The sequence below is a fragment of the Acanthochromis polyacanthus genome, chromosome 1 (assembly GCF_021347895.1).
Source record: "Acanthochromis polyacanthus isolate Apoly-LR-REF ecotype Palm Island chromosome 1, KAUST_Apoly_ChrSc, whole genome shotgun sequence".
NCBI classification, from domain to species: Eukaryota; Metazoa; Chordata; class Actinopteri; family Pomacentridae; genus Acanthochromis; species Acanthochromis polyacanthus.
In genome coordinates, this window is record NC_067113.1 from 62,979,673 (window position 1) to 63,123,851 (window position 144,179).

At 40.2% G+C, this 144,179-nt stretch overlaps 1 protein-coding gene across 1 annotated transcript; it reads left to right on the plus strand.

The window, feature by feature from the left end:
* Positions 1-13,668: 13,668 nt before the first annotated feature.
* On the plus strand, positions 13,669-116,837 carry ano2b (anoctamin 2b). The gene is made up of 26 exons (XM_051950841.1): positions 13,669-14,146; positions 17,057-17,443; positions 34,766-34,864; positions 35,271-35,422; positions 36,195-36,249; positions 36,341-36,392; positions 38,688-38,743; positions 40,172-40,219; positions 41,139-41,203; positions 42,793-42,927; positions 43,571-43,731; positions 44,960-45,042; positions 46,186-46,271; positions 47,391-47,397; positions 50,140-50,217; positions 59,212-59,286; positions 60,784-60,985; positions 62,217-62,328; positions 62,416-62,473; positions 62,583-62,683; positions 64,519-64,661; positions 74,380-74,532; positions 76,013-76,065; positions 79,457-79,635; positions 105,478-105,583; positions 108,852-116,837. The coding sequence occupies exons 1-26, from the start codon at positions 14,093-14,095 to the stop codon at positions 109,224-109,226; spliced, it is 3,075 nt and encodes a 1,024-aa protein (XP_051806801.1). The 5' UTR covers positions 13,669-14,092; the 3' UTR covers positions 109,227-116,837.
* Positions 116,838-144,179: the final 27,342 nt, after the last annotated feature.

Genomic DNA, 144,179 nt, shown 5'->3' on the forward strand with positions numbered 1-144,179 from the left:
GAGCAGGTTGTCCACAAAATGTAAGCTTGAACCCCAGGTTGCTCCCAGTGATAGATGAGCTCCTTGCATGGCAGCCATTGTTGTTGTGTGAATGAGAAACATGTTGCTAAGCACTTTCTTTGCTTCTTCGCTTCCTTTTGCTTGTGGGTTCATACACTGTTCATATTTTTTACCATCATCTACCAGTGAGTGGACTAATAGCAGAAAACTGTGCTTCTACTGCTACATATGGATCATTCCAGAAGTGGATATTTTATGTTCCACTCATCAAATTTCAAATACTCCATGTACAAAATACGAAAACATGAAGTTGTTGTGTAAATTTATTTGTCCTAAAACCAAATCTAAAAAAAAAACAAACAGCAGAAAATAATATTTGAAAACAGTGAATCACATGAAAAGCTGGAATTATCATCAGATTTCCTAAAGCATGTGTAGAGCAATGCTATGTCCTCTCTTCTATTTTTCATATTTTCATCACATTGTCACGCTTGACTGAATGTCTCACTCTGCCTCATATTATCAGACTAATTCTTTGGACTGTTTTTCATCAGTCAGTTTGTCCTCATGGTCAGCAGTAACAGCTAGCTAAATATCTAGCTTCTACTGCTGAGAAAAAGCTAACATTAGCCTGGATTAGCAACCCTGTTACTGTGATTAGAGTAGGGTTAGCAAACAACACATAAAACATGGAATAAAAATGCTACCACTGATGTGGAAGCTGAGCCAATCAAGACTTTGACAGTTTATTATCTATTATTGATGAATAGGGAGCAGAAAACTGTAAAAGAGAAGGTTTATTTTTCAAATATTTTGAAGCCCTAAAGTCCTCCAATTCTGGAATTACGGTACCAATATGTGATCAGTGTGTGCTAGCAGAGCGTGAGATATAAACAAAACAAGGATCCCCTCATTAAAATGCTGCTCCATAGTACTGCCTGTGGTCTGAACCTCCACCACCTTTAAAAAAGAATTTGGACACAGAACATTCACACTAAAACCGGTGTTGCTGTTTACATTGGTGAATATTCAAGGCTTCGCGCGATGTACATTTTGTCATCTGCCCAAATCCGTGAGAATCCACATTAACTCCTCTGCAGACATCAACATGCAGATCAGAATCTGTGTGGACTGTCTGTGGGCGACTACCGGGACGGTGGTGTGAATGAACACAGTATGCACACACTGTTCCTCCATGTACGCACGGAATACAAGACGCCAAGCAGAATAGAGAGTGGTATAATAACAGCTTCATGTCTGTGACGTTTTCGGTTGCAGTAGAGTATAATGAAGGCTTAAGTGTCTTTAGATTGCCGGGTGCTGAGATATTGAAGCGATAAAGCTTGCTGACACAGGCAGAGTTCACAAAGGGTTAACCAGACTGAACCTACTGCTGAGATGAAAGCAGACAGAATCAGTGCACAGCGTCAGGTTGTGGATGCTCCCTGATTCTGCACCATCACTGAGCAAACAGACGGAACAATTCACATCACTTCACATGATTCATACTTTCTACTTTTTGTAACTTTCAGAGGATATAAAATATGAGGTGATTTTCTGAGCAGCAGCTGAATGTCCACAAGCTTTGTTCTCTGAGCTCTGCTATCTTATAAAGGCCTTTCCAGCTGGACCTCCTAGAAGTAGATACATAGATTAGTTTTTCATAATCTTCTTTTGAATGAATTTTCTCATTCCTGCTACCATTTCTGCGGCTAATACTGTACTTGGACTTATTGCTGAATGCGCTGCTCTTCAATCTGTCTCTGCAGACCTACAAGTCCAGTTTCTCACGTCAATTGTCATCAATATCTGGCTCTCTTCTTCATTGTATAATTTTCATTTGCCCCTTCCTTCAACCTAAGCTCCGGGAAGCTGACCTATAAGGCCATGCAGGTTCCCAGCTAAACCTAAATAGAAGGCACAGTAATCAGTGCACATTAGAGGCCCAATAATCTCTTCTTGAGACTGTGGGCTGTAATTCCTTCGCCAAACACCCAATTAGCCAGCCGGTCTGTTACCCATGAGCCCGGTCTGCAGCCGCGTTAAGCAAGTGTACACAATAAGCTGAGTTACGGAGTTTCTGCTTCCCTGCCAGCCAGTTGGAGAGGAGCATTATCCCGGAAGAGCTAAGCTTCTACTGAGCTCAGGATTGCACTACTGAGTCAAAGTGTTGCTGTTGTTCCTCTCACCTGCTGCTGACGGCGAGGCAGCATGGCCGACTGACTGACTGCGAAGTGAGAGAAAACGAGGCCTGTCTCTCTGCTGGAGTCACTCAGAGTTAAGGTGAAATGGCTCTCCGCAGATCCCCTTCCTCCACCTGTGCAGGTGAGTGCCACAGAGAGCTATAGGAAGCCCTCTTCCCTTTCCTTTGTGTGGCCTGTCCTACCTGTCCCTTCTGTATCTTCGCCCAACAAAAGACAGGACCACTGTAGAGTAACCCGCCTATTGTCCCTTCCCTGTTACCCCTGGTGTGTGACGGTGTGTGTGTGTGTCAGCAGGCCGTGTGGGGCGGCCGTCAGCAGCAGCTCTGTCCAGGTATACAGTTGCATGTGAGTTTAATTTGATTCCACGTTCAGACCCCTCTGTGCTCATGGAGTCGTCCTCCGCTCATCTCCTGGAGGAACCGTTTCACCACATTTGTTCAGACTGACTCCAACCATACCTCGGACACGTGCTCCCTTAAAGCAAGCCACGGGCGTGTAATCCGGGTCAGTTACAAGGCTGAATGCCGCCATGGTTTGCTGTAAGTGAGGTGAGCGACCCGTTAGAGATGGAGTGAAATGATCCTTTTGGCTTAGTGAAGCAGCAGGACGTTGCTAAGCTAGCATACTCATAGACCCTGAAAGACAGAGGCTGCAGGAGGCGTCTCCTGCTGTTTAGAAACTAGGAGCTGACTTCAGAAGATGCAACCTGTCTGAGGCTGTACAGGAACAGTTTGTTGGGCCGCTCCAGGGATCAGATTTGAAGTGATGCAAGCTGGTGATATAGACTCCAAAAGGGGATGATTGGGCAGCTCCAGGATACAAAGATTTACTGTCAAGTGTGATGGAAGTTTTATGTGTCAAAGTCATTATGATGTTGCATCATCGATGAGCGACCCGATAATTACTCACACTGATTTCCTTTGAGTTCCGTGTCAGGCTTGTTTACCAAAAAATAGCTCATGTGGAGATTTCAGTCAGTGCTGAGGTATGGACAAAACATATTCTGTAAAGAGTCTCATCAAAGCAGTTCCTTCATAAATATTCTTAAAATGACATATACTTGTTTTAGCTAATCAACACCTCTGTTCGTATCCAAATGCAACACGTCTCCTCCTTCAATAAAAAGTTAATTTTCTCCAGGTTTGCATCTCACACTTGCACAAGTTTCATTGTTTGTAACAGCAGATATTCGCTAAAACTAAAGTGAAACTGTAACTCTACTCATATGTACGGAAATGTGTACATTCTTATTTGAAAACCAGTCAAACTACATGCAATCATTGACACTGTTTAGCAAAGCACTAGTCGCATTCCAGTGCTAAATATTACATACTGCTTTAACATGACCTTTACTGGTACAGTACTATAAATATAGTGACCAATCAATAACAAATAGGAAAAGGAATACATCCTAACTGTTTATGAAGCTAATGAATGGTATTTATGCTCAAAATGTTGGATCTTCGCTCATTAAGGCATAGACAATCTGCTACCTGGACAATGTTCTGAAATTATGCTAAATTTGTGACACATAACAAGCTGAAGTAATCCAGCAAAAAACATGCTTCCTTCACAAGATAATTGAGAATACAGGTTAGTGTACAGGAACGTAAAGAGGAGGCTGGTTGGTCTGTGCATGAGAAGAATCCCAGTAATGGCACTACAAGTAATAGAGCTGCAGCTTTGATGAATATTGCTGTTCTGCACATAGTATTTCATCTTCCCAGAATTTACTGGAAGAAGAGGCCAAGACCACTTAGACCATAGCTTTCTGTATGGTAATTAAAAGCTGCTGTAGTTCGCAATTTGTCGGCTCCAGATGGACAATTTCAATTTACTTTTGGTCAAAGGGGAAAACAAATGTTTAAGATGGAGTACACTACTGTTCAAAAGTTTAGGGTCACTTAGAAATGTCCTTATTTTTGAAAGAAAAGCTTTTTTTTTTTTTTTAACAATGAAGATAACATTAAATTAACAGAAATCTAGTCTAGACATTGTTAAGGTGGTAAATGACTATTCTAGCTGGAAACGACTGATTTTTAATGGAATATCTCCATAGGGGTACAGAGGACCATTTCCAGCAACCATCACTCCTGTGTTCTAATGCTACATTGTGTTAGCTAATGGTGTTGAAAGGCTCATTGATGATTAGAAAACCCTTGTGCAGTTGTTAGCACATGGATAAAAGTGTGAGTTTTCATGGAAAACATGGAATTGTCTGGGTGACCCCAAACTTCTGAACAGTAGTGTATGTAAAACACAGAAAGAGAAAGTTCATGCTCGTTGTCCTCCACTCAACGTTCCTTGAATCTCTCAACTGAGGAGTCAGAATGCTGAAAGTTGAGTCTCGATTTTACTCCCTAGCAGGTGTACACAGTACAGCTCAATAGTAGTTGCTTTTGTATTATACTTCCAGTCTGCTTGGACAATTCTGTTCCATACATGTGCAGTCGATTGTGTGTGTGTTCTGTGCATTAACACTATTTGTCAGCATGCATACTGTCACCCTTTTATCATAGTTGCTACTAAAATTGTGAACTGCATGTGGACCACTAGAGTGGTCAGTGCAGACTCACAAAGACTTGGGGTCAGAACAAAATTGACACCATGCAAAGTAGAAGAGAAACAGAAGTAGAGCACTGGTCTAATATGACAAATCTAGTTACAATAGTCACATCGATAGGTAATATTCCAATAATCTGGAATTGTCTTTTACTACTCCACCAAGGAATGGCAGAATTATGTGACGATCGGCATACGTTTGTCTGTCTGTTAGCAACACGACTCAAAAATGGAATAACTGGTCAGATGAAATTTTCAGGGAAGGTCAGAAATGACACAAGCACCAAGTGATTAGATTTTGGCAGTGATGCTGCTTATAGTCTGGATCCATGGATTTGTTAAAGATTTCTGTATCATTGTGAGATTGCAGCACAGTGTCACTGTAACTATAAAAACAAGTGAACACCACATCAACTGCCTGCTGATGATCACATGATTGTGATCCTACAACAAATCCACTGCTGTGGACTTATGAGGACTGATAAATCTACTGCTGTGGACTTATCAGGACTGATCCATCAGAAATGATACAAGGAACAACTGATTAAATTGTGGGGGTGTTTCTGAGTCCCATCAATTCCTGTCGCCTGCTACATATTTAGGTCACATGATTGGGTATCTGTACATAACATACACATGCATGACATACACCTGTGCTTAGTGTAAGGTCATTTTGTTTTGTGTACATCTTTATTAAATGGACACATTCTATGTTGCCGTGATTTCTGGCACAAATTTTTTCGAGATTGACTGAGCAGCCTCAGCGGAGTACTGCACTCTCTGAGTGCTTTTCTTATTACTTTTAAAATAATAAAAGTAAAACATGCAATGTTTGATGCTGATTTTACCGATCCACAGCAGTCAAGAAAAGTCTCAAGTTGAGGTACAGCAAGACAAATCACATACAGAGCTATGGTACACTGTCTTACTACAACCAACAGCAACAATAGTGACATTTTTTAAGGTTTAGTTATGATTATGATTACATTTGCTAATGATTCTTGGACAATGTATTTTTAAATTCCTTATATCAATATATTAAGGAGGAAATTTTCTGCATATTTGAATATTGGAGGGGCTGCACCCCCCCCCCCCCCCAAAAAAAAAAAAAAAAAAAACATTCTAATTATGGCACTGCTATATACTGAGCACATCTTTGCTGAGTTTTTCGTAGATAAATGTGAAAACAGCCTTCTGGTGTCACATTCAGCAGTGCATCATTCTGTGCAGTGAAGGTCAAAAATTCAGGCAAAGTCATAAAAATAGCTCATCTGAATTGAGTGGGACTTCAAGATTTAGGACAAAATCACTGTGAAGTTCAGCACAAACCACAGCAGTGCTCGCTCTGTGCTCTGAAAGACAGGAGTCACATCAAGATGCTGAGAGTCTTTACAGCTGTAACACTTACTAATCAATGGTTAATAACATGAAGCTAAATGAGACAGGGTTCTGGCAGAAGCTTCCATACAATCAGCGAGCCAGAGCGGAGACGTGATAAAAGCATCAGCGTTAAGTCTTTGTGCTGCTGCCCATTAGCTGCTCCCTGAAAGATGCCCTTTGTCTCTGCCATTAGAAATTAGTGTGAAAATATAGAGAGTGTTTATCTTACACAATCACTCTGAGAAGCAGGAGCTGGGTGAAATTCCAAAAGAACCAGATATAAAGCGACATTTTTAGAAAAATGAGGAAGCTTTATTTTTAATAATGTCAGGCCCCCAAAGGAGATACAATATTTCAATTTAGAATAATCTGTCATCTAGTACCCACTGCAATGCAATCTGTAAGTAGAAAATATCTTTACATCTTTTCTTGCAAATGTTTCTAAATTCAACATACAGTGAATGACAGTTTTTTTTTTTTTTTTTTTTTTAGATTTCACCCTGACTGGTGTTTCTAGTTGGACTTTATTTTAAAATCTAGATAGAGGAACCCCGTTTTCAGCGATGCCCTGCTTTATATTTCTACAAGGGGTATTTTCCTCGTTCATGTCCCCTCCTGCCAGATTCTAACTGGCGACCTTCCAGTCCCCGTCCTGCCTCTCCAACCTCCAGGCTACTGGGTGGCTGTCAAGTGAGCTGTAAGGAGCAGAACCCTTTGCCATCAAATATTTCTTCTTGAAACTCTTCAGAACGTTTCCCCCTCTTGACCTGGCTGGCAGATCTCATTGTCGTGCTGTATGTTAAAGTGAGGTACAACTGTGTTTGAATGGGCGAGCAACAGAATGAAGTGGAGTAAGGGAGAGAGAGTTGGAGCTGTCCGTGGTGCTGAAATGAGAGCACAGCACGTGGCCTTGTGCGTTACTATGGCTACAGCTGTCTGTATCCCTAAAATAACCACACACACACACACACACACACACACACACAGTAACCTTATTACAAAAAACAGCAATCTGTTGCGGCTCCTGACAGCACGGCAGTCAGACTGAGAAAGATGGAGAAATATCTGTTCTGTCACCGCTGCACTTTAACTCCCTCCCAGGAAAATCAACACTAAACGCTGAGCAACAAGTCCTCCGCTGGTGTTTGGTCTTCCCCCGCTCTATTTGCAAAATAAAGGGAGGACTTTTACACCATTTACTACGTTTCTTGTCTCATGCTTTTTGTTACCTCGTGTTAAACTGTTTTCTTTGTGCCTCGAGACAGATTGAGAAGTCACCTCTTTGTAGGCTTGTCCTTTGTACAAAGCTTTGAGATGAGGCTTGAGATTGACTGACTCGCTCGGCAATTTTCACAGTGGGAAACAAAGATTCGAAAAGGCCACTTTGCATATTTACAGCTCCAAGCAACAGTGAGAGGTAACCGAAAAAAGGTTGATCCTGAAAGCCAAGAAAGCACAAGACTGGAGCATAACCATGAAGTCTGAAGTTAGTAGAGAAATCAGTCACAAACCTAAAACACTGGTACTGAAGATGCAGTGAATGTGGGGAAAGTGAGACATGAGAAGTGGTGACCATTTTCATGAAGACAGGTGTCAAGGTGCCTCCTTTCATTTCTGAATCTTCAACCACAGCTGTTTGGCACATTAGAAACACAACTTTATTCAACCCTTTAATAATGTTGTGAATTCACAACATACCACTTTCATTCAAATTGCAGCCGAAATAGTGTATAAATTCCCCCAATGCCAATTTGTGCATATTCAATTTGTACTTAGGAACCTTTTGAAAGCTCTGGTTTCTCTTAGGACTGATCAGCGTGTGACCTAAATTATTATATATCTGGTATTATTACTATTAATCTATTCTGTGTGCTATCGGCAAATGACCGATCTCACTTCATTTATTATCAACCGCAAAGCAAAAACACAAACAATATTTTTTTTAAATATAATTGTTAATATATTCAAGCATTAAGGGGTTAAAGTAGGTGTCAGTTGGACTTTTTGGCACCAGTACTGAGTATGAGTAACCAAAGCGACCAATAACCAGTATTTAGAGCTGATACAAATAGGTAGGGGAAAAAAAATTAAGTGCTGCTGTCTAAATTTTGAATAACACTAACTTCAACAGAAAATTTCATTAACATGCTTTTGTTTATGTTTTATGTCCATTACTATTCAAAAGTTTGGGGTCACCATGAAAACTCACACTTTTATTCATGTGCTAACATAACTGCACAAGGGTTTTCTAATCATCAATGAGCCTTTCAACACCACTAGCTAACACAATGTAGCATTAGAACACAGGAGTGATGGTTGCTGGAAATGTTCCTCTGTACCCCTATGGAGATATTCTATTAAAAATCAGTCGTTTCCAGCTAGAATAGTCATTTACCACATTAACAATGTCTATACTGGATTTCTGATTCATTTAATGTTATCTTCATTTAAAAAACTGCTTTTTTTAAGTGACCATAAACTTTTGAATGGTATGCCTAATTAAAAAAGAAGCCTTTTAACATTTGTCCCTCAGTGTTGACATGCTCTTACTTGGACATGCATCCCATCAGGTAGAGCTGTGAGCGGAACGTTACTCGAGACCACAGACAGAAAGAGAAGCTTTAATCAGAGCCAAAGCAGCACATTTTAAATTATGAATCAGTTAAGAAAAGGAAGCAATTCAATAATTGGAAAAATGATAAATGTTGGGTCCGGCATTAAGCCAGGCCAATAATCAGTCAACCTCTAATTTATAGTGGGCAATGAAGACAAATCCATCGAGATACTAAGAGTGTTAAGTAATAATACTTGGGGAAGCACAATCAGTTTCTTGCTGAGTGTTGGATGAGAAGATGGATGTTACACATAAAGCTGAAGCAAACAGGTGGTTAGCTCAGTTTCACATCAAGACCGGAAACTTGGGTAAACAGCTAGCTCTGTCCGACGGTAACAGAATGTGTGGAAAGGCTCCTCTAAAGCAAAAAAAAAAAAAAAGACATTCCTACACAATCAAACTGCATTCACATTTACATTCTCAAAGAAACATATCAAGAAAGACTGTGATGTGGTAGAAAACACCTCCAGTTTGAAAGAGTCACACTGTAAAAAATGTTTGTAAAATCACTACAAAAAACAGTCAAACAATGACAGTAAAAATCTATAAATATAATATATAATTGGACAATGCTCTAATATTTATAATAGGTCACACAAGCTTTATTTTCTCTGTATTTTGATGTACATTAATTTTTTACATGTACATTAAAGTTTTACATGTACATTTGATGTACATGTAAAACTACATTTATTTTAAAGGTTAAAGTTTTTTCCACCAGTAAAATAAGAAGTTAAGCATATTTTTAACCATAAAATCAACAGTATCAATACATTTCTTTACCATAAATGAAGAATATGTTTTATCTGTAATTTTTACGGTAGCCTTCTGGTAACCACAGCTGCTAGAATTTTACCGTAAAAATAACAGTTTTTCTTACAGTGCCTAAAGTCTAAATGGGATAAGTCAGAAACAGAAACAGGACTTTTACCTAGGAGGCTGAGGTTTACATCGCAAGTGGAGCCATTATTCTCTGACTTAAGTTTCTTTACACTTGTTTAGTTCTTGTTTTCACTTGCTGTTTGGTTAGGTTTAGAAAAATATCACTGAACTGTTAAAAGTTTGATTAAGGCGAGGCACCACACTTACTTGCTTAATTTCAGGAAAATAGCTCATTTTGGGATCAAATACAACCATTTCACAACACTCTTAATGTCAGGGTGAGCTCTCCCACCTCCTCTAATATATATCAATCTATTGTAAAGGGATGAGATAAATTGCAAACATATATTGGTATAAAATGTATTTCTAAATTTATTACAAACAAATGTAACCTGGCAGAAAGCACATTTCCACAAGGATATGAAAGCCACATTTTTAATATAATATATACTGTCACACAAACCCTTTGTTTTACCGTTTCCTGGCTGGGAGCAGAGTGTTCCTGAACCCTGGTTGCCTGGTAACTCCATGATGACTAACAAAATCTCAGGAAGTCACTGCACCCAGCCAAGAAACAGTCAGATGTGCAAACCCCCATAAAATCCCATTGTTGGCTTTTATTTTGATACAGTGTAAACAAATGAGACACAATGTGTTAATTTATGAACCTTATACAGGTGTATTTCGCTTTGAATAGAGCAACAGCAGTTTGACCCTGTTGTCACTGTATGTGCTAAGCTAAGCTAACTGGCTCCTGGCTGTAGTGAGAGTGGAGGGAAGACATTTGGAGTACATAAATGTCAGTCCACCTCTCCAAGTTGCTGGTGTAGTTTGCGTAGATTCACAAAAGAAAGCTGAACAGGACAAAATGTGAAAATACACCTGAATCAATACAGCTGAATCACTCTGGAAGCTTTAACTTCACCCTGTTTCACTTCTGATTTTGGTCCCTGGTGGGAAATGTTTTACTGATGGATGAATCTCTTCACCACCTCCATCTCTGGGAAGAAGACTTTCACTGTTTGTGCTACATTTACAGAGACATTACAACAGGAAGTTGTCTATTTCAGTGATTAAATCTCAAATCAGGATTCAGACCTTAGATTGTATTAATGTGTATTTTTTCTCACTTATAAAACATAAATGTGTTCCAGAGTCATGGCCCAATGGTGCAGGCTTCATGCAAGCGGCCACAGCGCTCAGCGAGTCCTCGTCCATCCACAGCGATGCCCTGTTCCACCTGACCAGGGACATGTCTGGGATCGGACTGGACCCCATGTACTACAGCATCCTGGAACCTGAACCTGTCAAAGAGGAGCCCTGGGCTGAGGAGTCACAAAGTCTGCTACAGGTGAATATACACTATCATTCAAAAGTTTGGGGTCATTCAGACAATTTCATGTTTTCCATACAAACTCCCACTTTTATCCATGTGCTAACATAACTGCACAAGGGTTTTCTAATCATCAATGAGCCTTTCAACACCATTAGCTAACACAATGTAGCATTAGAACACAGGAGTGATGGTTGCTGGAAATGTTCCTCTGTACCCCTATGGAGATATTCCATTAAAAAATCAGCCGTTTCCAGCTAGAATAGTCATTTACCACATTAACAATGTCTAGACATGTCTAAGTGAGCCCAAACTTTTGAACAGTGGTAGCAGAGACAGTATGTGTGGAAAATAAAGTCGTCATACTCCTTCTTATCTCTTTTCTTCATCTCTTTGGGACACAGTTTGATGATGAGACTTTCAGAGTTTGGGCGCCTGCTATTGCAACTTGTAAAACTGAGCTGATCATGTACTATTGCCTGCGTGTGTTCATGTGTTTCATCACGTTGCATCATTTTCTGAATTAGCAAAACGTCTCATTAAAATGACTTCAGATATTACAATCTGAGATAATGACGGAGGAGACCGAAGATTCTTGTAGTTCTTTCAAAATCGAAGTTCTAACTGAGATGTGTGAGTGAAGTAAAGAGACTTTAGAGTGACTTTGAGGAAAAAACATCACGTTCAAGGTTAATATCAGTTTAGGGAAAAGACTTCAGTTGAGGATTACAGCCGATATGAGAAATAGGTTAATGGTGATGCCTGGGGTTAGTGCTGCCTCAGAAGGTATCTCTGTCTGTGTGTTATTAAGTGGGAGACGCAGGGTGTAGAGACTATTATTCATCTACAATACACCTTCATTGGGCTGTAGATCTGGAGAACAGTGGAGCCAACCTGTATGCTGATAAATCTAAGTGATTATGAGATGAACTAAATGAAAGATTACAAAAGATATACTGCTGCGACACTAAATGATGCTCTTTGTTTGCTTCCACCTGTTTGTGTCTCTAAAAGTACCTTAAAATAAACTATTCAAGAAGGAAAACTCTGCTTAAATGCATTTATTTTTTGATAGGGACAGTGCAAATTAATGAACGTCTATTTAGACAAACATATGTTATGCAGATGACACAGTGCTGTTAGCGAACAGTGAAGAAAACTTGTAAACCAGAGTATCTATATAAAGACACAATTTTTTTGTGTCTTTAAACAAAAAGAAACCAGAAGTAAAGGTAATTTCAAAGAAAAATGTCATCTCAACCTGTAACATAGAATTAGACCAAGAAACACTGAAGCAGGTTCATCATTTCAAATTTCTCGGTTCGTGTATCTGATACGGCCAGAATAAGCATTGATGATGTTTTAAAATTACAAAACACAAATTACACGTTTTTGAACATAATTAGGAAACAGTATGCAACATTTTTGGACACATCACAAGGAATGAGATCCTGGAATATGTTGTCACAACTGGAAAAATGAATGGGAAGAGAGGAGGAGGCAGAAAATCATAGACAGACTGACATCATAGCGACTCATGGAACAACAACAGTCACAATTCAGAAAACAAGAGATCGGTTTAGATGGACAGAAATGATCGCTTACACTGAATGGCATGGCACTTGATTGATTGATTTAAACTAACAATAATAGACATAAATATGCCGAATTATAGCAACAATGCTCATTTACATCTGCAGCCCGTAGGCAGATTAAACAAAAAACATAACAGTGAACCAAAGGACAATAGGCCACAATAAAAGGACATTACAAAAGTACAAAAAGAAGTTAAAGGTCAACGATCACCAGACTGGTTGACTTTCAGCCTCTGTTTAAGGTGAGTTTTGAAGGTTTTTAACGTGGGACTCTTACTGGTCTTCACAGAAAGAACGTTTTGTGTGAAGGCCAAACAGTCCCCTCGAGAGGAGGTCCTGGTCCTGAGACCCTTCTTCTTTAAAAAAAAAAAAAAAAAAAAAAAAGTCAGACATGGGGTGAGGTGAGCCCATCTAACACCTTGTAGATCAAACAAGCAAATTTAACATTTCTAAATTCTCAAAGCTCAAAAATTGTACTTATTTAAGATATTACAAACATGTATGACATTAGTTTTCTATTGAGGACCTTTAAAGACTGATTCTATGATTTTGCATGTATTTACACCTGTCAGTAACCAACATGTTATTTAATATTCAATGCGTGATAATATCATGAAATGTAGAATCATTCTAGCAGCACCTGAATGTTCCTAAAGTGTTCCTATTATATTCCTATTATGGCCAAGTAACATGTGATGAGCCTTCACATGATAATAGTGCTTTATCTGAAGGGAAAACAAGCCACAAAGTTTGAAAACTTCACATCAGGGGAAAAAGCAATACTTCTAGTGCATTTTATATATCGTTGTTTGAATGGTTCTGTTGCACAGGTCTCTACTAGTTACATCAGTGAGCTGTGGTAGAAGCCAGTGCTGCTCCTTCTCTGCACACTGCAAAAAATATCCACCTTACCTGCGCTTTACATCAGAAATAAGAGCAAAGAATATTTTATTTTAAATAAAATTTAAAAAATTGGGAAAACTTAGACGTGCTTGAAGGAGTTGCATGTCTTTGATGCAAAGCTCCTTGTTGATCACGTGTTTTTACGCAAAGCATTTTTCCAGAAACATGCCAGAACTTGTAAAAATCAAACCCCGCCTACGGTTAGTACAAATGGACGCGCCGGTGTGGCAGAAATGTGTGAACTTAGCTGTGATGTCGACACCGAGCAGCAGGGCTGGAGAACATATTGAACGCGGACATTTTTTGCAGTGTGGCACGCTCTGTGCCAAAAGCGCCGGCGGTGCGCAGGCAGCCTCCAGATCCCACAGTTGGATAGATGGGTATCACCAGCATGTGATCAGGCTGCTGAGTGGATCCGAGCAGCTCCTACATCTCACAGATCCGCACTGAGCGATGAAACCTGCACTGCCTGAGCCGTCGCTGCTCTCAGCCTGTGGACTAACTGGAGTGACCCCGGGTGTCTTTAGGGGATGATGGGGATGAAGGAGGTGCTGGTGGTGATGAATCCAGCTGTATTTTACTGCGAAAAGCGCCAACTTTCACTCTTCTTCTACTCTGTATGTCTTTAAAGCGCAACAGCATGCAGAGCTCCCCGAATGAAGACAAGATCCCAGTAAGTACCAGCAGATGGATCCGCAGCCTCTCTGCTGCTCTGCCCTCTTTGTGTGGAGTTACTTTGTTGAACATTTACAGTTTTCATACTCGTTTTACATTTCAAATTTCAGAACTGTTGGAAATTAATCTTGCTCTGGACGCGATTCTGTAACTAATCCTACTTATACTTAATCCAATATACACAGCATGAAACACAAGACAGTATATATAATGCATCTAATAATAATCATAATATAATTATATTTAGGCCATTCCATGGATATTTACTACCATAACACATAGTATGCCTGCTGCAGTAAACAGCAAGCAGGTGAGGCTCTGTAAAGGATTTATAACCTTTTGGGAACCTTCTGGCAACCTCCAGGAATGCTTCTGCACAAAGGTTGTCCTAAGCTCTAAGTGTGCGCACCTTTGCACCATTCTTGGTATTAGCTAGACTAAAGTGAAATTGATTTATTTTTATAGTGAAATCTACTTTTTTTAAAAAAGTGGCAGCAAGCACAACCCTTAAAGACAGCTCCAGGAGCTTGAAGGTGGAAACAGTTGTAGAATAAAACATCTGAGCTGGAGGAAAACCTCAATGGGAATGAAAAATTTCATAAGAACTTTACTTTTTAGTTAGCCTAGCTAGACCCATGCACTGAAGACGCAAGGGTCTAGGCACGCTGGGCAGGGAGGGAGGCGGGCTAAAAGGTTGTCTATCAAATCACTCTGCAGCAATTGGGTAGGTATACAACCAATCAACGAATAGGCTCCGAGAGCGCCGGAAATCAGAGGATGCGGTAGTTCGGTGAAGCCTTATTTATACAGTCAATGGGTGAAGCTCAAGTATATTACAGACATGTTAACAGAAAGATTATTCAGAGTCGGTGCTAATAGAGCTCAACGACTGTTGTCGTTTTTGTTGTCGACCCTGGCAGAGAATTAAATTCGTTGCCGTGGGTTGTCTAGCGCGGCTAGGCTAGTTGTTTCCGGTTGTTTCTGTCAGAATCGTCACGCCTCTGTCGTCACTTAGTTACGCCCGCCTTCTGACTCTACACTTCATGGTGATTCGTTTTAGGAGAATCCAACCTCGAGCCTTATGGAGGGTAACTAGACCCACCCTGGCAGAGAATTAAATTCATTGCCGTGGGTTGTCTAGCGCAGCTAGGCTACTTTTTAGTTCTTTTGATTGTTAAATCATATATTTGAATTTATTCTGTAGTTTTTTGCTTACAGTGCAGGTAAAGGTACATAAAGGTAGATTAACCATATCTGAAGCGCTAGAGCACTGGAGGCATCAGGAATAATATATGGTACTAATTTACACTTGTACACAGGTAATGCTGATTAGAGCTCAGGTGGGTGGAGCCACGCTGGGATGAACCAAACTATACCAAACTCTGTAGCTGAGTCTGAAGTCATTTCTGCTGCACTCACTGACTATTCCAGACATAATAAATATGCTGTTTACTCTGTAACACTTTTCAAAAGTCAAGATTTTTAAACCAGATTTTAAAAATAAAATACGTAGAGCAAATTCAACCACAGTCCATGTTCAAGAATGATAAAGAGGTTGGTTTCTCCATCCAACAGCTGCAACTAATCCTGATAAGAGACTGCTAATTAGCCTGAAAGCTAAAAACACTTGTGGAGAAATGAAATAGTTTGGCTAAACTAGCATGTCAGTCAACGAAAAACCATATTTCAAGCTTTACTTGACCTAACTGAGAGCCAGGACCATTACGTGAGTGTTTAATGTACATTTTTCTTATTTCTTTACTGATGTATTACACCATTTTTATATCGTAAAAGAAAGACAGTTTTAAATTTTTTGCCCAGGTGGTGAGAGAGACAAATGCCAAGTCCAGAGAAAAACCCAAACCAGCTGTCCTAATGAGAAAGGAAGTGGGATGTAAAAACAGTTTAAGACAGTTTAGTGAACACTGTCACAGTGAGTATGTGTTAGAGAGTTAATTCACTGACTTTGAATATTTTTTGAAACACATGTAAAAAAACAAATGACAACTAAGTTAAAGCAGAGATTAAGCCACCTATGCTAACATCTGTGCTAACATTTATTCTAGCATGTAAGATAATCTTCAGATGAAAATGCATAGAAAAATTAAGCTCATGATGTCTTCTCTACACTCAGCTTTTAGACTTTAGCTTGATAGTATGTTTGTGAAAATTATTTATCCATTGAATTTATCTCAGTAACTCTGAATTATTGTTTCAAGAAGGTAACATGACTTTTAAATAAAGCTAGCTACCTTTATAGACATCATGTAGGTTCTCTCTACACTAAACTGTTAAATTTTTTTAACTTATTCCATTATTAGCATGTTGTGCTGTTTGTTTATTAGTTTAACTTGACTCCATTTAGGATAAAATGTAAAATCAATACTTTTGTGACTGTTGTTTGCTTGTGCCTTGAATAAACATAGCGTAAAGGTACTGGACCATATTTTAACAACCTATTCTGCTGAAAAGTAAGAAGCTTTCTCTTTGCCAGTTTAAAACCTTCCATCATGCCCAGAGCCTATAGAGCTTTCCCTCTTGTGTCCTCCATGTTTAGTCTCCCTCTCTACTTTCCCTAGTGTCTAAATAAAGAATAAAACAGCCAAAGGTGAGCTGACTGCCCACTCTGCTGCTGAAGGTTCTCACATCATTGTTTTTGAGAACCTGCCAAAAGCCACTTCTGTTTGCGTGTGCTGACACTGCAGTAGATGTTTAAGTTCATTCAAACAGTTATTACATAACTCCACTGCTGCTTAAAGGTGCTGTGTATGCTTGTCTTTAAACCATTTGTATGTGAGCGGTATACTTTGCTGTGATGATTGTAAAACATACTGATTTTCAGCATGACTGCTACTGTTCCAGTGACTGCTACATGCATATTTTCTATTCCCTTTTGATGTCCTCTCAGGTTGTGGGATCGACTTCAAACCCCCAGGTCAGCGGAGTAGGCCTTTACTTCTGTGACGGCCAGCGGAAAGTTGACTACGTTCTAGTCTTTCATCAGAGGCGGCACGGCTCTATACGATCTCCTGCCACTACATCGGTTTCACAGGACCGGTTATCCATTGTTTCCAATGGCAACTTTCCTCCGACGGGGGCCTCAGATGTGGCACCAGCGAGGGGAGATGGCATTCCAGGAGGGGAGGCTGCAAGTGTTGGGGAGGTGTTCATAGAGCTTGGAGCTGCAGGCGAGAACGAGTCAACAGAGCCTGCTGAGCATGAGATGCATCTGATCAGACAAGAGTTTGAGGCAAACCTGATTGAGGCCGGATTGGAGATTGAGAGGGACAGAGAGGTGAGTGTGTTTATAGTCTCCAAAGCACTGTGCAAAATCACTGCATAGCTTTCATTTTGAAATTTCATGTATAGAATGAAATGGTAAATGCTACATCAAATGCAATAATGCAATCAAGAGTGATGATGTTAACAAAGACTCATTCAAAGGCCTGTGGAATGTTCATGTCAGCCAATATTTTATTAAAGGAAACATGGAACCATTTAACCTTCATGTACAGGGTCAAGTCAAGTTAAGGCTCACATTCTGAAGTCATTCTGGAGCCTATCCCAGCTGACTTAGTGTGAAGGCAGGAGACACCCTGGACAGGTCACCAGTCTATCACAGGACTACACACAGAGACAAACAATCACACTCACATTTACACCTACAGACAATTTAGAGTTATAAGTTAACCTCGGTGTGTTTTTGGACTGTGGGAGGAAGCCAGAGAACCTGAAGAGGGAGAGCATGAAAACTCCATGTAGAAAGATCTGCAGGCACAGGCTGTGACGTAAACGGGGATCTTCAGCGTTAATTTCATAACGTTCACAAATCAGTATCTTATTTAATATAGAAACTTGATAAGAAACAATTAAGACAGCAAACTGCAGCGAACATGGAGTAACAACAGCCTTTTATGACTTTTGGGACTGAAAACCTGATAAATCTAAACCCAATGGTCACCCTACTTCTCGCTTTGTTTTGGTCTCCACCAAGTGGGCTCTAACTTATTACATTCTGTTATATCCTTTCATCATAATAAACCAGTTGCTAACTTTGTCTGCCTGCTGTTTGGTGCTGGATGATTGATGTTTTTTTCGTTCATCAGAGCTCTTTCTGCAAATAGCAAAACCAAAACAAAGACCTGAAAGATGCTAAAACAGTTCTTCAAGCTGAGAGAACCTACAGAGTTGGGCTAGCAGGGCTGCAACTGATAACGATTTACATTGTTGAATTGATTATTGATTATTTCTCCATTAATCAGTTAGTTGTTTGGTTTGAAAAATGTCAGAAAATGTCAGCAATATTGGCATTTTCCTAAAGATGACCTCCTCAGATGCCTTGTTTTGTCCACAACCCAAATATATTCACATTACCCTCATAGAGGAGTAAGGAAACTGAAAATATTCCAAATTAAGAAGCTAAAATGAAAAATGTAAATAAAATCCTCTTACCAAGATGCAGATGTTTAGCTGGTTGGTGTTCGTAAAAAAAATTGTTTTCCTTAAAGATGAAGAATTATGAGCATTTTTTTCACCATCATACCTGGGGAACTAATCAAGATTATAATCACACATTATCCAACAATCTGTTTGTTTCATATACCTACGAAACTCTGTAATTTTTGGGGATTGTACAGGATTTTTGATGTTAAACCTTGACAGACGATCTGACATAGTATTGTCTTGAGCTATACAAGGTGAGCGCCTACACAGAAATCGAGCTTAGATGGTAGAAGAGAGAGATGGAAGAGACTGCATGTTTTTAATGATGAAAGTGTCTATTCCAACAGAAAAACCCTTGTGTCATGGACAGATGCCGTTATGCCTTTTTTTTTTTTTTTTTAATCAGATGCTATAGGACAAAATAACTGAAATGCTACATTAGCAGTCACAATCTAGAGGAATCATGAAGTCAGAGTTGATGATCAGTGTTTGTTAACTTGAGCCAAAGGCGCAATAAAATTACACCTATTGCTTTATAATAATATGCTGCAGTGCAGCATAGGTATATTCATTAAAATCAACAAAACACATCCAACTACACTCTACAGAATGTGATACACTGGCAGACCCACCTACCTACAGGGTGAACAGAATATTTCTTCTCAATGTGAAGAAATGTGTGTTTATCGGTACCCATCTCCGACATCATGAATCCGTTACTTCTGGACCAGGTTTGTCTCAGTGGACACCCAGTTTAGTCATCAGATCAGCTTTAAGTTGTCATAGTGTCAGCACTACGGTTTGCACTTATCTGCTGCTTGTTGCAGCGTGCAATGTGACAGTTTGTTCAGATGACTAAAAAACTGTAGCATCCTCAAAGTGCTTATTTGCATGCAGTTTATTTTTCACAGACATTAACATGAATGTGTGTATCTTTTATCAACGTTCACTTCACTCACTCTGTAAAACCTGATAAAGGAATTTGGTGAATTCTACTCATCTTTTATAATTTGCTGATTTCAAGTTAAGTGAACCTAAAATGTCAGATTTTTATTTTCAAACCACTTTATAACAAAAAAATTTGAGCTCTTTCACCTTGATCCATTTTCATTTAAAATGACGAGTTAAATTAATGGATAAATGAGAGTCAACTGAAGTCATTAAATTAAGTTTTAAAGGAACAAAACTAGTGGTAGGCAGGCTTCCCAGGCTGCATTGTTAGAGAGGTGAAACTCCCCGGACTTTTTTCTTCTTTAGACAGGTGGAAACCTGGTGTGTTTAATCATGACAAGAGGGTTAATCCTGAATTCAGTCCTTGTAGACCTTTAGTCTTATACTTTATTTTGTTCAATGTATAATTTATAAGTTCCCATTGTCAAAAGAAACTCTTAGAGAAACTCCTTAAACTGAGAAAATGTAAAAACACAGCAAGTCTCTCTGTAACCAGATGTATGTGACAAGCTGATTTAGTTTAATATATTACATTTATTGAACTTGTTTTCTCAGGCTGAGTTAATTTCGCTCAGCTAGTTTTACGATTCCCCAACAATTGATGACTTTGAACTAAGTAATGAATCCAAGTGCAGGTAACTTACATTTTTATGGCAGGAGGGAAGCTTGTGTATTCAAGCTAAATTAACTTAAACTGATTTTCAGTGCTGATGTTATGGTTCTGGGCCATGAATGAGCTTGTGTTTACCATATGAACAAAGGCAAATGTGAAAAAATGCAATTAAAAGAACTGCAAATGAAGGATAAATAAGGAAATAGTGTCAGCAAAGAAAGTCAAATGTGCAAACTGAATCAGTGAAGCTCACAATAAAACCACAACAGAATTAAAAAGAGCACTCAGTAATCCAGTCACAAACCTTTAAAACAGTCTCAATAGGAAATTCTTTTAAAAATGGTATTTAAAGAATGGCAGAGTTCTGTGTCAAAAGCAGCTTGTATCCAAGGGCAACACACAAAAACGCATAACTTTGTGCAAGCTGCACCAAACCTGCAAACCTGAACAATGGAGCAAAAAAGTCTGATGAGTCATTCAGCCTTGTTCCTTCATCCAGAAAAGCCTGCAGAAAGGAAACCGTTAACTGACAATGTGGATGGATCTGGACTGAGGAAATTGACTTTAACTAAAAATGAGAAAGACTGGTGGTATTTGGCATGGTAAGATAATACATTTTCAGGATGAGTTTTATCAAGAGAGCGTGCACGTTCCACGCTTATGGGCACAGCGATGCACGTCTGCAGGAGTCATGAAGAGCAGAACTGTGAGAAACACTTTCCCAGGTACAGTCTACTGTGAGCACCATTGAATCTTAATGGAGCTGAGTATTTGAACTGAACTCGGAATAGCATTTCAATTTATCATCTCAAAAGATATAATTATATCTGTGTCTCCTGCCTGAGGTCTGTTCACGGTGCTTTGAACGTCTTAACTGTAGATTCTCTGTTCTGTCTGCAGCGTGCTGAATGTGGCTCATGTTTGCTGCTGTAACTTGTTTTTAAGTGATGATTGTAATATTTACCAACCACCTATATATTAGATTGAGATTTTCTTTCGTTTTTGGACTCACAAGGGCCTGACCATTTCACTGGAGCTGGCAGACTTTACTTCTAGTGGCTGCAGCCAACACAGCTGCTGTGCTGACTCTTTGTATCGATTTACTAATTCTGCTTGAAACGGGTAATTTTGTTTTGACGTGTACAAATCGTTTTCGCTGTGATTGTGTGTTACGTACCAACCGGGAATTGTGTGTGTGGTTCTGTCCTGCTTTTTAGCGTGCGTGCGTGCGTGCGTGCGTGCGTGCGTGCGTGTGTGTGTGTCCATGTTTTTGCTATATTGTGGGGACCAAATGTCCCCACAACTGTAGGAAAACCGAAAACTATGTCACTTGTGGGGACCTCATTTCGGTCCCCACAAGTTTAAACAGTGTTTTCTTGGCCATGTTGTTGTTACTGAAAAAAAGTAAAAGTGCAAAAACGTTTCTTTAGGGTTAGCCATTGTTTTGGTTAGGGTTAGGGGTTGGTTAGGGTTAGGGTAAGGGTTAGGGGTTAGATATGAATGGGAGCCAATGGTATGTCCCCACAATGATAGCAAGACACACACATGTGTGTTTGTGTGTGTGTGTGTGTGTGTGTGTGTGTGTGTGTGTATGTGTGTGTGTGTGTGTGTGTGTGTGTAGCAGGCACTTGGCAGAACACACAGTCTGTGTGCTTTGTGTTGTGATGCTACAGACTCAGAGTTGAACAAATGCAGTTATTGTTAAAGTTCTAATTGTAGCTAAATGAATTGCACTTTGGCTCCAATAGGAGGATGAATCATTTGGCAACTTTAAGTGATGCTCACTTCAGCTGGTACAGTTTTGTGAATTGTTGTGTGTCTAATAAAAAGTAAAAGCAGATACAGTGGGTATGGAAAGTATTCAGACCCCTTGAAGTTTTTCACTCTATGTGTCATTGCAGCCATTTGCCAAAATCAAAAAAAATCATTTTATTTCTCATTAATGTACACTCAGCACCCCATCTTGACAGAAAAAAAACAGAAATGTAGAAATGTTTGCAAATTTATTAAAAAAAGAAAAACTGAAATATCACGTGGTCATAAGTATTCAGACCCTGTGCTCAGTATTGAGTAGAAGCACCATTTTCAGCTAGTACAGCCATGAATCTTCTTGGGAATGACGCAACAAGTTTTTCTCACCTGGATTTGGGGATCCTCTGCCATTCTTCCTTGCAGATCCTCTCCAGTTCTGTCAGGTTGGATGGTGAACGTTGGTGGACAGCCGTTTTGAGGTCTCTCCAGAGATGCTCAATTGGGTTTAGGTCAGGGCTCTGGCTGGGCCAGTCAAGAACGGTCACAGAGTTGTTCTGAAGCCACTCCTGTGTTATTTCAGCTGTGTGCTTAGGGTCATTGTCCGGTTGAAAGGTGAACCTTCGGCCCAGTCTGAGGTCCTGAGCACTCTGGAAGAGGTTTTCCTCCAGGATATCTCTGTACTTGGCCGCATTCATCCTTCCTTCAATTGCAACCAGTCGTCCTGTCCCTGCAGCTGAAAAACACCCCCACAACATGATGCTCCCACCACCATGTTTAACTGTAGGGATTGTATTAGGCAGGTGATGAGCAGTGTGTAGCACTCACTCTGCAATAGTCTGTCACTCTGGAATAGTTCATGGTTGGCCATCAAGATTCCAACCTGAACAAGGCACCTGCCAATCACAATCAGTCACAATCAGACACAAGTCACAGTCAGTCACTTTCACATTACTGGACCTCCTCACTGTCAGTCAACACCCCTGAACCAATCACCAGCAGTCTCTCTCACCTGGAATCCACCCCATTCCTTTGTTTGAAGCATATCAGCTTCATTCAGTCACACACAGCAGGAATTTGAACAGGATCACCTCACATCTCTGGAAACCATTCACTTTTCACAAGCCTGGACACCTGGAACTCACACCATTAAGGAGGAAGTGAGTTAAACTTTTGCTAAGCATGTTAAAAGCCTTTTAGTATCACGCTAATGCTCAAACAAATGCTAACAGGCCTTCACCCCTGGAACCCTGCTTTTGGATTTCTGGATGTCACCCACCTGAACCCATACTGTGCTGAATGTTCGTGAGCATCAACTAATAGAAATATGATAATTGATGGCAATGATAATGATTGATTGATGAAGCCTGTCTGCTGAACAGGTTAGGCTTCAATGGAGAATTTCATTTGATGGCGAACTACCCTGGAACGAACTGGAAACAATTGGCTAGATTCACCCCTTCACCCACCCCACTGTTGGCAGGCCTCACAGCCTCATCCCTTCCCTGCTGGTGTGGTAGGACTTACTTACTTTAGATGGATTGATTCACCTTGGTTAGATTTGTTTTGTCATTTATGGACTTGTTTCGAATGAACTATTTTGATTAACACTGCTGGCAACAGTGGAACCACGCTCACCTTTATTTATTGCCAAACTGAATCTAGCACTGTTGCTTTTGATTGTCAAACGTGAAGCTACTGAATTATAGGTGAATGTTTAATTTATTCTCAATCTGATTTTCTGTTACTGTTTTGGTTTATTATTTTGGTCATTGTTTTGCCTTGATGTATTCAAGTATTTTTTTGTTGATTAATTTTTTAAATACATTACCGGTAATCTAATTTGAATTTTGTGTTCATTAATTTTCACACAGCTCCCAGAGCTGAACCTTTCCATAGCCTAGCCCTTAGCCCACCATTACAAGTGCTACAAGTGCCTGGTTTTCTTCACACATACCACTTAGAATTAACACCAAAAAGTTCAATCTTGGTCTCATCAGACCAGAGAATCTTATTTCTCATAGTCTGGGAGTCTTTCATGTGTTTTCTGGCAAACTCTATGCGGGCTTTCATGTGTCTTGCACTGAGGAGAGGCTTCCGTCGGGTCACTCTGCCATAAAGCCCCGACTGGTGGAGGGCTGCAGTGATAGTTGACTTTGTGGAACTTTCTCCTATCTCCCAACTGCATCTCTGGAGCTCAGCCACAGTGATCTTTGGGTTCTTCTTTACCTCTCTCACCAAGGCTCTTCTCCCACCATTGCTCAGTTTGGCTGGACGGCCAGGTCTAGGAAGAGTTGTGGTCGTCCCAAACTTCTTCCATTTGAGGATTATGGAGGCCACTGTGCTCTTAGGAACATTGAGTGCTGCAGAAATTCTATTGTAACCTTGGCCAGATCTGTGCGTTGCCACAATTCTGACTCTGAGCTCCTTGGGCAGTTCCTTCGACCTCATGATTCTCAATTGCTCTGACATGCACTGTGAGCTGTAAGGTCTTATATAGACAGGTGTGTGCCTTTCCTAATCAAGTCCAATCAGTTTAATTAAACACAGCTGGACTCCAATAAAGAAGCAGAACCATCTCAAGGAGGAATGGACAGCATGTGAGTTAAATATGAATGTCGCTGCAAAGGGTCTGAATGCTTATGACCATGTGATATTTCAGTTTTTCTTTTTTAATAAATTTGCAAAAATTTCTACATTATTGTTTTTTTCTGTCAAGATGGGGTGCTGAGTGTACATTAATGAGAAATAAAATGAACTTTTTTGATTTTGGCAAATGGCTGCAATGACACAGAGAGTGAAAAATTTCAAGGGGTGTGAATACTTTCTGTACCCACTGTAGAATATGGGGTCCTGGTGCAATGTTCAGGACACAATTACCTGCAGGTCAGATGCTAGGATGACACTTTAATAGTACACTGCTTAATGTACAGTACAGCATCAGGGTTTGGCATGCATGTGTGCAATAGCTATTTTGCTTAATACGTCTGTGTGTGTGTTTGTGTGCTGGTTGGCAGCCAATTGGCAGTGTGCGCAGTCTGCAGGCTAGTATTAATCAGATTGTTGACAGTGTGGCCATGGAACCTAAGCCAAGATGAGATTAGCTAACTGACTGACTGATAGCTCCTTATCTCATCTCATGGATCGAGGGCTAGATTGAATCTGCTGCTGAGAGCGGAAGAATACTTGCATTCCATTATCCTCAATTTGAATATAGTGGCAGGTACTCTTACAAAATGACTGACAACCATAATTACACTCCCTCGATCAGCATGGAGCAAGTTGTGGTTGTAGGAGGTGCTGGCAGAAAGGAGGAACGCTGCCTGATAATATCTGTAGGTTTCTGTTCACTTAATTGCTCATATACAATCAGACAATCTGAAATCATTTTGTCTCTGCACCCTCAGTACAGAATATCACATTAGGTAGAAAGTCATAGTTATTAATTAATGAAGTGCACACAACAGCAGCAGGTACTAATCTGCACAGAATGGTGCAGTGGAAGCTGATTCTCTAATTTGAAATAAATGAACTTACATCAGAGGGACAGAGCATTAGCTGTTGATCGTTTACCTTATGTTGGAATTAAATGTGCGGCAGAAGGTTTTAATGGACATTGTAGTACTTTTTAAGGGATTAACCTTAATTTAAGTTTTTTTTTAACACTCTTTGGGTTTTGAAAGTCAAATGTTACTTTGCTCCAAATCTGTTAGCATTTTGAAATATTTAGCACATATGAATGGGACTAATGCAGTTTACATTATGATATTGTATTATTGTAGTTGGTACAACGAACCAAGTGATTTTCCACCGGGCCCATACTGTAGCAATAAATACCTGTTCGGTTATTTTAAACAATTTAAGCGATGCCTTGAAAATGCGCATTTTGTTCAATGGTAATTTCATTGTATTGTTGTTTTGGCTCTGCTGAAGGTGTTGAAGAGTTTCAGTCATTTCTAAAAAGCTCTACTTCTGTCTTTCAGAGCAGATGCTGTTATGGTTTGACATGACGTAGTACAAAACAGAGCAGCAGACAATGATGAAGAGCAGTATGTTATGTGTGTATTACTTTCAGTTACATGTTTCAGGCACAGCTGCATTGTTACCAGAGAGACTAGTGGATTTACTCATGCAAAGTTTGTGTCGTACAAATCCAAAAGGATAAATGTGTTACAACAGGATACGGCATGATAAAGCACTCAGTGGGTTAAAGAAAGTGGATGACAACTCTTACCAGTGGTATAATGGTTGTAAATCAACCAGTGTAGATTCTTTTTCTATGTATCTAAAATAAATCAGTCAACTAAAATGTCCTCATTGTGACCAACCTGTTTGACTTGAGCTTAATTGGATGCTGGGAAATGTCAAACTTGTTGACTGTGTCTGAGGATTATTGAGCTGACCTTCGATCTCTGAGGGACATCCTCTTCCAGAACACTTTTAATTAAATCAGAGCATGATGTTAATTTCAAGAAATCGAGCTGGGACTTTTGACGAGTTGTGTTTTTTTTTGAAACATAATGAACAGAATTAAGTGTTTATAGAGAATGACTCTGTTATCAAAGATGTCATAACTGGCAAGTAGGACAGGATTCTCCTCTTTACGACACCTGCCTTTTAGATAATTACACAATGTAGAAACTGAGGGAGGATGTATTTTTTGTCTTAAAGGAAAAGCAATTTCTGACCAATACTGCAAAAGTTGTGATGTTTTTGAAAATCTCTGACATGAACTCGATGGCTACAGTTTATGTTAGAGATTTTCAACAGCGTCACAACTGTGTGTGAATATTTAAACTTTTTTGTCGCATTCTTTATCTTCTTAGCCATCTTTGAATACTTGAATTATTCATTGCACAAAAATGGATGCCAAATGTTATCCTAGTATTTCCAGAGGGAGGCATGGGAAATTTGAATTTGGTTTCCATTACGCCATCCATCTTTAAATCAGCATTTCAGCCATGTCTAATTGAACAGAGTATTTTGATCAATCCAGCTGTCTACACAGGCTGCAACAGCTTTTTGTTTTCAGAACTTTAAGATAAGATAAGATATGATACGATAAGATAAACTTTATTGATTCCTCACTAGGGAAATTCACAAGATAAACTGCTCCAGCAGAATGAAGAGTCCCTTAAAGGAGCTCTGTCTTTGGACAATCTGCCTTTTTTATTCAAAGCCGTTAACAGATGAGGGATAGTACAAATTCAGCAAACATGCAGACCTTCTGATTTTCTTTTTGTGATGCCATAAAATGATTTTTAAGAAGCCACTGTGGTCAACAGGCACATCTTTGGCCATCACCTAGATTTTTACATTATGGTTATGTATAAATGAGATGGTCTGAGGATGGAATGGGGGAGTAAGTATGTGCTGTATGTGTTTGTTTTATGGCATGTATTTGCTTTGGAGTTGGATTGGCGGCATTTGGTTACCAGACCATGTATGTATGTTTGATCATATCATTGTATTTGTGTTTATATTTGTACTTTAACTGTGCTTATACTAGGGAAAATTTGTCTCTAGCCACTGTGGCTAAAGTGCTAGAATTTTGTTTAGCCACACTTTTTCAGTATCTGTACTGCGGCGCGTGAAAATTTGAAAAAATGGAGTCCTTTTCCTGCATTCTGGTACATTTTGAGGCCAAAAATTATGTTCAATCTTGCTTCAGTTCATTTAAACATTTTAATTAAAAAAGTTACTCAAACACAATTTGCATCTGGACTATTTTTATTTCTAAGTAATAATAAATATGCACAACAATTTCTGTAAAAAATCAATATATCAATCATGTCACTGTAACATAAAATACATACTCATTCAATACTTAAGACTAGAAAGTACTGAATCTTACTTTCCTGACGAGATTCATGAAAAATGCCAATGAGATTCATCTAAACAAAAATATTATTTTTGCCATAGAATGGCTTTCTTCTAAAACTACACAGTATCACTGGAAAGTACTCTGTCATTAAATTATCCCTCAGACTAGAGATAATAAATAGAATAATCTTACCTCTCATGTGTTGTACAGTTGCCCAGCATTCACCATTTGTTGTACATGATATTTTTATTTAAAAAAATTCAGTATCTTTCTATTTAAAATGATTTTTCAACTCTTCGATTGCCCTCTCCTTGTCCTCCTTGTTGTACGCCTTCCGAGAGTTAGTCCGAATCGTTTTTTCTGATTGGCTGAGACGAGACACGTGACAGTGTGCATCTATTAATGATCGGAAGCATTCAGGTCGTTCCGGTTATACTCGGTAGCGCTCTTCAGTAAAGGAGACGCGGTTCGTTATTTTCTTTGATTATCGCTCGGCAAATTACGAAAAAGTAAGCTAACCCTTTTTTTCACATTTATTAGGTAAAATTAGCTTGGCCACCGTGGCTAAACATGCTAAAAATGGCTTCGCCATCCTGAGGAAAACTTCACTTATGGTGAAGTGGCGAATGGCTAGCGCAAGCACTACTATTGTGCATACTTTCAGAGGAACTACAAAAGAAAATGTTCTAGTTGCTAAATCTGGTACAGTGCATTTCTTCTCTTAAGGCAATAATGTTTTTTTGCACAATCCCTGCCACGTGATTAAATGTCACATAAATAAAAAGTATAAAGTCATGCAAACTATCCCTTACGTGGGTTATCTGCTTTTTGGTTGCACTCAGTCAAACATACGTTGTTTTAATTGAATTGTTCGTGTAAAATGGAAAAGAATACACTGACGCTACACATAGACAAACACATTTATAGCAATAGCAGCAAACACAGGGGAAATTCATTGTGTCTTGCAACAGATGTGAGCTCTGCAGCAAAAACGTGTCCCTGAACTTGGTAGTTGAATGTGTACCTGTATTAAATTAAGCTTTCTGTGTGACCTAAATTTTTGGTTGTTGTGTACTTTCCTGTTTAAGAGAAATACAGCAGAAAGCTTGTGGTTTTAGAACACAGGCATGAGGCTTCCAGTCAGTCCAACACATCTGACCACCTGCAGGTTAGCAGGAGTTCCTCTGATGTCAGCCCCCTACAGTCTGGACCCAGTTCAGTGAATCCAGCTAATGGCACCTTTCACACTGTTTCCTGTTAGGTTGTGTTCATTTCTGTTGTCGTCTTAATTTGTCTCACTCTCTGACACTCTTATCACTCTCATCCTCTTGATTTTTCTGTGCTTTTCACCACACTTTTCTACCCATCACCCCACTGATCACCCTCCCATACTCGATAACCCCCCCACCCACCCAAAGATGCCCCCGGCTGCGGCCTAGTTACCCCGCCTACAGAGATAAAGAGCTAATTGGAAATCCCTCCACTAATTAACCTTCTCCAGGCTAAAAGGTATTTATATCCTCTGCTTTCTGATAGAGCGATAGGGGAGAGAGAGGGAAGGAGGGTGAGGTGGGAAGAAGGGGGTGAGAGAGATGAGGAATTTTGATTAGGCAGGTGAAATAGAGAGTGGTGGTAGATGGCGGGTGCAAAAAGGCGAGGGAAGAGAACACGGTACAACACGAGTGAAATCTTCGCTCATCTTTTCATTTTGTAATAGATGGTTACAGGTGGTGGTTAAATCTGCCCGCTGCTGGCCTGTAAGACACTCACCTATCAGTTTTCTACAAATTTACATATACAATCACCACCTCAGACTTTGAGCAAAAACTGCTTGGATTGTTTTATTTCACAAAGTGATGAGTGTAGTCCTCTTCCTAAGCATCATCAAGCAGAGTCAACTTCAGACCTCACTTCTGGGCACCCTGCTTTCTTCTTGTCAGGTATGCTGTGGGTTGTTTCCAACATGTTTATCTTTGTCACTGTGGGCGACAAGATTTGGACAAAATGTAGAGTTCAGCTGTCTGCGCGTGCGTGTGTTTAAAAAGCCTACCTGCCTGTCTATTTGACTATACCAGCCTGCCTGGGAACACTCAGTCAGTCAACGCACGTGAGCAGAAAGCAGCATAAAAGTGGACAATGAGATGCCACATTTTACACGTTGCTTTGCACTTTCTTATCTTGCTTTGCTACACAAATAGAAAGATCTATGATCAAATATGATTTGTATAACCTAAGAAGTCAGCATCCATATGGCTGGTGGCCACTGAAAGGACCTGAAAAGTGATGCCATGGCCATTCTTGTTCTGTTGGACAAGTAATTATCTGGTTTGTTTGATTTTGGAAATTGAGAATTATAGGTTGCTGGAAATGATATATGATGTAATTTTAATGAGCCATGATCCTTGCTGCACCAGTGCTCTAATTTGTTTTTTAGTCCTCCAGCTGTACTCAGGGAGCGCATGTTCATATGTGTCTAGGAGGAGTGGTGGTAGAGGGAACCCTGAACAGAAGAGGTGGGATTTCTACAGTCATCTCATGTCAGTCATAACACTATTGCTTCAAATAGCTCCAACTTCCCTACTTTGTTCCACATCTCTAGATTTCTGCTCATGTCTTGTTAGGGTCCGAGCACCGAGGGTGCCGAGGACAGGTGGTGCAAGGGCACCGACTGTCCAAGGCACCAGCAGTGCCTAGGACACTATTGAAACCCTAGGGTTTTTTATTATTATTATTATTATTTTTTTTTTTCTCCTAGCTTTTGAATTGCATTTTTGGAGGCCTTATCATATCCCAAAACGCGTCAAATTCTCCATGTTCATTAGGACTGGCGAAAAATTTGATATTTTATGGGAGTTGTGCATGTGCGTGGCAAAATGGCTCTATAGCGCCCCCTGCAAATTTGAAAAAGTGGTTATTAGGCCAACTGTCACAATGTTTCATTTACAGCTACAATATTTGGTGGGCATATGCAGCACATCAGGACACACGAAAAAGTCAATCACAGCCACGCCCTAAACCCAACAGGAAGTGCGCCATCATGCGTTAACTGTAAAAAATCTGTGATGAACTCCTCCTAGGGGGTATGTAAAATGGTAAATGGTTGCATTTATATAGTGCTTTGATCCAAAGCACTTTACATGATATGTCACATTTACACACTGATGGCAGAAGCTGCCATGCAGGGCGCTAACCACAACCCACCAGGAGCAATTAGGGGTTAGGTGTCTTGCTAAGGGACACCTCGACTTGAGCACGATGGGCTGAGGATCGAACCAGCAACCTTCCAGTTACAAGACAGCCACTCTACCCACTGAGCCATGCCGCCCCAGCCATTGCGAGGACCCGTCCATCGCTGCTTGCAGCCTGTCTAACAGACCTGAAATTTGGCCAGTACATACAGCAGGCCTTCCTGAGAAAAAGTTATTTAAAATCTTCCTCCATAGTCAAAGGGTGTGGTCGTGGCGGCCTATAGAAATTTGATCCTTCGCCATGAAACGGGAAATGCTGTCTAACTCTCGTGAACATACTACAATCGGAATGAAACTTTACATGTATGATCAGAGACCTGCCCTGATCACATCCATTCAGCAACATTCATACACAGTCACAGCGCCACCTTGTGGTATCAAGAATTTGACATTGTTTACACTTTCATGTACTATTCTTAGCCTGTTCCTCAGATTCACCTCAGATGTGGTGACATAAGCCTGAACACATTGATGATGAATCACAGAAAAAATGGTGACGTGTCATAAAAAGGCGTGTCTGTGGCGGCGTGGCAAAGTTTGATGTTTTGCCATGACAATTGAAGTGTTCATTTCTCAGCTGCAAAAGATCTTATCTGCCCCAAACTTCATGCTGGACACCAGAACCAGTCTGAGGACATCCACACTCATAAATTTGGAAATAGTCATAGCACCACCTATTGGTAACAAGAAGTTTAGAAATTACATTTGCACACACCATTGCTCCAAATTTATTCATATCATTCTGAAAATTGGTCAGCTGATTCTTCACCCCATGACAATACCAAAGTGTGAAGATTTTAGCATTTGATAAAATGCTGTTGCCGTGGCAACACGTTGTTTTTGTGACAAAGTACTTTTTGACAGGCTTAGAATGCTCAACAGCTCACCAAAATTTACACACACATCACTGTCGTCTCAAGAAATAAGACTGTATGCATCTCTGCAGGGCATGTGCTATAGCGCCCCCTGCAGTATGTTTAATAAACAGCCCCCGCAGCACGTTTCACCTACAGCCACAAAATTTGGGAGGCATATAGAGCACATCAGAACACACAAAAAAGCCTCTTGGAGCCATCCCCTAAACCCAACAGGAAGTCCGCTATTTTTAATTACGTGGATACATTTTCTCTATTTTTTTTATTTTTGAGAGCGAACTCCTCCTAGAGTTTAACTCCTACAGACCTCAAATTTTGCCAGGATATATAACTTGATCTCCTGATCAAAAGTTATTAAAAGATTCTTCCAGAGTCAAAAGGTGTGGACATGGCGACCTCCAGAATTTTGATGTTTTGCCATGAAACATCAAGTGCTATCTAACTATCCTCTGCATGCTCCAATCTACCTCAAACTTTACATGTGTAATCAGACTCCAATCCTGATCACGTCCATAGGCCAACATACACTCAGTAGCAGCGCCACCTGTTGGATGGACAGTAAATGCTGTGTAACTGGCCTGTACATGTTCAAATCAGCCTGAAACTGTACATGACTGATCAGAGTCCAACCCTCATCACACCCACTGTTTGAAATACACTGTGAGTCACAGCGCCACCTTGTGGATAGACATGAAATGCTTTGTAACTGCTGTGAACATGCTCCAATCTGGCTGAAATTTTACATGTGTGATCAGACTCTGGTCCAGATGCGATTCAGAGGCCGACATACACTCTCAGTCACAGCGCCACCTGGTGGACGTGCGTGGATTCGCCAACCAGGGTGGATGCGAGGACCCGTCCATCGCTCCTTGCAGCTTTAATTTCTGTTTTGTTTTTTAATCCGTTTTTCTGATAATTTGAAAAGCATCTGGTGTTGTTCTCACTGGCTGTGTCAGCTGAGCCAACTAGACACATTAGAGCAAATGTAAAAATCAGGATGTCCTCAAACAGCAACTAAAACCACTGCAGATGGTGCCGCACATTTTTTAGGCATTAGCCAAATGCACTTTGTCAACCTTTGCCAAGCAGATGCCATAAACTAAAGCAAAAAAAAAATTGACAAGCATGGATGAGACTGACAGAGCTACTAGTCTTGTTTTAAATTAACAGTGCAGAAATAACAACTCTGAAACCCCCATGATTCTTTTACTGACATGACAAGGTAAGCTCTTAGCCTTGTCTGCTGCAGCTAACATGCATCTAAGCATTAAATTGGGTGGATGTTTTGGAGCATCTGAAATGAATACAGTGTTCATTGGGCTACAACACCTAAGATGTTTAATTAATTCATTTTATTGTTATTTTCCATTGTGTACAGATCATTCTCAATGGAAAAAATCCCTTAAAGCTAATCTGCTTATGATTTTACATGTGGATGATGGATTTATTACAAATCCAGTTCATTAAAAGAGTGCTGAAGTTCAGGTGGCTTTACAGTGCACTGTACCCTGTGTGGGACAAAGGACTGTGTGGATGTGAGTGAGAGAGACGATAATGAAATATAAGAGGAGGAAGAGTGACAGTTAGTGAGTCAGCCAGTCAGTCAATCAGTCAGTGAAACAGTGTCTCGCGGGCAGCAGAAGGTACAGTAATATATGTGCGGAGGGGAGGGTGGTGAGGGGGAGTGAAAGATCTCAGGAGAGTAGGAGTCGAGGAGAAAGGGAATGGTTTCAGGTTTCCGTCATTTGCCATGCCACCTTTCTCTTTTCACTCCCCCCTCTTACAGAAGCTGATGGGGGTCTGAGGAGGGTAAGGTTACCTGGCTGTCATCACCCGCTGGTTCTGCTGTCTTTCATTTCTGGTTACACTCTCACTCACACTGCAGACTGGCTCCATAAGGGCTGCTGCATGGATTTTAGAAGAAGAGTTTTTACTGCTGTTCGCAACTAATGTGTTGCGTTTTTTCTTTGTGCAGTATTTTTTTTTTATCCAACATTTTTTATCCAAGTTCAGCCACACACATCCAGAATAGGGTTTGTCAGTGCTTGATATTCAGATTTCAATTGTATACCTCTTGATGCAACATGAATCCACCAATTATAATATTTTGCTAATGCATCTTAATATTAATGTAATAATTACTGTGTGGGCACCAGACCATGATTCATTAGCAAAACAAGCTAGATGAGTCAAGATGCCATCTTACATACAGAATAAATACATTACATATCTTTGGTGGCGATGATACACAGCAACAGAAAAACAACACTCCGTGTGTCAGGAACAGGCTGCAGCAACAAAGCGGTGAAGAAAACGGCCCCAGGCTTCGCTTCAGGAACACAGGCCACATCTATATTTTATAAGAGGAATGCTGCTGGCCAAACTGGTTAGCAAAACTGTTTCAGTGGGTCAGAACGGAGGCAAGGATTGGTTTTACCTGGCTCAGATTTCAAACAGAGCTTCACTATCACAGTACTGTGCAGCCTGAAATGTTGAGCTGCAGCTCCAGAGGCCGGTTGTAAAGTCTGGAGGCAAAGGCAGCTAAGAAGCAATTCTTTAAAGACAAGTGTTGCAATTATTTAGGTCCCTCCTGCTAAAACAAAGTCTGCTATATTGGATTCCAAAGCAAGACTGACAGATGGTGTGGGACACCATTTTTAAACAGCAGGTAGTTGCAGCCAAGCAATCTGGTATTTCCCAAAACAAAGAAAATGGGTACAAAAACATTATTTATTAGTAGAAAACTTGATCTCAGATATGTGAAGTACATGTACTCAATGAATTATGAGGAATTAGGCTTGTACTTGTGGCCCTCTAGCTTCTATAGACAGACATGTTTTTTCTTTTCCTGAATGTTTCACACTCTATACAACATTGTGTCATATCGTTACATGATGTTTTGTTTGCTTTTCAGTTGAAGGCGCATGGCCCCAGCTTTACCCGGCTCCATGCACCGTGGCCAGTGTTGTGTCGAGAGGCTGAGTTTCTCAAGATTAAAGTCCCCACCAAGACGGTAAGATATCAGTGCATCATTGTAGCATGTAGTATTAGTTTTAATTAGAAGGCAGTGCATGCAGAGATTGTGTTTCAAGAGTTTTGAGCTGTTTATTGCTCTATTCTTGTCATTTTTGTGCTTAGTAGTATTAGAGAGCTGCTAAGTTAAATCAATATTAATACAGAGAAATGGTGCAAAAAAAAAAGACAGGGAGGTCAAGACAGGAGATGAGTGATGTCCTGTTGTATGTATCTCAGTCATTGTTACACTGATATATTTTGTAATAGCAGACATTAGCATTTCATTTCTATCGTGTTTTGAATGATAAAAATGTGTATTTTTTTACTGAACTATATGGTTCTTTGTACAGAAGTATCTTACATGTGTAATAAGGTGGTTAATTCTGTGTTGTTGGCTGCCACAGAGTTATGAACTTAAAGAGGAAAGTGGTTTTGGGTCCAGCATGAGCACAGTGTGGAGGAAACTGAACCAGCCTTTCCAGCCCAAAGTATCACACCAGGACCACGGACGCACCAAGTTTCTTTCACACTGCTTCTCCCGGGACAAGCTTCACCTGTGAGACACACACAAACTGACACACTCCTTGCTAAACAGACACTGCCATGCCTTCTTTTCTGTTGAAATGGCCCAATGATGTTTGTGGCTAGTAGTGATTATGTGACTCTGACTGGTGAAAAAGACAAAACACATGGGTATTGTGCCAGAGTCTGATCTATAAAGTTTGACTAATCTAAAGTACCCTGGTGTATCTTGACATTAGGGTTAGATGCAGGTTAGACAGTTTTACAACATATAACAGGAGAAAGAGAAGCACATGGCTCACTGTAGCATCTTTTTTCCAACTATTTTTTCTCAGAATTTTCTCAGTAAAATAGGCCAGTTGTAAAGTCTTGGTTACATTTTTCAAGGAGGTTAGACCTTTTCTGTTAGAGTGAATGGAGCTGAACAGTTTGATGCTGTTCTCAGGTTTAAGTCCTATTTTTATTGTGGAAAAAATAGTTTAATTTGCTTTGAATTCATTGTGAATCAGCTCTACCTTTAGAAGTTTAACTAAAGTCTGGCTATGTAAGGTGTTCTCAAATCTTTCTGAACCATCCGTCACTTTAATGGCTAATGGTAGTAAACCTTGGATCACTTTTGCAAGTTTTCACTTTTCCTTAGGAGGAAGAGACTTTAGTGAATATCATTCATGGTTAAAGTCGAAGTCTTGGCAGGAATCCTCACTCAGTGATTTACTTTGCAGACACTATAAACTTAGTTAAATGTTTACAACCCCCATACCTAATCGAAAAGCTTCGTTTGAAAGTCATTTTTGCGTTTCTTCCAGGTACAACATCACATCTAAAGACACATTCTTTGACAATGCTACAAGAGGCAGAATAGTGAGTGTTCATTTATATTTAATTCTGTTTCTCCTATGAGGCGTTTTGTGCAGTTCATACTTCCAGTCTAACAAACTGAAATCTTTCACAGGTGTATGAGATTCTGAGGCGGACGGTGTGTGCACGGACCTGTCAAACCATAGGTGAGGAAAACAAACAGTGAATTGGCAAGACAGTTGAGGGAGAGTCTGCTGAGCCTTGGCCTTCATCACTGATTAAAGGAATGACATCTGATGGGCCCATTTTAAATTTAATATGCTTGCATGAGGCAAGAGCATATGACAGGAGCCAGTGATTATTGCATCATGTTTTTTCTAGCCTAAAATGGTACACAAGATAATTGGTGACCCTTTTCACGTCTGCTGGCAAGCTGCAGAAGATGCCGTAACACTCCTCCTCTGCTTACTGCTCCCATCTCTTCCAAATGTGATTGGCCTGTCGTTGATTAAAAATGGTTCCAATTTAAGAATGACCACAAGGTTAGTTAATTCTGATTAAGTGACGTTTAGATCATATTGCATCCTAGAAAGGAAAGCTGTGTATTTTTTGTGGTGGATATCCTTTTATGGCAATTATTGGTTCACAGTACCAGAGCAGAAAATGGAAGCTGCCGATCATGTTGGGGGGTTTTCTCTTCGTGTACAGTTTTGTCACTAACAGCAAACTAGATAAGCCCTCAGCAGACATGTTTTCTTCATTTTCTATCATGGGACAGTAACCTAAAATCTCTAAGGGATGGATTACAAAGTTGAAGTACTGAAAAATGTGTGTAACATCTGTGACACTGCAGCATAAAGCCACAATTAAATGTTATGTTGAAAGACAGTTACTGTAGTACAGGTGAACTAGAAGGTGACATTACATGCTTCTGGAACTGCAGTGGGACAGATGAAGTGAAGTGCAGCTGGTTGCCCAAACAGGAAGTGCAGTGATTTAGTAATTGGATGACACCAACATCTAGTTGGCATAGATTTGTTTGGGAGTGAGTGCTTTTGAGCCCGACTGTTCCGAGACAGACAGCTTTGCTCGTTGACATTTCCTTCAACCAAAGATGTCCACCTGGAAATAAAGGTCCAAGCTTGCATCAGCAGCAGTTTTGTTTATTTGTGTCTTTTGTAAGCAAAATTGTACAATGTCTATGCAGAAGGGAAGGCCATCTGGAAAAGTAAATACTTAAGACTGGAGGTTAACAATGTTTTTGCTGTTTATATGTCTGTAAAATTTTATGACATACATAAACAGCTGCCTGTGCATTTGTGACGCCCATCAGTCCCATATAGAAATGAGCTGACACCCGTTTCTTTTCCAGTGTTCACCATATGTCTTGTTGGCTCGTCCATCATAGCAGAAGGTCTTAGCTAGCGGGGACTGATGGAGCTGCAGGGGAAGAAGGGAGAGAAAATAGAGTTGCATCTCTTTAACCTCTATTTTGTTGTTCCCTTTTATTCTTAGTGAATACATTTTGTCACAAACACACACACACACAGAGCACATTCTGACTGTCTCAGTTGATCTACTCCTCCTCCTCTACAAGTGGGTCATACTTCCTGGGTCAGGCTGCGATTGAAGCAGAGGCCTCTGGGAGTTGTGGTTGTTTCTAGCTGGTTAAGTGAGCATTCATGCAATTGGATGTATGTGTGTGTTGGTCGTGATGATGTTCATTAATAGCACAGCTAATCACTGATAGTTCCCTGTCCCCTCTGAGGCCCTGGTAATTCATTGATTAATTACTTTGATGAAAAAGCCAGTTGTGTATGTCAGGTCGCCTGATGTGTCGGTGTCCGCCCTGACATTCACAAGGCAGGCCATGACTTCACACATGAAATCTGTCAAAAGATGAAAAGCGGCACCTAACCAAGTCCTAGTGTGCCTGACACTGAAAAGCAGAATTTAAAAGACAGTACGAGCTGCAGGCTACGACCTCCTGCACTGCCACTGCTGCTGCTGCAGGTTTGAAAAAAAAAAAGATTCTTTGTTCCATTTCCTGGCAGAAATGGTAATGGATTAGAAGAATGTCCCCTTTAGAAATTAAATCAAATATCACAGCAGAAGTGCAGTGTGCTTGATGTAAGATAAATAACAGAAGATGCTCTTTTTCAATGGCTGGCACCTAATTTCATGCCGCATCCTGGACCATTTGGTGTAAGCTCAATCCTTAGTTATGCATAAGTATAAATGTGTTCACAGTTATATGGATATGCCAATAACTCAAACATTACCAGCTGTTTAAACTTCTGATTTAAAACTCACTTTTAACCAGAGTGGTTTTAGAGTGAAACAAGCTTATCCTATTGAGGTTCCAATACAAACACAAGTTACCATGTCAGGTATTGTCCCTGGAGGATACGTGACAAGAGGCAGGAGAAGAAGCTCCCCATGAACAACAGTCAAATGCGCTCTTGAGGTTGTCCTATGTTTGTGTTCGCTCTCTTTTCCAGGCATCAGCACACTGATAGCTAAAGGCGTGTACGATGCTGCCTTCCCCATTCACGATGTAAGTGTGATTTTTGAAAGTCCCATGAGGCACCAGTTGATTTAATGCGCTAAACTGTGATTCCATTTTCAGTGAGTGGAAACGTTCTTGGAACAGGAATCGTTGTCAGTCAGAGTTTTGTTGTGTCTTGTCTATTCGTCAGACGTGTTATATTTTGTGAAGCAGGTGCTATAAAGTGCTGTAGAATTTGTCTGGAGCAAGTGCCACTTTCTCATTTAAAGGAGAGGCTTGTACTGATAATCACAAATGTTGAAGCTACATGCTCATTCAAAGCATAAATAAGGTGCCCTCAACTGCATTTGCATGCTTTTAGTAAGCTATGCTTTAAATGAGGGAAAGGGGGTAAGTCTAATACATTGTTTAAATTTTTTAGGTCTCAGCAGGTAAAACTTCTACTGAAAATGTCCAAGCAGTGTGGTTTTGAAATATAATCTAAAAGCCACAGAATGTTATGACAAAAAGCTGATTCATATTGACCTTATGATTAGCAAAAAATGGACAGTTATCAGTGTGATACTTTAATGCAAAGGAAGCTCATCTAAATTTCAGTGTCCAAGGCTGAAAATGTGCCGTGTGCTAGACTGAGTTGTAAAGATTTATTTTATTAATTAGGATCAGTTAGTCTTCCTGGGGTCAACATTAAAGATGTACATTAAATATTAAACCTGCAAGAAGCTATAAAATAGATACGACAAAGACGGCAATCAAAAAAATGTGATTGATGTTTCATTTCTCAGTGACTCTCTATTTTTGATCAGAACTTCTATACAGAACAGTTCTCATCATATAGTTCATTTGTGGACTAGGTGTAAGCATCTGGCCACTACTCTCTTCATCTGTTTCATATTCAGGACAAAAACTAGTACATATTAGTTCATCGCAGACTGCAAGCTGTAGAGATATTATTCTGTATTGCTAATAACAGAAGGCTTGACTATAATTTATCCACATGTCAGTAAATAAAAAGAACATAAATCTAATCTGGGTGTTCTGTTCTGTACAATATGATGCTTTTCTTAGAAGTTTTTAAGCACTTCTAAGTCTTGGTAGCCAGACAGTAATTTATGTGTAATGGAATAAATTACTGAACAACATCAGTCATAACAGAAGTTAGAATGTATGCAGAGCTTTTTTTTTCTTTTGTTTGTGATGTAGCAATACCTTTTCCCATCTGGGCCAGTGTGCACTAAATGATCTAATTTAACAAAAGTTAAATTTCAGTGATCTGCTCCACTGATATCCCATCTAGCACTGGTCTATTTTAACTGCATTTGCACAGTCTTTTCTTATATTGGCACAGCGTATTAATGGAAGTATATTATTGCAGTTTTTACATCTACATGTTTCCTGAAGAGTTTAGTGTCCTGTCTGTTGTGTGTGTGTGCTTTCATACACTCATGTTTGTCACCCTCTCTTCTGATTCCTCAGGGTGACTATAAGGTCATCGGACACCTCGAGGAGAGGAACGACAGACAGGTGAACGACAGATTCTGCTTTCATTCATCTCCCTTTCTTTCTCTGTGGCTTATTCTTCCTTTTGCCTCTCCTCCTCCTACTCCTCTCCATCTGACTGTGTGATGTACAAATACAAAAGTTCAGTACCACAAACAACCACTTTTGTGCATGTGCTCTGCTCTGGTACTTTAGAAAATGACCTTTAGTGATGTGGTGCAGCCATTAAGACAGAAATGTCTCAGCTAAAAGTACCATACAAGACATTTGAACTTCCAACAAGTTAAAAGCCAGGGAACCTCCATTTTCCTCAACAATGGTTTCATCTATGTTATCCTCATCTCCTCTTTTTTTCTAAGACTGTTCCATCCTCCCATCTGTCTAACACCGTCACAGATTGGAGTTTAAGTTCAGTAAACATTTCTCAGACGCAAAGCTGCTCTGAGGGCGGAAAAAATATTCATTGACTGACTGAAATTTCAAAGGATGGAGAAAAACAAAAACTGTTTTTTGGAGTGCAGGTTAGCACATTGTAAACAAATCATAAGAAAGAAATCTGTTCGAAATACAAATAGAAAGTATTGTCAACAGCTTCCTCTTGATCCCTTTACTCACCTTTAAGACCGTCACGCTCTAATGGTCTGCAGCCTAATCTAACCAGATAAACCAGGTACCTCGTTGTGATGGATTATATTGTTTTAGTATCAGCAGCACCAGGCTTCATAATACTATCTTCCTCCTCTCCTACCGTGTTTCACTTGGCTTCAGGATAATGTTACTCGCACTGCAGCTCCATGGCTTCATCCACTGAGGTTTAATTCGACCAATCAGAATGTTTCTGCCTCCAGATCGGCTCTGCCTCTGAGAATCATTTTCAACTTGACAACATACACCCACACTGACTCTGTCTCTGTCTCTCTCTATCTGTCCTGTCTGTTGTCAGGTTCTGCACGAAGAGTGGGCCAAATACTCAGCCTTTTACAAGTACCAGCCCATTGATCTCGTCAGGTAAAAGACCACAGCACCAACATACAGAATCAGTAACTCATTTCTCTTTAACCTAATTTGCAACTTAAGGTAATTGTCATATAAAGACAGGTGACAAATAAAAGGAAAAATCAACCTAAAGCGTCTTAGTGAGGTGTTTGGTCACCCGTAAGCTGACAATACAGCTTCAGTTTACGTCAGTATTGACTCTATAAGTCTCTGAACACCATTCCTTTCAGAGATATGCTCTCATTTGAGGTTTTGCTGGTGGTGGTTTGGAGCACGTACTCAAAAATGTCCCACTGTGAAAGCCAAAGCATGTGATTCAATCATTTTCATAACCAATAAACCACTTAGAGACAACTCGTGTCCTATGAATGGGGCCATTGTCATTCTAAAATAGATCACTCCCATTGGGATAGAAATGTATCATCATAGGATAAAGATGATCAAACAGAACAACTTTGTGTTGATTTGCAGTGACTCTTTTCTCTCAGGGGACAAATGGACACAAACCAGTGAGCCAGACAGCATAACAGAGGTTCAGGATTTCCTCATTGAGTTGTTGACAGTCGGCCTACAGTGCCTCATTGTTAGTGTAACTCACCAATAGTATGTCATTTTGGGGAAAAAAATGTGATTACAATCATTAGATGTATACAGCACAGCACAGCTTTGGAGTCCCATATCTTAATGCACAGTTTCAGACTTTATTTCAGTATTCACATGGCCATATGTTCAATGGTTATTTGTCCCAGTATTCATACAAATCATGGAGTGATTCCTTACTACTACGTGTAAGAGTGACACAATCCACAGTCCTCACTCTGTGCAAAAATTAGATTATTTTTAATCTGAGGTTAATATAAGACTAGCTAGTCAAGTGAAACAGCTGTCTTCCAGAGCTATAATCCCTCTTTGGGAATTCCTGTTTCTGTATTCCCTCTAATATGACCACTAAATATAAATGGATATGTAAGGAATGAAAAAGCATAATCTATCCTTTAAATTCAAAGTTAAAAGGACCACTTCATTTGCACCTAGAGTTTCAAGTCTACGGTAAAAGAGAGACTCATAATGTTTTAAATAAATCTTTTTTAGCCAGTAGAATTGGTGGAGTCAAGGTTAAAAATACTATGCATTACTATATTTCCATTCAGTTTGAGTTTAATTACATTGAATGAAGGAGTTTGGTTTTTGATAGGCATTTACATTTGCTCGACATTCCCAGTGGCAATTACGAGAGCATGCATGTGTTTAATATTTATAAAATCTGCTACTTGTAACTAGAATGACTTTTACATAACATTTGTGTTGTATCACTCTTAGATTGTTTAATGTCCCATAAAAGATTTTATTTATTGAGTAGGTATGTCAGAGGCAAAGTTTGTACGCAAAAATGTGTAAGTAAGTGACTGCTAAAGGCTCAGTGCAAAGAATGAAATCCCTAAATGAAATGTTAGCAGTCTTCGAATTTTATTTTAGGATCTAAACAGTGTTAATAATGTTGCACTTGTGTTGCGTGCTGCTTAATTCCTCACAGTCTGCTGTGTCAGGACGTTCACTACACTGCCACTTTCACCTCTTAATGCCTGACCTGTGATCCACAGGAAATACTTTGGAGAGAAGATTGGCCTGTACTTCGCATGGCTCGGTGTTTACACTCAGCTGCTCATCCCTGCCTCCATAGTGGGAATCATTGTGTTTGGCTACGGGGTGGCGACAGTGGATACCAATATACCCAGGTACACACACGGAAAGCCACTGCACAAATCTGAAGTTCTACTGTTGTGGCTGCATTTGAGGGAGAAAGCTTTTGTGAAAAATGAATTTAGAATGGATAAAGAGACGTTCCAAAGAATACTCACATTACCAGAATGCAGAAAAGAAGGATTTCCTCCCACCACAGTTTTAATGTATGCACAGATACCCATAGACACACACACCTACACACACACACACACACACACACACACACACACACACACACACACACACACACACACACACACACACACACACACACACACACACACACAAAATAGACAGGGATTGCCCAGCTACCTGCTGTATCTGGCTTTAGTCAGGGTTGTGTGGGAGGTACACAGAAGGCACGGCTGGCAGCGTGTGTGTGAGTGTGTCATGAAGTAAAAGGTTGGTATTCAGCCTACACGGAATATGAACAGGGTCAAAGTAGAAAAGCTTGTATTGTGGTTATGTGGTTAAAGTTCCATTCATTTCTTGTGGTTAAACGTAACCAATCTCTTTTTGATGGCACTTAATGCATAGACAGAAACACTGAGTCTGTGTTTATTGTATACTTGTTGCACGTGACTTACAGTTAATACTGATACATGTAATGGTAAGCACTTTTGTTTCTCCCTTGAGTCTGGAGATGTGTGACGAGCGCCTGAATTTCACCATGTGTCCTCTGTGTGACGGAGCCTGTGACTTCTGGCATCTCAGCACCGCCTGTGGCACCGCCAGAGCCTCACACCTCTTCGACAACCCTGCGACTGTCTTCTTTGCCATCTTCATGTCTCTGTGGGGTGAGGTTACGTGTGTGCATGTGTGTCTGTTTGTGTCTGTGTAGAGACAGCGAAAGAACAGGTGGGCTGAAATTAAAGTCGTGCATTAATATCTTATGACCTCCTTCACCTCAAGTGTAAGTCGTGAGGCTGAAACAGTGCACTTTAGCGGTTAACACAGGTAGAAAATCAGAATTGGTGGTAACATAAGACATTAAACATTAAAATAGTGATGTAATGCATTACATTTCCTTAAATCCAGTAATCACATTTACAGTTTCTGATCATTACCATTTATATTTTTTAGGCAGTAAAACCACCTCAGTGTCATGTTGATTCTCTTGAACCTTTTTCTGTAAGAAGCTCTTTGGGAGGATTTGTGGCAATATTGTTTTAAAGAGCAAAAAAACTAAGGTTTAACATTATATTGTTAAGTGACTATTACATGACAGCGCATGTTTGGTGATGTTATGATGTAATGCAAGGGTAATACAAAGATAGCTGACAGAATAATTTCTGCAGGGAGTAAATACATGTCATACTGCATTACTCTTTGAAAAGGTAATGAGTAATACATTTTTTGAGTAATGACGGAAATGCACACGTATGACATTAAATAAGTATATGTATATATAATATTATTTGTCTATTGCTTTTTCAAATATTCTGGTGCAACATCAGCAGGGCATTTGCAGTTTCTTCCATCTTGTTGCAGAAGGAAAACAATAGCTTTTTAATTTCTTAAAACAAAAATTCTTCCAGAAAATCGATTTGCACATTTCTAAAAAAAAAAAAAAAAAAAAAAATCTGGATATTTTTGGTGAAATCTTAAAATAACTAAATTCAGGAGCTAAGACTAAAAGTGAATTTTGCCTTTATCGGACATCTAAACTCTGGGTGGACATAGTAGCTTTTTGTGGACCTTTTAACCATATAATGAAGATGGACGCTTCAGAAGATGCTACAAATGAAGTTAAGATGTTTGGAGATAGCAGAAAGTCTTTGACTGTAGTAACTTAAGTTCAAGACTAAGAAATCCTTATGAAACCAGACGGTGGTAATGACGCCATTGCAACTACCACAAGACATAACTCAAGGCTCTACTTGTCCATAATGAAAAATCTTTAATGATAATTAGCAGTCAGATCAGTAATTAACACATCAGTGCTAAGCAAAGGTTCCATGTTTGCATCTTAAACTACAGCTAATTATCATTAAATTGTTTCTTTGTGTTTGTGTGATCGTTTAGCGGTGCTGTTCCTGGAACACTGGAAGCGTCGTCAGATCAGTTTGAGCTTCAGCTGGGATCTGACAGGCATCGAGGAGGACGAGGTAAATCCTGAACTCTCAAAACACTCAGGAACACTCACTAATGTGCAAACATCAACGCATCAAACATGGGAAAAGGACAGTTCAGTAAAACTAAATTTTTCTTCAAACCATTTGTGTAAGGGTAAGAAAAAACTGTCCTTTGAAGTGAAAGCCAGACATGAAGAGTTCATTTGCAAAAACAGGTAACTCCGTTTTATAAATTTTCAGAAAACTAATTTTTTTATTGTTTACTTGAGATAATAATAACACTCATAATTTATTTTTTCTCTATTTTGTCATGTATTTTTCTACTGAGTCAAATCCACTCAACTTCAGTTTGATTGATATTATCTCAAGTAAATAATAAAATAAAAAAATTCTGAAAATTTATCAAAATGGAGTTATCTGTTTTTGCAAATGAAGTCTTCACATGTTACACTCCTTCCACCTGGCCACACGAAGGACACTCCCCCTCCTGTGTAGACACTGAACACTGATGTTCAGCAAATCCTGTGCAGTATCATCCAGTGTGAGTGTAATTAGCAGATTGGGCTGAAACATACTGATGCAGCATGTACACTCAGCCAGTGGTGGAAAGTGACAAAGTACATTTACTCATGCACTGTCTCACCAAAAAACTGAAAAAATGTTTTTATATCAGACCTTCATTCCTCTCCAGTCATGCATGGAGCCCTCAAATTGTGTTCAAAATGTTCAAAAAAAGTTTCTAAAACTTTATATAAAATAGTTCATACCAGCTTCACCTGCAGCAGCGATAACAGTAAGATGTTGTCTAAACACCGGTGCTTCACTATTTATAATCTAATAGAATTTATAATAATTTATAATCAGTCAGAGGGGCCACACCAGTACTTTTACTTTGACACTTCAGCTACATTTTGCTGTTAATAATTTTGTAATTTTACTTAATTATGAGCTTCAATGCTGGACTTTTACTAGTATTGAATTATTTTGACATTGCTGTATTGGTACAAGGATCTAAATACTCCTTCCACCCCTCCCTTCAGTGCTCATATACACATGCCTGCAGAAGACATGCAGATACACACATTACTCACACATACACCCGCAACATACACGTATACACAAGTATAAACATACTTTCAACAAATCCAACTCTTTCTTTTTCTCATGTTTTCTCAGGAACACCCCAGGCCAAGATACGAAACCATCCTTCTTCAAAAAAGACAGAGGAAGCAGAAAAACAAGAAAAAGAAGAAAAGAATGAGGTAGGAAAGATTATGGAAGCTCTGTTGCTTAACTGCTTAGGCCCAAAATTTCCTTGGAGCCTGTTTTTCTGTCTCAGCGCTGCTTGTGGGCATGGTAACATCCCAGTAAAAATGGGTTAGATGGTGATGCTGTGTCTTTCGCAAGAAATGGACCCAGTCAGACACCTAAACCTGCAACATGATTATGAGTTGGACGACCAGGTGGAGACGTTGTTCCGGCATCCATAATGGTTCAGTCAAACCTTCTCTTAGACTCCATGTTAAACAAAATTGAAGTAAAATTAGCCATGTCACAACGTTTGTCAGCGGGTGCTGAGCTTATTTGTACAGGCCTCTGGACTTCCACATTGTGTAACAATTAACCCTCTGCTCTTCCAGTATAAGCTACCCATGTGTTCTTCATGCATGCAGTGGTCAGTTTGCTAAATAGGTTTGTGTTCAGTATAGCTAATGTTCGGGTCAAGGATGGACCATTCATTTGTCTTTTTGCTCGTCGTTGCTTGAATGTCCAGGAATCAACCCTGCTGACAGTCAGGTAACTTCAACAGACATCAGCACAGCTTTTATTTTGAAACATTTTTGAACCATAACAGGACATCTTGATTTGACTTTTAAACAAGAGTCATTAAATATTTCAACAATTACTGAGATATAAACAAAGCAGGAATTCTGTTCTCTTAGCTGTACCTGGTTGTCAACAGTATTAATGGAAAGGTATTATATAGTACTAACTACTAATTTACTTTCTTATGTTAAACACTGCTGTTTGTGTTATTCTGTGAGAACCACAGTAAGCAGTTACTCCTGAAACCTTCCCAGCTGACTCAGGCTTCACAGTTAGAAACAAATGACTCCCAATAATCTGGATTCTTTGATTTTCAACGTGTGCGGCAAACATTAATATGATAACCAAATGACTGGGAATGATCTAGATTCTCTGTGCAAATTGGGTCAATCATATTGTGTCCCGTTGGCCCACATACACTTTCAGCGGTGGCAGATGGCCTCCTGCCACTGCCACAGTGAGGCAGGAACTAATTCACATTTTACAGAATGATGGCTACACCATCCCAGAACATGATCTGGGATAAAAGTAGGAAAGTCGGGGAAAAGTGTTAGCCAAGTGGTCAGGGCACATGCCGCATGGGTGCAGATGCCTCAAGCAACAAGTCGGCCAAAACCTTCCCTGTGCATCATTCCTCTGTTCTCTTTCCCTACATTTCCAGTCAGTCTCCCCTGTCGCTGTCAAAAAAGGCAGAAAATGATAAAAAATTAAATAATTAAGTGAAAAAGTTGAGGAATCTTACAGGTGTGAGCTGTAAGGAGAGACATGCCATATGCTGATTGTGTTTAAAGAAAAAGAAAATGCACCAGGCATTTACATACACTGGAAAAAATGCTCCTCTCTAAACAAGAAAAAAAAACTTATTTCAAAGAACTTTTACCTTGAAATTAGTTTTAAAAATCTGCCAGTAGAACAAGTGAAAAATGGCTTGGTAAGAATTCTTGAAATAAGATGTGATATTTGGAATATTAAGATCTTAGAATTAGCTGGAAAACTTATTTTTACCTCCGCCAGGAGGTTACGTAATCACCGGAGTTTGTTTGTCTGTTAACAGCATAACTCAAAAAGTCACGGACGGATTTTCACCAAATTTTTACAGGATGTCCGGAAGAGCAAGAGTAAGAATCGATTAGATTTTGGAGGTGATCCGAATCACCGTCTGGATCCAGGAATTTTTTGAAGGTCGAAGGACAATTGAGAGATGGCCGCCCGGCCATCTCTCAATTGGACAGAGAGCTTCCAATTGAGAAGCTCTCTGTCTCTCTCATTTTTTCTCTCTGCTCTCTGTCCAATTGAGAGATGGCCAGGTGGCCATCTCTCAATTGTCCTTCGACCTTCAAAAAATTCCTGGATCCAGACGGTGATTCGGATCACTTCCAAAATCTAATCGATTTTTACTCTTGCCCTTCCGGACATCCTGTAAAAATTTGGTGAAAATCCGTCCATGACTTTTTGAGTTATGCTGTTAACAGACAGACAGACAGACAGACAGACACACACACAGACGGACAGCTTAGGGGTCTTAACCCTCCTGTTGTCTTCATTTACTGCACCAAAAAATATTGCTTCCTTGTCTGAAAAAAATCCAAAAATTCAGCAAAAGATTACCCAAATTTATAAAAATTTGCAAAATCTTTGGAAGAAAATCCATAAAAGCTTTATTTTTTAAAAAAAAAATCCCCAAATTTGGCAAGAAATAAAAAATTTAAAAATCTAAAAATTATAAATATTTTCCCCAAAAAAATCTTAAAAAATATCTAAAGTGATTCCATATATATCAGTAAAACTTCTAATATTTTCTTTAAGAACATTCACCAAAAAGTCAACCAAAATCAGGCAAATTTCACTGGATTTTTGTTGATTTTTTTTGCAAATGTTCTAAAAGAAACATTTTTTTTAACATTTATTTTTTCCTCCACCAAAAAATGTTCAAAAATTTTCCCAAAAATTTTGAAAATGTGGAAGTTTTCACTGTGAAAATATATTTTTCCCCCCCACATTTTTTCAACTTTAAAACAGGTCAATTTGACCAGCAGGATGACACGAGGATTAAAACAAGATAATTTCAAGATTGTTTGACTTAACAAGATATTTAAGATGCATTGTCTGAAAACAAGTCCCTCCATCTTTCTGAAATGTCACTTGTTATTAAGTAAATTTATCCTAAATCAAGTGGGATGAGACATTTTGACTAAAAATAAGACAGATAGATGTGGTAAGATCTTGAGTTTTTTTGCAGTGCAGTTGATTATAGACAGTTATTCATTTGTATGTTATCTGCCACAATCATAAAGCATGTAGCCTTCAGATTAACAGTATCTCCTGTCATACATCAGACATTTTCTAACACTAAGATATATTACAAGACAAGTGTTATAAAAAATAAATTATATACAGAATGAGTGGACTTTGGCAGTGAATTAAACCAATCATCAAAGTCAGAATTCAACACATGGACTAAGACTTTTTTATGCTGCAATGCAGTGATTGATTTAGTTTACAGTACTGCTCAGTTTATAGATCATTTACAGAATATTTGTATAGCTTAAAGACCTGAAAATATCATAATTACTGCTATTGTTGAACAATACTTTGGCTGTGGATAAGATAACATCTATTATCATAAACTAAATAATGGCAGAGTGTGGTCTACATAATGGACAGTAAATGGTGTAGTCTTCTGTGTGTGTAATTCTGTCTGTGTGTATGCTTAATGTGTGTGTGTATACATAACGTGTGTGTGTGTGTATCAGTCATAGGATTAAAACCATTGACAGGTCAAGTGAAAACCTCTGATTATCTCCTTGCAGTACAATGTTCTGTTGGGAAACTTTGGTTCTGGTGTTCTGGTACATGTGGATGCTGACATGTACCACCCACCTAAACATTGTGACAGACCAAACACACCCCCACATAGCAACAGCACTTCCAACTGGCATCGGCATCCATCACGCTGCAAAACTGCTGAGAAACACCTGCAGGAACAAAAAAAAGATCCCAAGAAATTAACTTGACTTCAAAAGTCCCAATTTCCCAGTCTGACAGAGCATCAGTGGTAAAGTGCCAGAACAAGCCAGACCCACAGAGGCCCCATCCTGCAGCTCACAGGATTCAAAGAATTGTCTGCCAGTGATGCCAAACATCACAGGACACCTCCAGAGGTCCATGCCCAGTCCTCGACAGTTCAGAGCTTTTTTGGCAGCACATGTGGGACCTTCACAACATTAGAAAGATGGTTTTAATGTTGTGATGAGTGTGCATGTGTGTGTTTGTGTAACCTGTCCCTCTGTCTTGCAGCCAGAGAAGCAGGAGGACGGGACAGTGACAGGGAAGGACAGATGGAGACAAAAACTACTGTCTGCCATGGCTGCAGGAATACCGGTAACCCATCCTCTCCTCTCCTCTCCTCTCCTCTCCTCTCCTCTTCCTTTTCCTCCTACTTCTTACCTCCCTTTTCTTCTCCTCTCCTCTTGTTTCTTTTCCTCTCCTGCAGGCTGCTGTCTATCTGTTCTTCTCTTCCTGTCCCATCCTCTGGCTGCTACAGTCTCCACTCCTCAGGTATTTGTTAGCGCAAGCTTCTGTGCAAATTCTTGTACATCAATCCAGATATCAGGACATCTTTTCCAATCACTCTGTGGGATTACAAAGGCATATTTTTTTCTCCCAAAAACCCGTGTCACATACAACTGCTTTAATGTCCTGTCCTGAATAAGTCTGTGTCAATTTCTCTTTCATTCAAATCACTCTTCCTGTAGTGAATGTTGCTGTGATGTCACTCAGTGTTTTCTATGATAGACACATTTTTGGGATGGAACTTTTCTTATTTATGTAAGATTTTAACCAAGGAAAACTAATTTATAATATAGATAGCAACTGAGCTGGTTTGGTGTAAACATGTGTCTATTATTTGCAGCATGTACCTTTAGCTAAAGATGAGACAAATCTGCAGTTGGTATCAACAGAAACAAATATGTGCCTGGAAGTCGGTCAGTAAAGCCAGAACATTCTTCCATGAAAAGTCAAGTCAAATTTAGTTGGTGAGCTGCACTGTTGTTGAAAACTATTAAAACTTCATTATCTGGCTACACGGTGACATTGAGTGACCCTGTAGGTTATTTTGACTTAATCTCACATACTGTACACCACCCAAGTGGTGTAAATACTCCTGAACAACCAAAGGCGTATTTATCCAGAGCTGAAAATAGTCCTCAGCAAAAGCACTTCACTCCTGTTAGCTCAGCTATTTAAACTAATCAATGTTAGAAAATCAATCTGGTCTTTTTTTTAAACACAAGTACTTGCGATATCGCAGAACAAGCAGTGGTGATAAAATGATTTGTTGTTGGGTCTGAAGGATAAATTTAAGCTAATCCCTGTGGCTAAAAACAGGCCACAACACACACTGAATGCCAACAACATGGATGGGTAATGGCCTTACCTGAACCCTACTAATCTCCACTTGCTTTCCTAATTTGCTACACTCATCCACAGCTGCTCTCCACATGGTTGGGCAGGTCTGTTCCTAATATTGCCAGCGTGGCACTAACTTCATTTAGTTTAACTAACTCAGTGCCAGAAATGAAGCTAAGGTACTGCAAGGCAGAGGGTTGTCAATCATTGTTCAACAATGTCTCAACCATGATTACACTATCAGCAGCCACTCAGGGCTCCTCTAAAAAATGGCCTGTCTTTTTTGACACTTGGCAGTCGCTGACAAATGACCCCCTCTAGTTGTACCTTGTTAATACCTCCATGGTGTTTTTATTTGTTAGAAGATACACACTGATCAGGTATAACATTATGACCACCTGCCTAATGTTGTGTTGGTCTCCTCTATGCTGCTAAAACTCCTCTGACCCAGTGGGGCATGGACTAGGACCTCTGGGGATGTCCTGTGACACTGGATAGTAGCAGTGAATTCTGTGAATCCTGTGGGTTGCATGGTGGGACCTACCTAGATCAGACTAATCCTGGTACATCTCATGGATCCCTGGGTCACTCCTGAGCACTTTCTGTGGTGTGTCGGGGTGCATCGTCCTGCTGAGTGTGGAAACTGGCATCAAGGACTGCTGTTGTCATGGGAGGTGGAGGGTTGGGGGGTTGCCTGGACCTGCAACGTTTAGGTGGGTGGAACATGTCAAACATCCACATGAATGTCAGGACTCAAAGTTTCCCAGCAGAACGTTGTATTTTAACAAGATGATCGATGCTGTTCACTTCACCTGTCAGTGGTCATAATGTTGTGGCTAATTGATGTATCATGAGTGAAATAAGCAGCTTTCTGAGCATCTCAATTTATGAGCATTTTCTCCTTGAAGCTCAGTGTACTCATAATAATCTCAAAAACACAGAGTGAGGTTCTCCATGAAACATGTGTGGCTGAATGACTATAATATTGTCATTGTGTAGCACAGAGTAGTTTTACTGTGTTTGACCAGAGTCAAAACTTTGATAGACAAATGAGTTTCTAGAGGTTAAATAAATGCCCAGAGAGGGACTTTAGAGACTTGTGTCCTCTGTAGGAATAAATTAGTGGACTTTGGTCTTTTCATGGGATTTGTTCAAAGTAAAGTCATATAGATTATCACCAATTCCACCTTTAAATATTATAAACTTGTCACAAAGTACAATAATCTGCTTCAGTTACTTAATCTTTCTGCATTGCCTTCCTCACCGTGGACATCTTAATTCATCAGCCACAGTTATTAATAATATTATTAATGACTGACTAATTTGTAAGGCCCACGGAGTCATCATTAATTGTCATGAGTTACTCTGGTATCTTTTACGCTACGACAAGCCAATAAATACACTGTGAATAAGCTAGTGAATGGCCACTTGACTATAACTGTGATAATATTTTTCCATCTGCTGCTTTGGCAGCGTTGGTCATCGTAACAACTTTCAGTCCAAAAAAACAAAGAGTGTGAAACTTCAAAAAATACCCAAAGAGAATAAGACAACAAGAGAGAGAGAGAGGTGTAGCTCAAACACGGAGAGAGAGACTTGGAGAAGTAGAGGGATGGAGAGAAGCAGGGGGAGGGCAGCTGAGTGGGAGTGATGCATGCTGGGCAGGAAGCCAGGGGTAAGATTAGTGACTGTCACTATGGCGACACAGAACTCTCCCTCTCACACACACTTGAACCATTTGATTTGTTACCTGAGACAGTGGAATGTGCTGTATGACCCAGAGATTATATTTAAAAGTATGACTGGAGTGGTTATTTGTGCTTGTTTACTAAATACTGCATGTTCCACCTGCTACCACGAGATGAACTACAATCAGTGCTGCTAATGTGCAATAAATCAAGTAGGAGAGCATAATTTCTTTGTGTATAAACCCAAAAACTGGACATGCAGTTTTTTTCCAGATATATTTATTAGCAGAGGTCATGTCTGACACATCATTGTCAAAACTTTTCAAATCATTTTTTGAACTAGGACAGCCACACATACTAAAAAAGATGAATACAGTCTTACATTATATTACATTAAACACCATGATATTACATTTAAAATGCTGCACATTGAATGTGGGATTGTTAGCCAGGAATAGATTACCTGGACGCATTCAGTTGTTTTGTGGAATTTTGTGAGGACGCAACATTCTGAGCACTGACAGGTGAAGTGAAAAACATCCATCATCTTGTTATAATGCAGCGTTCTTCTGGGAAACCTTGAGTCCTGACATTCATGTGGATGTTTGACGTGTACCACCCACAAATAAGTTTTTGTTTTGTTTTGAGAGGAGCATTTTTTCCAGTGTGTAATGTCTACATTACACACTGGAAAAAATGCTCCTCTCAAAACAAAACAAAACAAACTTATTTCAAAGAACTTAAGTGAAAAAACAATAAGTGAAAAAATCTGCCAATAGAATAAGTGAAAAACAGCTTGGTAAGATTTCATGAAATAAGATGTGATATTTAGAATATTGAGATCTTAAAATTAGCTGGGAAACTTATTTTAAGCTTTATTTTACCAGGATTGTCAAGCTTAGATGTATTAACCCTCCTGTTGTCCTCATTTACGGCACCGAAAAACATTGTTTCCTTGTCTGAAAAAAATTCAAAAATTCAGCAAAAAAAAAAAAATCCCCAAATTTATAAAAATTTGCAAAATCTTCAATAAGAAAATTTCTTAAAAGTTTCGATTAAGAGTTTTATTGAAAAATAATCCCCAAATTTGGCGAGAAATAAAAAAATATATATATAAAATTGTACATATTTTCAAAAATGAATAAAAATTTCCAAAAAAATCCTAAAAATATATAAAGTGATTACATATATATCAGTAAAACTTTGAATATTCAACCAAAAAAATCAACCAAAATCCAGTGAATTTTGATTTTGGTTGATTTTTTTCCCCCCAATGTTCTTAAAGAAATTTTTTTTTAACATTTCTTTTTTTCCCATCAAAAAGTGTTCAAAAAATTTTCCAAATAATTTTGAAAACATGGAAGTTTTCATTGTGAAAATATATTTTTCCCCATATTTTCAAACTGTAAAACGGGTTGATTTGACCCTCAGGACGACACGAAGGTTAAACTTGTTTTGAATTTTCTTCTAAAATTGAACTCAGAACAAGATAATTTCAAGATTGTTTCACTTAACGAGATATTTAAGATGCATTGTCTTAAAACAAGTCCCTCCATCTTGCCGAAATGTCACTTGTTAAGTGAATTTATCTTAAATCGAGTGGGATGAGACATTTTGACTAAAAATAAGACAAATAGACGTGGTAAGATCTTGAGTTTTAGCTACAGTGGCGAAAGATAAATACAGTGGACCCTGTAGTAAAGAATGATTTTGGACACAGTTTTTGTGTGACTGCATGTATATTCCAATCCTGACTGTGTGTCTCTGTGTAAAATTACTACGAGAAGTCCTATTCTCCTCACATGCATTGCAACACCCTAGGAGAATGTGGTGGAGGAGTTTCCTCACCTCAGCCTGCTTTGGCTCAGAAATAGTATCTGCCAGTTATAGATGCATCTTGGCCATTGATTGCTGCTGAACAACTAGTTCATCCTCTGAAGATAGAAGTACGTTTGAATGTTGCAGGTACTGTAGTTTGTCTGTTTTCTTTTCGTTATTTACCTCAATCATGTATTTCAACAGCCGAAATATGCCATGTAAAACTGCAAGAATTAATCAATTCCTCAATGAACTGACTGATAAAAACCTTTTTTAGGATAGTAAGAGGAATGGTGGTAAACACAGAGAGTGAGTGACAAAGAGAAATAAAAGCTGTGACTGAGTCTCTGTCAACAGATCCAGGTTTTGTTGGGCTTTCCTCAGTGGATGTTTTGAGCCAAATATAACACCTGACCCATTTACTACCCTCCTCTCTGATGGCTGTCCCCACCAACCAACCATCACACCCACACTTATACTCTGAAGGTCTTTTCGTCTTTCAGCATGTCAATCTCTGAGGTTTGTCAACATGTGTGTGTGTATACAATAGAGAAAGCATTGCTAGAAGTCTTTTGTAGTGTGTTGTTCAAAACTAAGGCTTGTGCCAAAAAGGCAGCTCATAAAGACATGTTTAATATGCAGATTAAAGAGATAACTTGCTGGAAGTACTGTGGTGCTCCATTCTACAGAAAGCATTTGTCAGGCAGTCATTAGCATTTATTAAACAATCCTGCTGAGAGGCCGGGACTTGTATGCACACTGCTGACTGATCATCTGCATATGAATATGACGAGAGGCAACACAAATGACTGCAAATAACACACCCTTTTTGCACATTTCTGTGTAATTAGACATTTCAGATGAGGGAAATTACAGTTTAAGCAGAAAGAACAACATGTCTGTAATATGTTCAGATATGTTATTTAAAGATGAAACACCCGTGTCTCTGACAGCTGTCTGTTAGTGTGTTAGTGACTTTGTATCAGCTAGGAATCTAAGAATCTGGTTCGTTTACAGAGTTGTAAAAATATGACTAAGAACGAAGCTGTTATTATTTAATTGGTTATAAAGTAAGGCACGCAGCTGTGTCTTATTTCAGTTTCCCCACACACAGAGACACGATCCAGTGTTCAGCTGATTGGATTTCCAACAAAGATGTTTTCAGCAAGCTTCAACACCTTGCAGAAGCCAACTGGGAAGTTAATTAAATGTGTGACTTTTTCTGTGTGTGGTTCAGCAACACAGTTTGATTAGAGTTTTTTCTTGTATTGTGCTATTGTAACTGCTGGTTACAATGTAGATATAAAACAAATAAGAATACTTTGCTAAATTCATTCAAGCACTGGGTTCTAACGTAGAGCCCCTTGGCCTGTTGATCCCAGCAGGAAAACAGATAAACAGACACGCAAGATCGTCCATCTCTCACCGCTAGAAACAGCTTCTACATGACTGTGAAATTCATGGATGTAATGAAGTTATTTCTTGTTTGCAGAGGTGCTAAATACTTGCCAAGCAGAGATGTAACAAGAAATACAGTTAGAGCAAAGGAGATGTATATTCATTCGAAACATGTGGGATAATGTGAATTGATTATACCAGGGTTATTAAGGTTACATGGATGTGCTTTGTTATGTAGCTATAGATAACCATATAATATTTCCGGATTTACTGCAGTGTTATTGCGGCTTTATTAGAAATTCGGGTGAAGTTAAGATTGTTTTCTTTTTCCTGTCAGATTCATTGTTGTAGTAAAAGTCAATTTTACTGGAACATTCCCAAAGCTAGAAGGTGATGGAGAGTCCGTCAGACTCTCATCAAAAATGCACCACAGTTCTGGAGGCTCAAACAAAGCTGTCCCAAGCAAAGACAGGTATCCTTAGTCACAGCACCACAAAATTCTCTGAAGCCGGGGCTAAAGAATCAATCACTCAAGTGGACTCTCATCAAAATCTGGTGAACTACAGCAGAAATATATGCACCACAATGAGGAGTCCTAGTTCCATCACATGCTTCCATCAGAGAATAAGAACAAACAAGCAGTAGAGCAAATTCTTATAAAATAAAATAACAGACCAAACTAGTGATATTGCTTCCCCATATAATCAATATATCCATGGAGACACTTTAGTTGTCTGTGGTGTCCCCAAACTACATAATTTACTATTTATAGCTTAATAATGTGCCGCATTTTGTGCTGATTAGAAGTTGTGCATTATTTGTGTCTTTAGCCATAGAAGCTTGTGTAGAAGGGTTGCACCATTTTAATCTATTCACTAGATGGTGCTGTTGCACTGCCAGTCAGTATACTACATCCTGTACAATCTCTCTGTCACTCAGTGTACTGTGAGAGTCCATGTGTGAAATTCCTGTGTGCTTCTGCCTGAGCCTGTCCATGTAAGCATAAGTGTGTATATGCCAGTAGTGACTAATGCTGCAGTGAAAGAGGTCACATACCTGAGGATGGAGATGCTGCATTTGTCTTTGCACAAATCAGGCCAGATTTAACGCTGGACAGGTCAGTCCACCAGCTTTTCTTTATGATGCAAGTAGGTCAGATTTCCCCACCGGTTTTAAGCACCAAGAATCATGTCATAAAGACTATAGTGAGTGATTACAAGAAAAAGTCAGCATGTGAGCGAACTGAAAATTCTGCAAAGTAGTTTTCCTCTCTGTCATTTTTACCCTCTTTTTATAAAACATTTGTGGTGTCTTGTTTTGTCTGTGTTGTCAGTCCAAACCTCTTTTTTTTCAGATTACTACAAAACATAAGAAAAAAGTCTTGGTTAGTGGTGTCGCCTCATAGCAGAGAGGTTCTGAGTGTAATCCTGTGGCTTGGCTGGGCCTTCCTGTGTGGAGTTTTATGTTCTCCCCGTGCTCATGTATGTCATCTTCCTCCCACAGTCCAAAGACATGCTTGTAGGTTAATTTGTTGACTCTAGATTGACTGTAGCTCCAAATATGGGTATGCATTGTTGTCCGTCTCCTTGTGTTAGCTCTGTGATGGACTGGTGACTCCAACCTCTGGTGACCCTCTACAGGGCAAAGTGAGTATAGCTGATAGAGGATGTGCTATATCCTATTGTTCAAAAGTTTTGAGGTAGCCCACACAATTTCATGTTTTCCATGAAAACTCACACTTTTATTCATGTGCTAACATAACTGCACAAGGGTTTTCTAATCATCAATGAGCCTTTCAACACCATTAGCTAACACAATTGGATTTATGATTCATTTAATGTTATCTTCATTGAAAAAACAGACTTTCTTTCAAAACTAAGGACATTTCTAAGTGACCTGAAACTTTTAAATGGTAGTGTATATCAATGCAGTGTTACAAAGTGTTTCATCAAATACAGAAAAAAATACACATGTAACAATAAAATGAATAAACAGTGGATGAAATTACACTTACAATAGAGCATTCAAGTGAAATGTCAAGAACAGGATATCTGTGCAACTTAAAAGCCAGGAACAAAAGGAGACATAAACATTTGTAGAAAATATATCTTAAAGTCTTTCAATACAAAAAAGTCTTGAGAAGTGATTCAAAAGAAGATACTGATGTAGTAAGCTGGATTTCCTCCACAAGCCTGTGTCTCCTTTAGGGTGGATGAAGATAACTCTCTGCTGGCTGTGCCTTGATATTTGGGGCTATAGACATGAAAGTCAATTCAGTCTTCTTTTGGCAAGAAGGCAACTAGTTGTTTCCAACCAACATACGAACATACTCTTTATATGTACTGGCCAACAAAGTTGTAAACCATGGAGTATAAAGCCGTCAAAACACGAAAGCTAGTCTAGCAGTTGGGTGTTTGTACGCATGCGGCAGAAATGCTTTCTGCAATACCAGCTGTAAATCCATTATTACCGGTTTTTACAAATGATGACGGTACTCATCCATGTCTTCTTATGCAGTGGTTGACAACAGCAATATTTTGTTATTGCAGTAATATAGCAATGCTTTCCAAAATGTTCTCATGTTAGTGCCTGGGAAATGGATTAACCACGTTAGCAGGAGGTCATCTGGATGTTTGAGACTCTGTAGAATGAAAACATTTGTTCCAAACCGGTCTCCGGGTTCAGATTGTAGACGTTAAAATGGGCTTTTGTGCTCCTTTATGTCTCTCTGCTGAAATGTAGTAATGTTTTCTGTGGAGGTGGTGAAGTTCCGATGCTGCTGCTGCTTCAATTCTCCATTCAGCTTTTAGAAACCCCGTGAAAGGAGGAAGGGGAAGTGTGACGATGCATTTCACATCAGATCACTCAGATTTATTTTTTCATCAACTCAACCAAGTGAAGCAGCTCTTCTTTCTTTCCTCTCTTTTGAGATGTCTCTGTAGGAGGTTCTGTGTTCTGCATTGCAGCTTTCCCAACAAAGTTAAAGATGCATGGACAATTGTGTGAGTAACTGGCAACTTTCCCTCTCTTTTCCCCACATCGTTTCTGTCCTTTCTGTCAGTCTGCCATAGAGAAGCTGACCTGGAAAGACCGTCTTCCTGGATACTTCATTAATGTTTCCTCTATCCTCTTTATGGTAAGTACGTATGGTAAAATCAGGTTAGCATGTAGGAACATTCATCTTGTTAGTATTTAATGTTGAAAGCACTTAAATGAAATATATAGGGCTGCAACAATGAATCGATAAAATCGATAATAATCGATTATTAAAAGCGTTGGCAACGAATTGCATTATCGATTCGCTGTGTCGCACGATTCATGCGTCACTCGTCATGTCGCGGAGCCGTCTACTTCACCTGCAGAGCGAGTTTAACAGAGCGAGGTGGAGGCAGAGCAGAGGAGGTATTTTCAAAGGGAAGTAAATTCAACAAATGAAACATGACTGAGACGGAGAAAACAGTTTGACCGAAGTCCTCAAAAGTATGGGAGCATTACACGCTTCACAAAACAAAGACATGCTGCATGTCCACTACATGCGAATGCTCGCATCTGAAAATCGCACTGATGCCCGACGGTCACGTGACCACGCTTTCAGCTTGATGGTCCAGTAGATGAGTCTGATAAACACAGCTTCTGGGCCTCAAACTTTCTCTATTATTTCGAAAACACTTCAGCGTCAAGTATTTCTAAAGCATTTGAGACGAGAAATAATCTGTGCAGCAGCTGAACCTGTCCTGGTTTTAGTTCACTGACGGCTAGTTTAGATGTTTAAGGACAGTAGAAGTCAAGTCTACTTTATAAAAATGAGCTGCGGGTAAACACACCGAATCGCAGCTGGAAACGCACCAACCGGCCACATGCGATGTATCGCCTCTAGTGGACATGCACCTTAAGTCACTGCATTATCCTGCATTTGTTCCATTTTAAAGTGAGGAAATGTAATATCAGTCTCTCTGGTAGCTTGTCTGATGCTAGGGTTAGCTTATTAACTGATTAATGACAGAGATGGGGCATGTGTGACTGTGAGAGATAGGTTTTATTTCACTTTCATCAGCTAAAGAATGGTTTGAATATGCATTACAAATGAATATAACTTGCACACTATAGTGGTAATAATTTGAAGATTAAGCCTCCAGTTTTAATTTTCTGACAACATCTGGGTGAAGACACTGGTCTGTGTTGGAGTGAGGCAGGACGAATTGCATTGATAGGCTTTATGATGAGAAGGACATCATGTCCACCACAGCAAGCAGCTGTCTGACTGAGAGCATCCTCAACATGAACGTCACTGACATGAGGCCTCTGTGAATGGTTGAAGATGAAGGTGTCCCTATAATGATCTTATTTGTTCTGTCATTCCAAATCTTCTATTTCTATTATATTTCTATTTCGGAAATTAAAAATGTTTTTTTTATCCGATTCATCGATTAATCGAAAAAATAATTGGCCGATTAATCGATTATTAAAATAATCGTTAGTTGCAGCCCTAGAAATATATTTATGATACGGTTAATGTATAGAAGTGAGTATATGACTGACCTACATCCATGTCGTCTTGAAAAATTGATTTGAACCACTGCAATGTCACCATCTGACAAACATGACTGAGTAATGATGATTTATTTCCTCTCAGTTTGGGCTGACATTTTCCGCGGTTTTCGGTGTCATCATCTACCGGATCACAGTGTCGGCACTGATGGCGATGAGCCCCGACCCAGAGACCAAGTCCAACGTTCGTGTGACAGTCACAGCTACGGCGGTCATCATCAACCTCGTGGTTATCCTGATCCTTGATGAAATCTACGGTGCTGTGGCGCTGTGGCTGACTGAGCTAGGTACAGATATACAGTCATTTTAGTCATGTAATAAAAATCCCAGTACAATGTGACTTTTGAAAACATGGACGAAACAAACAAGACAGGATGTGTTATTTGGCAATATGTAAACGGGGACTCATATTTATTATTATTATACTACATTTCTTGTCTGCTGGGGTCCACTTGGTAAACTCACTGACGTAGTATGCATGCACTGCGCACTTTGGAGACAAATTTATATAGATCTATACTTACTTGCATGTGAGGAAAGTATAACACCGTCCTTAAAGTTGCTGTCAGATTGATATCTTCAACCATTTGGCCTAGGCTCGCTGTTTCCTCCTGCTTTCACTTTGCAGGCCTAGCTAACCATATCCTGGCTGTCCATTAATATTAACCTGACAGATATGTAAGTGGTATAAATCTGTAAATCTAATAAGGAATAATATGTTGTAATGGTCCTTTTAATGTAACCGTTGGCTCAAAACTGCCGTAAATGAATGTTTGAAGTTCATCTAAGCCACTCTTTTCTGATGGGAACTCAGGTATTTGTGTTTTCGATGTGACTAATTTAAAAAATGTGAAGTGAAAAATATTGCCATAAGCGTCTTGATGAACAAAATCCATATTTTTTGTATCTTTATTTGTGGGCATTTGTGTGTAAGAGACAGAAAGTGTCTTTCTGCTTCTTGGTGGACAGTTTGATAAAACTTTGATGTGTTCATGCTCCAGTCATCCCATCAGTCATCCCAGGAGGTTTCACCCACATTTACATTCATATTCACAGCCTCTGAAAAAGGCAGAAAAATTTGGAAGAGGACGTGCGAACAAGAAAGGTGTGTGTGTGTGTGTGTGTGTGTGTGTGTGTGTGTGTGTGTGTGTGTGTGTGTGTGTGTGTGTGTGTGTGTGTGTGTGTGTGTGTGTGTGTGTGTGTGTGTGTGTAGGATGAAAAGTGCCAGTATTTAACCTACTTCCACCACAGCTGGTGTTATAACTCTATTTAAGATTCAGACTGACAGAATTGGTATTTTTCTCAGAGCCATGCTATAGAAAACATACATAGAAAACTTTGACCTCTGACCTCATATGCTGTACATACATTCCACTTCATGTTCATATGTTTACATATCCTGCATTTCATGTTACTGTCATTTCACTCACTCTGCTCTTGAGGCCCTTGCAGCCCTCTGACCTAATCAAGCAATCAGTGTCAGCTCTGTCTTACACTTTCATGTCAACTATTTTTCAGAGATTCCCAAGACAGAAACCAACTTTGAAGAGCGCCTTATTCTGAAAGCCTTCTTACTTAAGTTTATGAATGCATACGCGCCCATCTTTTATGTGGCTTTCTTCAAGGGACGGTAAGGCTTGCATCCATGTGTATACTGTAAAAACCCAGTTTATATGAGTTCATCTTCATGTGTATTTTGTGTTTGTATGTTTTTCAGGTTTGCTGGTCGACCTGGAAATTATGTGTACGTCTTCAATGATTACCGAATGGAGGAGGTTTGTAATTCCTCTTTGAATCTCTGTGTATCTAAACGTAGTTGAACAAGTAAAACACACAGTGATAATGAGTATATGTTCAGATCGAGTGTGTGTGTGTGTTCCTCAGTGTGCTCCAGGAGGCTGTCTCATTGAGTTGTGCATTCAGCTCAGCATCATCATGTTGGGGAAGCAGCTAATCCAAAACAACATCTTTGAGATTGGCATCCCGTAAGTAGACTAATTTCCCCTTGTTTTGTAATGACAGTTTGGAATTTCAGGAGTCCAGAGGAGCAAGTAAGAAAGCAGTCAGGCAATAAAATGTTTTCACACAAATACCTACATACACACATACTTACTCATGAGCTCTTACAAGATTCTCTCTTCTTGTTCTTCCTCAAGCAACATTCCTTCCATGTCTGTACAGTGCTACTCCGTCTTCTGTAATAGCTCGACTTTTACATGCAAATCCCAAAGGCTATAGTTCAGCTCAGTTTATAATGACTGTCACACGACAGAGGTGCCTTCTGGCTTCAGGCTGCACTGTGACTGTTGCTGTAAGCACAGTTTGACCTCTGCCCTTTTAAGTGAGTCCCATCAAATGCTCTTTTGTCCATAGTACGTCCTGAGGGATTAGCGAGCTGCAGCACATACGAAAACACCCTCTACGCATCCGCTTCACTTTCATCCACTTAAAAGCTTTCACACCTGCAAGGTGACCAGTAAAATCAGTCCTATTCTGTGGGTCAGGGTGAAGTTTTATGGGGTGACTTGGAAGCTGCAGAGTGATGGCACTACATCTGAGGGTTTCACTAGTTTTAAAAAGATGTATGTCACTCTCAAAGCTCTGAGAATCTATACAAGCATATTGCTTTGCACTTTGGGATGAACACCCTACCATTGGTGTATGAGAAGACCGCACGAAAACTTACAGACTACAGGAACCACTTCTGTTCAGCCTCAGATGCTGACAACACAGACTCATCCCTTACAGCTTGTGTCTGGACTCCAGGAATGCAGAAGGGACAGAAGACTTTCTGTGTGATGTGTGATATATCCACCTAGAATCAGGTTTACTTTTTCAAACCTTTGTCAAGTACCACATTGCATAGTTACAGGAAAGGTGTAACTAGGTAGTAAATGAAAGACTTATGTTAACAGTGTCCAGAAGTGTCGTAGACTTCTCTGTGCTTGGAGGCAACAACAACAGACCATCACACAGTTGAAACATGCAGTGTGATCACGAATCAATATTTCTGGTCTGTTCTAGAGGAAAATGACCATCCAGACTGTTGGCAGCCATAAGACCATGACTGGCCCTGTTTTGTGGTTGTATGCGTGCCCTTGGCAAGGGTAGCTTACACTGTGCACAATGCTGAAAAAAAACTGCCTTTAAGACAACAATCCTTTCCATGGGTGCCAATGTGTATTTCCACATTACAAAGGTACAGCTGTGTAATAAGGAGTTTGAGCTATGAACTGATCTGTCTGCTCTCCCAGCTTGTCCCTAATAGAGAGCACGAGGAGCATTTTAAAATGGCAAAAAATTACACTGGAAAGACTTGATTACTTCACTTCTAAACATTAATTAAATGTTGTGAAAAGGAAATCCAACTTTACAAAGTGATGAATACTGTATTTTCATGATTATCAAATGATGTGCTGTTGTGCTGTTGTAATATAATACAGGTCAAAGGTAGTTTACAGAACAAAATATAGCATAATGGTTTCAGTTTTAATTTTAATTTAGCATCCTATCCCATCTTTATTTGATTTCAAGTTGTAGGACACCTTGCATTCTTCTCAAGATATATCGCCAGTCAGACTTCACTGTAAATCAGTTAAACTGCTACAAAAGGAGACAAAAGGAAACAAAATACAAAGTAAACAGAAACATACACTATATTAAAATATTTATGTGTTTGGATGTACCATACACACTCTTGTGTCTTTGTGATTACTTCATGAATAATGTCATGAAGCATTTAGCTGCTTTTATTATAGGTTTTTACAAGCAATGTATGCTGTTTTCTTTTTTTCATTCACTTTGTCCTTCATCCTAACAGGAAATTGAAGAAATTGGTGCGTGCATTAAAGGAGAAAGAATCAGCACAGACAGAGAAGGAGGAGGAGAGGCCTCCACAGCAGTGGAACCTGGACTACGCTCTTGCTCCCTTTGAAGGCCTCACGCCAGAGTACATGGAGATGAGTGAGTCTGCTCGCACACACAGATAAACAGGCGCAGGGCCAAAGAACAGTCGTTTAGGCACCAACATAGTTTTAAAATGAGTATTCTGAACATCACTGAGAAGCCTTGTAAAATCTGTTTCTGTCAGGACACTTTCAGGTAAACACTCACCGCTGGACTTAGCTTTTATGATCCGCAGTCATTTACATTCATCTGATAAAGTAAATGGCAGAATCTCTCAGGAAGAAGTTCAGAGTGATGGATACAGTAGCCCAAGAAACAAAATTTTAAGTGGGACACCTCTGATTATATCGTGTTGCTTTCCAACAGTCAGAGGTCTGATTCATAACTACACACATCTACAGTAATTCATTTACACTCATGTCTGTCAACAACCATCATACATAAACACTGAAAATGCAGCTGCTGATTAAATATTTTTCCTCCTTTGTTATAATCAGTCTCAGCTGTATAGTTTAAAAGCCGTGTAAGAGACAAGCTATTCTGAATTACCTTTCATTGTATTCATGTTGACTCTCATCTCACCAGTTCTTTAGCTAAAATGCTTCAATTTAATTTGTGTTTCTTTTTCTGGGATATGTCTTGAATTTAGCTGGAAAATTCAAAGATACATTTGGAGTTCCTCAATTTCAAAGCAAACAGCATCATGTTTATACTGTACAGACTTGTAATTGGTTTGAAAAATGTTTTGAGGCAAAGGCCACCATGTCGGACGCTAATTAGCAGGGGGACTGTGGACCCTTCACCTGCTACACAAATACATAAAATGTGATTCAGATCATTCAGCCAGCTTTCAGAGAAGCCTTTTCTGACCCTATTGGAGCAAGTAGATACCTGCTTACTCACCAATAAGGAATCTTAAAAAAAACAAGAAATGTAAACCCATCAATTTCTGAAATCTCACCAAAATATTATAGTCAAGGAATGTGAGTTATGTAAAGCTCAACCTTTTTGCATGCTTTTAAGTTAACTAAATATAAAATGTATTAGTTGTTTGTCCAATGGCAGTGAAATTGACCTTTCATGGAGAGAAAACATAGTGAGGAACAAACCCTGTGAATCAAATAATAACCAGAAGCTTAACAAATTTCATCTTGATGAACACTGGATGACCTTTTACTGTTACATTTTAATTTTACTTATCATCATAAGTAAAAGATAGCATTGGATGTGAGTCGAAAATTCAACATGTGAAGACAAAATCAAATCAACACAATCAAGCTCCAATCAAAATGTAAATAAGTTTAGTCTACAAACCTCTTTAGGTCACTAATAGGATAAAATAGTTTAAAGAAGGGACAGTTCTGTGCTAATAAAAGTTTACTGGTTCAGTCTGTGGGTTAATATGGAGTTACACACACACACACACACACACACACACACACACACACACACACACACACACACACACACACACACACACACACACACACACACACACACGCAGCTCTAGACACCCCTCCTCCCCTTGTTCTATTACAACCAGCTGCAGTCATAACTAACCCACACCTGCGCAGTCACAACTAAAGACCTAACTGGAGCAAAACTTTAAATATTTATCTGCAGGTTTTAACATTGCACATTAACTTCAGCCGACTTTCATGAAGGTTGTTAAAGATCCCCTCCTCGTGTGTTCTAAGACAACAATACTCAGCTTGGAATAATAATTTGTGTCTGATATTTTCCACAAAGCATTTCAATCACTACATTTAAGATTCTTCAAATTACATTCAATCCCTCAGAATGTATGAATATGCTAATATTGTTTGTTCCGATGTTCAGTGTCAAACCATTGAAAAGAAAAGTGTCTTCTTCACTCCACATCTTTTCTCAGAGTATGTGCAGTGAAGGCGTCACGTATCACACTTGTTTAAATTGCATATTGGACCATGTCTGATTTCCAAATTAGCTGCAATATCACAAAAATTGAGATTTAAGGTGAACACAAAGAAACTTTCCACCAGAAGTTAAACTGTGCTTCTGCACCAAGAAGGGCAAACTTTCAAGTGAAACAATAGTAAGTAGAACTTATTTGTGAGTGGATTGGGACTGTACAGGTGCTGATTTAAATTAGGTTAGTTTGTCTTTCCTATGACTTTTATTTGCTTTATAGCTAGAACAAAATGGGCCCTAGTGGCTTATATTTAACAGCTGCATTTGCTGTTGAAAGTCTGGATTTAGCTTCTGCCTTCGATGTAACAGGCAATAACTGTTCACTCTTTGGTATGATTCTGTCCTCTCTCAGCCTCTTTTGCAAACAGTAAGTAATACCATACTTAATCCTAAATAGAGGGCGAAAAATCATCTTTAGCAGTAACATAACTCCACAACCACAACCGCAACAGTGTGAGCCAACTCATACAGCTGCTACAAAAAGCCAGGGAAGAAGAGCATTTCTTTGCATAGTTTTTAAAACTACTGAGAAGATTTCTGTTTTTTTTGCCAATTTCTAATAAAAATGCATCTTTTAAGAACCACAAATGTTGCTTTTACATCCTTAATCTGTTTTTTGAATAGACTGTAAGTTTATCACCCAGAGCCCCAAGAATTTCTGTGTGAAACTGTCTCTTCTCTGGGTTCTCAGTGAAACAGGTCATGGTAATACTCTGGTATTACCAATAAAAGGCAACTGGACTTCTCTTTTAGGTTCTTGAAGACGTTTTACCTCCCATCCAAGAGGCTTCTTCAGTTCTGGGTTAGGATTTGGAACTGAAGCAACGTCTTGAATGAGAGGTGAAATGTCTTCAAGAAAACTGAAGAGAAGTCCAATTGCTTTTTACTTTAGCTAGTGGGAGTATCTCTTTAACGGTTCCACTGGACACATCAATGATCATTCATCCTACCCTTAAGGATAATTATGCACATTAAGAATAAAGGAAAACAAGTAATTATAATAGTAAGATACAGTCAACAGAAGAAAGACACAATGTTCAAAAGAAACACATCGCAGTGAGGGACATCTGTTTCATTAGGAAGACAGCTAAACACTGCAGCACAGCTTGATATCTCTGATCATTATCTTGTGGCCAGAAGTCAAAGTGCAGCAGCAGTTCAGCAAACATGCATCAGCAAGCCTGACAAAGATCAAGGGGAGAAGCACTGTTTCCGTGTTACCTCTCAATAACTTAATGTTCCCTCGCAACATGCTTAGCATTCCTCTTGATCCATATGAGCCGTTGGTGTGTTGATCCAGTCCAGTTATAACACTGTCAGGTTAGCAAAACACTGTGCAGATACTACTGAACGTAGACATGATTTGACACTATATATGGTGCATTTATTGCTAATTATTCTTTTCAAAAGCTGTTCTCTGATAGTATCCAGCTGCCAGACAGTCATTTTTCAGACTTCTGCTGCTGCTGTGGTTTAATATTCATGGCTGCAGATGTATCCAGCAGTTACTGTTTGAACCTGTAGTGCTTTTATGATAGATATATTACCTACACAAATACAACAACTTTAATACAACGCTCAGCTAATAAACCACTGCATGTCGTCATCATTACACCTCCTTAAAGCAAATATGTTGCTACCACAATCATAGCCACTGAAACACAGCCACAGTGATGGTGACAGCTGTATCATCCTAAGGCTAAAACCATAATAAGTTTGTCTCAGCAGCAGGAGGTGATTGAGGTGATGAACCAGCGGCTCTTGTTTTCTTCTTTTACACAACAGTGCAGACTCGTGCCTGAGCAGTCACAGCTGTATGGAGTAAGATTACTGTCAAAAGTATTCATCCACAATTCTAACCATTCGTACTCGTAATGTTAAACATTTGTATGTTAATAAAAAACTTGTACACAAAATCCTGCTGTCATATGCATGAGTTTGATAAATTAAGGGTTAGGATTGTTTTTACGAGTATGAACCTAAAAGTTGTGAGTGCAACTCTAATTTCTACGACTACGAAGTCTTCCCTGTGAGGACGAATTCAAGTTTATGGGTACGAGTAGAAAAATACTGGAATGACGTCACATAGGTCACAGGGGAAGGTAATCGAACACCGATTGCTTCAAACGCGCATGCGCCATTTATAAAAAGTAGATGCCGGGTGGACCCGGTGGACCTACCGGGGCAGGTGATGCCTCACAGGTCAAGTAAATAACACATCCAACTTCTTGTAATTTATTTATTTCATGAAACTGTACTGTTTTAATTGATATACAGTTTATGAACGAAAGACGGTACTGCTTAGCTTGCACGCTAACGAGCCGGGCCGGTGACACATTAGCCTTGCAAGGAGGCTAATGAGGAGGCTAAGGAGGCTTAATAACAAAACAAACATAATTTGAGATTATGAATCGTGGCAATTGGCGTATGAATCAGCCCATTGTACAGCCTAAATTGCTGTAAATTAAGTCCAGTTTTAGTTCTTTGCAAACTCAGACATGTGCATTAGTTTAGTTTACAATGAATCTGGCGGAGTTCGGTAAAGTTGGAAAGATATTCACAGATTCGGACTTCCGGCATCAATAACTCATGAGATATATGTTGTCAAAACATGAACGATGCCTCTTTCAAATCGTTGTAAGGTAGACAATGTGCTACAAGGCCAATTTTATCAAAAGTCGCTGTATTTCAAGCTACAGAAATAACATTGGCGTCTATGAGCAGCCGGCGGTGCAACGAGTGAACAGGGACCATCTGCAAATAGCAAAACCGCTGCAACAGCGAAAAGAGACACTACACATATATTCAATAACTTCACTGTAGAGCCACCAAAATCACTGGAGCCATGAATGGGCTCTTGCTGGTCAAACTGCAACTCTTGCTTTGGCGCTAAATTAAAAATCTGAATTTTAAGGAATTTTTATGTTTTGTATGATTATTTTATGAGTATTAAAATGGCACTTTTCTTCATGTATGTGGTATATTTTATATAACACACAGGAAAAATGGCATAAGGGCATAGTGTACTTGCTGTGACCTGTGCTGGTCAGACCGTCAGGTTTATTACCTCCAAGTATTGTCTGTACAGTCCTTAACTAGAAAAATATTACTCTCAATTTAACATTATGGTATAAATGAATCAATTGACACTGAAACTTTGCAATAAAGTGTCTTATCGTCTTTCTTCTCAATCATCAGTACTTGAGGTGACAGTCTAAACAGTTTGTTTGGTATATTGGTGTTATCTGATACTCTTTGGTAAGGATTGTAAATTCCATTACTATACAGAATTATGTGTTTGGACAAACAAGTACATTATGCCCTTATGCCATTTTTCCTGTGTGTTATATAAAATATACCACATACACGAAGAAAAGTGCCATTTTAATACTCATAAAATAATCATACAAAACATAAAAATTCCTTAAAATTCAGATTTTTAATTTAGCACCAAACAAAGAGTTGTAGTATGACCAGCAGGAGACAATTGATGGCTCCAGTGATTTTGGTGATTGTACAGTGTGTAAGAGTGAAGTTACTGAATTTTAATACTCATAAAATAATCATAAAAAATCCTTAAAATTCAATTTTTCATTTAGCACCAAACAAAGAGTTGTAGTATGACCAGCTGCAGCCGATTCATGGCTCCAGTGATTTTAGTGGCTCTACAGGGTACAAGAGTAAAGTTATTGAATAAATGTGCAGTGTCTCTTTTCGCTGTTGCAGCAGTTTTGCTATTTGCAGACGGTCCCTGTTCACTCGTTGCACCGCCGGCTGCTCATAGACGCCAATGTTATTTCTGTAGCTTGAAAGACAGCGACTTTTGATAAAATTGGCCTTGTAGCACATTGTCTACCTTACAACGATTTGAAAGAGGCATCGTTCATGTTTTGACAACATATATCTCATGAGTTATTGATGCCGGAAGTCCGAATCTGTGAATATCTTTCCAACTTTACCGAACTCCGCCAGATTCATTGTAAACTAAACTAATGCACGTGTCTGAGTTTGCAAAGAACTAAAACTGGACTTAATTTACAGCAATTTAGGCTGTACAATGGGCTGATTCATACGCCAATTGCCACGATTCATAATCTCAAATTATGTTTGTTTTGTTATTAAGGCTCCTTAGCCTCCTTGCATTAGAAGGCTAATGTGTCACCGGCCCGGCTCGTTAGCGTGCAAGCTAAGCAGTACCGTCTTTCGTCCATAAACTGTATATCAATTAAAACAGTACAGTTTCATGAAATAAATAAATTACAAGAAGTTGGATGTGTTATTTACTTGACCTGTGAGGCATCACCTGCCCCGGTAGGTCCACCGGGTCCACCCGGCGTCTACTCTTTATAAATGGCGCATGCGCGTTTGGAGCAATCTGTGTTTGATTACCTTCCCCTGTGACCTATGTGACGTCATTCCAGTATTTTTCTACTCGTACCCATAAACTTGAATTCGTCCTCACAGGGAAGACTTTGTAGTCGTAGAAATTAGAGTTGTACTCACAACTTTTAGGTTCATACTCGTAAAAACAATCCTAACCCTTAATTTATCAAACTCATGCATATGACAGCAGGATTTTGTGTACAAGTTTTTTATTAACATACAAATGTTTAACATTACGAGTACGAATGGTTAGAATCGTGGATGAATACTTTTGACAGTAATCTTATTCCATACAGCTGAGGGTGCACTGACCCTCTCTGCAGTCACAACCAGCGGTGGTCTATTATAGTACATGGTAGTGTTTCATAAAGTTGCTCAGACTTTCTCTAAGTGTCACAGAAAATGTCAAGATTATTGCAAGGTGACACAAAAGTAATTCTAAAAAATCTTTCTGTGACCTTTCAGTCATAGAAACTGATAACATCTGGATATGAAATGTGTTAAGTGGAAAAACAGGTTCTACTTGCTTTAAAAAATTAGCAAAATTGCCAATCAAAAGTGAGCGTTCTGTATGGGAAATTATCTTGTAAATTTTGGTTCCAAAACAAACTTTTAAGTCCTTTAAAAGATGGAACAGGGTTACAGAATAAGAAATCCCTCTGCTATAGGGACAAGCTAAAGTGCTGCTCCTCTTCACAAACATAAACATCAGCAGATTTTTAGATCTTAATTGATATTTAGATTTTTGATTGTGCTTGAACTGATAGGGAGGCATATTCATGTGATATGTGCTGATTGAGGAAAGAGGAAGATGGGAGGAAAATCAGAGCTGAGGCAGAGAAAATCTGAAAGAAGACTGGGCTGATGTTGCTGCAGGGCACCACAAGGAATGTCAGCAATGTCTGAACTCTACATGCAAACACACACACTCACATAACGCTGTGAGGACGATCCATTCCCGCACTCACACACTGTTGTCGGTATGTGAGTGGGTAGGCCTGGGTTTGTGTTAACTCATTTGTTATTTATTTATGTACCTGTCTGTGCCAGTGTGTTGTATGTGCGAGTCCCGGTGCCCGTGTTAAGGTGTGTGCGTCGCTCTTTGTGTGCCTGGGTTGAACCCGTCAACCTCGGCTCAGGTAGATAGCGAGGTTATTCTAAGCTTGCCCTCTAGCGCTCGCTGCCTCGCTGTCGTATTTTCTTCCTGGCTGCTCATTGTCTCAGCGTGGCATCCTGAGGTGAAGCCGTCAGTCTCCCACTCGCTGGAAATCCCCGTTCCCACACTGCTTAAGTTCCACTGCTCCGATCAGAGCTGTACATCAGCCAGAGTCAGGCAAACCACCTTGTCTTTCTCAGGTTTCCTTTTCACATTCTTAGGAAGCAGGTGAATTGATGATTAATTAACGCACAAGAAAGTTTGTTGCTGCACACCTGTCTCACTGTTCACTGAGATCAAATAATCAGACTCAATGCCACCTCGAAAGTATTTTATCACTATTGAAATCACTATCACTGTTTGTTGCTGGACAATACACCCATGTGGATACAATCACTGACATTAGAAAATACACTACCGTTCAAAAGTTTATGGTCACTTAGAAATGTTCTTTTTTGAAAGAAAAGCAGTTTTTTCAATGATGATAACATTAAATGATTAATAAATCCAGTGTAGACATCGTTAATGTGGTTAATGACTATTCTAGCAAGAAATTTCTAATGGAATATCTCCATAGGGTTACAGAGGAACATTTCCAGCAACCATCACTGCTGTGTTCTAATGCTACATTGTGTTAGCTAATGGTGTTGAAATTGTTCCGGCCAAATACTGCATGTTTTTAAAGTGACCGACAGGCTGGACCAGGTGGGAAAGGGTTGAAATGCAAATTCCAGCAAAAATGGCTAGAAAATGTGGATTTCAGAGAATGACTACAGCCTGTGGGTGGTCAGGGCTTGTTTCTGGATTCACAAATAGTGAAATATAGGGACAGTTTTCATATAAAAATCATCTTTAAAAAAAAAAACAAACCCTTGTAATTTGTTGAGTTCTCGGTCATGGAATTAAAATTTTTACAGTACAGCATTAAAATGTCATTCAAAAGCATTAAATTTGACTGATTTCTACAGAATCCCTGGTATGTAAACTGACCAAAAAAATGGCACAGTGAAAAATCTCAGTGCTGGTGCACCTAAATAAAAATAAGCTGCACCACTGCAACCAAACGTTTATCTGGAGCTCTGATTAAACCTAGACCTTATGGTGTGACTTTTGTGTTGAAACATTTGCAGTCAAAACTTCAAGACCAGCTTTATAATCAAACCCTAACGTCTAGATTTTTGGTACAGCAAAAGAAACAAAGACTGCCCAGTGGACCAAAGGATTTATTTTTTAATGAGATATCTGTGTAAACAAGCATCTATCTGGCTAGAGGGTCCTCAGGTAAAATCCAGACACCTCATCAGCTTCAAAACTATCTGATTGCAACTGACCTATGACCTTTGTCCATATTCAAACCTGTGTGTCCCAAACTGCCTAGTATTTTATTAACTGAGCTACTTTTCAGTTGCCAAAAGTTCCACCGTACTAACAAATCCAGTGTCTGTGTGGACATGTGTGACTGTAATATGTTTTCTGATCATTTGGATTTGCACAACAGACACATACAGTGTAGATAAACACACATACCACACACTGCTTGATCATAAAAAAGTCCCAGTTTAGCTGGTGCCACAGAGTGTTTATCCTTAAAAGGCATCATCTCAACCACAAAGCGAGTCTGGACAGACAGCGTGACTACTGACCAGACAAATGGCTGTTCATGAATGTCAATCTGACAGCCTCTTAATGTGTTTGAGATGTTGTAGATTTGATTCTTTTCTTACTTTCCAGCCTCTCATATGCTGTCAGAAATGACTTTGGCTCATATCTGCTGCTGACCAAACAAGAGTCAACTGGAAACCAACTTCAGAAACTCTGAGGCAGATCCAATATTTTATGAATTTGGAAAAACCAACTCAAAACACGTGCCAGATCCTGACAGCCAGTGCAGTATGTAGACATCAGACATAAATTTGAGCTTCATAGGAATCAGACTTTGTTTATGGAAACCTTTAATAATATTGTGCCTTGCAGTAGAAATGCATTGTCTCTGACCTTGTAAAATGACCTCTATTTGAGTTTGCGCTGCAGATGTCACATCTGAATGTCATCACCATAACTGTGTCCATAATAACTGGAGCCTTTATCTTCAGACACAAATTAATGCAAATACCATATTGCTACCATGGTTTCATTGATGTGATTATAATTATTGGTCTGTTGTCCAAGTTCTATTTATAAATATTAACTTGTACCAGATGACCAGAATGAATTTAACTATCTATTATTAAACAACCCACATCTACTGTAGCATGTGGTAATTTCCCTTCCTCTCTCTCTCTGCAGTCATCCAGTTTGGTTTCGTCTCTCTGTTCGTGGCTTCTTTCCCACTGGCTCCTCTCTTCGCCCTGCTCAACAACGTCATCGAGATCAGGCTGGACGCCAAGAAGTTTGTTACAGAGCTACGCAGGCCAGTCGCTGTACGCGCCAAAGACATTGGTGAGCTGATCGGACACACAGAAAGGGTTGGAATGGTCATTAGATTTAGGTAACACATCATTAAACCTGATCATATTTTACTTGACAAGTATTTCCACTTCATCATTTCTCTGTTTTTAGGATGGTAAAGCTTGTCAGTCACCACCTCAAACATCATGGAACACAAGAATGTCACCTGATCAAGGCTGAATAAATTCTTTTAGAGTCAGTGGTCAGTTCACAGAAGATGACCCAAATATATGACACAAAGGAAGACTGTAAAACAAGATTTACATACAACAAGCCAAGCAGGCAAATAAAACAGGCTGAGTCCAAGGTACTGGCAACAGTTCAAAAACAACAAAACTAAGCAAAAATAGAAGGCTGGAAAGCTAAAGCACAAAGACAGACTGGCAAATGTTAAGTGGTGTAATAGGGGTCTGAATACTGCAGATCTGATTAGCAGAATGGAATCAGGTGGTAGGAGTGCAGAAGATCCAGTGGTGCAGCAGGACGGGTGGAGTGGGTGTCTGAGGAGACATGAGAGTGGATCATGGAAACACACAAACCAGACTGAATAAATGACTCAATAAATTAATGTTAGAAAACAAAACTGCGATGGATCACACTGACTGGAGGCAGAGAGGCAAGTTTCACTGCCAAGTTTACAAATTGATGCCTCTTAGCAGTTCATTATAGTTCTGTTATTGCTGTTGGCGGAAACCCCGTATCTCCCCAATGTTCATATTTTAGCAGGAAATCATTCTTCATTTCAGCTTGAATGCTATGCATTTATGAGATCACCCACAGACTTTGAAAGAGCTTTACTAAGATCCAAACGTCACGCTGTAAGTAAGATGAAGGAAAACATGTTGCTGTATGGATTTACAAAAAAATTTGACCTTCACAATAAAACTTCTCTGGGTAATGTCAGAAATTCTTCTGCAGCAAGTTAAAAACTGGCTGTAAGGATCATTCTGTTGATCACACCTTCTGTTACTACAGTCTAGGTTGAAATAGCTTACAAGAAGCAGGGCTGCTGGTAATAATCAAACTATTGGAGCAGAGAGAAAGGCATAATTTGTCCAGCATCTCTCTCGAAGAAAAGTACAAGAAAGACAGCTTATTTATGGTGTGACCGGGGACACACATTTCTTTCCACTTGCTCATTTTGAATGGTTCAGTCACTGTATCCTGTGGAATTCTTTATGAGTTAATCAGAAACTCTATGTCTGTATGCCTATAAATAACCTGTGGAATTTTATCCAAATAAAGTATCTGTCTGTCTAGTTAGCGATCCTTCTGGTCACTGCTATCCTCACAGTATGGACACATGAAGGAGGAGTAATGTTGTAATGCTGACTACATGTTTTATGTACAGTTTTAATACCTTTCAATGAAGGTAATTTCAATCACATCAGAACCCATCTACAGTTGTGTCAAACACCGTCTTTTCCCTTCTCTTTGCCCATCTCTATCTGTCTTGTTCTTCTTTCTTTAGGTATTTGGTACAACATACTGAGTGGAATGGGAAAATTCTCAGTCATCATAAATGTAAGTACCCTGCATTTTGCTATCTCCTTATTAAATTAGTGATGAAGACAGATATAGGCACAATAAATGTATGAAGATGAGTATTCTATAGTAAGTACGGCACATAGTGTATCTGCTTTAAGATCCTCCATGAAGCACTTCAGTCATTAAAGGGATAGTTCGGGATTTTTGACATGAATCTGTATGGCATCCCCGTCAGCAGTGTTGTGCATTCACACAGACTTACCCCCGAGAGCGTCCGGTGAGCAGAGATCCGGTCCGGTTTTGGTTCAGACGAAAGTAGTCCGGCCAGTTTGCTGGGGTCACGAAAATAAAGCATTTTCTTCTCAAACCAATATGTGTTCGAAAGAGTGATATATTTGCATTACAAAACCGTTGTCCACGAAAAAGTCAGACCTCTAAAACGCTTGGCACTATTTTCTCTACCTTCATATCACTCTGCGCTGTCTCCAGCTGGCCGCCGCGCAGGTTTCACTTTGTTTACTGCTGGTAAAGTTAACAACAACATGTCTGACTACGACAGCGACGATGAATATATTGACTTCAGCATTCAGCCAAGGGGATATCTTTATGAACCCGAATATACTGAAGCCGAAATTCACCAGATGGAGTTAGAACGGGCGGAGAGAGAGAGAGAGACAGGGTGGAAGAAGTGGAACAAGTTGAAGTTTCAGCCACAGCTGCGGCCGTGAGACACCGGGTGACTGATAAATGGTGGTGTACTTGTTTCAAGTAGGTGGAGTCCTATTGCTGCCACGAATGGGATCTCATCATGCCACAGATGCAAGACCTTTCAATTGATGAGGAGGCCAGCTTGCCAGCTTCTGTCTGCATCACACATCATAATGACTTCCCTGCACTCCTGAATTAGTGTGTGTTGCAGACCTTTTTCCACATTCCTAAAATAAACTGGAAGAAGCGTCCCAGGCCAGTTGGACCCGACGGTCAGTTGCGCATGCGCAATAGACGGGAACGGGTCAATCGACAGGAAAGTACGCCTGAGGTGGGGAGACATAAATTAACCTAGATAGGCATCCAGTCGATTCAAAACAAACGCACATGGCGTTATCTGTCAAAATAACAGCGCAGCGGCCCTAATCACAGTGTTAACCCTTCCTGTTCGGCCCGTGGTCAGGAAGCCCGGGGTTAACCCCCTTCACTTCCTCAGCAGCCGTAGAGGCAAAGACACAGGTGCCCAGCCGTATCGAAGAACACTGCAGCCTTTATTGTCTATCAACAGTGGCTGAACCGCACAGTACCGCCAACCCAGAACTACACACCTCTCCACCTCTACCGACTGCCGTCTCGGGCTGCATTCAAGGTAGCTTGGACATCTCGCTCTCCCCCTCTCTCCCACACACACACATGCTGCTTTCTCTCCCTCTCTCATGACGGAGCCACACGCTCTCATAACAACAGCGTAATCTTTGAAATGCGCTGGTGTAGCGGCCCTAATCACAGCGTAATCTTTTAAACTGAGCGTAACGGGCCGTTAAGACTGCATAATGGCCCGTTAGACAGTGTAACGGGCCGTTATGACAGCGTAAAGGCCTGTTATGCTGAAATGCGCTGGCGAGAACCCTGATCATCTCCTCTGTGTGCCCTCATACCCTTTTATGTAGTCAAAACAAAGTCGACACTCGAGACAGTTCATATTAACTTGCATATTAAGTGCAGATTGAACCGTTACTTCTTTCAGATGCCATCTGTCTTGCCTTCATCAGATCCTAAAATTACATCTGTAATATGCTGATCTGTAGAGGTCAAGGCGTGTGTGTGGGGAGTCAGGAAAAGTTCTGCTTAGGATTTGTCTTTGGCCAGCGAACCAAATCCTATTCCATTTACTTTTAATACTATACAGATTTGTGGAAGGTTCAAAAACAAGCAGCAGGAGTTTTTATTTCTTCAACAGCTCTGAGGGATTGAACTCACATACACGCACTGTAGCTGCCTCAGGAGCATTACAGCAGTGGAAAATGGAGAAGAATTCCCCTTTTGTTCATGTGTCTGTTTCAGTTCTACAGACTTTCATAAGTATTCCTTATGGAAGACGTTAAAATGCTTCACTCAGAGATAGAAGAGCTCCAATGCACCTTGACATTGATTTTGGACTCTGCTGGCGGGATAAACACAATTCTTCGAAAATGTATTCCATCACGTGGTGTTTGATGTGTTGGAGAGTGCTGTCTAACACAACGGAGCAGAATCTGTCATGGGTGTTGAAATGAGGCTGGATGGGAGCATTGTGGAAGAGATCTCTGCCATCAGAATCGGAATTTTTCATTACGATTCAAGGTCACCACTGAGGACAACACTGTGTTGATTTGCAGTGATCCTTCACTTTAAGGGGAAAAGTGGATTTAAACTACAGCGCCCTCCATAATTACAGCCATGGCCATAAGTTTGGACACAAGTACCATGACGCTTGTAAATCTTAGAAAATACCACAAAATTGTCACTTACAATACAGTACACAACTCCTGAGAACTATATTAAGTTTCATATTTAAAAAAAACATCAAAAGAGTTTGGTGTCATTTTGTTATTCTTACCAAATTCGGTTGTGACAGTACTGCATTTTTTTGTTATTTTCTTCTAATATTATGTTTTGGGAACAAAGTTGTTCCAATTGTTGGGATTTATTGATAATATTATATCCCTTGTTGATTTGTTGACTAATTAAACTGGTGCTGTCAAAAAATATTAGTTATGTTTTGTAATAGACATCAAAACAGACATAGTAAGTCATGCTGTGTCCAAACTTATGGCCATGGCTGTATTGGCACCCCTGGTTAAGGTGTGTTCTTTAGCTTCTAATAAATTCTTTTTTCTCTCTCAGTAATATAGGACCACAATGAAAAAACAGGAAAATCCAACCTTTAATTCAAGTGCATTTATTCAGTGGGGAGAAAATCACACATTAAGAAATAATCCTTTTACATCAAATCATGTGTGCCAAATTATTAGCACCCTGATTTTAATACTTTGTACAACCCCCTTTTGCCTACAAAATGGCACCTAATCTTCTCCTATAATACATTTTTCAGCAATTTCCAGTTTGAGAGTATGCTTCTGCAATAAAAATTAAATTTATTTTAAGGCTTTTAACTCATCTTAACCAGGGATGCCAATAATTATGGAGGGCACTGTATGTCAGAGAAATACCCCCAACAGCACTGTCTCCTTTAGTTTGTGACCTATCTATCATGTCTAAAATTTACTCTTTATCATGATTGCGCTTTTTGATCCTTGACACTTGTTTTACTCAAAAGCAACGGTAGGAATTTTCACAATTGCATGAAGTTTTACACATGACTTAGGATGCACTTTTTTTGACAGCTTGTGGCAGAAACCCTCTTATTCTAACTGCTTGTTTCTCTTTCTGTCTGGAGGCCTTTGTGATCTCCTTCACATCAGACTTCATCCCTCGGCTTGTCTACCAGTACATGTACAGTCAGACGGGCACCATGCATGGCTTCATTGACCACACACTATCCTACTTCAACGTCTCCAATTTTAAAACTGGCACGGCACCGCACAACTCTGAGCATGGAGACATCACCGTCTGCCGGTAAGACACACACACATTCACACACATATACATTTATTTCTTAAAATACATGTGGAAAGCAGTTAGAATTTGCTGAGTTTTCTTTCTGACAGATAGTTGACCACTTAACAAAAAAGCCACCTTGTCAACAAAAACTAGATAGTTACTCATACATGCAGACATGCACACACACACACACACACACACACACACACACACACACACACACACACACACACACACACACACACACACGTGCACACATACCCCTCAATTTTTATGGTTTTCTGACATGTTTTTCCTTTTACTGCCGGTGGACTGCTTGGTGATCACTAGAGAAAATAGTCAGGTCAATTCATCTATTTTTACATGAAAGGAATTTAATTTGTGGGGTTTTGTCTCGGTGGATTAAACAGCATTACTCTTTCTGGTCATAGCTTATAACTTTGACCCTAACAAAGACACACACACTCCCCTTCAGTCTTTGTATTAACAATGATTACCATTGTTATGCTTGTTTCAGGGCTGCACAGTGGAGTAAGTGGTTAGCACTTTCGCCTTGCAGCAAGAAGATCCCGGTTCAAATCCCGGGGTGGGCCTGGGATCTTTCTGTATGGAGTTTGCATGTTCTCCCTGTGCATGCGTGGGTTTTCTCCGGGCACTCCGGCTTCCTCCCACAGTCCAAAAATATGCTGAGGTTAATTGGTTACTCTAAATTGCCCGTAGGTGTGAATGTGAGTGTGATTGTTCGTCTGTATATGTAGCCCTGTGACAGACTGGCGACCTGTCCAGGGTGTCCCCTGCCTTCGCCCGAGTCAGCTGGGATAGGCTCCAGCCCCTCTGCGGCCCTAGTTAGGATAAAGCGGTGTATAGAGAATGGATGGATGGATGGATGCTTGTTTCAAGGGTTAGGGTTAGGGTTAGTTAATTAATTACTCTCGCTGAAGGATGTTTCTGTTTCTTCTCTGGTCCACACAATTGATATGCATCTCCAGCTGAATCTTCTCTTTCTTTCTGAACCTTTATTTAAGTTGAGAAGCTTTGTTGTAGTGCCCTGAATAACATTTGCCCTTCCTTACATTAACGCTTCAAGCTGTTTAAAGCAATGTTTCATTTACTGTCATCGTTTACTGTCACTAGAAAGTCCAAAGGGTTTTACGCTTAAAGAACAGTTTGCTCATTCTTTCTTGTGCCAAAGAAGCATTCGTGAAGGTGTTTTTGTAATCTTGAAAGTTAGGTAATGAAGCAGCCAAGACTGCAGAACAACAGGCCTCGCTTTGCATCCTGACTAAAGTGCTTAATCAAAGTTAATGTTGGGGTAATTAAGCTAACAGAATTCGATAAATATAGTAATATATCATCTGCATAAAGAAACAAATAGTTTTTCATATTTAAGGACAGGTGCATGCAGGATAACTGATGTAATAAATAAATATGAATTGTTTACAATATGATATGATTTGATAGGAGTTTAAAAAATTATGAGTAATAAGACTTATTTGTTTGGGGAAATTTAAATTGCTGCAGCAGGAAAAGGGATAGTGCGAACTTTTGAGAACTGTCCGTAGAGCCTTTAATTTCAAGGATAAACAAAGTCGTCCATAATGTGCTTTTTATACACCATGTGAACCTGGATTTCATGAATTTAGTCAAAACTTTATAGCTTGGTTTGACAGTAGTAAGTATTTAGTTAAAATATTTGTAGTTTTAAACAAAAAAATTTAAAAGAAGGCCTAAAGTCCCTCTCTGCTCATTGAATAAAATTCTTAAAACTCATCTTGGTGTATCTAAATTAAAAAATTAGCAGTTTATTCCATTAAATATTCCTTCCTGCCTTAAAATGGCTTTATGCATCTAGTGAACAAACTGCACAAGTGTGAGATGGGATTGCTGATTTGTTGTTTTTATCCTTTACTTGACTTTGAGTCAGAAGAAGAGGTTGAATGCAAATTAAATCTGTAATTGCCGAGCTTTAGTTTAAGAGTATTTGCATCAAAATCAGGTGAATGGTGTAGGAATTACAACACATTTTCTATGAGTCCTCAACCTTTTAAGGGACCAAAAGACCGCTCAGCTGTTCTATGGCCAGGTATGTGTTATTCCCTCATTATTTCATTAACAATGAGCAGATAAAAGGTCTCGAGTCCATTTCAAGTGTGATATTTACATGTAGAATCTGGTGCGGTCAACTCTCAATATGAAGTCCAAAGAGCTGCCATTATCAGTGAAGCAAGCCATCATGGACTGAAAAATCTAAACAAACCCTTCAGAGAGATCACAAAACATCACGGTTGACCAAATCAACTGTTACTGGTACATTCTTACAAAGATGAACTTAGCAACACCAAAAAACCAAAAGACCACCTAAAACAAGTGTAGTGATGACAAAAAAATCCTTTACCTGGTCAAGAAAATCCCTTCACAACAGCTGACCAGATCAAGAACACTCTCCAGGAGGTAGGCGTATCTAAGTCAGAGTCAACAATTGATGAGCCTCAAAAACAGGAAGGCCAGATTAGAATTTGCCAAAAAACATCTAAAAAAGCGTGAGCAGTTGCGGAACAACATCCTATGGACAGATGAGACAAAGATTAACTGGTACCAGAATGACTGTAAGAGAAGAGTCTAGAGAAGGAAAGAAACTGCTCAAGATCCAAAAAATACCACCTCATCAGTGAAGCATGGCGGTGGTGGTATCATGGCGTGGACATGTATGGCTCCCAATGGAACTAGTTCTCTTATATTTATTGATGATGTGACTGCTGACAAAAGCAGAAGGATAAATTCTGAAGGGTTCAGGCAGTATTATCTGCTCATATTCAGCCACATGCTTCAGAACTGATTGGACGGAGCTTCATGCTACAGATGAACAATGACCTAGGGCTGGGCGATATGGCCAAAAAATAAAATCTCGACTTTTTTTTCTTTATCCATCTTGGACGATTACAATTTTAATCGATTTTTGTTATTTCTTTGCAGTCTGTTTGCTATGGCTAGTGCTGGCCATGCCGCACTCCCGTAGCTGCGAGCACTTTTCCCATTCTTTAGGATGCCTCTGCCGGAGGTGCTGAAAGAGGTTAGTTGTGCTGCTACTCTTCGTTTTCACAGTACTTTTGCAAGCCTTGCACATGACTGTAGTTTGCTCTGTGTCAGTCTTGTCAAAGCCGAACCACTTCCATATAATTGATGTAACATGAGCCCCTTTTCGCGTGACCAACTCTTCGTCTGCTGTTGTGTCCGCCATGACTGGGATGTGAGTGTTTTGGCAGAAGGAGATGAGAAGCGGAAGCAAATGCCAGTGCACAAATCGTGAAAGGCAGAAGAAGAATCCGTATTGTTATATATTTAAGCTTGCTTCGATTTTATGATTTGGCAAATTTTCAAATCATCAGGTTTTAAAAAGGCGAATTAATTGAATTAATTCGATTTATCTCCCAGCCCTACAATGACTTGAAGCATACTACAAAGGCAACCAAAGAGTTTTCTACGGCAAAGAAGTGGCATGTTCTGCAATGGCCAAGTCAATCACCTGACCTGAATCCAGTTGAGCTGCATTTCACTTGCTGAAGACAAAACTGAAGGGAAAATGTTCCAAGAACCAGCAGGAAGTGAAGATAGCAGCAGTAGAGGCCTGGTAGAGCATCAACAGAGACCAAACCCAGAGTTTGGTGATGTCTATGGGTTCCAGACTTCAGGATGTCATTGACTGCACAGGATTTACAACCAAATATTAAAAATGACAATTTGATTTATAATTATGTTAGTTTGTCCAGTTACTTTAGGTCCCTTAAAACTGTGGAGGGCGCGTCTAAAATGAGTCGTAATTCCTACTAAGGCTTGACCCGAATATCCCGAATATCCGAATATTCATTCGCTACGACGGTATTCGGTTATTAATTTTGGTATCCGAATATTCGGACGTTACCAGGCGGAACGAATATTTGGCATTACTGTCTTCCCTCCGCCTTAAGCCCACATCGGCTCATCCTGTCGTGTGATCACATAAACATATACACATATGTCTATGACATATACACATGTCTATGTGATCACTATGTCCTCCCCCCAGACGAAAATAGGAATATTCGGAGCTCGTCTCTTCCCTTCACCTTCGGCCCACTTCGGCTCATCCCGCCGTGTTCGGCTCATCCCGGCTCATCCATTCATGTTTGTAAACACCACCCGAATGGCCGGGTGGCTGCCGACTCTGACGTAACGCTTCACTTCGTTGCATAAACACAAGACAAGATGCCGAAGACCTCCGCTGTTTGGGAATTCTTCAGTTTAACTGAAGACAAAACGAAGGCAGTGTGCAAAATTTGCGTCCGGTAGACCAGACGAATGGATCCAAATATTCGGACCGTCTCCACCGCCAGCCCCCCCTTCGGACGTTATGAGGCGGAATGAATATTCGGATATTCTTCTTTAATAGGGCCCGAATATCCGGAGACCAGAAACCACTATTCGGGCCAGGCCTAATTCCTATACTGTTCACCCTCAAATTAAAGCTGACAGTCTGCACTTAAAGCACTTCTTCATTGTTTCATTCAAATTCATTGTTGTGGTGCACAGAGCCCAAATGCTGAGAATTATGAAATGTCCAAATATTTATGGACTTGACCGTATGTGGTTGTTTAAGATTGCAGGTGAAGTAACAGAAAACTTTCTGCTTTCAACTTCTCCAGCACTCAAATTACCAGTTCATACAATAATGATCTTTTCTCCTAGCTACAAATGTAAGAATTAAGCAACAAGCGACCAAGTCACACGTTTTCACTGTAGTAAGTCAATTTGAATCTGGAGGCAACAGAACAGATCTGAAAGATATTCTCGCTACGCCACTGATGGGCCACATTATGAGCTACTGAAGACAGGGCACTATTGTGTCTTCTATGCATTTTCACTCATGCCAGTGGCAAGCGTGTCTTTCATAATATCAATATAAAGCGCTGTAGAAGAAAAGGTCATGGATGTTGACGCCCACAGACGGCTGAGCCCGGCCGCCTGTTACATAATACAGTAAAGAATTACAGTGCAAGAATGCAGTCTTTGTGTCAGCGTGGTGTGGCACGTCACATCGGAAACATGACGGGATACTGTATGCTTTGATCTCTTAAAGGCGTGAAATTAGGTGAAAGATGTTCCAAGAGGGGCTTGTTTGCCTGCTGTGTGTGGTGCTAAATAGTGAAAGTACAGACCGTAGCTAAGCGGTGTATTAGCTGGTGATGTTGTGGGCAATGCCTATGGGTTCAGGGCAAGTGATTCAGCTCCGTCAGATGCTACTGACAGTTAGTGTCTTTCTTTTCTTTGTTGTCTATCTGACCCAGTTAATTTTGGAGGTCTAGTTTCATGGATGAATATATGTGAGAGGGAAGAAAAGAGGTCAAAATTGGATGAATAGATGGATGTTAGTGTCAAATGGAGGATGGAGAGATGCGGAAAGATATCATTGATCAGTTGATCAGATAAGAATCCAAAGAACTGAGACATCTGTTTAGACAAGGGTTAGGGATTTGGAGAGATGGAAAGATGTGGAAGTAAGACAGAGGACAGGAAGGAAGGGGAGAGATACTGTAGCTGGATAGATGGATGGATAACTAGATGATGGTGTGACAGAAGCCAACAACCAAGGTTTTAAATATTTAATGAAATTTAAAAACAGCAGCGTGAGGAACTTGAAGATAGTTTCTGCGTCAGTGGACAGAGCATCACTGTACATCTCTGCAGTCATGTTTTCCCTGTTGGATCCTCAGTGTTGAAGTGATGAATAAAAATGTCGGTAAACTATGAATTGTGCATGGGGGGTTAAAGTTTAATAGCTTTTTTTTGTTTAAAGGTATAATTGAGATGCTGCCTCTTCTGTGTGAATTTATATCAATCATAAATATAGAATGTAGCAGAAAATGGTTCTTAGACATACACTACCGTTCAAAAAAGCTGGGGTCACTTAGAAATGTTCTTATTTTTGAAAGAAAAACATTTTTAAATTAAGACTTGAAATGAATGGTAAATCCAGTGTAGACATTGTTAATGTGGTAAATGACCATTCTAGCTGGAAACGGGAGATTTTAAATGGAATATCTCCTTAGGGGCACAGAGGAACATTTCCAGCAACCATCACTCCAGGGTTCTAATGCTACATTGTGTTAGCTAATGGTGTTGAAAGGCTCATTGATGATTAGAAAACGTAGGGTTACATGTGTAACCCCGGTTCTCTGAGTGAAGAGGCTTCCCCTCTACCCAGAGATATATTAGTATATATCTATGGGAGTGCCTGAACCCTTGGGTCAGGTGACGTGGATAATTTCTTTAAGACACCCCACCTGTGGTCGTGGCTGACAGCCTATTTAAACCCCTGTCAGCCACTCCCCAGTGATATTAATCTGATGGAACGAATCCCTGAGTGGCCTTGAGGTGGAGGGGAAGCCTCTTCACTCAGAGAACCGGGGTTACACATGTAACCCTACGTTTTCTATCGTTCAAGGCTTCCCCTCCACCCAGAGATATATTAGTATATATCTATGGGAGATCTGTAAGACACACCGCAATGGGATAGAGCAGCGACGTCCCACGCTAGGATACGTGAGATTCGAATGAGACGTCCCCGCCATCAAAGTGCTCTACAACAACAACAGTGTGTGCAAACAAACTATGTACACTATACCCCCCCCCCCCCCCCCCCCCGGCCCACCAGCGCCGCACAACGTGGGATGCTGCGGCCTAAGGCCTTGGTGCCAGACGCCACCAAGAACCAGTTGGCCCTGCAAGATGCAAGGGCCCAATCAGGGAGGTGAGGAGGCCACTCAATCAGCCTACCCAAGGCTGACTGGCAAGGAGCCCTGACTGATAGAATCTAGTAAACGTAGATGGGGCAGACCAGGTGGCCGCTGCACAAATATTGCTAAGAGATGCACCGCGCCATGATGCCCAGGATGTTACCATGCCCCGAGTGGGGTGTGCCCGCACCCCTGCTGGTAAGGGCACACCCGCCCCCGTATACGCCCGCTGAATAGTCTCCACAATCCAGTGGCAAAGACGAGCCTTTGACAGAGGCTGCCCCCGGAGATCTGCCGACAACAAACAACTGATCCATCTGCCTATGGACCCTTGTCTGCTGCAGATACACCCTGAGGTCCCTGACTGGGCACACAAGCAACCGTACGCGCTCTCCACCCTCTGTTGGTGCAGAGTAAAGAGAGCGTATCACCATGCCCCAAATCGGGCTGAGAAGCAGACAGGATCTTAGGAAGGAATACTGGGTTTGGACGCAGAATCGCCCCTGCCCCTTCAGGCAAGAACCTGCACAGGTTCACATGCCCCGAGAGAGTGTGGAGTTCGCCCACCCTTTTCGCTGTGGCCAGTGCTAAAAGGAATCGTCGACTTAAATGAGAACCCCTTTAAGTCTGCTGATCCCAAAGGTTCAAATGGGGGTGCTTCAAGGGCCCGCAACACCAGCTCCAGGTCCCAGGGCAGGAGTGAAGGCTGAGACCGCATGCCAGCCCGCCTCCCAGTGCCCTTAAGAGATTGGGAAACCAGTCTCCTCGCCTCTTCAGGCAACCGGTGCTGCTCCGCCCGAACCGCCACAACCATACCCCTCCGAGTGGAGGGCGACTTCCCTGCATCCAGCAGTCCTTGCAGGAACTGAAGGACAGCTGGAGCGGAGGCAGCTAGGGGGTCAACATGGCGTTCGCCACATAGCTCAAAAAGACCCGCCACCGATGGGCGTAAAGTGTCCTAGTCGACAGTGCGCGTGCGTCCTGCATCATGCGGAACACTGAAGGGGACAGCCCCATGGCTAGGAGCTCCGACCCCTCAGAGGGAAATGCATACATAAAGTCTGTGGCCCTGGGTGAGCCAGAGCATCCGCTCCAAGGGGAGGGTTGTCCCCCCCTAGGAAAAGAAAGAGAGCACAGTGGGTCGATCCCTCTGACGCGAACAGGTCGACCCCTGCACGTCCGTAGCGGACCCAAGTTCCCGAGACCACCTTGGGCATAGTCTCCACCCCCGACTTCTCACACACAGCGATGGCCCTAGGATGCCATGACAGTAATGTGTGTATACCCGTATGTGTATATAGTTATTTTAAATTCATATATATAGATATCCATATATATATACAACCAAGGGAGAGAGACACACGAATGACTGCCTTCTTCCTGTCACAGAAGGAATAGCGGCCAGATTTCGCGAGAATCCTGCACGAGATCTCACCATGCGGAAACTCTATCCTCTTCTTTCTTTTTCTCTCTCCCCTTTCTTTTCTCATATATGTATACATCTATATAAATATATAAACATATAGCCAAGAGAGAGAGAGAGAGGCGCAAATAACCCACGCTTGGGTCTAAAAACACAGAGCCGAGCCTCCCAGGATCGTTTTGGCAGGATTGAACAATCCCTACATGATGATGAATCGTTTACAGCTGTTGCTGCACAGAAGGAATAGCGCCCAGATACCGCGAGAATCCCGCACTAGATCACCATGCAGAAGTGCGCTCGAACGCTTTTCCCCTCTACTCATCAGCCTACGCTGTCCACAAGCTCACGGAGCCTTCTCCCATCGCCCAGTCGGGACCGGGAAAAAGGATCCTTGTGTTATGTGGCACAGAAGTCCCTCCACAGAGACCTTATGCCAACACAGAGAATGCGACAGGCAGGACATTACAACTTCTAGACAACGCACACAGCCACCACGAGAGACTCACTAAAAGTAAGCGCCACAGACTGTGTGTATCAAATGCTTTTCATCAGCTCTGTCCACAAACTCATGGAGCCTTCTCCCATCGCCCAATCGGGACCGGGAAAAAAGGGTCCTTGTGTTATCCGGCACAGAAGCCCCTCCACAGAGACCTTATGCCAACACAGAGAATGCGACAGGCAGGACGTTACCGAGATAACGCACACAGCCACCACGAGAGACAATCACTCTCTCAAACTCACTGAAAGTAAGTGGCACAGACTGTGTGTAACAAACGCTCTTGATCAGCTCAAAGAAACTCAGCGATTACACGTCACGCTGCTCCAAGTGGAATCAGAAAAATCACTGGGGAGTGGCTGACAGGGGTTTAAATAGGCTGTCAGCCACGACCACAGGTGGGGTGTCTTAAAGAAATTATCCACATCACCTGACCCAAGGGTTCAGGCACTCCCATAGATATATACTAATATATATATGGGGAAGCCTTGAACGATAGAGAACCCTTGTGCAGTTATGTTAGCACATGGATAAAAGTGTGAGTTTTCGTGGAAAACATGAATTTGTCTGGATGTCCCCAAACTTTTGAACAGTAGTGTGGCAATGCAAAGGATTAAAGACAAACAGGGCAGATCACAGGTATCAAATGTGAACAGTAACAGTAACACAGTGATGGTAGCAGTGAAAGAGTGTAATTCTGGTTAACGACCTTGTTCCCAGTCCGGAACAGTACATTGATATCTTGTGTTCTGAATACAATACATTCTGAAGCAAAATGTTTTATATTCAGATGTAAGTCCTCTATTGATTAATACATTTTTAGTGATGTTGATGACACAGTGTTCCTGGAGATTGTTCCCAGCTGAGCATGGTTTCAATGACATCCCTATTATGGGGACATCAATTGCTAGAGAGTGCCGTGTGTCTGTCAAGTTCACGGTTTAGTGTGATACCGGGGAGTTTGCTATCAGCTTCTAAATCACAGATACAGAATGTGTCTTCTTTTCTCCAGTATTTCTGCAACTCATGTAAATGCAAGAATGTGTCTGAGTCACAAATAACGATGGGCTGTGTCTGCCTCAGTTTCATGCTGGTCTAATTACACAAGACGTGACGTGGTGCGGTCATGAATTCAGGAGTCATATTGATGCAACGGATTGCAGGGGAACAGTGACATTTCTCCTACAAGTGGTTTCTGATAATGTTGACCGTCTCTAACTTACATTTACAGTGCTTAAAAGTTATAAGTGAGTTGATTGAATGTATTTTTTGACAATCACTCTAAACCTATGAATTTAGATAAAAATCTAATTATCACTAAATTTCATCATAATAATCTGTATAATTACTAAAGTAGACCATTGATCAGAAGCATTGCAGCCTTTACCACCATGTAGTATAATTATCTCCTGAGAACAATACAGGTCCAGCTTTTCGGAACAAACGTTTCCATGATGCTGTCGACAAATTTGGTCTTAATTTCAGAGAGAGGCTAAAAATATGATGTTTTTGTTGCATGTCTTTGGCAGTGTACACTAACTTTTAGGGTATTTACCACATTCTTTAAAGCTCCTGTTAGCGAGTGAATATATATCCTATTATTGTATCACAAAATTCAAACTTGACAAAACAAAAACAGAATCTCATATAATGTGACATATTCTCACTTCAAAAAAACACATGAACTGTAGAAAGATTGGAGTCATGCAGCCCTAAACATGTCATCGTGCTTGAACTATGAGGACGTCTCATGGGCACAGTAACTAACATCCTCCTTTACTTTGGAGCTCTGGCTGTAGTTTATGTTTTGTGTAGACTGAATGTGAAAATAAAGCGGTGGCATGCATCATTTGCCCTTGAGTTATTAAAACAAAATTAGTGGGATATGAGAAGTTGTCACTGTCACTGGGATACACTGTCATGGCATCATGGAGATTGGAGATCTGTACCAAGTTGGATCGCCATTCATGCAGTTATCAAGAGTTAAGCTCATGGTTGTGCTAGAAGTAAAGAGAGTTTCAGCCGGAGAAGGTTAGTGAGTTAATATATTTAATATACTTTAACTAGTGGTGGGATGCAATTAAAAAAATCTAATTAATTATAGGCTTTGTAATCAATCACATTTTTGTCAAAAATCAATATTTGACACAATAGGCAAAGTTTCTCAATTCAAATAAATTTTGGTTAATGACTGAATCAGTGAATACACATATACGTAAACTTAAACAACAAAAATGTTTGTTTCATATATATTTATCTGTATTTTTCATCTGTCTATTACATTCACAGATTACTGTAAACTCAAAGTGGAATTATAGTGATTATATTCAACACTTACTTTTCGTAAACTCAAGCATTTTCAGTGTCTTGAAAAGTGGCCATGGGCTGGCTACACTGTTGTTGGATTGTGTTCATTTTGTCGTTAGTTATAATAAGATAGCGTTACTTTTGAACAGATGAAACATGTCAGCAAGGTAAAACGTCTTTTCTTACTGAATTGTCAGTTCAAAAGTAACGCTATTTTATGGCTACTCTGTTGATACAGGACTGTTATAGCTGACGTATGGTGCTTCGCCCCAGAGCTCATTTGCATAAAGCAGTTTAATTTATGCAAATGCAGGGCAGAGAGTGGAGGTTCGACGCATGGTGAAACTTTCGTTAAACGTCTAAGCTAGTCATCATTGAACTGAAGTGAGGGCAGATTCAGCAGCTTATTTCTCACCTCAAATGCTTTCAGAAATCCTTTTTTTGTTTTTGTAATAAAAGAGAAAGTTTGCAACCGAGCTGCCATGTTGGTCCGACTCTTCTGTGCTGAGTGCGTCCTGTGTATCTTCTTCATAGCTGGAAAACAGACTTTAGGTTCATTACCGCCACCTACTGGGAACTGAGAAGATGCGATCAAATGCACTATTTTGTCTGTAATAAATTAATCAAAATTAATGCGTTAAAGTCCCTGCCCTAGTTTTATCTAAAAATCATGGCAATAAATCTTAAATTCAGTTTGAGACATTTGACTAAAGAATGAAAATGTCAACATACTGTAGGTGCTGCAGAAATGGAGAGTCAGAAAAGTCAGCAGTATTAGTCCTTTGGGAAACAAATGCATGTGCAAAATTTTATGGCAAACTATCAAATAGTTGTTGAGCTATTTCGGCTTAGGCCAGAGCTGTTTCTTTTTGCCCATGGACTACACATATACATTGCATCCTCTGACTGCTAGAGGGCCCCTCTGTGCCAACATATTTGTCCTCCCCTCAAATATAAAATGACATTTTGGTAATTACAGGCCTCAGGGCTATCACACTGTACAACAATCGTTCCTCTGTCCTCCAAACATAAATCTATTCATGCGTAGTTTATTAGTAATGGCCAGCCGTTTCAATTGATTAAAAGGAGATTGGCTAAAACAGGGATCATTGTTTGCGCCAGTTACGGTTTTTCACACACTCACACACACACACACAGTGCAACATCTCCTTGATATCAATTTGCTCGGTGCATAACTTTACCTCCGTTCTACTTCCGCATTCTCGTTTACTTCCGGACTGTCGAGATGGCGATGATTTTCACACGATGCCTCCAAGACCTGCCCAAGCTTACCATATCAGATGTCCACAAACTCATCCGAAAGGAGTGCTCTACCCCCGGAGTAAACGGGAAAAGGGGTACAAGATGTACCTGTCCAGTTTTATTGACAATTATGAAGGTAAGTTTGAGCAAGACAGCACTGTGCTAATGCTAAGCTAGCGGTAGCAATGAAGCTAACATTTAGGTTAGTTGTCCTGTACAGGTTTAAGGTTTGAAGAATTATTTTTTAACGTGTAGAAAAGAGGTACAGTGTGTCTTGTCTAACATTATATGAATGATATTGAATCAGCTGCCTCGCTGGCTCAGACAGCGTTAGTGTTTTGCTAGTGGCTAACTAGTGGTAACAGCTGGACAACCAAATACCAGACGATTAATAGTAGCTGTAGTATAGTTGTACAAGCAGTAGTAGTATTACTAAAAGTACACGCAGCAGTAATAGTAATACCAAAAGTTCAAGCAGCAGTAGTAGTAGTCATTAGAGTCGTAGAAGTAGTATCAGCATTTGTAATAGTACAACAGGTTGTAGTATAGTGCCAGTATCAGCAGCAGTAGTCAGTGTACTGCCACTACTACTAAGTGTACTCGCATTACTATTAATACCACCAATACTACCAATAGTAGTTATAAAGCCTAACTCGTATATATCCAGATTAGCATCTATGTTCTTCCTCCAAACCCATTTTATGATTGGGATTACAGGCAATTGCTCTCAAATAATTGAAATGTTACTAAACAAGGCTACACTTATCAAATTAAATAGCTTTGGTCTCCAGTATATTGGCTGATTCTGTTCTTTGTACTTAATTTATTAGCATGATTTCTTTTTAAATATGTTGTTGTGTACATACTTATTTACTTCTCTGTCTACTTTTTTCTTTACTCCATGTAGGTTTCCCAAAGACTATGGGTTGAGGAAGAATTGGGAAGCAGCTCTGAGGAGAGAGGGGTTTGCTGTAAATATATAACAGCGTAGAGAGAGAGATAAATAAATAATAATAAGTATTAATAATAATTCTGTTGTTTATTGTAATTGTGTTGTTTATTGTAAATGAAAATAAACTCTACCCTGTTCTAGTCTGTCTCCTTGTTATATGTATATAACAGCCTAAAGAGAGAAATATAAAAAAAATATAATTGTGTTGTTTATTGTAAATGTCAATAAACTGTATCCTGTTCTAGTCTAGATCCTTGTTATATGTATATAACAGCCTATATATCTATATCTATATCTGTATTTATATATATATATATATATATATATATATATATATAATAGTGTAGTATATATACACACGTGGACAAAATTGTTGGTACCCCTCAGTTAAAGAAGGAAAAACCCACAATTCTCACTGAAATCACTTGAAACTCACAAAAGTAACAATAAATAAAAATTTATTGAAAATTAAATAATCAAAATCAGCCATCACTTTTGAATTGTTGATTAACATAATTATTTAAAAAAACAAACTAATGAAATAGGGCTGGACAAAAATGATGGTACCCATAACTTAATATTTTGTTGCACAACCTTTTGAGGCAATCACTGCAATTAAACGATTTCTGTATTTGTCAATGAGCATTCTGCAGCTGTCAACAGGTATTTTGGCCCACTCCTCATGAGCAAACAGCTCCAGTTGTCTAAGGTTTGATGGGTGTCTTCTCCAAATGGCATGTTTCAGCTCCTTCCACATATGTTCAATGGGATTCAGATCTGGGCTCATAGAAGGCCACTTTAGAATAGTCCAACGCTTTTCTCTCAGCCATTCTTGGGTGTTTTTGGCTGTGTGTTTTGGATCGTTGTCCTGTTGGAAGACCCATGACCTGCGACTGAGACCAAGCTTTCTGACACTAGGCAGCACATTTCTCTCCAGAATGCCTTGATAGTCTTCAGATTTCATCGTACCTTGCACACTTTCAAGACACCCTGTGCCAGATGCAGCAAAGCAGCCCCAAAACATTACTGAGCCTCCTCCATGTTTCACCGTAGGGACAGTGTTCTTTTCTTCGTATGCTTGGTTTTTGAGTCTATGAACATAGAGTTGATGTGCCTTACCAAAAAGCTCCAGTTTGGTCTCATCTGTCCAAAGGACATTCTCCCAGAAGCTTTGTGGCTTGTCAACATGCATTTTTGCAAATTCCAGTCTCACTTTTTTATGAGTTTTTTTCAGCAGTGGTGTCCTCCTTGGTCGTCTCCCATGAAGTCCACTTTGGCTCAAACAACGGCGAATGGTGCGATCTGACACTGATGTACCTTGGCCTTGGAGTTCACCTTTAATTTCTTTGGAGGTTGCTCTGGGCTCTTTGGATACAATTCCAACGATCCGTCTCTTCAATTTGTCATCAATTTTCCTCTTGCGGCCACGTCCAGGGAGGTTGGCTACTGTCCCGTGGGTCTTGAACTTCTGAATAATATGAGCCACTGTTGTCACAGGAACTTCAAGCTGTTTAGAGATGGTCTTATAGCCTTTACCTTTAAGATGTTTGTCTATAATTTTTTTCGGATGTCCTGGGACAATTCTCTCCTTCGCTTTCTGTTGTCCATGTTCAGTGTGGTACACACCTTTTCACCAAACAGCAGGGTGACTACTTGTCTCCCTTTAAATAGGCAGACTGACTGATTATGAGTTTGGAAACACCTGTGATGTCAATTAAATGACACACCTGAGTTAATCATGTCACTCTGGTCAAATAGTTTTCAATCTTTTATAGAGGTACCATCATTTTTGTCCAGGCCTGTTTCATTAGTTTGTTTTTTTAAATAATTATGTTAATCAACAATTCAAAAGTAATGGCTGTTTTTGATTATTTAATTTTCAATAAATTTGTATTTATTGTTACTTTTGTGAGTTTCAAGTGATTTCAGTGAGAATTGTGGGTTTTTCCTTCTTTAACTGAGGGGTACCAACAATTTTGTCCACGTGTGTATATGTATGCTAAATAATAATAAATTATTAATTATAAATAAATAGATTATATATATATATATAAGAATGTTTCATGTATCTTGTTACTATGCATTTAGTTACTGCAGCAAAATCACTAATTAAATGTCAGATTTATTTGTGTCCTTTGATCCATGTTGTTCTATATTCATTCTCCATCATGGTTTGCTGTGTGTCATGAAGACGCTGCTGTTGTTCTGAGAAGCCTTTATGAGTGTTTTGTTTTCCACTCACACCGAGTTGAGAATATATACCTGTTGGGTGAAGTCAGCAAGAGAAAGCACATAGACAAACAAACACACTCAAACCTACAGGTAATTTAGAGTAACCAATTAACCTCAGCATATTTTTGGACTGTGGGAGGAAGCCGGAGTGCCAGGAGAAAACCCACGCATGCACAGGGAGAACATGCAAACTCCATGCAGAAAGACAATAATAATAGTAATAATCTTTATTTATATAGCAGTTTTCATACAGGAGTTGTAGCACAAAGTGCTTTACAAACAGACAAATAATTAAAATAGATGAAAGAAATTGTGACCCAAATCCACCCCACTCAGCCCCGAACCCACCCACCCGGCAATCCATACACTGTAATGTTAAAAGCAACATAAATAAAAGACAATAATAAATCAGGGACATTGTTATACCCAGCACGTACTGAGGAAACACCATCTTGAAGGTTTAAAATAGGTAAACACTGGAGGTTAGTTTAAAGTGTAAAATAAATAAATTAAAAATAAATGAATAAAATAAAATATATCCATAAGTAAATCAGTAAAATAAATAGATAAATAAGTAAATACATTCAATTAAATATATCATATAATAAAATAAAATAAAATAGAATAAAAGACCCGCGACCCTAGTGAGGATAAAGCAGTATATAGAGAATGGATGGATGGATAGAATAAAAGATAGATAAAATATAATAATAATAAAAATAATAGAGATAATTATAAATTGGGAGATGTGAAAAGAATATAAACACTAAACGGTAATTCCAATAAAAGCCAGACTAAAAAGGTAGGTTTTTAAGTTTGTTTTTAAAAGCATTGACATTAGGTGCAGCCCTCAGGTCTTCAGGAAGGCTGTTCCATAAGCGGGGGCCATAGTAATAAAAAGATGCCCCACCATAAGTTTTTGTGTTGACCTTGGGAACTGTCAACAGAGAACTTCCTGAAGACCTGAGGGTTCTAGTAGGTTCATACGGTAAAAGCAAATCTGATAAATACGATGGACTAAGACCATTAAGAGCTTTAAAAACCAATAAAAGAATCTTAAAATCTATCCTAAAAGAAACGGGTAGCCAATGCAGAGACCGTAAAATCGGTGTAATATGGGCTCTCTTTCTGGTCCCCGTTAGCATCCGTGCAGCTGAATTCTGTAGGAGCTGAAGATGGGAGATTTTCTTTTGCGGTAGACCAGAAAGAAGAGCATTACAGTAATCTATTCTACAGGTGATAAAAGCATGGATTAATGCCTCTGCATTGGCATGAGAGAGAAACGGTCGCAGTCCGGCAATGTTTTTTAAATGATAAAAAGCTTTTTTGGTAATGTCCCGGATATGTAGCTCAAAACTGAGCTCTGAATCGAATAAAACCCCTAAATTTTTAGCCTACCCACACGGATTAAAAGATAATGCTTGTAGTTTGCTGACCAGTTTCTCTCTCTTGACCCCTGAACCAATGACTAAAACCTGAGTTTTGTCCTGGTTGAGCTGTAAAAAGTTCAGTTTAAAGGGCATTGAGTGGCCGTGTGTCATCAGGAGACACGGCAACATAAAGCTCAGTGTCATCAGCATAGCTGTGGAAATTGATGCCGTGTCTCCCAGGCCGGGATTTGAACGAGGGATCTTCTTGCTGCAAGGCGAAAGTGCTAACCACTAATCCAGAGTGCAGCCCCTAGCATATTTAGTTATGTATGTATGTATGTATGTATGTATGTATGTATGTATGTATGTATGTATGTATGTATGTATGTATGTATGTATGTATGTATGTATCAGGGTAGAGACTGCGATTTGGTAGAGTTGGAGTTTCTACCAGTAGAGATTGCGATCGCAACCTCTACCAGTAGAATTGGAGTTTCTACCAGTAGAGATTGCGATTGGAGTCTCTACCAGTAGAGACTGCGATTGGAGTCTCTACCAGTAGAGACTGCGATCGCAATCTCTACCGGTAGAAACTCCAATCCTACCAGTAGAGATTTGTCAGGGCTAATGTTAGACTTTTAAGGTTAGGGTCAGGGGTCAGGGCAGGGGTCAGATTTAAAGTTCCATCTCTACTGGTAGGATTGGAGTTTCTACTGGTAGAGATTACAATCGCAATCTCTGCTGGTAGAAACTCCAATTCTACTGGTAGAGACTCCAATCGCAAACTCTACTGGTAGAGAGTCCAATCGCAATCTCTACTGGTAGAAACTCCAACTCTACCAAATCGCAGTCTCTACCCTGACATATATATATATGTATATATATATATATATATATACACACACACACACACACACACACACACACACATACCTGTGTGCCCTGTCCTATGGTCCTGTCACCTGCTCTGAGCGCGTAATAATGTCTACACCCGAAACATCCAAAGAATGGGACATATTTGCCAACAGTCTCTACCACCGCCTTATGTACTGATAACCAGAAGTCCTGAACTTTTGGACAGCCCCACAGCATGTGAATCAAAGTACCGATGTCATCTTGACATTTCCAACAATTATGATTATTTACTAATCCTACTTTGTGCAGCCTATGGGGTGTCCAGTATATTCTATGCAGAATTTTAAATTGAATTAATCGAATCGTCAGCTCCCTGGATATGCTCTTCCCATTTCTAAGGATCCCATCCCACTCATCCTCCGTAAAAGTAAGATTCAAATCTTTCTCCCATAACATCTTTAGAGGCATCAGGTTGGTGTCAGACTCAGTCAATAACATCTTATAAAAAGTGGAGGCTGCATGACCTTGCACAAGAGCTTTTTTGAGCATTTCTAAGAAGCCACAAGTTGGGGGGGCTGAGGCAGCTGATCCAACGGTCTTCACTAATAAGTGTCGCAGCTGCAGATACCTCCAAAAGTCCTGCCTGGGCAGTTTGAATTCCCCTACTAAAGTTTCAAATGACTTCAAAGTATCATTATCATACAGATCTCCTAATACTAACACACCTTTCATAAACCAAGATTTCCAAAAGAATGGGATTTTGTTTATACAAAGTTTTGGATTGTGCCACAGACCTGAAGACTGATTAAGATGTGGGTTGAATTTAAAAATCTGGGATATTATTTTCCACACTTTCTGAAGATGAGATAAGATGGGATGCAACTTATTTTGAGGAACAAGGTTAGTAGAGAGACAAGAGAGTGGTGTGAATGGGGCAGAGACCTCACTCTCAAGAGGGAGCCAGGGAGGTGCTCTCTCGGGAGGGAGAAACCAGTGTGCCAAATGCCTGAGAGAAAATGCATAATGATAATACAGCAGATTTGGTACTCCCAGTCCTCCACCATCTACTGGCTTCTGTAGCTTTCTTAAATTAAGCCTCGGTTTTTTATTGCTCCATATAAATTCTTTGCACAATTGATCAAACTTTTTGAAATATGATGGTTGAATATGTACCGGGAGAGCTTGCACTCGGTAGTTAAATTTGGGGGTGCAAATCGTTTTGATTAAGTTTACTTTACCCCACATGGAGAGATACAGTTGATTCCAGTGTTCCACGTCCACCCTCATCTTCTCAAGCAAAGGATCAAAATTAATTTTTTATTAGCTCAGATAGCTGTGATGGGAATGTGATCCCAAGATATTTTATACCTTTTTTAGGCCAGGAGAACATATCGGTGGGGGAAAGAGTTTTGGTGCAATAAGCAGTTAGTGGAAGGGCCTCACATTTTGTCCAATTAATTTTGTAGCCAGAGAGATCTGAAAATGTATTGATTATGGAGGACAAGGCAGGAAGGGAGTTCTGGGGATCAGTTACAAACAAAAGAATATCGTTTGCATAAAGCATTAACTTATGACAGCTATGACCAATAGAGATACCTGGAAATTTAGCTTCTCTTCGGAGAGCCACCGCAAGTGGTTCAAGGGCTATCGCGAATAGAAGGGGGGACAGTGGGTCTCTCTGTCTAGTGCCCCTCCCCAAGTCAAATGATGGGCCAATGATGCCGTTAGTCAAAACAGAAGCTTTTGGGCATGTATATATAAGCTGTATCCAATCAATAAATTTACTACTGAAACCAAAACATTTTAAAGTTAAAAACAAGTATGGCCATTCGAGCCTGTCGAATGCCTTTTCGGCATCCAATGAAATAGCAGCAGTTGGAGTCTGACTATCTTGTATTGCCCAAATAATGTCCAATAATTTTCTGATATGATCTGCTGAGCAGCGGGACCGTATAAAGCCAACTTGATCGGGATGGATTAAATGAGTCATTACTCGGTCGTGTCCAAAATTATTTATGCATCCTTAAATTGCTAAAAATGCAGTTTGTAGATCATTTCATATGGTCCTGGTAATTTATATCATTATCTATATTGTAGAACAGATGCAACACTTTAAAGTGAGAACATCTGATGCAGTAGTAACTCTAGTCAGTTACTAAAGAGCGTAGTGAGCTGCCATTAGGGTTCGTCACTGAGAAAGAGAGTCGTACAATATGTTTGCTCTGCGGCTGTAAAAGCCACATCCAAGGGTTTTCAGCTGCCAGTGGCTTCATGCGATTAATCAGAAAGAACAAGGAGCTCCACACTGTGAAAATCAGTTAAGTGATGGTAGGAAGTCATATGTTTCTGCTGCTCTGCCAAGAAAAGTAATGTGAGAAGCCAAGAAGAATCAGAGGCTCACCACCCGGACCATACTGATGAATCTGAGGGATTCTAGTACCAACATCAAGACGGACACCGAACAAGGCGACGCTGATCAAAGAGGACTCCACTCCTCCAAGATAGTCTCCCAGTAGCTCACCTGGACAAAGAAAAAACACTTTTGGTCTTTGTGTGGTTCATCCAAACAAAAATGGGCTGGGTTTGTACACGGAGATGTGGCTTTCATTTGACAGACAGAAGGAGAAGCATCAAGAACTCATAGTCAAACGTGGTCTATGGGAATGTGATGCTCTTTTCATGAGAAAAGAAGATGACATTGTGATTGTGAAGGAAAACTGCAGAAAAACTTGACTTGGCTGGGCAGCCTTGGACCTTCTAACAAGAGAATGATCTGAAATATACGGACGGAAGTGATCAAGAAATGGTTTGGTAGATCTGCGTAGACCTGAATCACATCAAGGAAACTGATGAACAAACGATAAGACAGGAGTTTACATATGACCTTCAGAAAGCTAGAAATGCCCCTTTTCTGGATCATGTAGTGGACCAACAAATAGACTGGCATCATGTAGAGCATTGCCACTTGCATAGCTAAAAATCATCATCAAGACTCAAAATAACTGAAGGTCTGATCAGTGGTGCACATTATAGTTACATTTTTTCTGGTAAGAATAAAATATTCCCAAACTCTATAAAATGGAGCTTTAAAAACACAGGCAACCCTGAAATACCTGTGTGTATCTGAAGCTAATGTCACTGTGTTGGTACCTGAAAATGATCAGATTAAAATTGCAAAGGAGCAGACATATGAAGTTCATGTGTTCTTGCATTAAACAGACAGGATAGAATGATACCTGGCAATCAGCATGTTCTGTGTTTGGGGATTCATGAGTGTATGGTTTTTAAGGATGGGAATGCTCTGACCTCTGTTTGTATATAAATTTATTTCTGGGTCCCAAGAGACTCCGTATTGGCAGCAGGAACTCTCTGTAACACACACACACACACACACACACACACACACACACACACACACACACACACACACACACACACTAGTCTCACTAACTATAATCTCATTGAGAGGTCTTATGAAAGAATATTCAGTTAGATGCTCCAGTTGCACCCGAGCTCCACTGTTATAACCAAACATGGAGCGTCTAGAAAATGCATACACACATACAACACATATACACACACACACACACACACACACACATACAGATGCACACACACACACACACACACACACACACACACGAAGGGGAGAAAAACGCGCTCTAAAAATAACATTTTATATGTAATTCCACCTAGGCAAGTTAAGTTAAGTACTCTGGCGTGTGACAGGATGGGAGATCTTGTTTTACTATTTGGTTCACATTGGACACAAAATACTGAGAAATATTTTCGAGTGAGTGAGGGAAAGATGAATAGATCGAAGAAAAAATAGAGAGGGAGAGAAGAGCTGACTCTCACAGGCAACATTCCTCACTCATGACTGTAAAAGGAGAAGGAATCAGACATCCTAAGACCCTGTGAACACACACACAATGTACACACACACACACGCACGCACACACACACACACACACACACACACACACATGTTGCCCTCCCTCTCTGTTATATCTATAATGTGAGTCAAGTGCTTAGTGAGACAGCTCTTTCAGTCCATTCCATCTTTTTGGGCTTCAGAGGCATTTTTTCCTGACAGAGTGAGTGGATGTGAAAGACTTATTATGTCATGTCAGATGTTTCAGTGTGAAACTTTGATCTGAGACGTCACACTAATGTGACACGTTAAATTGCTGTGGCCACTGTGTGTGATCGGACTTTCCTGCATTCCTGTTCTGAAGGGCTTTGTTTTTTGTTTATCGTTACATAAGATGTAACTTAAAAGGAAAGCTGATTTTAGTGCCTCTAAGAGATATCTTGCTTCGCTTTGTCTGACGATACTCGTTCACAGGATTTATCATTTCAGTCCATTAAATGTGTAGACAAACAACCTTGTAGTGCATCCTGTTAGCGTTGTGATGTGTTTTAAGAGATGAGGCATCGTGTTGGGCGCTCCTCATTTGCATGAAACTGAGGTCTGCATTACTTTATCTAATCAGGGGCATCTGTGAGTCACCAGCTTTGGAAAGCCCTGAAAAACTGTTTGTTGATCTAAAACGAGCGCAGAATCAGCAGCTGCACAACTTATTCCTCACCTTAAATGTTTTCAGAAACAAATTTTAATTTATTTTCATTATAACTGAGAAAACTTCAAAACCAGCCACCAGTAAAATAAATCCAGATGAGACAGACCACCAGTGAGGTGTTTGTCCAATCAGGTGCAGCCAGTGTTTGTTCAGTTATAGGAGTCTGTTTCCTGGGAAGCAGTGCCATCAGTTGATTATTGTCTGATAGTTATTGGGTCGAAATATCAATTATCTGTTTCTTTATTTACTAATAATTGATATTGGCCCTGAAAAAAAACATATTGGTCGTTCATGGTCTGGGAAAAGCAACAGCTCTTCCCTTTAATTGGGGACAACTTCCGCCTTAAATACATTATTTACAATAAAATAGTCCATGCAGGTTTAGTTTATTTAAAGATACATTTAGCAGCACTAACACCCCCCCCCCCAAAAAAAAAAAAAAAAAAAGACAGTTCTTGTACTGTATATTGATTAAACGTAGCTTACTGATGCTATACAATAGACTGACAGTAGTTGGGCTTTTCAGTGCACTTCAAATATACATTCACATTTACACTACCATTCAAAAGTTTGGGGTCACCCAGACATTTTCATGGTTTCCATGAAAACTCACACTTTTATTCACGTGCTAACATAACTGCACAAGGGTTTTCTAATCATTAGTGAGCCTTTCAACACCATTAGCTAACACAATGTAGCATTAGAACACAGGAGTGATGGTTGCTGGAAATTTTCCTCTGTATCCCTATGGAGATATTCCATTAGAAATCAGCTGTTTCCAGCTAGAATAGTCATTTACCACATTAACAATGTCTACACTGGATTTATCATTCATTTAATGTTATCTTCACTTTAAAAAAAAAGTGCTTTTCTTTCAAAATTAAGGACATTTCAGAGTGACCCAAACTTTTTAACAGTAGTGCATACATCAGTTCTGATTATAATTCTACCTGATTTTCCCTGCCTGATCTTTGTCTTCTGGTCCTAATGCACTAATTTGATCTAATGCTGACTGGGTGGCTCCGTCTATTGCTGTGGCTCCATGTAATGCAGATCTTTGTCTCTAAATTTAAATCGCTTCTGTACAGTCAGAGGTTTGCCAGGATCCATCTTCTGCCTAAAGATATTCTGAAGATTAAGACAGATTAACAATGAGAGACTGTCTCCCAGTTCTGACCATGAAAGGAATGCTGTACGTTGTGCTTTGCATCCCACAGGGAACGGCAGCTTCTTTTACAATAGCTGTTGTGAAAACAGAGCCCATAAATACTGTAACTTTAACCAAAAGGGTCTGTGGACGCCGGTGCAGCTGAATCATTGCCTACATGTGTGTAGAGGCTTGGCAGATGGTCATATCTGTGACCTGCTGCTCAACCTATAAGTCCCTCACAGTTTAAGATGTCTGCAGTTAAGTGTAAAAGCCTTTTAATGGATTTTACTGGCACCAGAATCTTTTACATCTAGAAAAGCATGTGTTTCATGCAAGTTTGGAAATGTTTGGTGTCTGCTCAGACTAGCTTTATCACTGAAATAATCTGTCATTGCTGCACGTATTGACAACAGGCCACCAAAAGCATTTAATCAAATTATTTGATTACTTTAAAGTCACCAAGTGTCCATGATCGTCTGAGTTGTGTGTGTTTTGTGCTGCTTAGATGACAGCTGCGTTGTAGCCTCCAGTTACTGCTGTTTGCATGGCTGTTGATAATTCTTTTGATAGAGACTCACCCCACTCTGAGATCAGCTCAGCTGGCTGTTTCCCTCAGAGCTGATTTTGTTCTTTTGATTCTCCGTATGACTTCCTGAGTGCGAACCCCAAAGTGGAACATGAAGAGGGTGAGAACCTCTTCATGTTCTTTGGGAGTGACTGCATCCAACAGGAAACAGCATGGTCAAACCTTTCCATCCACTTGGATTTGTCCCAGGAAATACTGAACACAGAAATACACAATGCATTGGATCATCTAAACAGTTTATGTAGGTGAAGGCTAAATACTCTGATTCATGTTTTTATTCAATGTTTGCCTTTCTCCTGTAGATTATGCAGGCTTTAGATGGATGAGGTTTTGGTTTTCTTAATGCAGATGCATCTCAAACAGAACAGCTGGATTTTCCAACTACCAGAGGTTACATGACTGCAACACATTTTCATTTTTATTTGGTCTCTATAATGCTGCAAATGTAACACTAGCATCAAACCTGCAGCCTGTACAGCAACTCATTCATCTGAATCAACAATTTATAATATTTTTAAAGAAATAAAAATGATAATGTAACAAATAAAAGAAATATTAAACATTTTTGTCACAGTTTTTATTTTTACTGTGGATTTTTTTTTTAGCCTTGAGGTTTTTGTTGTGAGTTCCCTTAACAAAAGTACAGCAAAATGGAGAGAGAAAAGCTGAATTAAGTGCTTGGTGAAAATGGTAGACATGCAGCTGAAATCTGTATCTGAGTCAATCTGAAGTTATACAATGACCTGAGTTTGTCAATATATACACAAAGTCTGTGGCTCAAATATATGTTTTTATTTACATGTGTTAGATCGTCTCTCCATTAAATTTGAGCATCACATGTCTCTGATGATCAAAACCTACATACATTTGTTTGATGTTGTCTTTGTGTGTGTGTGCTTGTAATTTAGAGCATTATCCATGATGTGGGATCGTAAATCAGTTCAGACAGTCACCTTGTGGGGATCTGCCTCCATTCTGAGGACAACAAACCAGTCCCTAAATGATTACATTTAGGAGGATGTTCTGCAAGCAGCAGTCACATCTATGTAGCTTCTCAGTCGTTCAGATTGTTGTAATGCAGTAGAAAGAAGCGGGACGGAACATCTTCAAGAGCCTAGAAGAGAAATCCAGTTGTTTCATTCCTAGAAGTGGTAGTTATTGTTGCAGTTAGCCTTCATGAAATAAAACTTCCTGTGATGTCTTGTGTGTGTGTGTAAACTACTAACCTGCCTGGTCACATAAATTCTTGGGTTTTATCTCGAGTCAGAATAAAAATACATCTCTGTCTTTCTTTCTTTTCCCCCTCTCATTCCTCTGTGTTTTCTTCTTTTCTTCTTTCTGGCTCATGCATTCTCCTCTCCTGTCTCTGTTTGTCCTCACTGGAAGCATGGTGGCATGTGGTTCCAGTTTTCTCGTGTTTGTTTTGCCAGCACAATAAAGAGTGTTTACTACAAAGAAAACAAAGGAAAGGAATCCTAATAAAGTTTATTGCGCTTTGGGTTGAGTCCTAAGCTGAGCGGAGGAGGAGTGGTATGTTTTAATGAGGCTACATCTCAGCCAGGTAAAGAAACATGAGGATAAAAATAATACCGCAGGAGGGAAGTGTGTCTGAGTCATAGTCTCAGACTCTGTGCTGCCTTTCCCAGCATTCACCTGTCAGTCACACTGTGTGAGTGAGGCCTTCTTCAGATTATCCATTTATTATGTTTCTGTTGGTGCTTCTGATTTGATTCAGTGTTAAGAGGTCACTCAGTTGATTCTAAACAAAGCTCATTTGCATTTACTTTTCCTACAAAACCCACGAAGCAAACGGAATTAGAGTGCCTCCAGTTTAAACCTCCATTCTGTATGCATGTGTGTTTTGTTCTAGATATAAAGACTACAGGGAACCTCCCTGGTCTGCAGATGCGTATCACTTCTCCAAACAGTACTGGTGCGTCCTGGCTGCAAGACTGGCTTTCGTCATACTGTTCCAGGTAGGAGTTTATTGGGTTTTGTTTGTAAGATTAACTCCCTGAACCCCCCAAAAAACACTGGCAGATTAAAAAGGTATGTTATCCTTTAAAGAGTTGGCAAAATTACTCTATTTATGAAAACAAGAAATTGTAAAAAACAAAGATTTCTCTCTACTTCTAGCCATGGTTGTTCTGTTTCCATAAAGACATTATGTTGCAGTGAAAAATGAGTCCAGTGACTAACAATGTAACAGAAGCAAAACAAAAACCACACACAGAAACTGTTTGGCGTTCAGAGGGTTAAGGTAATTCACACATCTCGTGTTTTGGGGTGTTTGTTGTGTATCGTACATTTTGTACCTGTTGTGCAGTTGCGTGGAATTGATACGTGTAATAAAAAAGGAGATAAAGCGTGCATGTGTGTGGCCAGTCATTCCAAACGTAATGAATCACGCTGTATTCTCATTATGATCAGGACTCTCACCAGATGCTTCAGTCCACACTAACATATGTCCACCAAATGTCCTTCAACACCGAAGCTGCTGGAGAAGTTTCCTTCATTAGTGTTGATGAATCACGCATACATTCACTAAATATGCAGTTTGTCTCAATTTTTCAGACCAGACGTTTTTCCATGAGGTAAAAGAGAAAGGTGTTTGCTGAGGTGTTTGCTGAGGTTGTAAAATAGATTACTTGATCAGACAGGGTCTGTGGAGGCAATTAGGGTACTTTAAAGCCCAACCACTATATTTCTGTATGTAGATCTGAATACACAGACGTTATATATCCGTTTTTAAAATCATTGTGACTTCTTTGTGACACCACCATTGTCTCCGACATTGATCATGAATAAATGTCCATAACTCTGCCTCAAAATCACAAAAGTAACACTCTCGATGACTTGCTTTAAAGTTTTTTTTTAAGTTTTCTTGACTGTCACAATAATCTGGAGTCTGTCTGCACATTTATTTGTATTTTGCAGCTACTTGTTAATGACGCCAATCTGTGTGATTCTTTGGGTCTTGGGGTTGCAGGGTGGGGCCTCTATGGATGACATTAACCCTTTGATGGGCAGCGTGGGTCAGGAGATAAGACAAGATAATCCTTTATTACTCCCCACGTCAGGGGAAATTTCAATGTTACAGCAGCAAACATCTTTCAGAACAGCATGAACCATATGTACAGTAATGATAATAATTATTATAACCATAATATGTACAATCTGTACAAGAATGAAGGATGAAAAATAAATAAATACAGTATTACTACACTATAAGTGACATCAGCAGAAAGTGGCTTGTGGAATAAATGTAACTGCAAAAGTGAGAAAAAAAAATGCCAGCAGTGCAAGGATTTGTTGTGGAGATTTTACCGTGGTTTAAGATGATATGATATAGTCCAGCTTATGTTAACATCAGCCAGTGATGCTGATGTTATAAAGTCTTACAACAGATGGGATGAGTGACCTGCGATAGAGCTCCTTCTTGCAGGGTGGGTGTCTCAGTCTGCTGCTGAAGGAGCTGCTTAAAGACCCCACAGTGTCATGCAGTGGGTGAGAGGGATTGTCCATGATGGATGTGAGCTTTGCCAACATCCTCCTCTCACCCACCTCCTCTATGGAGTCCAGAACCGGCCCTCCTGACCAGTCTGTTCAGTGTCTTTCTGTCCCTTTCAATGCTCCCCAGCAGACCACTGCATAGATACACATTTTCCATTGGATTGAGTCATTTTTGACCTATTTTGTGCTTCAAAGGGTTCAGCAATGCTTGATCATTTTTGATTTGGGGAGTTTGGAGGCCAGGCAACACCTTGACCTCTTTGTCATGTTCCTCAAGCAGTTCCTGGGCAGATTTTGTTATGGGGCACATCACATTGTCCTGCTAGGGGAGGTCGCTGTGTTGGGGAGCACCATGGCCATGGAGGGGTGGACTTGGTCTGCCATCATGTTTAGATGAGTGGTTATGTCAAAGTCACATTCAAATCAATACAGGAGCTAAGGTCTCCCTGCAGAACATTGCATTATAACAGGATGATTGATGTTAATCACTTAATATGTCAGCTTTTTTATGATTTAGTGTTGTTGCTGATCAGTGCATGTTTTGACATCATAATGGCTCAAACTGTCCCATTAGGTTGGTTCATATAAAGTACACTGCAAAAACTCAACATCTTACCAAGTCTATTTGTCTTATTTTCAGTCAAAATGTCTCATCCCACTCGATTTAAGATAAATTCACTTAACAAGAGACATTTCAGCAAGATGGAGGGACTTGTTTTAAGACAACTCATCTTCAATATCTTGTTAAGTCAAACAATCTTGAAATACTCGTTTTGAGTTGCATTTTACAAGAAAACTCAAAATGAGTTTAACTTTTATGTTGTCCTACAGGTCAAAATGACCCGTTTTAAAGTTTGAAATTGTGGGAAAAAAATATTTTCACAGTGAAACTTCTGATGTCCACATTTACAACATTTCTGGGACATTTTTGAACATTTTTTTTGTGGAAAAAAAAGACATGTTAGAAATGTTTCTTTAAGAACATTCACATTAAAATCAACCAAAATCCGGCGAATTTCACTGGATTTTGGTTGATTTTTATGTGAATGTTCGTAAAGAAAATATTTGGAGTTTTGCTGATATACATCTAATCACTTTAGATATTTTTAAGATTTTTTTTGGAAGATTTTTACTGATTTTTTGAAAACATTTACAAGAATTTTTTTTTTGCCAAATTTGGGGGATTTTTTTTTAAATAAAACTTTTAAGGAATTATTGAAATTTTCTTCCTGAAGGGTTTGCAAATTTTCAGAAATTTGGGGATTTTTTTTTTTTTTCAGACAAGGAAACAATATTTTTTGGTGCCTGTAAATGAAGACAACAGGAGGGTTAAAACATCTCCAATTATGAGATTACATGAAAGCAAAAATCTATTTTTGAGTGAAAAACTGCTTTTTGAAGCATATCTGGCTTATTTTAAGACACCTAAGCTTGACAATCTTGGTGAAATAAAGCTTAAAATAAGTTTTTCCAGCTAATTTTAAGATCTCAATCTTCTAAATATCATATTTTATTTCAAGAAATCTTACCAAGACATTTTTCACTTGTTCTATTTTCACTTATTTCAAGGTAAAAGTTCCTTGAAATAAGTTTTTTTTCTTGTTTTGAGAGGGGCATTTTTTCCAGTGTACACCACCTGTCACTTTTATGTTGCAGTTCTTTTCATTTGTCTCCATATCCGACCGTCCATCTTTCTCTCTCTCACATCCCTTTCTTTTCTCCCTCCTCCAGAACCTGGTGATGTTCCTCAGCCTCGTTGTCGCCTGGGTGATCCCCGACATTCCCAAAACTATTGTGGAGCAGCTAAAACGGGAGAAGAAGCTTCTGGTCGACGTCTTTTTACAGGAAGAGAAAGACAAATTCCAGCTCATCCAGAGCCTTTTCGCCAAGGACGCTAACCTCCAACCAAGCAGCCACATGCTCCAGCCAGGACAGACCATCCCCATCCCAGGCCGCTACAGTACTCTGCCCTCAGGCCCCACCTCTGGAGATGGAGGAGGAGGGACGAGGGCGAGGTGTAGGGCCGCCAGCTTCAGCCAGTTCAGCAGGAAGGCTTCTCCTTCACCCAGGAATGAAAATGAGAATTCGAGACACACGGCAGTGTGACGTGAAACACACATATGTGGGGATGCCTCAGCTGGGCCTCAGGACTGCCGCTCGGGTGACTCAGTCTGTGTATGTCTTTGCCTGTGTTTTTGTGTCCTGGTGTGTATGACACAGGAGGGCTGTGGTTAAACACCACGGCTCGCCTTTGAACGCATCATTTGAATTCACCGGTCTCAGTTTGGCTTAAGTCCACACTGACTGAATGTGTGTGTTGTTCCTCCTCGCAATGACTGTTCACCTGATCAAGTGTTGTCATTTTTACGTTTTGGTAAAAAAAAAATTAGTGAGGCGCACTCGCTTCATAGCGTAGAGAAGCAATAATTACTATATTAGGCTGAACAAGTGAATACTGCAGGAACCTGGAATAGACTGGAGCTGATGGACAGGTTCAATAACAAGCACTTACCCACCTGAACAGATTGATGGATATTGTGGCTCAGCTTCTGGGCTGTCAGAACTTTCCTGCTTTTTGTGCTTCTGCTCTTCATGTATTTTTGTTTACAGAACTTGTAGCAGTTACTACATTTCACGTTTTCTGTAATCTTCTCTCTTTAGAATTCAGGAACCATTTTGAACCATTTTGAGACTTTACTAAAATTGTAACGTCACTGAAGACGCAGCTGCTGGTCATTGTTACGCCACACCTCCCCTACGCATTCATGGATGAATGGAAGTTTAGGAATTAGGTGATCGATAAAGCAGGAAACAATATAATTTTATCCATATGGACTGACATCTGTCAAGTGACTGTAGAATGACTTAATATCTACACTTAATATACGACTGTAAAGATAAAACCAACACTTTTGCAAACTGTGAATGAGAGTGAGCTGGAAATGGTCTCACAGTGTTGATCAATGAAACAAAAACTTCATCAGCATTCCTTCATTATGAAATACCAGAGTGTGTGTTCTGCAGGTAAGTAATGAATCTGGAAGAAGACATTTATCCCACATAAAGGTGTGACTCTTCAGCTCTTAACACAGATCAACTTTACTTTGTACAACTGGATAATCTGTTTCTGACTGCCAACCAGTCTTCTTATCACTGACACATCTGCCTAATTTATTTGTTCGGATCGTTTTCAGCTTGGTGGTTAGCTAACATACTATCTAGTCTAACTATCGCTGTATAGGTGTTAACAACTTACAACATACTAGCTAAATTAGCTTTTGCATGTTAAAATCAATTGAAATTTGGATTCTAGACACCTTTTTCTGCAAAGAGATGTAAGTTATAATGGTACTGTAGCTAATGTACATAAAGTAATGTCATTTTGTGAAGCACTGTCTAATCTTCTCAGTGGGTAGTTCCTTTGGCAGTGGCTGACTGACATTTGAGGGCCAGTGTACTTTGCTGTGCTTATTAGAGCACTACATAGCTCAGTAGCTTACAAACATCACTACGAGAGATTTCCCTGCTCTAACAAGAAGCCCAAGTCCTATTAGTGAGTTGACACATTCGTTCATTTACAGTATTCAGTATCTGGGAAGACCTATATTATAAAGCTAATGCTACGCTCACGTCATATTTGAGTTATTATAAGTTTCCCACTTGTACATAACTAAATAGGCTCAAATTTAATAGTTATAGCAGTACAAGGGAAGTGTGAAATTTATAAGCCTCTTACGTGCAACTCAGTGTTATTACACTCCTGCATAGCAGCCATTAATACTGTTTTCAGCAAATAGTTTGATTGTTAGGAAGAACTTTAGCGAACGTTTGCATCTTTGATTTGTTTGCGGTTTTTGTCTGGGACAGTGGAAATCTCCAGTAATGAGTGCAGCAGCATCAGAAATCTGGCTGCTGATGTCCTCAGTTGTCTGCACAAAAAAATCTTGTAAGGCCAGTGATAAGCCTTGATTATACTCGCTGTGGATGGACAGATGGAAAGCTTTGGACACCGTGGAGTTGTTATACTATGTTCTAGTCACTGTAGAGTTCATATATAAGCAGAAGGTCATATCTGTGTATTCTGCACATGGTTACATGTGAAAAGCAATTCTTGCACAGACAAATTCTGGGCTGCATATGGAGATCCATGTAGACAGTTTTGGACTTGGACAGATGTCAACCTTTGTCTCACACAACCCTTATACATTTGCAGATGTTGAAAGTGTAAAAATTGGCCTAACGCTGGCCTTTTACCAATTCTGGCCAGTCTGCAATAGCCAGCCCATGTGATAACTACGATAGAAGGGCAGTAGCAGAAAACATAGACACTACGCATTGTATGGAAGTGAACCTATTCTCCCAGTGGACTCCAAGCAGACTAAAAAGTAGTACAATAACAACAGATACACATCCATGGCACCCACAGCTGTTCATGTGCACTTCTTCAAGGGAGTGTAATTAAGATATAAGTCTTTATGTCCCATATTGTAAAAGATGACTAGTCCTATATTTATGAAGGTAAAGCTGGCTCATTAAATTTAGCCCTTCCCATTATTTCACCAACTATTATGGAGTCATGTAGAGCTCCTCGGTATGCTGGTTCATCCTGCACTATATAGAAAGAAGGAGGCCTAGCTACCATTAGCTGTGTCTCTTTTTTATGTGTCTAGATCAGGTTAACCAGACAGAAGTCACAGCAGGGAGTGGTCAGTGTGATTCCATATGGTAGTCCCTGACTGACAGCACAGCATGGAGTAACTAAAGGCTACTTTCCACTGCAGCACCTTTTGGGCCATTTTAGGACATTTTGGTGCTTTTTAGGGTTGAACCTTTGTGCATGTTTCGACTGCAAGAACCACCTGTGTAAAAGTTTTTCAGGGCTGCTTCAGGCCCTTACTGTGTTTCTGAGCAGCCCTGACAAACTCCTGTGCAGGTGCCAGTGCTGATTGCTGAAATTCAGAGAAAATAAAGGCTGCTTGTTTGTATTTGTGGGGCGGCATGGCTCAGTGGGTAGAGTGGCCGTCTTGCAACTGGAAGTTGCCAGTTTGATCCTTGGCCCGTCATGCTCATGTTGAGGTGTCCCTGAGCAAGACACCTAACCCCTAATTGCTTCTGATGGGTTGCGGTTAGCGCCTTGCATGGCAGCTTCTGCCATCAGTATGTGAATGTGATGTATCTTGTAAAGCGCTTTGGGTGCCTTGCAGGTATAGTAAAGCACTATATAAATATTTACCATTTGGAAAGGACAACTGCTGTTTTTCTTCTCTATCGAGTCCTTGTTAACCCTCAAGCGACCAAGCTATTTTAGTGACTAAAATGACCGACTGGGGTCATTTATGACCCCACTATATTTTACACAGGAATATGTCTACTTTAGTGCCTTTTTTTGTACTTTCTTACCTATTCCACTCCCCTGCATTTTAAGATGGATATTCTAAAATAACCTTCTGTAATTATTCATGGATTTTAATCATTTTTGACTCAGAGATAAAGTAAAACCATATGAACAATATGATGCATTGTAAGAATGCAATAACATTTATTTAGACACACTTTGTCTGCCACTTCTTTTAAAACTTTATTGCTTTTGTTTCCTCAACAGTAAATCAAAAGTACATAAAAACAAAATCTACACAAACATCTTGTCTGTATGTGTGCAATGTAACATGCAGAGAAGTATTTAGATTAGGGGCGGCTACGGCTCAGGTGGCAGAGCCCTTCGTCCAATGCAAGACACTTTACCCACCTTACCTCCAGTGCTGCCACTTACACTGGTGTATGAATGTGTATGCTGTGTAATGTTGGTGGTGGTCAGAGGGGTTGTAGGAGTGGATTGGCAGCCAGTCAGTCTGCCCCAGGGCAGCTGTGGCTAAAAATGTAGGTCTGCCAGCTATAGTGCACTGTAACACACTGAAATATAGCGATTAGAGGTAGAAATAAATAAATAAAACTAAGGCCTACAATAGTGAAAAACCTATACATCTTTCTGGGGTCATAAGTGACCCCAGACAAGTTTCCATTATCCTTGTCACACCAGTTGGCCGATCTCTACAAAAAAAACTATGAGCAGCTGTAGGACAAGTAGATTGACAAATTCGAGGTAGGAAACATTTTTCGGATAAAAGATATGAAAACGGCAAATATAATTATATGGCTGGGGTCATAAATGACCCCACTCGGTCGCTTGAGGGTTAAGTAGTAACTTTCTCTGCAATGTTGTTATCTTCAGTGTAAATTACCTTATAAGCTACTCAACAAAAGCTACATGGCTCTCCTTCCTACATGCTCATAGAGTTGGAGTTATTTCCAGTATCCACCATTAGTAGTAGCTATGGTCCACTTGGAGTAAACGTCACAATCGAAGCTGTCAGATCCTAAACCACAATGGAAACAGAAAGGACTAAAGGGCTGATTATGGGGGTATTTCTTTAAACATTGGCCCCTGAGTTTCTGCAGTGGAAAGTCGCCTTAACATGCAGTCACAGAGTAACATATGGAGAGCTCAACCTCAGATGGAACTAAGCCATGGCTAACTGTCCACTCTATGAGTCCTTTACAGTTAGTGATATTATGAGCCTTTTTCAGTGCCAGCAGAAGAATAAAAAAACTTAAATTTCACCTGTTTGATAGTAAGAATTTAGACCAAGCACTTATTTACTCTCACAGAGAAAGGATATCTGCTGTGTACTTGTTTCTTAGCACAGCTTATTTTAAAGTTCAGCTCAACTTTAACCATGAATGTGTCCAGAGACCTGGTAATAGTGTGGAAGAGTCAGTCCTGCTGCCAGTGTGTCTTGATGACCGGCTTCAGCATGCAGACTGTTTGATGGTATGTGCTGGGTGGGCAAACGTTCACTGAGTTCATATAATAATGTTAACATGCCGACATGCTGTAAACCTTCAGTGCTGTTTCAGAGGCCTTGTAACTGCTCTTTATCTGCAAATCAACACAGTATCTGTCTGCTCAGCTAGTGGAAGACTGTTAACTTTAAATGTATCCACTTGGACTATAGGATGTTGTGATAAAGGTTTATTTGTTATACAGGCTTTTGCTGTTCAAGAAGAGAAATGTTCAACCTTACTCAATCCTTACCTTAAGCTGGTGTAAAAATTCCTAATTACAGAATTGTTGGATGGATTACAAAGTTATTTATTTCATATTGTGTGATCTGTTTGCTTTTATCCCACTGATCTCTTTTTTATTTTATTTTGTTTTTTGGTCATTTTTAACCAAGTAGTCCTAGTGAGATTACTTTTGCTCCGAAATACTACTAGAACAACAAACATACGACACTGCTACACAGTGGCACTGCAACCATTTCAACAGCAATATATTCAGAAAATTCTCATGTACGGACACTGAGTTGCTTTTTTTTATTTGAATGAGCATCATATTTGTCTTTATCTCAGGTACCTGCTTCCTTTTGTAGGCTTCACTGCTTGTACACGCCCATTATCTTTTGGTATGAGATGTGATGAGAGTAAAAGATAACTGTGTGTGGGCTTAGTTAGTCTTTCCTTTTTATTTATTTTTGGAAATTAGTAGATCAGGTGCACAAACATGGCAACTGAATCCTGCCAAAATCTTCAGTTGTTCCTCTCTGCCTTTTTCCATTTCTGCTTTCCCGCTGAATGTCCTAATAACAATTAAAAGCATGACAGCAATGCTCAATCAAATTGAAGTTATTTTGCTGAAAATATTATCATGTTGATAAACAGTGTAGTAAAATATAAAGGTCACCCAGAGTCCAAGTAGACCTGTCTATTTTTCTCATGAGGTGGTGGAGACCAAAACAGAAATAAACAAGAAAATCACTCAGAGAGCGCAGCACTCTACCAAGGCTGCTCAGTCACTGTATGATTTCCGATGGATAAAATCTCTAAAAAATTTGTGGTCTGCAGCGGTCAACTTGTGATAGATGTACAATCAGGTAGTGTTCACTTGTTATCATGGTTACAATGATGCCATGCCGCTATCTCGCAATGATACAGAAATCTGAAACAAATCCGTGGATCCAGACTATAAGCTGCATCATTGCTGAAATGTAATCACTTGGTCCTTGTGTCATTTCTGACCATCTCTGAAAATTTCATCCAAATCTGTTTGTCTGTTTTTGAGTGATGTTGCTAACAGACAGACAGACAGACAAACGAACCAACAGCAATTGTCACATAACTAAATCTAGAAAAGCACTCAGACAGTGCAGTCCTCCGCCAAGGATAGAGAGGAAAACAGGAAACCCATGCAGTAAAGGATCATGAGCTGGAATCAAACCTGCATCTCTGACACAGTTCTATTTATGAATCACTGTCTTAAACCAGTTGAGCTATCTGGACACCTTGCTCCAATTTGTTGGACGACATACTAACCTATGATGTTTTTTTGGACCACATACTGAAACATACTAAAACATTCAAAGTGAGCTAGAATCCAGGATCCTTTCCGGATTGCCACCAAAATTAAATCAGCTCTTCCTCTTACCATAGTCTACATCCCCTCAAAATTTCATGTGAATCTGCCCAGGCATTTTTGAGTTATCTTGCTAACAGACAGACGGACACACAAACGCCGGGTGTCACATAACCTCCTTGGCGGAGGTAATAAAAACAAAAGAAACGAAGTGAATACTTTTATTAAGGGTCCAGAAACACTCCATTGCTTATGTTACACTCTATCAACCAAGTTTGTAACTTTCCTCACACAACTTGACATTATCCGTGTTTCTATAAGGTAATATTATTTGTATTTTGAAGTATCGAATAAGAAAAAATTGGAGGTGGTGGGAAACGACCAAATTCAAAAACTCTCATCCCAATTTCACCAAAAAGTTTGTCTCTTGTAGATACCCAAAGTTTTGTTTATTCCCTCTTCGTTTTTCTTTTTCTCGTTGGTTTTGTTTACCTTCTTTTACACTGGTATTACAACCATGCAAAACGTAGCCTTTACTGCCACCTTTTGACAACACAGATTAATTCAGTTTCTCCAAAGCAGATAATGGGGAAAAAGCAAATTTGCATTATTTATTTTTTTCAATTTTTTTGCTCATTTTAAAAGTCTACTTCAGATTTGCTCAACAGATATGCAGAAACACGGCTAATGGTAAATCAAGGCTCCCTTTATGAGTATTTCTGCCATCTAGTGGTATCCTTGAAGAGTTCGAACCAATTTATAACTAGTGGTTCATTAAGATACTCCGCAAAAGTCATTCCCATATATGCAACACTCTAACAAGCCTTTTTACCAATGTTTAGACTTCAAATTGGTTAAGATAAGTGACAAATCAAATCTTAAACTACCTCGCAGCTATTCTTTCACAAGATGTTACCCAGTATTGATCACTGATTCTGATCAGTAATTGTAGAATTCTCCTTTTGTCCAGTGATGATACATCCAGTACACAATGGGACATCAGCTTTCCAACCATACAAAGATTCATATCACAATAGAAGGTTGTCATTTTTATGCACCTTGATCACAATAGCAGTCACTGACAAGACAGAACCGGTATTTTTATCCAGATGGAGAATATGGATAGGATTGAATGAGTAGGTGATTCTTGCTGAATAAAACAGGAGCAGTGATAAGATAGCAGTGTAGGTAGAAGCTATAGCAAAAGCAATATGTAAAATACAGGACATGCTTTTGTGTCATATGATGTACTGTGAAAAACCTTGATCTTTGAAAGTAAATGAGTGTATGTCATGTTGCATACGGTACAGATGCGTGTTTTCTTTTCTTTTAAGATGCTTTTAAGATTATGTCTCCAATGCATAAAAACTACACACATCATTATTTTTCAATCCAGTTATAAATAACCACCTCATTCAGAGATCCAGTGTTTGAAAGGTCACATAGAGCTCACTGAATTTTCTGAGTGTCAGCGAACACAACACTGGCCTCACTTCCTGTCTGTGAAATTTAAATGTTTGAGGTTTTCTTTGGTTATTTTGGGGAAAGAAATGTTTGTAGAAACATTTAAATATGATCAAATTTGTAGTTTTTTTAGTCAACCATGCCTTTTATTTGGAGAAGGACTCGGTCACTGTGTCCAGGTATGTGGTGAATATTTGCTACTAAGCAATGCTGAATGTTTGTACAGATTTGAGATGTTTTTCTGTATTTACCGAGCAGATGATATGTTGGGGACAGAAATACCTTACTGTATTGAAAACTGCCATGAAAAAATGAAGAAGAATTCCTCTACTGATCTGATGGTTTGGAGTTAAAAACAGTAGGTAGCAAACTGAGAAGCCTACATCTAATCCATATAGACATTGTTCAAGTTTTTAAAAACTGAATAAGAAACTGTGAAATGATGCTTTCAGGGTAACTGCAGTAACAAGAGCTAACAGTTTTTATGTCCTCGACACAACCCCTGTAGTTCCCCTTCAGCTCTATCCAATTGCAAATATGCTAATTTGAATTCATTTTAAACAGTATTGTCTAACAGTACCATAGATTCTGTGCACGATAAAAGTCTTTCTTCCGGGTTTGCGCCGGAAGGGTGAGCCTCGACTTCCGGTTGCCTTTTTCTACCGCGGAAACAATGGAGTCTCGTAAGAAAAGAACAGGAGTTATGTCAAATAAAACATTTAAATTTAGTTTAAGAGCTAGTGGGAGCAACCGCAACTGCTGTGTACCACTTTGTCCAGCGTCCACCAGATACAACGGTGTTTTGAGCTTCCACTGCTTCCCAAAGGATGCAAAGCTACGTGCTCAGTGGTTAGCTAAAATAAGAAGAGGTGGGGGGTTTGTTGTAACGCCAAACTCCAGGGTTTGTAGCCGACACTTTGAAAAAGAATGTATTATTTCTTTGCCAACGGGTCAACGGCTACTTTTGCCAAACAGTGTCCCTACGTTATTCCAGTGGAACAATTACACTGTTAAGCAGCGACCAGGGGTCTGGGAACGCCGCCCTCGGAGTGAGCCGACAGAAGAGGATGGAGAGGAAGATGGAGCCGCTGCCGCAGCCCCTGAGTGTTCCACTGCTGTCGAAAGTATGTTACAACAAGAGAGTTTTGTTCCCATGATAGAAGAGCATGACTACTCTGCCAGCTCCTTTATTGTGGTGGACCGGAGGAAGTATGACGGCATGGTCAGAGAGATGGAGGCGCTCCGGCAGGAGTTAAAGGAGATGCAACTGACGCGGTTTGGTTTGGAGCGTTTTTCATCATCCCCAGAGGACATACGGCACTACACAAGGTATATTTAGGGTCCGAGCACCGAGGTGCCGAGGACAGGCGGTGCAAGGGCACCGGCTGTCCAAGGCGCCAACGGTGCCGTAGGACCCTATTGAAACCCTACGGTTTATTATTATTAGGGTCCGAGCACCGAGGTGCCGAGGACAGGCGGTGCAAGGGCACCGGCTGTCCAAGGCACCAACGGTGCCGTAGGACCCTATTGAAACCCTATGGTTTATTATTATTAGGGTCCGAGCACCGAGGTGCCGAGGACAGGCGGTGCAAGGGCACCGGCTGTCCAAGGCACCAACGGTGCCGTAGGACCCTATTGAAACCCTACGGTTTATTATTAGGGTCTGAGCACCGAGGTGCCGAGGACAGGCGGTGCAAGGGCACCGGCTGTCCAAGGCACCAACGGTGCCGTAGGACCCTATTGAAACCCTACGGTTTATTATTATTAGGGTCCGAGCACCGAGTTGCCGAGAACAGGCGGTGCAAGGGCACCGGCTGTCCAAGGCACCAACGGTGCCGTAGGACCCTATTGAAACCCTACGGTTTATTATTAGGGTCCGAGCACCGAGGTGCCGAGGACAGGCGGTGCAAGGGCACCGGCTGTCCAAGGCACCAACGGTGCCGTAGGACCCTATTGAAACCCTACGGTTTATTATTAGGGTCCGAGCACCAACGGTGCCGAAGGACCCTATTGGAACCTTAGGGTTTTTTATTATTAGGGTCCGAGCACCGAGGTGCCGAGGACAGGCGGTGCAAGGGCACCGACTGTCCAAGGCACCAACGGTGCCGAAGGACCCTATTGGAACCTTAGGGTTTTTTATTATTATTATTATTATTATCCTGCCAAAAGAACTGCATTTTTCCTGGCCTGAACATGCTCGAAAAGTCATGAAAATTTGCACACACATCAGAACTGGCGAAAAATTTCATATTTTTTAGGACAAGTGGAGGTGTGTGGCAAAATGGTTCCATAGCGCCCCCTACAAAATTTTAAAAAGTGGTATTAGGCCAACTCGAAGGGAGTTTGGTCGAGACCAACGAAATTTGGGAGGCATATGCAGCACATCAGGAAACACAAAAAAGTCAATCACAGCCATGCTCTACACCCAACAGGAAGTGCGCCATCATGCGTTAACTGTACAAAATCTATGATGAACTCCTCCTAGGGGAAAAGTCTGAGCGATCTGAAATTTTGCCAGTACATACAGCAGACCTTCCTGAGAAAAAGTTATCAAAATCTTCCTCCATAGTTAAAGGGTGTGGTCGTGGCGGCCTGTCGAAATTTGATCCTTCGCCATGAAACAGGAAATGCTGTCTAACTCTCCTGAACATGCTCCGATCTGAATGAAACTTTACATGTATGATCACAGACCTGCCTCGATGACATCCATACAGCAAGATTCATTCACAGTCACAGCGCCACCTTGTGGTATCAAGAATTTGACATTTTTTAGACTTTCATGTACTATTCTTAGCCTGTTGCTCAGATTCACCTCAGATGTTGTGACATAAGCCTGAACACATTGATGATGAAGCACAGAAAAAATGGTGACGTGTGATGAAAAGGCGTGTCTGTGGCGGGACGGCAAAGTTTGATGTTTCGCCATGAAAATTGAAGTGTTCATATCTCAGCTGCAAAGGATCCTATCTGCCCCAAACTTCATGTGCTGGACACCAGAACCAGTTTGAGGACATCCACACTGAAAAATTTAGACAAAGTCATAGCGCCACCTCTTGGTAACAAGCAGTTTAGAAATTACATTTGCACACACCATTGCTCCAAACTTTGTCATATCATTCTGAAAATTGGTCAGCTAATTCTTCACCCCCAGACAATACCACAGTGTGAAGATTTTGATATTTGATGAAATGCTGTTGCCGTGGCAACGCGTTGTTTTTGTGACAAACAAAGTACTTTTTGACAGGCTTAGAATGTTCAACAGCTCACCAAAATTTACACACACATCACAGTCGTCTCAAGGAATAACACTGTATGCATCTCTGCAGGGCATGTGCTATCGCGCCCCCTGCAGTATGTTTAATAAACAGCCCCCGCAGCATGTTTCACCTACATCCACAAAATTTGGGAGGCCTATAGAGCACACCAGGACACACAAAAAAGCCTCTTGGAGCCATCCCCTAAACGCAACAGGAAGTCCGCCATTTTGAATTAAGTGGATAAAATTTCTGTATTTTTTTCATTTTTGAGAGCGAACTCCTCCTCGGGGTTAAGGTCTGGAGAGCTGAAATTTTGCCAGGATATACAACACGATGTTATGATCAAAAGTTATTAAAAGATTCTTGCAGAGTCAAAGGGTGTGGACATGGCGACCTCCAGAATTTTGATGGTTCGCCATGAAACATCAAGTGCTACCTCACTATCCTCTGCATGCTCCAATCTACCTCAGACCTCACATGATTAAACACAGTCCTGTCCTGATCACATTTATTGGCCAAAATACATTCACAGCATCTACCATAGCGCCCCCTAAAAGAATTTAAAAAATAGCCTCCACACAGACTTTCACCTATGACTATGAAATTTGGCATGCATTTGTAGCACATCAGTGCAAGCAAAAAAGTCTCTTGGAGTCATTCTCTAAACACAACAGAAAGTCAGCCATTTTGAATTAAATGTCAGATTTTTGGTGTTTTTGGTCATTTTCAACAATTCATTTGTCACGGGCAATAACTCCAAAACACCTGAATTTGGGAAAATATATAAGAAACGCCTTCAGGTTGCATATTTGCGAAAATTGTTCACAAAACTCAAAGGGCATGGCCATGGCGGCCAACTGAACTTTAATGTTGCGCCATGAAGCAGGACGTCTTGTGTAAATCCCCTGTACATGCTGTAATCTACCTCAAACTTTACATGTTTGATCAGAGTCCAGGCCTGATGAGTTTCATAGACCACTATACAGTCACAGACATAGTGCCACCTGGTGGATGGACACAAAGTGCTGCAAAAATAGTCTGTACATGCTCCAATCTGTCTGAAATTTGACCTGAGTGCTCAGAATCCAGTCCTCGTTACATCCATGAGCCTAAATACACTTTGTCGCAGCATTGCCTGGTGGACATGCTTGGGGTCGCCGACCAGCAAGGATGCGAGGACCCGTTCAACGCTGCTCGCAGCTTTAATTATTATTATTCTGCCAAAACAACTGCATTTTTCAGGGCCTGAACATGCTCAAAAAGTCATGAAAATTTGCACACACATCAGAACTGGCGAAAAATTTCATATTTTTTAGGGCATGTGGAGGTGTGTGGCAAAATGGCTCCATAGCGCCCCCTACAAAATTTTAAAAAGTGGTATTAGGCCAACTCAGAGGGAATTTGGCCGAGAGCTAAAAAATTTGGGAGGCATATGCAGCACATCAGGAAACACAAAAAAGTCAATCACAGCCATGCTCTACACCCAACAGGAAGTGCGCCATCATGCGTTAACTGTACAAAATCTATGATGAACTCCTCCTAGGGGAAAAGTCTGAGCGATCTGAAATTTTGCCAGTACATACAGCAGACCTTCCTGAGAAAAAGTTATCAAAATCTTCCTCCATAGTTAAACGGTGTGGTCGTGGCGGCCTGTCGAAATTTGATCCTTCGCCATGAAACAGGAAATGCTGTCTAACTCTCCTGAACATGCTCCGATCTGAATGAAACTTTACATGTATGATCACAGACCTGCCTTGATGACATCCATACAGCAAGATTCATTCACAGTCACAGCGCCACCTTGTGGTATCAAGAATTTGACATTTTTTAGACTTTCATGTACTATTCTTAGCCTGTTGCTCAGATTCACCTCAGATGTTGTGACATAAGCCTGAACACACTGATGATGAAGCACAGAAAAAATGGTGACGTGTGATGAAAAGGCGTGTCTGTGGCGGGACGGCAAAGTTTGATGTTTCGCCATGAAAATTGAAGTGTTCATATCTCAGCTGCAAAGGATCCTATCTGCCCCAAACTTCATGTGCTGGACACCAGAACCAGTTTGAGGACATCCACACTGAAAAATTTAGAAAAAGTCATAGCGCCACCTCTTGGTAACCAGCAGTTTAGAAATTACATTTGCACACATCATTGCTCCAAACTTTGTCATATCATTCTGAAAATTGGTCAGCTGATTCTTCACCCCCAGACAATACCACAGTGTGAAGATTTTGATATTTGATGAAATGCTGTTGCCGTGGCAACGCGTTGTTTTTGTGACAAACAAAGTACTTTTTGACAGGCTTAGAATGTTCAACAGCTCACCAAAATTTACACACACATCACAGTCGTCTCAAGGAATAACACTGTATGCATCTCTGCAGGGCATGTGCTATCGCGCCCCCTGCAGTATGTTTAATAAACAGCCCCGGCAGCATGTTTCACCTACATCCACAAAATTTGGGAGGCCTATAGAGCACACCAGGACACAAAAAAGCCTCTTGGAGCCATCCCCTAAACTCAACAGGAAGTCCGCCATTTTGAATTAAGTGGATAAAATTTCTGTATTTTTTTCATTTTTGAGAGCGAACTCCTCCTCGGGGTTAAGGTCAAGAGAGCTGAAATTTTGCCAGGATATACAACACGATGTTATGATCAAAAGTTATCAAAGGATTCTTGCAGAGTCAAAGGGTGTGGACATGGCGACCTCCAGAATTTTGATGGTTCGCCATGAAACATCAAGTGCTACCTAACTATCCTCTGCATGCTCCAATCTACCTCAGACCTCACATGATGGAACACAGTCCTGTCCTGATCACATTTATTGGCCAAAATACATTCACAGCATCTACCATAGCGCCCCCTAAAAGAATTTAAAAAATAGCCTCCACACAGACTTTCACCTATGACTATGAAATTTGGCATGCATATGTAGCACATCAGTGCAAGCAAAAAGTCTCTTGGAGTCATTCTCTAAACACAACAGAAAGTCAGCCATTTTGAATTAAATGTCAGATTTTTGGTGTTTTTGGTCATTTTCAACAATTCATTTGTCACTGGCAATAACTACAAAACACCTGAATTTGGGAAAATATATAAGAAACGCCTTCAGGTTGCATATTTGCGAAAATTGTTCACAAAACTCAAAGGGCATGGCCATGGCGGCCAACTGAACTTTAATGTTACGCCATGAAGCAGGACGTCTTGTGTAAATCCCCTGTACATGCTGTAATCTACCTCAAACTTTACATGTTTGATCAGAGTCCAGTCCTGATGAGTTTCATAGACCACTATACAGTCACAGACATGGTGCCACCTGGTGGATGGACACAAAGTGCTGCAAAAATAGTCTGTGCATGCTCCAATCTGTCTGAAATTTGACCTGTGTGCTCAGAATCCAGCCTTTGTGACATTCATGGGCCTCAATATACTCTCAGTCGTAGCATTGCCTGGTGGAGATGCTTGGGGTCGCCAACCAGCAAGTATGCGAGGACCCGTTCAACGCTGCTTGCAGCTTTAATTATTATTATTATTATTATTTGTCTCTCAGAACAACTGCATTTTTGAGGGCCTAAACATGCTCGAAAAGTCATGAAAATTTGCACACACATCAAAACTGGCGAAAATTTTCATATTTTGTAGGGCATGTGGAGGTGTGTGTTAAAAATGGCTCCATAGCGCCCCCTACAAAATTTTAAAAAGTGGTATTAGGCCAACTCAGAGGGAATTTGATCTAGACCTACAAAATTTGGGAGGCATATGCAGCACATCAGGAAACACAAAAAAGTCAATCACAGCCATGCTCTACACCCAACAGGAAGTGCGCCATCATGCGTTAACTGTACAAAATCTATGATGAACTCCTCCTAGGGGAAAAGTCTGAGCGATCTGAAATTTTGCCAGTACATACAGCAGACCTTCCTGAGAAAAAGTTATCAAAATCTTCCTCCATAGTTAAAGGGTGTGGTCGTGGCGGCCTGTCGAAATTTGATCCTTCGCCATGAAACAGGAAATGCTGTCTAACTCTCCTGAACATGCTCCGATCTGAATGAAACTTTACATGTATGATCACAGACCTGCCTCGATGATATCCATACAGCAAGATTCATTCACAGTCACAGCGCCACCTTGTGGTATCAAGAATTTGACATTTTTTACACTTTCATGTACTATTCTTAGCCTGTTGCTCAGATTCACCTCAGATGTGGTGACATAAGCCTGAACACATTGATGATGAAGCACAGAAAAAATGGTGACGTGTGTTGAAAAGGCGTGTCTGTGGCGGGACGGCAAAGTTTGATGTTTCGCCATGAAAATTGAAGTGTTCATATCTCAGCTGCAAAGGATCCTATCTGCCCCAAACTTCATGTGCGGGACACCAGAACCACTTTGAGGACATCCATACTGAAAAATTTAGAAAAAGTCATAGCGCCACCTCTTGGTAACAAGCAGATTAGAAATTACATTTGCACACATCATTGCTCCAAACTTTGTCATATCATTCTGAAAATTGGTCAGCTGATTCTTCACCCCCAGACAATACCACAGTGTGAAGATTTTGATATTTGATGAAATGCTGTTGCCGTGGCAACGCGTTGTTTTTGTGACAAACAAAGTACTTTTTGACAGGCTTAGAATGCTCAACAGCTCACTAAAATTTACACACACATCACTGTCCCCTCAAGGAATAACACTGTATGCATCTCTGCAGGGCATGTGCTATAGCGCCCCCTACAGTATGTTTAATAAACAGCCCCGGCAGCATGTTTCACCGACATCCACAAAATTTGGGAGGCCTATAGAGCACATCACGATGCACAAAAAAGCCTCTTGGAGCCATCCCCTAAACTCAACAGGAAGTCCGCCATTTTGAATTATGTGGATAAATTTTCTCTATTTTTTTATTTTTGAGAGCGAACTCCTCCGAGGGGTTAAATCCCAGAGACCTCAAATTTTACCAGGGTATACAACACGATGTTATGATCAAAAGTTATTAAAAGATTCTTCCAGAGTCAAAGGGTGTGGACATGGCGACCTCCAGAATTTTGATGGTTCGCCATGAAACATCAAGTGGTATCTTACTATCCTCTGCATGCTCCAATCTACCTCAGACTTCACATGATTAAACACAGTCCTGTCCTGATCACATTTATAGACTAAAATACATTCACAGCATGTACCATCGCGCCCCCTACAGCATTTAAAAAATAGACTGCACAGAGACTTTCAGCTTGGACTATGAAATTTGGCATGCAAATGTTGCATGTCAGTGCAAACAAAAAAGTCTCTTGGAGTCATTCTCTAAACCCAACAGAAAGTCGGCCATTTTTAATTAAATGTCAGATTTTTGGTGTTTTTGGTCATTTTCAAAAATTCATTTCTCACAGGCAATAACTCCAAAACATCTGAATTTGGGAAAATATATAAGACACGTCTTCAGGTTGCATATTTGCGAAAATTGTTCATAAAACTCAAAGGGCGTGGCCATGGCGGGCAGCTGAACTTTAATGTTACGCCATGAAGCAGGACGTCTTGTGTAAATCCCCTGTACACACTGCAATCCGCCTCAAACTTTACATGTTTGATCAGAGTCCAGTCCTGATGAGTTTCATAGACCAACATACAGTCACAGAGATAGCGCCACCTGGTGGATGGACACAAAGTGCTGCATAAATAGCCTGTACATGCTCAAATCTGCCTGAAATTTGACCTGTGTGCTCAGAATCCAGCCTTTGTGACATTCATGAGCCTAAATACACTCTCAGTCGTAGCTTTGCCTGGTGGAGATGCTTGGGGTCGCCGACCAGGAAGTATGCGAGGACCCGTTCAACGCTGCTCGCAGCTTTAATTATTATTATTCTGCCAAAACAACTGCATTTTTCAGGGCCTGAACATGCTCGAAAAGTCATGAAAATTTGCACACACATCAGAACTGGCGAAAAATTTCATATTTTTTAGGGCATGTGGAGGTGTGTGGCAAAATGGCTCCATAGCGCCCCCTACAAAATTTTAAAAAGTGGTATTAGGCCAACTCGGAGGGAATTTGGCCGAGAGCTAAAAAATTTGGGAGGCATATGCAGCACATCAGGAAACACAAAAAGTCAATCACAGCCATGCTCTTCAACCAACAGGAAGTGCACCATCATGCGTTAACTGTACAAAATCTATGATGAACTCCTCCTCGGGGAAAGTCTGAGCGATCTGAAATTTTGCCAGTACATACAGCAGACCTTCCTGAGAAAAAGTTATCAAAATCTTCCTCCATAGTTAAAGGGTGTGGTCGTGGCGGCCTGTCGAAATTTGATCCTTCGCCATGAAACAGGAAATGCTGTCTAACTCTCCTGAACATGCTCCGATCTGAATGAAACTTTACATGTATGATCACAGACCTGCCTCGATGATATCCATACAGCAAGATTCATTCACAGTCACAGCGCCACCTTGTGGTATCAAGAATTTGACATTTTTTAGACTTTCATGTACTATTCTTAGCCTGTTGCTCAGATTCACCTCAGATGTTGTGACATAAGCCTGAACACATTGATGATGAAGCACAGAAAAAATGGTGACGTGTGATGAAAAGGCGTGTCTGTGGCGGGACGGCAAAGTTTGATGTTTCGCCATGAAAATTGAAGTGTTCATATCTCAGCTGCAAAGGATCCTATCTGCCCCAAACTTCATGTGCTGGACACCAGAACCAGTTTGAGGACATCCACACTGAAAAATTTAGAAAAAGTCATAGCGCCACCTCTTGGTAACAAGCAGTTTAGAAATTACATTTGCACACATCATTGCTCCAAACTTTGTCATATCATTCTGAAAATTGGTCAGCTGATTCTTCACCCCCAGACAATACCACAGTGTGAAGATTTTGATATTTGATGAAATGCTGTTGCCGTGGCAATGCCCTGTTTTTGTGACAAACAAAGTACTTTTTGACAGGCTTAGAATGTTCAACAGCTCACCAAAATTTACACACACATCACAGTCGTCTCAAGGAATAACACTGTATGCATCTCTGCAGGGCATGTGCTATAGCGCCCCCTGCAGTATGTTTAATAAACAGCCCCGGCAGCATGTTTCACCTACATCCACAAAATTTGGGAGGCCTATAGAGCACACCAGGACACACAAAAAAGCCTCTTGGAGCCATCCCCTAAACTCAACAGGAAGTCCGCCATTTTGAATTCAGTGGATAAAATTTCTGTATTTTTTTCATTTTTGAGAGCGAACTCCTCCTCGGGGTTAAGGTCTAGAGAGCTGAAATTTTGCCAGGATATACAACACGATGTTATGATGAAAAGTTATTAAAAGATTCTTGCAGAGTCAAAGGGTGTGGACATGGCGACCTCCAGAATTTTGATGGTTCGCCATGAAACATCAAGTGCTACCTCACTATCCTCTGCATGCTCCAATCTACCTCAGACCTCACATGATTAAACACAGTCCTGTCCTGATCACATTTATTGGCCAAAATACATTCACAGCATCTACCATAGCGCCCCCTAAAAGAATTTAAAAAATAGCCTCCACACAGACTTTCACCTATGACTATGAAATTTGGCATGCATATGTAGCACATCAGTGCAAGCAAAAAAGTCTCTTGGAGTCATTCTCTAAACCCAACAGGAAGTCCACCATTTTTAATTAAATGTAAGACTTTTGGTGTTTTTGCTCATCTTCAACAATTCATTTCTCACAGGAAATAACTCCAAAACACCTGAATTCAGGAGCATATATAAAACACGTCTTCAAGTTGCATATTTGAGAAAATTGTTCACAATACTCAAACGGTGTGGCCATGGCGGCCAACTGAACTTTAATGTTACGCCATGAAGCAGGACATCTTGTGTAAATCCCCTGTACATGCTGCAATCTGCCTCAACCTTTACATGTTTGATCAGAGTCCAGTCCTGATGAGTTTCATAGATCAATAAACAGTCACAGAGATAGCGCCACCTGGTGGATGGACACAAAGTGCTGCATAAATGAACTGTACATGCTCCAATCTGCCTGAAATTTGACCTGTGTGCTCAGAATCCAGCCCTCGTTACATCCATGGGCCTAACTATACTCTGTCGCAGCACTGCCTGGTGGACATGCTTGGGGTCACCGACCAGCAAGGATGTGAGGACCCATTCAACGCTGCTTGCAGCTTTAATTAGGGTCCGAGCACCGAGGTGCCGAGGACAGGCGGTGCAAGGGCACCGGCTGTCCAAGGCACCAACGGTGCCGTAGGACCCTATTGGAACCCTACGGTTTATTATTATTATTATTATTATTATTATTATTATTATTATTATTATTATTATTTGTCTCTCAGAACAACTGCATTTTTGAGGGCCTAAACATGCTCAAAAAGTCATGAAAATTTGCACACACATCAGAACTGGCGAAAAATTTCATATTTTGTAGGGCATGTGGAGGTGTGTGGCAAAATGGCTCCATAGCGCCCCCTACAAAATTTTAAAAAGTGGTATTAGGCCAACTCAGAGGGAGTTTGGTCGAGAGCAACAAAATTTGGGAGGCATATGCAGCACATCAGGAAACACAAAAAAGTCAATCACAGCCATGCTCTACACCCAACAGGAAGTGCACCATCATGCGTTAACTGTACAAAATCTATGATGAACTCCTCCTAGGGGAAAAGTCTGAGCGATCTGAAATTTTGCCAGTACATACAGCAGACCTTCCTGAGAAAAAGTTATCAAAATCTTCCTCCATAGTTAAAGGGTGTGGTCGTGGCGGCCTGTCGAAATTTGATCCTTCGCCATGAAACAGGAAATGCTGTCTAACTCTCCTGAACATGCTCCGATCTGAATGAAACTTTACATGTATGATCACAGACCTGCCTCGATGACATCCATACAGCAAGATTCATTCACAGTCACAGCGCCACCTTGTGGTATCAAGAATTTGACATTTTTTACACTTTCATGTACTATTCTTACCCTGTTGCTCAGATTCACCTCAGATGTTGTGACATAAGCCTGAACACATTGATGATGAAGCACAGAAAAAATGGTGACGTGTGATGAAAAGGCGTGTCTGTGGCGGGACGGCAAAGTTTGATGTTTCGCCATGAAAATTGAAGTGTTCATATCTCAGCTGCAAAGGATCCTATCTGCCCCAAACTTCATGTGCTGGACACCAGAACCAGTTTGAGGACATCCACACTGAAAAATTTAGAAAAAGTCATAGCGCCACCTCTTGGTAACAAGCAGTTTAGAAATTACATTTGCACACATCATTGCTCCAAACTTTGTCATATCATTCTGAAAATTGGTCAGCTAATTCTTCACCCCCAGACAATACCACAGTGTGAAGATTTTGATATTTGATGAAATGCTGTTGCTGTGGCAACGCGTTGTTTTTGTGACAAACAAAGTACTTTTTGACAGGCTTAGAATGTTCAACAGCTCACCAAAATTTACACACACATCACAGTCGTCTCAAGGAATAACACTGTATGCATCTCTGCAGGGCATGTGCTATAGCGCCCCCTGCAGTATGTTTAATAAACAGCCCCGGCAGCATGTTTCACCTACATCCACAAAATTTGGGAGGCCTATAGAGCACACCAGGACACACAAAAAAGCCTCTTGGAGCCATCCCCTAAACTCAACAGGAAGTCCGCCATTTTGAATTAAGTGGATAAAATTTCTGTATTTTTTTCATTTTTGAGAGCGAACTCCTCCTCGGGGTTAAGGTCTAGAGAGCTGAAATTTTGCCAGGATATACAACACGATGTTATGATCAAAAGTTATCAAAGGATTCTTGCAGAGTCAAAGGGTGTGGACATGGCGACCTCCAGAATTTTGATGGTTCGCCATGAAACATCAAGTGCTACCTAACTATCCTCTACATGCTCCAATCTACCTCAGACCTCACATGATTAAACACAGTCCTGTCCTGATCACATTTATTGGCCAAAATACATTCACAGCATCTACCATAGCGCCCCCTAAAAGAATTTAAAAAATAGCCTCCACACAGACTTTCACCTATGACTATGAAATTTGGCATGCATATGTAGCACATCAGTGCAAGCAAAAAAGTCTCTTGGAGTCATTCTCTAAACACAACAGAAAGTCAGCCATTTTGAATTAAATGTCAGATTTTTGGTGTTTTTGGTCATTTTCAACAATTCATTTGTCACTGGCAATAACTCCAAAACACCTGAATTTGGGAAAATATATAAGAAACGCCTTCAGGTTGCATATTTGCGAAAATTGTTCACAAAACTCAAAGGGCATGGCCATGGCGGCCAACTGAACTTTAATGTTACGCCATGAAGCAGGACGTCTTGTGTAAATCCCCTGTAAATGCTGCAATCTGCCTCAAACTTTACATGTTTGATCAGAGTCCAGGCCTGATGAGTTTCATAGACCACTATACAGTCACAGACATAGTGCCACCTGGTGGATGGACACAAAGTGCTGCAAAAATAGTCTGTACATGCTCCAATCTGTCTGAAATTTGACCTGAGTGCTTAGAATCCAGTCCTCGTTACATCCATGAGCCTAAATACACTTTGTCGCAGCATTGCCTGGTGGACATGCCTGGGGTCGCCGACCAGCAAGGATGTGAGGACCCGTCCAACGCTGCTCGCAGCTTTAATTATTATTATTATTTGTCTCTCAGAACAATTGCATTTTTGAGGGCCTAAACATGCTCAAAAACTCATGAAAATTTGTACACACATTAGGACTGGTGAAAAATTTCATATTTTAAAGGAATTGTAGAGGTGTGTCGCAAAATGGCTCCATAGCGCCCCCTACACTTTCCCACGGCCATCATGTTTCACCTACAGCTACCAAATTTGGTACACATATGCAGCACATCAGACTGAACAAAAAAGTCAGTGACAGCCATATTCCAAACCCAACAGGAAGTGAGCTATTTTAAGTTGAATGTGAGATTTTGCCCATTTTTCATTTTTTTCCAGAGCGAACTCCTCCCAGGGGGAAACTCCAATTCGCCTCAAATTCAACCAGTACATACAGGAGGCCTTAATGAGCAAAAGTTATTAAAATCTTTTGCAAAAGTCAAAGGGCGTGTCCGTGGCGGTCTGTGGAATTTTGATCCTTCGCCATGAAATTTCAAGCTGTGTGTAAATGCCCTGAACATGCTCCAATCTGCCTGAAACTTTATATGTATGATCAGATTCCTGCCCTGATCACATCCATATGATGAAATCCATTCACAGTCAGAGCGCCACCTGCTGGCAACAGAAAATGTCATTTTTTACACTTTGATGTATTATTCTTTGTCTCTTGCTCAGATTCACCTCAAATGTGGTGAAATAAACCTTAACATGTTGATGATTATTCACAGTGAAAATGGTGACGTGTCATAAAAAGGTGTGTCTGTGGCGGCGCGGCGAATTTAGATGTCTCGCCATGACGACTAAAATGTTTATATCTCAGCAAATCCTAATCGTATCTGCCCCAAACTTCATGTGCTGGACACCATTCCCAGTGTGAGGTCATCCACGGTGAAAATTTTGGAAAAAGTCATAGCGCCACCTATTGGTAACAAGAAGTTTAGAAATTACATTTGCACACACCATTGCTCCAAACTTTTTCATATCATTCTGAAAATTGGTCAGCTGATTCTTCACCCCCAGACAATACCACAGTGTGAAGATTTTGATATTTGATGAAATGCTGTTGCCGTGCCAACGCGTTGTTTTTGTGACAAACAAAGTACTTTTTGACAGGCTTAGAATGCTCAACAGCTCACTAAAATTTACACACACATCACTGTCCCCTCAAGGAATAACACTGTATGCATCTCTGCAGGGCATGTGCTATAGCGCCCCCTACAGTATGTTTAACAAACAGCCCCGGCAGCATGTTTCACCAACATCCACAAAATTTGGGAGGCCGATAGAGCACATCACGATGCACAAAAAAGCCTCTTGGAGCCATCCCCTAAACTCAACAGGAAGTCCGCCATTTTGAATTATGTGGATAAATTTTCTCTATTTTTTTAATTTTTGAGAGCGAACTCCTCCTAGGGGTTAACTCCCAGAGACCTCAAATTTTACCAGGGTATACAACACGATGTTATGATCAAAAGTTATTAAAAGATTCTTCCAGAGTCAAAGGGTGTGGACATGGCGACCTCCAGAATTTTGATGGTTCGCCATGAAACATCAAGTGGTATCTTACTATCCTCTGCATGCTCCAATCTACCTCAGACCTCACATGATTAAACACAGTCCTGTCCTGATCACATTTATAGACTAAAATACATTCACAGCATGTACCAGCACGCCCCCTACAGCATTTAAAAAATAGCCTCCACAGAGACTTTCAGCTAGGACTATGAAATTTGGCATGCATATGTAGCACGTCAGTGCAAACAAAAAAGTCTCTTGGAGTCATTCTCTAAACCCAACAGGAAGTTGGCCATTTTTAATTAAATGTCAGATTTTTGGTGTTTTTGGTCATTTTCAACAATTGATTTCTAACAGGCAATAGCTCCAAAACACATTAAATTGATACAATATATATTACACGCCTTCAGGTTGCATATTTGTGAAAATTGTTCACAAAACTCAAAGGGCGTGGCCATGGCGGCCAACTGAACTTTAATGTTACGCCATGAAGCAGGACAGCTTATGTAAATCCCCTGTAAATGCTCCAATTTGCCTCAAACTTTACATGTTTGATCAGAGACCGGTCCTTATGAGTTTCATAGACCAATATACAGTCACAGAGATAGCGCCACCTAGTGGATGGACACAAAGTGCTGCATAAATAGCCTGTACATGCTCCAATCTGCCTGAAATTTGACCTGTGTGCTCAGAATCCAGCCTTTGTGACATTCGTGGGCCTAAATATACTCTCAGTCGTAGCATTGCCTGGTGGACATGCTTGGGGTCGCCGACCAGCAAGGATGCGAGGACCCGTTCAACCCTGCTCGCAGCTTTAATTGTTATTATTATTATTATTTGTCTCTCAGAACAACTGCATTTTTGAGGGCCTAAACATGCTCGAAAAGTCATGAAAATTTGCACACACATCAGAACTGGCGAAAAATTTCATATTTTTTAGGGCATGTGGAGGTGTGTGGCAAAATGGCTCCATAGCGCCCCGTACAAAATTTTAAAAAGTGGTATTAGGCCAACTCGGAGGGAATTTGGTCGAGAGCTAAAAAATTTGGGAGGCATATGCAGCACATCAGGAAACACAAAAAAGTCAATCACAGCCATGCTCTACACCCAACAGGAAGTGCGCCATCATGCGTTAACTGTACAAAATCTATGATGAACTCCTCCTAGGGGAAAAGTCTGAGCGATCTGAAATTTTGCCAGTACATACAGCAGACCTTCCTGAGAAAAAGTTATCAAAATCTTCCTCCATAGTTAAAGGGTGTGGTCGTGGCGGCCTGTCGAAATTTGATCCTTCGCCATGAAACAGGAAATGCTGTCTAACTCTCCTGAACATGCTCCGATCTGAATGAAACTTTACATGTATGATCACAGACCTGCCTCGATGACATCCATACAGCAAGATTCATTCACAGTCACAGCACCACCTTGTGGTATCAAGAATTTGACATTTTTTACACTTTCATGTACTATTCTTGGCCTGTTGCTCAGATTCACCTCAGATGTTGTGACATAAGCCTGAACACATTGATGATGAAGCACAGAAAAAATGGTGACGTGTGATGAAAAGGCGTGTCTGTGGCGGGACGGCAAAGTTTGATGTTTCGCCGTGAAAATTGAAGTGTTCATATCTCAGCTGCAAAGGATCCTATCTGCCCCAAACTTCATGTGCTGGACACCAGAACCAGTTTGAGGACATCCACACTGAAAAATTTAGAAAAAGTCATAGCGCCACCTCTTGGTAACAAGCAGTTTAGAAATTACATTTTCACACATCATTGCTCCAAACTTTGTCATATCATTCTGAAAATTGGTCAGCTAATTCTTCACCCCCAGACAATACCACAGTGTGAAGATTTTGATATTTGATGAAATGCTGTTGCCGTGGCAACGCGTTGTTTTTGTGACAAACAAAGTACTTTTTGACAGGCTTAGAATGTTCAACAGCTCACCAAAATTTACACACACATCACAGTCGTCTCAAGGAATAACACTGTATGCATCTCTGCAGGGCATGTGCTATAGCGCCCCCTGCAGTATGTTTAATAAACAGCCCCCGCAGCATGTTTCACCTACATCCACAAAATTTGGGAGGCATATAGAGCACACCAGGACACACAAAAAAGCCTCTTGGAGCCATCCCCTAAACTCAACAGGAAGTCCGCCATTTTGAATTAAGTGGATAAAATTTCTGTATTTTTTTCATTTTTGAGAGCGAACTCCTCCTCGGGGTTAAGGTCTAGAGAGCTGAAATTTTGCCAGGATATACAACACGATGTTATGATCAAAAGTTATTAAAAGATTCTTGCAGAGTCAAAGGGTGTGGACATGGCGACCTCCAGAATTTTGATCGTTCGCCATGAAACATCAAGTGCTACCTAACTATCCTCTGCATGCTCCAATCTACCTCAGACCTCACATGATTAAACACAGTCCTGTCCTGATCACATTTATTGGCCAAAATACATTCACAGCATCTACCATAGCGCCCCCTAAAAGAATTTAAAAAATAGCCTCCACACAGACTTTCACCTATGACTATCAAATTTGGCATGCATATGTAGCACATCAGTGCAAGCAAAAAAGTCTCTTGGAGTCATTCTCTAAACACAACAGAAAGTCAGCCATTTTGAATTAAATGTCAGATTTTTGGTGTTTTTGGTCATTTTCAACAATTCATTTGTCACTGGCAATAACTCCAAAACACCTGAATTTGGGAAAATATATAAGAAACGCCTTCAGGTTGCATATTTGCGAAAATTGTTCACAAAACTCAAAGGGCATGGCCATGGCGGCCAACTGAACTTTAATGTTACGCCATGAAGCAGGATGTCTTGTGTAAATCCCCTGTACATGCTGTAATCTACCTCAAACTTTACATGTTTGATCAGAGTCCAGTCCTGATGAGTTTCATAGACCACTATACAGTCACAGACATAGTGCCACCTGGTGGATGGACACAAAGTGCTGCAAAAATAGTCTGTACATGCTCCAATCTGTCTGAAATTTGACCTGAGTGCTCAGAATCCAGTCCTCGTTACATCCATGAGCCTAAATACACTTTGTCGCAGCATTGCCTGGTGGACATGCTTGGGGTCGCCGACCAGCAAGGATGCGAGGACCCGTTCAATGCTGCTCGCAGCTTTAATTTTAAGCTGTACTTTCATTATTATAAAGAAAAACATTCAAATGCATGCAGGTGTGCATGGAAATTGCATGTAATCTATTTAATAATATTGTTCTGTTACTGCTTTACTTTTAGAGGTGACATTTTTAAGGAATTTTAAGTAACAATATCAATCTTCTATTAGAGTAAAATTATTCTAAAGTACCTGTACAATTGTGTAAAGAAACATTGAAACCCCTGTGAGTAAATTTAGGTAACAAAGCTGCATTGAAGTTTTTCTTTTTTCATACATTATTTTTCAAATGTACTTTGATTGCTTTTTCTTCTAAAATTATGTATTACAATATTTCATTTTTTGACTTGAGTAACATTTTTATATTTTTCCTGTTACTTCTACTTACAGTACTCAAGTCACATTTTCTCAAAGCACTTTTCTACTATTTATTGAGTAATTACTTTCGTTTCTACTTATGTAGGTTTCCATCATATGAACATTTGATGGCATTTTGGAAACTCATTGAAGAGGCAACAGCAAGAATCGTGAGGGTAACTGCGGTTCACCGGGACCTTTCCACCAGCACCTTCACAGAGAGCCCTGTGACTCGACCTTCCGTAAGTTGATTAATGACATTTGAAATGTGTAAACATTTTTATTAAGGGGAAAGCTTCATGTTGTATGTTTTTGCCCTTCTTATATTTAAGAATCTGTTTCTTCCACTGTTTTTGTCTTTGTGTGCATGAAACCTACTTTTCTTTTTGCTGCTTCCAATAGTATTTGTCCCTTTCCGGACAACCTGCCATCAGATTCCAGTATAATGGAATATAAATTGCATAACCATGTATATGATAAAACGTTTTGTTATCTGAACTAATTGAGCATTTTTTTACCCTAGAAACTGTTGCCAATTGATGAACTCTTCCTCTTTTTAACCTACTTGTCGACTGGATTCACACAACTAGAACTCAGCCACAAGTTTAACATCCATCGAGCCACTGTGAGCAGAATAATTGTGACATGGGCCAATTTCCTCTACACTCACCTTGGATCCATCTCCATCTGGATGTCACCTGCTGCAGTTAGTGTAAACCGTCCGAAAGAGTTTGAAGGAACCTATGAAAACACGCAGGTAATCGTTGATTGTACTGAAATGGAGTGCCAAACACCTTCGTCGCTTCTTACTCAGAGTGAGGTGTTCTCTAATTATAAGTCCACGTGCACCTTCAAGGCTCTCATTGGGATGTCTCCTCATGGTGCGCTGACTTTTGTGTCAGCTCTGTATGAAGGCTCCATTAGTGACAAAGAACTTTTCCGTCACTGTGGGATCATCCCCCTTCTTACGCCAGAGATGGATATCATGGTGGACAAAGGATTCCTCATCGATGAGCTGGTCTCTGGGAAAGTCCACCAACCAGCTTTTCTGTCCAAGAAGACCCAGATGTCTGAAGAAGAAGTTCTGCAGACTCAGTCAATCGCCCGCTTAAGAGTCCACGTTGAGAGGCCCATAAGGAGAGTCAAAGAGAACAAGCTTTTTGAAAAAAAAAAACCTCTTTCCAGTTCAGGGAGCATAAATCAAATCTTCACCGTTGCCTGTCTCCTTTCAAATTATCAGCATGGGCCTCTAGTTAAAAAATGGCAGTTCTTGGGCTAAACATTTTTGTCGTAAAGCTGAGCAAAATGACAGATACACATTATTTGGACTCAGAAGTGAAATTTAACAGCCACATTGTATCAACAATATCAACAGCCTATTTTCATCTGAAAAAAATGGCAAAAATTAGAGATATAGTGTCTAAACCAGACTTAGAGAAACTAATTCATGCTTTTGTCTCCAGTAGGTTGGACTATTGTAATGGCCTGTTCAGTGGTTTCTCAAACAAGGTATAAAACAGCTGCAGTCCATCCAGAATGCTGCAGCTCCAATCCTAACTAAAACCGGGAAATATGATCATATTAGTCCAGTACTCGGGTCTCTAAAATGGCTTCCTTTAGCTCAGAGAACGCACTTTAAAACAGCTTTAATTGTTTATAAATATCTTTATGGTTTGGCACTAAAGTACATCTCTGACATGTTAGAACCATATGAACCGTCTCTGACATATTCGTGCCATATGAACCACGTCAAACTACTCTGAGAAGCTCAGGACTTGGCCTCTTTCAGGAGCCCAGATTTAAATCCAAACATGGTGAGGCTGCTTTTCCGTTTTATGCAGCTAATATGTGGAACAGTCTTCCTGAAGGTGTGAGTAATGCCTCGACTCTAGCAATGTTTAAATCCAGGTTAAAAACAGTTGTTTAGCGGTGCATAAATGACTGAACGTATTTAACTGCACTCTTCCTCTTATGTTACTAATGATGTTCTTTATTGACTTAAGGATGACTTAATAGATTTATTATTATTGACTTGTTTGCCTCGTTTGATTTTATGTAATTGTAAAGCAGTTTGAATTGCTTTGTATATGAATTGAGCTCTATAAATACATTTGTCTTGTCATAGTCATTGTAAAATAATAGAAAAGCACAATTGTTATGAAACAAAGAAACTTACTTTCAAAAGACACGTAACAAATACAGATTTAACTTGACATGTTTCAGTTGGCATCTGTTCACATCTGAGACCACCTGCAGATAAGACGTCACATCCACCATCACGTGACACTTCTGAAGAAGATGGCAGATGGCCATCAAATATATAGCTTACCTTATCGTCTGATATAGAAGAACATTCTATTGTTATTAATATTATAGATACTGTGGTGCTCAAGATAATACATAGAGTATATATGCATGTCATCACCAAATGGCCTGTAGGGGGGACATAATGCTAATTTTCCTCTTTTTTATTAAAATTTTTACCCACGTCACACTTAATAGACAACTAGGGATGGGAATTGACAAGATATTAGCAATATCAAAGCCACTGCTAATTTTCCTTATCAATCCAATTGCTTATCAATTCTCTTATCAATCCCATAATAACAAAAATATGTTCAAGTATTTTTTGGATTTTTAAAAGAGATAAGAAACTTGGCTTTCTTGACACAAGTTACATTCTGACATTTATAAATTTACATAGACCTAATATTTTATAATTTAAAACATTAAAAGAAGCTTGATGCAGTGATTCAGGGCTATAGATACAGAGGTTTAAAGAGGTGGTGGTCCAGGCTGTAGATACAGAGGTTCAAAGAGGTGGTGGTCCAGGCTGTAGATACAGAGGTTCAAAGAGGTGGTGGTCCAGGCTGTAGATACAGAGGTTTAAAGAGGTGGTGGTCCAGGCTGTAGATACAGAGGTTCAAAGAGGTGGTGGTCCAGGCTGCAGATACAGAGGTTTAAAGAGGTGGTGGTCCAGGCTGTAGATACAGAGGTTCAAAGAGGTGGTGGTCCAGACTGGCATTGATAAGAGGAATTGTTAACAAAGGGGAGGTTCGATTCTGGGAAAAAGCCTTATCGATATCGATTCTACTTGTAGAATTGACTATCAATTCCCATCCCTATAGACAACTTTGTGAAAATGTGAATTTATATGAAAGTTGAACTCGAAACCAAGACTGTCCATACTGTTTTAACAATGCTGTATTTAGAACAAAAGGAGCTCCAACCAAGTATTAAGTGCTTAACTTTTATTGTACTTTTTCCTTTTACTTTGAAAGTTGAACATTTTTCTTTTTTCTGTGCTTTTTTCTGCAAAATTGAAGTTTTATTTCTTATACACCACAATAAAGATATATGTCAAAAACAACGGCTTAAATTATTTCCTCAAATAAAAGACATGAGGTTTAATCCAGGTCTGAACTAGCTCTAACTCAGGTCAAAAGCAGGACTAAAACTGGATTGCATTTGGACCAAACTAGGATTATACCAGTTTTCAACCAGAACATGTTACTCTGTACCTATTTCTAGGGCTGGACGATTGGCAAAAAATTAATCACTATTATGTTTATTAAAAATCTATCAAAAATCTTCAAATTTATGACTTATTTATGCATCTGTTAACATATACATCAAAGTAAAAATATCAACCTTACGTTTTATCGTTGCAATTACAGTCTCATCTCTAAATATCCTTTGAATGAATACGTCATTCTGGGCAGACACAACAAAGTCACACCAACTCATGCCTGTTATTAGAAGTTGGCCCTGCACTTGCCAGTAGTAGGCATGAGTTGCTTTAAGTTGCACTGTGCCATTATTTGCCTTGAGGTAAGGGCAGTCAATATAGCTGGCAACATTGGGACACTTCATTTCAATCAGCCCAAACTGTGCCTCCTCTTCTGGGTCAAAAACCAGACCATCCGGAGATGCACCAAGCCAGGGCGCATTGGGGTGCACTACAAAGCCACATGGGTAGTGACTGACCCTTTTTATTTGGCAGTACTCCCATATGGCATCGGCTTCTAGTTCCAAACCCCTCTTCATGGCTGCAGTCTGATGAGTACCTTTTAAAATTCGATCCGCCAGGATCTCCTTTGAGGCCTCACCAACCTGACACACTTCTCGAAAACGAGAGGCTGTAACTCTTGGTCGACGCAGGCTGTGCCACTCAGGACAAAGGCTCTGTTTCCTCGTGGCCCTCTCTATCTGACGGGACATCTCCAGTGTCACTTCCAAACTCTGCAGATGCAGCTGCTGCTTCTGTGAGCAGACAAATGGAAAGTCTGGTGGCTGAAGCTTGTACCCATCTAGAGGCAGCAAAGGAGGTGGTGAAGCATCAGCATGAAAATGTTGGACTGTTGCTTTGGCTGGTTGCTGATAGGACAAGGTGCTCCCCACCTGCACCTTGCCAAATAGACAATCAATCAAAGGAATGGTCGAATCAATTCCCATGCTGCACACAAGAGGTCGATCCACCGGTGGGAAGCCTTCATAAACCTCTGCGACACTCAGGACGGAGAGGTCTGGCAGATCGCCATGGAGGCCCTTGTAGAGTTTGCTCCTAAATATAAAAGAAAACATATTGTACTTTACAATGTAAAAAAATCTAATAATCCATATATATCTAAATATATATCTTATGAAATTACATGGTTTCACAAAATTCAAAAAGTGCAATCACAATAAATAAAACTGTGCAAGGATTTACCTGACTCCCTCTGTTGATTTGCGAGTCTTTGGCTTGGCAGAGAGAACAGCCATATTCTCCACTGGGCCTGGCTTTACTCCCTTTCATGAAAAAATATATTTATGTGTTTTTTATGTCAATTTATTTTGAAAGGTCATTACTCTGTGCTGCTTTGTCAAAAATACGTACGGGTGGTTTAATTTGGTAGCAGACATCCTAAAGTTTACATACATGTGTTTGTTCTACTTCTGTGTTGTTTATTCTTGTGTCTTGGACCATTTAAACAAAAGTGTCTCAACTTACCTCGTTCTCCCATATTATATATAATATATATATATATATATATACATATATATATATATATATATATATATATATATATATATGGCATGCCGTTTAGGAAATTATATATATAATGAAACTTGATATATATATCAAAAAATAGGGTAAAAGAGGAACGCTTCCTGGACATAAGCTGAGTAAATATTCACAAAACAGAGGTGCTCTTTGGTAGGGGAAAAATCGTAATAAAAGCATAAAAACACCAAGGCACTCTCTGGGTGAATAAAATGCCTTTAATACTACATGGCAAGTCAAAAAAGGAGACAATAAGCCCCGACGCGTTTCAGCCTACAAGGCTTTCCTCAGGGGGACAAACAGAGTAAAAGGACACACCATGTGGTCCTTATAATCAAAAGAACCAACCAATAGAAATCCTCCACCTGTCAAGGAGGAAGTGGAGAGAGTAACCAGTGCTTGCAAGCACTGGTTACTCTCTCCACTTCCTCCTTGACAGGTGGAGGATTTCTATTGGTTGGTTCTTTTGATTATAAGGACCACATGGTGTGTCCTTTTACTCTGTTTGTCCCCCTGAGGAAAGCCTTGTAGGCTGAAACGCGTCGGGGCTTATTGTCTCCTTTTTTGACTTGCCATGTAGTATTAAAGGCATTTTATTCACCCAGAGAGTGCCTTGGTGTTTTTATGCTTTTATCTTGATATATATATAATGAAACTTGATATATATATATAATGAAAGTCGATATATATATAATGAAACTTGATATATATATAATGAAAGTTGATATATATATAATGAAAGTCGATATATAATGAAACTTGATATATATATAATGAAACTTGATATATATATATATATATATATATATATATCGACTTTCATTATATATATATCAACTTTCATTATATATATATATCAACTTTCATTATATATATATCAACTTTCATTATATATATATCAACTTTCATTATATATATATATCGACTTTCATTATATATATATCAACTTTCATTATATATATATCAAATCTTTTTTTCCTACCGAGCCCCGGAAGGGACATGTCCGTATGGCAAAGCGACAATGAAGGACACTCACCCGGACGAGAATTTTATTGAGTTTTATTTTGAAATCGGCCTGAAATACACAGACATTCAAGCAGTGCGATGCGCTAAGAGTCTGCCATGCAGACCAGCGATCCTGATAATGGTAAGTTTTATTTCTCCAACATCCTGCTGTTATCCTACTATGAATACGCTAGCTACAACAGTCCCACATCAGTATTATGAACGTTCCGCCAGCTAACGTGGTCCGGACACCGGATCACTGATTAGAGGTTGGCGTTGAACTATTGTTTGCCAGCCAGTTAGCCGCTGGTAAGCTAACAAGCTATGAAACAACTCCTTATAAAACCGGAGGAAAGCAGCAGCAATATTTCAGTCCAAGACCTGTATAGACCTTTTCGCAGTGACGTCAGAGTCTGGGACACGTGACCATACCTTCCTTAGCAACGCACGCCGCCATTTTAAGAGGGGGCAACAAAGTCATTAGCAACCGTGATTTGACCGCCGAAACCACGCGGTTTTGACCCGGAGACAAACGTCTGGTGATTATTTCGGAAATCTTGAGCCAAAAGCCAAGCTACAGTATAAAGAAAAAATAGAACTGGTTGGTTTGCAGTCATGTCCGTACGAAATTGCACTGGGATCGTGGGAAAACGACCCTACTACGTGTCCAGATCTTCATTGGCACTCCATTTATGAGTACCTTATCAACAGCCCAGGCATCCACACAATGGACAGCCCGGTCTCACGGGGATTCGTGAAACTGTCACGTCAGTTTTTGTTTCGGTTTCGTGCGCACCAACACGATGTCGTCATGTTTTTCGTGCCGCTCACCACGAGCGAAACCCGCTGTGGTAATCACATCTGAAAGTGGTTTATACCGGCGGATTCATGACGATCTAAGCTGTCCATCGGCGTTTGCAGTGGCCGCTGCGGCCGCAGCTGCGGCCGCCAGACATTCTTTAACTTCCTATGCAAATTCGGCGGATTCATGACGATTTAAGCTGTCCATCGGCGTTTGCGGCCGCCGCCGCGGCCGCCATTGCGGCTGCCAGACATCTGGCCGCAGCGGCGGCCGCAGCAGCGGCCGCAAACGCCGATGGACAGCTTAAATCGTCATGAATCCGCCGGTATAAACCACTTTCAGATGTGATCCGGCCGCCGCTGCAGCCGGATGTCCGGCGGCTGCAATGGCGGCCGCGGCAGCGGCCGCAAACGCCGATGGTCAGCTTAGATCGTCATGAATCCGCCGAATTTGCATAGGAACTTAAAGAATGTCCGGTGGCCGCAGCGGCGGCCGCAGCGGCGGCCGCAAACGCCAATTGAAAGCTTAGATCGTCATGAATCCGCCGGTATAAACCACTTTCAGATGTGATTACCACAGCGGGTTTCGCTCGTGGTGAGCGGCACGAAAAACATGACGACATCGTGTTGGTGCGCACGAAACCGAAACAAAAACTGACGTGACAGTTTCACGAATCCCCGTGAGACCGTGTTGATGGAGAAGATGAAGACTTATAAAAGCCTGGACTCATACGTTTTCTTTGAGGTATGCTTATATTTATACGTTTTTGTGCATACAGGTCAATGTCAGAATGATAAATGCCTTGTAAGATATGGCTATACCAGCTCCGCTATGCTAAGCTAATGTTAAGCTAACGGGGTGAGCCATTACACCTTTTAATTTCAAGTGGAAGTAGTGTATGTATATTAGTTAGATGTGCATTATCAAAACTAAGAGTCAGATACCTGTAAATGAGCTCTACCCACCCAGGCCCAAGGGTATGAGGTGCTAACAATAATGAGGACAATGCTGCTGATTACAGCATAGTAGTTAGCAGAACGAAAGGGAGGAGAGAAGGTTTAAAAATAGCAGTGTGAGTAGAAAGACCCCTGACTTTTTGTGGGAAGCACAGCTAGCACTAGCCTAAGCTAAGTAGCTAGCCCTCAACATTTCAGATAATTATAGACATCATAAGCTGCAGTCAGTTCCAGCCACTTTCAGTACAAAAAAATCGCTAATATTCTATTTGTAAATAAAAATATGACGAGAAATACAGGGAATATTGGATGCGCATCGCGAGGTGCATTTCCTTGAAAACGACCTATTCGTGGATTATATACCGACTTCAAGCTATGTTTTGGACAAAATATGTTACTGGCTTGTTTCGTCTGGATGTCCAAGGTTGGATTATGGCCGTTTTTTGAGGAATATTTTCATCTGTGTGTAATAATGAATCCGGAAATGTGAGTCGCGCTGT

What these genes read in the sequence shown, in the direction of transcription:
- ano2b (XM_051950841.1), top strand. Translation starts at nt 14,093, where the DNA reads ATGTCTTTAAAGCGCAACAGCATGCAGAGCTCCCCGAATGAAGACAAG. An exon ending in CAGGCATCGAGGAGGACGAG is followed by an intron (nt 45,043 to 46,185) that starts GTAAATCCTGAA and finishes ATGTTTTCTCAG; the next exon opens with GAACACCCCAGGCCAAGATA. An exon ending in GCTGTGGCTGACTGAGCTAG is followed by an intron (nt 60,986 to 62,216) that starts GTACAGATATAC and finishes ACTATTTTTCAG; the next exon opens with AGATTCCCAAGACAGAAACC.